Source organism: Tyto alba, unplaced genomic scaffold (genome assembly GCF_018691265.1).
Source record: "Tyto alba isolate M040663 unplaced genomic scaffold, T.alba_DEE_v4.0 Super-Scaffold_21, whole genome shotgun sequence".
NCBI classification, from domain to species: Eukaryota; Metazoa; Chordata; class Aves; order Strigiformes; family Tytonidae; genus Tyto; species Tyto alba.
In genome coordinates this window covers 14,733,242-14,877,420 of record NW_024881295.1, presented here as the reverse complement: position 1 = coordinate 14,877,420, position 144,179 = coordinate 14,733,242, and the positions used below count along the sequence as shown (strand labels likewise).

At 40.5% G+C, this 144,179-nt stretch overlaps 1 protein-coding gene across 4 annotated transcripts; it reads right to left on the bottom strand.

Moving 5' to 3' along the window:
• Positions 1-34,741: 34,741 nt before the first annotated feature.
• RERG (RAS like estrogen regulated growth inhibitor) lies at positions 34,742-142,083 on the bottom strand. 4 transcript variants are annotated; one of them, XM_042795448.1, is made up of 6 exons: positions 141,991-142,083; positions 141,221-141,297; positions 140,328-140,502; positions 51,670-51,726; positions 37,719-37,792; positions 34,742-37,015 (listed from the first exon to the last, which is right to left on the bottom strand). In XM_042795448.1, the coding sequence occupies exons 3-6, from the start codon at positions 140,386-140,388 to the stop codon at positions 36,608-36,610; spliced, it is 600 nt and encodes a 199-aa protein (XP_042651382.1). In that variant the 5' UTR covers positions 140,389-140,502; positions 141,221-141,297; positions 141,991-142,083; the 3' UTR covers positions 34,742-36,607. The 4 variants fall into 4 exon arrangements, with proteins under 4 accessions (XP_042651382.1, XP_032842148.1, XP_042651383.1 ...); XM_032986257.2 differs by lacking the exon at positions 141,991-142,083 and adding an exon at positions 141,730-141,921; XM_042795449.1 differs by lacking the exon at positions 141,221-141,297.
• Positions 142,084-144,179: the final 2,096 nt, after the last annotated feature.

Here is a 144,179-nt window from a genome sequence, read left to right as displayed (position 1 = left end):
CTTTTTTTCCTCACTTGTGGTTTAGGATATTTTTAGTTTTGGGCACTCTGGTGGATTTGGATAGCTTTCTTTGACAGAATGAAGATAAATTGGTTCTACATGAAAGCTAGAGAAGTGAATTTCTTTTTTTGTATCTTGAATTAGAGCTTCAGAAAATGTATGGAAATCCTGCCTTGCATGAGTATTTTTGGGTTAATTATTTAGTGAAACTACAGCACAACCCTCCTATGTACCAAGTAAGTTATGCAAATACTGGGTAAAAGTCATGTTTACTCTCTCCTTAGGTCAGAAAATAACAACTAAATTATGCTAAGGAGAAGAGTTTAAACAGAAGGTAAATAATTCTCCCTACATGCATGGGGCAAGAGAGACAACATTAACTTCTGACTCTTCCTCAGAACTATCTGGAGCAGAGCTCACTGTTTTGTGTGCTCTGCAAAGACCGGCAGGATCCTGCAATGTGAGTGGAAAAAAAACGATTTTATAAATACTGATGTGTCTTGGACATGTGATAGATAAAGAGCAGGCAGCTGAAGTGCTTTTGGAAGAGCACAGAAGCTCTGAGGTTGGAGAACTCGATCTCTATAGGATTAGGCAACAGCTGAGGAAAGATTCTGTAGAGCTGTATATTGGAGTAGTTACATTTCTGGTGGACAGACACAGTCAAAAGGTGGCTTTCCCAAGGTTCATTTTTCAAGCCAGAATAATTCTGCATGCCCTTCTGTAACTACTGAAACCTTTTGAAGATGATACAGCACTGAGAAATGGAGCCTTTCTTTGCACGGCTTTAAGGCCTACCTCATCAAAATATGCAAACGAGTGTTTAATCTGATATGTTCGCAGTGAATATCTCTCTATCGCTTTTCACAATTTTTATCATGATGGATTTGAGCCCTCAAGGCCAGATACCCGCTGAGCACTTCTTTGTGTCACAAGATGGCAGTGCAGAGTAGTTTTGTAAATACAGCCCCTTGTCATGGTTGAAGGGCAAGATTTTCCTACAGAAGTTTGTGATTTCAGGGTGACTCTTCACATGCTAGGTTTTCCTCCGAATCAGTCTTGAGTACTCAAAAACTTGATAACTTCCCACAATTACAGCATGAAATTAAATTTTCTTGAAAGTATTCTTATGCAAGGCTATTTTTAAAAACATTGCAATAGGCAGTATTTTACAGGTATGTTGAAGACAGAAAAAACAAGCAGAAATTCAGCAGTAATGGCAGTGGAAAGTCTGGCCAATATCACCACAGAGTGAGTAATAAGTCCCTATATCAATTTACTTGGTTAGAGTTGTCAACGGAATGCATCTTTATTTATTTCTGTGGGGCTGATATATCATATTGAATGGGCATTAAAATGTTGGGATTTAACATCAGTGGATTCAGGCAGTGTAAGACAAAGAGGTACAAAGAGAAGTTGGAGAAACTGTTGTAGATGAATTGCTCTAAGGGAGTGGACACCAAATTGTCTCTAGAAGATGAGGAACCAGAATTGCTGCAACAAAGTGTGTAACAGAAATAGCAGGTTTTACTTGAAGAATCGTTGGTGGGTTCCAGTGTACAAGGTTACCAAACCCTGTTAGGAAAGCCTCTACTCTTCCTCAGGGGAGGGAGGGACTGACAGAGAAGGCTTTTCTCTTTGCCACAGACCTTGCTGTCAAAACCGCTCAAAACAACAGGACCAAAGAATTAGTTCAAACCCACTAAAATTGGTGGCTATAGGTAGGGACCACTTTGTGAGACTTAATGCTAGGCAATCTCACTGGCTGGTTGCACTGAGCTCAAGGTGATATCCTCTAACTATACTCATGTTCAAATTTTTGGATGCTGCAGGAACAGGCTCCCCTAGCTGCTGCCTCTCTGCTGGTAGGTCATACCACCTGCTTTCTCTCCCCACTCTACCTCCTCTCCTCTCTCTCCCCCCCTCCACCTCGCCCCATCCCGTTGTGTCATGGGACATTCATGGCAGAATTTGCTTGTAATCTGGAGAAACATAGTTGTAGATGATCTACCTATTTGCTAATTTATGACATTTACAATGTTCAAGAGCTGCACTCTTGGGCACATGTTGACATTTAATTGGTATAATTACTGTGTGTTGGCTAGATCTAAATACCAATTTATCAAGGAAATATATGGGTAATTTAACGTGTAATGTATATTCCATACTAGATTTAAAAATTTAAAAAATTAAAAATAATAATAATTAAAAAAACACTCAAAAAATGGGTGAACTACCATATGGCTAGCTACTGTAGTGTAACAGAATAACAAGGGTAGTTAATTTATGTCAAGCGAGAATGTGTTAGAGAATTCATTTAAATAATCATATCTCACACTGTAATCACCAGTATCTGTTTACAGTTACCTTGTATGGATTTCCCCTTTACACATTCCTCTACTTAGAGCTGATTTGACACAGGATTCAAAGTCAAAAGGCTTTAGAATGGCTCAGCTTTAACAAAATAAACCTATTTAAGAGTGTTAAATAAAACTTGGCAAATGACTGTGGCTATTTGCTATAAACCCAGTTGAGCTCATCAGTTCAACATGTGTCCAAGCTTTTTTCACTAAATAAGGGCAAAATTCTACACTGTGTTTAGTGTGTATCCCGACATCAGTGGAAGCCCTCTGTACGATACAGCCATAGGCTGTGCAACTGATACTGAGCTGCTTGAGCTGGAGACTTCTACAAAGGGGGAAGTGTCTCGTTTCCCAAAGACAGCCAGTACATTGGCCTATCTTGTACATTCTAGCCAGGCAACAAGCTGCTCAAGTGGGCAGCAGTAAAAGGGACAGGAAAGTGTGAAGCTGTAGCAAAGCACAAGCTGGGTGACATAGGCTAGATGACTGTTGAACATCTTTTCGGTGATTGTAAATGAAAGAGCAATTTCTCTCAATGGTGGGTCTATTTAAGCAAAACAAACTTACTTGAGTTCAACTCTGTAGGGGTCAGATAATTTAGAAAATGAGTGATGCTGTTGAGAGTTGAGGACATCAGTGTGCTGAGTATTAGCACCTCATAAAACTGAGTGGCAAATACAAATTTTAGGTAGCAACAGATTCCATTAATACACACCAACAACCTTATCCCATACATGCTTTAATTAGTGTTGCAGAACAACCAAATAATTCCATTCAAGTAAACACCCAGAAGTCTCGTTGATTATCTGAACTACAGCTGCATCTGCATAACTGGGCTAGAAATCTCCAGGGAACATGCTTTTCATTGGATTTCTAGTATTTCCCTTTTCTAGTCAGGCTGGAAAGATGAGAGCATCCTGCCCTTGCTACTGGTCCCAGACAGAGCCAAGAAATAAGAGAAGCATGTGAAAATGAAAGAGGTGTGTGGAAGAATAATGAAGTTCCTCTTACCAAACATTAAAAACATTTAATCTTGGATTTCATTAAAGGGATGAGAAAAGGGATTGATGAGCTCTGAATTTCTCTGCTTAGGTTCAGCCATTCCTAGGACTTTGCTAAAATCAACAGGCTCAGCACCAGAGATGAGCTCATTTCTCACTCATGACTTTGCTAAATGTTAAACTTTTTCTACTCTTTTTGGAAGCATATGGCTTCTCTTTCTAGTTGCAATGTTGTCAACTGCATTGGTAAACATAATACAGATTATAAACAGGTATTTGGGATTAGGATAGTCTGAGTATATTAAAAGTATTTGGAAGGAGTCCAGCGAAGTAAACAAATTATCAATGTATTTCATAGAGGCCATACAGCCAACAAAGAAATCTGTAACCAACAAGATGATCTGCATGCAGAGACTTAATCTAATGTATGTACTTTACTTAAAATTAACTAGTAAATTTCAGGTGAAAGAGGGCTTACTGATTTCATCTTCTGACATACAACTAACCCTATATGTCAGAGCTGAGCAAACCGGCACTGCCTGATGTAAATTGCCAGCTTGATCTGCTACTGCTAATATGTAGACACCTTGATGGACATGATATCTAAGTTATAATTTTTCCTTTCTTTGTGTCTGACTGGCTACTACAATGAATGATGTTAACATTTCCCCTTTCTTATTTCACTTTCTCATTTTACAAAGCTCACCTGCTGTCCACTTAATTTTCCCCTTGGTTTGGATACTCTACTTGGGCAAGACTGTCTTTTTCTCTGAGAGAAAGGAAAGTCCTTTGGTCTCTGTCAGTATAACTCAAAGCAAAAAGTCTTCATTCCCTTCCCTGGGGTTGTGGGTTGATCACCTTTGGTTTCATCAGACATAGCATCCACTAGCACCTTTGCATGTAAAAGGTATGTGTATACTTCCTCAGTCCCTAATAAATTTTGTGTGATTTAAGAAATCCAGTTAACTAGAATGGTCTGGTGTAGAAACCTGAGGGAAGAACAGCAAGAAGAGCTTTTCCTTTATAAACATTTCTAAGGTAAATCTATTCTCCTGACTAAAAAAACCATGGCAGTTTCTGCAAAGCTTATTTTTTCTCAGTGTCAGGGACAAAAGTGAACTAAGAATCATGTGTTCGTCAGTCAAATGATTGTGCTGGATCTGAAGCTGCTACAAGAAGTAACATTTCCGCTCCTACCCTTCCCCTGCACCTCCTTCAGTCGGCACCCAGTTTAAAGAAGGAAATTCACCCTGTGGTATAAATTTTAGTAATAAATTTGCTATTGCAAGATGGTTTTGATCATAAGATTTAGTGAAAACAAAATCAGATGCAAGATACAGAAGACATACTGCTATGCACATTTACTTTTGGCAAGAAGTATTTTATTATGCACATGGCAAAACAAATGATAATAAATGGCCAACTATGTCTTTACCCTATACTCTTATTAATCTTATGCCTCTGCAGCTACTGTATGCATGCTAGAGATTTATAATGAGAGTCTACAGCAACTGAAATAACGAAGATTAACTGGGATATTGGTGTGAAATCAAACTGATGTTGATTAGTAACTGCAACATCTGGAGTAAGTGCAGAGCTGGACATGGAGAGAGCAGGAGGTTGGTTTGCTATTCTCCCAGCATTACTATTTCTGGGGGGCATTTTTTCAGTCCTGTCAAGAAACAAATGCCTTGATGAGATTTTGTCTTTAGGAAGCTTTGAGCCAGAAAGTGGAATTTAATTGATTTCTGCCTGATCAAAATTTGGTTGTTTGAATTAAGAAATCCAGTTGCACTAAACAAGGGCTAAATTTTTACTTGCTCTTTAAAGCCTCGCTTGCTGCTTTTAATAACATTTTATAATATTTGGTTCTCTCTCCAGAGTTTCTCAAAATGCTTCTGTCTGGGACGCAATGTGCACATAGCATGCATCAAGGCACTATATTCTATTTTAATCCCTAGATAGCACAGCTGCCACATGAATGATACTGTTGATGCTAAATAATGCCAATCAGAATGACTTTCTGAATCTGTGAACAGACTTAATGAAACCTAAACTATGAAAATATGGTGAGGAAACCAGGTGAGGCTGTCTGCCTTTTAGATTTTATCTCAGGTAAGTTGTCAGAGAAAATAGGTGCCCATCTTCCAAGAAGTGTCCCCCTCTAAAGTTTTAGACTCTGTATTCTTGGGCTACTCCCAAAATACCCAGCTGAGTTGTGCTTGGAGTCAGAGCTGAAAGCAACCCAAACTGGCTCATGTCCTCCTGTGAAAAGGAAGGTTCAGGTACAGCAGGTAAACGAGTCTGCAGGCATCAAGTCCTGCACACTCTGAGCACCATGTGCTGCACAGAGATTCATGTAACAGCAAGAATAACATTTGTGGGTCCTGATTTGTAAGCCAAGAGCTCTGCTTCCCAGAAATACTATGCAATCACTAGGGGGATGAAACAAATAAGATTACTTCACTGGCAAGGGTTGGTGTACCCACAGCATATACTGTCAAGTTTCTTTCTGTAGAAGAAAGTTAGTCCCAAGCTATTTGTGGTCTTTGAGAGGGGAAAAGGGGAATTAGATGTTATATGTTGTGTTGTTTTGTATTGGTTTTGTTTTAAGGCCAAAAGTGGCCATTATAATAATTTAATCAGATCTTCTGCATAACTCAAGCCGAAGAATCCAGCCACTAATAGCTGCAGCAAACTTGTTGCTTCTGGTTGGGTTATATTTTAGCAAGACATCCAGAAAGAATAATATGTTTTTGGAAATGGCTTACCATCTGGAAGTTGGAATGACAGCACAGACAGCATGTGTTAGAGGGGAATAGATTAAAGAATAGATTAAACTACTTTTTTTTCTTTTTTGACTTCTGATCTTTGTGTCCCGTTTTTGGCTGAGATAGAGTTAATTTTTCTTCTTAATAGCTAGAATAGTGCTGTGTTTTGGATTCAGTATGGGATTTGGTATGAAAATAATGTTGATAATACACTGATGTGTGCAGGTGTTGCTGAGGAATGAAGTATTTTCCAACTCCCCATGTCCTTCCTGTGCGCAGGTGTACGAGAAGCTGGGAGGGAGCGCAGCCAGAGCATAGGACCCATATTGGCCAATGAAATATTCCATATCATGTAACGTCATGCTCAGTATTATATAAAGGAGGGTCAGCCAGGAAGGTGGGGATTCTCTCTTGCTTCTGGGATTGTGGTTTCAGGATCTCAGTTTTTCAGGACCACCAGCCAGGAATGGGATGAGTATCAGTTGGTGGGTGGTGAGCAATCGCATTGTGCATCACCTGTTTGTACTTCCTATTATTGTTACTGTTCTATTTTATTTCAATTATTAAACTGGTTTTATCTCAACCTACAAGTCTCCCTTTACCCCTCCAATTCTCTCCCCCAAACCCTGGGCAGGGGAGAGTGAGTGAGTGGCTGCGTGGCGTTTGGCTGCCAGCTGGGTTTAAATCATGACACTTTGAAATATACTTAGAGCAATCAAAAGAATCAATAAGATAGGCAATTGATTGTTTTATAAGTAAGATGAGTGCTGACTTCATAAATCAAACAAGATTTCTGAGAGCCCGGATCTAGGGAGGTCAGTTTTACAGAGGTACCTTCCAGGAGACATGTGCCTATGTGATACTCTGCTGTCTGATGGGGAATGAACATAAGTTATAAGCCACTGCAGAAGTGCTATTTCCCTACCCAGCTTCTTTATTTATCTATCTATCTATCTATCTATCTATCTATCTATCTATCTATCTATCTATCTATCTATCTATCTATCTATCTATCTATCTATCTATCTATCTATCTATCTATCTATCTATCTATCTATCTATCTATCTATCTATCTATCTGTCTATCTGTCTGTCTGTCTGTCTGTCTGTCTGTCTGTCTATCCGTCTATCCATCCATCCATCCATCCATCCATCCATCCATCCATCCATCCATCCATCCATCCATCCATCCATCCATCCATCCATCCATCCATCCATCCGTTTCTATCAGTATTTAAATATATGAAATGTAGGTACCTCTTACACGCTTGGCTCTCTCCCAAAAATTACTATATACCCTAAACTTTTGGGGGACAAGAAGTACTAAAGGTCTAAGTATTTGCATGCAACTGCTCCTGCATGCTCTCTCACACACACAGTGTGATAAACAGCAGCTAGTGAGTAATAAATGCTAGAAATTTGGTAGAATTAGCTAGAAGTGGTCAGGGATCACCAGAAACTAGGTTAAAACTCAGGATTACACTTTTTTTTTTTTTTTCATTAATTTAAGAGAATACACTTTTCTAGTTAGTTTTTGAGTTTAGATAGGCGACATATTTTCCCCTTTGTTCCAGAAGAGCAAATGCTAAATTAGTCTAACTTTGTTAAAAATGAAGAAAAATTAAAAGCTGAGATTCTTCTAGCTCAGCTGTAGAAGTTTTTTAATGGAAACATGAAAATAATCCCTAAAATGACAACAGTCCAGTTTAGGACAGAAAGTGAGAAAGCATTTAGCATCCAATATGTTACAGATAATTGTCTCAAAAGCATCTGTTTTCACCTTCAGAAAGAGAGTAGAGCTTTCATGTGTTTGGAGGAGAGAGACATCAAAGAGCATTAGTGTTAGAGTTCAGATAAATTAGCATATTTGTTGATCTCTTGTTCAGAGATTCTGCTTGTAAACAGCTCAGAGGATCAGTTTTCTACACCTTTCCAGAGGGTGAAAGCCTTTCTTTGTAAATGGATTCTAGTAAAAGGATTCTTGGTAAATCGATTGAACAGTCCTGCATTTCTGAGGGTGCTTTAATTTGTGATGATCTCCAAGGAACTCCACAGAACAGGAACGTAGTATTAATGTCACCTGTAATAGGTATCTTTTTAATGGTTCAGTCATTCCCCAGATATTCAGTGGCATTCTTGTCGTTGACTGTGTTTGAAGCTTGAATGAACCCTAATGTTTTTGACTGCTGAGTTAAAGAAATTACTGGGGGGAATTGTAAGCATCTCCCATATCTGCAGGTGAACAGAACAATACCATTATCGCTCTAATGGTGCAAAGTTAGCAGCTCTGCAGTGACAGCTTTTCAGAAGTCCTTTCTTCCTCTCATATAAGAGTACAGTGAATGCATGGACCATAAAATAGAAATATGCACAGGGTTAGTAGTTTGTCATGGTTTGGTTATTAGACAGGAAAAAATTGAATGAACTTGTCTTTTTGTTGTTGTTTTTTGTTGGTTTGGTTGGTTTGGTTGTTGTTGTTGTTGTGTTTTGGTTTTAAGTCTCCAGTTAGAAGTTTTAAGAATTTATTGTAAAATGACTCAAAGATTTTTTTGTAACTCTTAACTCCTAGTATGAAAGATTCTTAATCTAATGGTATGGCTGCTGTAGCTGTGGTCTCCTTTCTTGCTATGGAAAAGGCGTGCCAAGTATCTTATTTGCAACAGTGGTTAAATTGCAGCTTGTCACTTGAAGGCATTTAGCAAAATTGGTTATTCTGTTAATATCATCAGCTCAAATGATGTAAATGCTCTGGACAGTTTAATATATTGATTCATCATTCTGCTGAGTGGCAGCTACTTTCTCCCAGAAATTTTTGTTAGTGCAACCCGGGCATATAGTGAAATAAACTTTTATTGCCGTTATTTATGTTATTACTAGCACAGGTATGGTCAGTGAAATACAGGCAAGGACCTTATTTTCAGTGGTCTCTGCCTAAGCATCAACACGAGTGTCCTAGGATATGGGTATACTGTTAAATAAAAGAGAGAGAGAGAGAGTTTATTTACAGCCAGTGTCCCAAGAATTGACTTTGGGTTCTCCAGAATTGATTCTTTGTAAGTATTAAGATGGAGTTAAATTCCCTGCTGATTGTTACAGCTTCCCTAAACAAACTAGCATAGAAAACAATAAAAATACAGTTCTGTCTCCATTAAAGTAAGACTGCATAACTGTCTGTAAACATGTTAGTTGATGACACCTCCTGTAAAATTAACTAATTGATCTTGTGGCATCCATATTAAGAATGTGTCCTGATTTATTAAGAAGCTCATCTTACTCAATTACTTCTTTTTCTGACTAAGGACTTCAGTTTATAAGTGGCCAGAGTTGTAGAACAGTGCTAAATTTAAAATCTAATCCTATTTCTCATGGTGTTTTTAAAATAGCTTTTCAGTGAAGGAAACTATAATGAATCTGTAAAACTTTGTATTTTGTGAGTTTAGTGTATTGCCTATAATCCTAAAGTCACATTAACCCATAATCTTTCAATATTTAAATGCTATATTCTTTAGATAGGTTTATAGGAAAGTAAGTACCTGGCAGTCACAAAGAAATTTGCTTTGAAGTAATTTTTTTTCAGATTGGATTCCCAGCAAGGTACATCCTTACTTATTACTCAACTTTATTGTTGTCACCATGTTAATTTATGCAAAGCAAATATAGTGTGTATGCAGCAGCTAAATTTCATTAGAATGTCAAGCAATCTAATATGCTTATATTTTTGGCATAAAACATTTTTTCAGGTTGAAAAACAAGTTTAGGCAGGTTCAGAGGCTAGTCAAATTGTGGATCATGAGCCTTGGTTGCTAGCCAAACTGTGGTGGACTGCAAGATAAGGCCAAGGGCCAACCTATGGTAGATGGACACTGTATAGGGAGGTTGAGGCACCGAGATTTGGTAAGCGGGCACTGATATTTTGATCTAGCAAACAGGATCTTCTCACTCACTGCCTAATGCAGTCCCTCGTGGAGCAAGGAATTTTGGAAGCTCCTTCCTTGGGATATGAGGGATTCCACAAGCTCCTTGTGCTGGTGTACTAGATGTTGGTATGCTTCACTCTAGTAACCTCCATACACAAGTAGCTGCAGCCTGGCTTGTGCAACCTAACCAGAAAATTGAAACACAGCCCTGCAAATCTTCTCCCTGCAGGGTTTCTGTGGAAGTTGGAAGGCTTTGCTCATTAAGTTTGCTGACTTGGAAGCGAAAGAACAAAAAGCAGTTTATGAATACCATGCAAATTATGTCACACAAAAGTGACTAGTAACCAAATGATTCACTGCAAATGCATTGGTAGTTTTGGAGTTTGTCTATTTTTTTTTTTTCCGGCTGAGCAGAAAGAGGCTTTATTGTAGGTGTCAGAATTGCTAACATCTGAGAGACTTTGGTTCTTGTCTGCTCTTCCGAAATACGTGGCTTAGCACTGGAGCAGGAGATCAAGCATTCTGCTTCCCAAGAGCTGTTCATGTTTCTGTTATTGTCCTCTTGTAGTTATGGCACACACATTTGAGGTGTCATCTTTCCCTATGACTACAGTGAGAATGATCATTACTGGCTACACATTCACTGGGGAATAGGAGGGAAGGATAAAACGGGGGTTAACTTTTCTGTTTGATATTCCTCTACCATACTAATAGCAACATACACAATTCCAGCTAGAGATCTGCTTTCTGCTGCTACTCACCCCAGAGAAGAGGGGGTTATGCATAAGATTTTGGATTCTCACCCCACTGGCAAACTCCCTCTGTAACTCCACCTCTCTTCTACTCATATGCTGTCCTGAAAATCTCCACTGCCAGAGGAGGGGGTGGCAAACTCATATCATAGCTGTAGTTTCCTGCCCTCACCTTCCACCGGTCAGTGCCACTTCGGGGGGTGGCACGTCAATTGATCAATTGATATGAGATGAAAGCTCTTGGAAACCCAAGATTCATGGGGAAGGGAAGAGGGCCTTTTGGGGACGCTAATGAGGTCAAGATCTCTCTAGTGCTGTGGGTGCTGATGGTGGTATGTCCAGCAGCCCTGTGATATGACCTTTGTGTCCAGTATGAACCACTGAATTTTTTCTACATTACAGTGAATGCTGAACATCACTGTCATGGGTGACAGAGAGTTAATGGCAGTCCATAGTGAAATTTTACTGGTGTTTACTTAAGAACTGTCAAGGTTCTTAAATAAACTTTTACCTTTTAAAAACTTAAAACAAAACAAAACAAAACAAAACAAAGCAAAAACCAAACCACAAAACCAATGCAAACTTTTGAAGAATCTTTTATGTTCCTTGATTATCTCTCTCACTCACATGCTTCCCCATCAGTGGTACATTCACTGGGTCTTAACTCACCTTTCCCATGGGGAGGTTGCTGTTGATCCGGTGAAGTTGAACAGAAAGCTGTGGTGCTTCACACTGTGCCACTGCTTTCTGTTGCTGGTCGTAGGTACTGCTGGTCAACCCCCCTGGACCTCCCCTAGCATTTGTCTCCACGCTGCTCATTGATCTCCCTGATCTTCCGCCTCTTCTAGGCTCTTCCTCCAGCTGGGATTTTCACGTTCCTCTTTCCAGGTCCTCCTCTTCTCTCCAAGACTACTATTTCTCTAAGGGAACTCTTCTTTTTGAAACCATAAATCCCTGATTGTCCCAATCTGAACAGTGTTTGTGAAGAAGCACAATGTGTGGTCAGTCTCCTATTTGGTGGTTCTGTCTCATGTCTCTTTCGTAACTGAAGGATTTAGGACGTGCCACTTCTGTTTAGTCCAGGTGTTTTCAAAAGCTACAACAGCCTGCACCTGTTGCAGCTAGCAGGTATCAGGCTTCTGCTGGACAGTTTAAAAGTTCAGTTTGGGACATGCACCTGCCTGCCCACCAACACAAACTTAACTATCTGCTACCTGTTAGCATTCACAATTTAAGCTATTTTTTTTAACCTATGACAACTATCCATTTAGCCTTGTATCCAACCTTACCGCCTTGCAACTAAAGTAATTGTAGGTGCAAAGTAAGTGAAGATTAGCAGGGAGACAGATGTGCAGAATACAGATTCTTCATTAACGTCATCCAGTTTGGCACATGTGCACCACAACAAACCATGCAGTGCCAGGCAATAACCACAGAGACATGCCCTTCCTCCAGATCATGACTGATGTGTCCTAGCTGGCATCTGTAGCAATTGAGAAATGCTAGTGAATGCAAAGAATCCAAATAGGTAACTGTTTTCATTTAGTATCTACTATCCACAGACAGTTTTCGTTTTTCACTTTCCACCCTATGTATTTCTTCTGTTGTCTCCTTGATGACAGAAGCCTCTAATATTAAAAACTTGTTTCCTCTGTCACTTCAGTCTGGCAGCTGCAGCCTGCTTGGTAATAATGTGTTGTCAGACTGCTCAGGTCTTTTATTTCTGCCATGGAGAATTGTGTGGCATGAGTCAGAATTTGAATTGGAAAATTAATTTTTTATTCTGTATTCTTGGTGGGGTGGTAGTTGTTTGTTTGGGTATTTTTATTCTGTTGGTGGAAAATGAGCTGGTTCTGGAAACAATATTGTTGGTTTCAGGGCTTAGGCTGGGTCCTGGCAGCAGCTGCAGTGGAGGAAGCAAAGTTTCTGAAGGAAAAGGAGAAAGCCACAGAATGAACCATATATAAAATCTTAGTTACTACTGTTGTAAGCCACTGACATATTTAGTTGTTGAAGCTGAAATTAAATGTGAGTGGCATGTAACATGAAGAACAAGGTAGTACACCATTATCTCTTAACCATAATGGAAATTTACAGATGAACTATAGGCTTTTACGTGGTGATGTGGTAAAACACAACTTCATTTTTGGATTAGCTTGGGGACAGATGATGCTGACTTAAATGTCACTGAGGTGGCTCAACAATGATCACTTTTTCTAAATGCCAATTGAATTTGTTAGGCGAGAGATTGTTCATTTTGCAGAGGTATATTCTACAGTTTTATTACCTCTGATTTTGTAATTGATCAGTATGACAAAGACTATCAATGATTTGTCCATCTCTTGTAAACACAACTCCTCCCTTTTCCAAAACCCTATTGCCTTGGCTGTTTGCTATGACCTTTTATATTGCTTCAGTTAGACAAGCTATAAAAATATATGCCTTATTTCCAGCACTTCTGCATGAAATGCATTAAAAATACTTTCTGTCACTTCAATGTCAGTGTAGTAGTAAAGATCCTGCAGAGAAATTAATGGAAATGTTCCACTGTACTCTGGGCAGATGGTATGGGTGTATGTTGGAAAAACAATTTCCTGTCCCTGGTTATCACCTGCTGTACCCAAAGGATAATCGTTTCTTTGTAAGTAATTTGAAGGAATGGCTTTCTCTCTTTGAGTTTTTGAACTGCATGTTTCTCATCATAAACTCCCTTCAGAATGCATGCAGAGTAAATAATTAGAATTGCAGGTTTGTAGCATGTTTCTTGAAGATGTTCTTAGAATTAAGATGATACATGGTGATTAGTGTGTAGGTGAGGCCATAGATATTCCACTGACCTTCAAAATATAGTTCAAAGCAAACTTCGACATTTTTTCAGTTCTAACAAAGTCAGAACCAGCCATTGGAACTGCAGGATGCACTATTGTTAATACAGGGTGACAGCAATAGCCCGATTCTTAACAGCAATGTGGTTTTGAGAGTTCATATTTCTAAGGCATCTTGAATACATGTGCTCCATAGGTGCTTAAGAAATTAAGAGTAGCTGAAATTCAGAGCATGAGATTCCTCCACATTGAACAGGACCAGATTGTGAATGTCCATGTTTCTCAGATTCTGCATTGATTTCACTGAACTTTGGATCAGTCTTTTCCAGATCATTTTGATTCAGATGTTGATTCTGTTCAGTAGCTTCACACATCCAAGTCTACCTAGAGGTGTCTCCTTCTGTGACAAACTGTCTGTATAGGTGACTTAGAAAATAGATATTCCTTGATGCTAGCTCAGTATGCTGGTGTGCTCTCAATCTGATGCTACAGAGGTGGTCAAACCTCAAATTTCTTAACTATTTTTGAAGACAGAGAACTTTTGAGTTGGGAGCTTTATTCCAGAGGTACACTTACTGCCAGGTGTTTTGATCCTCATCCCTTATCTGGAGGAGCTGGGGTGGGTGACCCTGAAAGCTGCAGTGACAATACCATAGATGTGATCTCTCTTATATTTCTGACTGTGCAGCCCGTTTTGGACAGACTGAAACAGTAGTCTTGGCTATATCATACATTTGGCTTAATTAAAGGACATAAGCCAACCATCTGGTTTGAAATTCTAAGGAAGAATGATACCTCTTAACCTTATTTTAAAAACAGTAGCAATATTTCTCATCCAAAGAGCAATTGTCTAGTAGTTACATTGATAGTATTGAAAATTGTGGGAAGTCTCAGAATAAAACTCTTAGAAGCTCCTGACCATGAATGCACCTGGTTTTCTGCACAAGATCCAGTATTTTAGCTCTTCAACCTGGCATCACTAATAACTACATTTCAGTGTGAGAAGGCTCGCATTATATATTATGCAGAAAATGCTGGAGAAAGTTAAACGATGTGGCAAGTTTGTCTATAGTAGGTCCAGCAATGGAAATCAAATTAAATGCTAATAAATGGGATAGCACAAGATTTTTGTTTTAGTATATTCTACATTTAAGGAAAAGTTTGGGTATATGATCAGCATAATACCTTCAGTAAAATATTGAGCCTCCACTGCAAGAGTAGCCGTTGTATTTGAATGGATTCCCAGGATCCACACCAGGCAGCCTCTTTTTTTATTCAGTTTACATGAGATATCTATGGATAGAAACAAATTTTATGGGATTCAAACCACATTTCCAAGCACATCTTAGGCTGAATCAATGCTTGTTGTGTGGGGAAACTAGTGCTTCATCAATGATGTTGTAAATCTGCTCTGGACGTTTCTTACTCTCAGTTCAGAGCTCGTGCTGCTAAGTGGCAACAAGCAACAGCAGAGAGAGCTTGAAAGTGGTTTAACTCTCTTAATATGTTATTGATTCTGCAGTGGCAGAAGCCACCAGCCACCACGCCCTGTTGTGGCTTTTCAGTTCATCCTTGATTTTTGCACAAATGATCATATTAGAGAGGACGCTCCTTCTGCTCTGTTGCTTTTACTGACAAGAAGCTGTGGACACAACATCTAAGGACACTTGGGTCTGGAGTTTTAATTCAAACTTGAAATGAAATAAATTCTGAACTCCTGCACATGATCTTTTTCTGAAATTGCTGCTACTGTGAGCCATGAGTAAAGATAGTTTACTATTTAGGATGCTATCAGGCCTGTCAGTTTACAGGTTTATCAGCTTCTGTTAACTGTATGCCTGAATGCTACTGCATAAGAAAAAGTTTACTCAAACATGTCCTATATAATTTTGCTTGGAAGATTTCTGCTGTTGATGGTATTACAGAACTGCTTCAGTTGAGGTGGGTAACACAGGATTCCTGTTGAAAGTTTTATGGAAATCAGACTGTGGAGGTATTTCCCCTGGTGAGATAAACATATCAGATATGCTGCTTTTGCAAAAACAAGCTTTGGTCTAACAGACCACTTTCTGTCCAGTGGAGAAAGAGAGTCTTGGTGCTGTAGCTCCAGAGGAAGTGATAAACTGAGAAAGCAAGTTGGGGAGCAAAATAAACTGCTGTCATGAGCGGTGCTTTGATACCTGAGGAGGAAGTCAGGGTGGGGAGGGCAGGTGGCAGGGAGAGGGTGGGAGGGAGAAAATCCAGAGGGTAAGTGGTGTAAAGGGGAAAGCAACGTCTTGAAGAAGTATAGTCTGAGGCATGATCTTGCTGAAACTGGTAGCTCTGTGTGCAAAGGTCCCTGTGTGCAGCTAGATCTGCTGAGTGGAGAGGTCTATCTTCACTTGGGTGATTTCTGAGCAATGAAAGACTGGCAACAGTAATAAGGTATGAAGTACTTGCTCTACCTGTGCTTGATGACCAGGTTAGCATATGGTCATTTCTTTGTGAAACTGCTGCTTAACCAGATAGCAATGAAATATGACCAATAATATACATGTATTAGTCTTACCGTCTTTACCAGGACTGGGTTTTTGCTCCTGCTGCCAGATCTGCAGACATCTTCCCAACAGCTGAATGTCCTCAGTAACTTTGTTCAGATCCCCAGCCATTTTGTAGAAGGAACATGGTTTATTTTGTTTGCAGTGCTGTCATATTAAATGAGGATGTAACTTAAAAACATACTCAATGATTTTCCAGTCATGCCAGCTGTAAACACCAGACTGGTAGTGGGTTGATTTAGTGTTCTTGGTACCAGTGCCCAGCTCCAGTTTTTGAAGTTGAGAGTTATATTAAGAACCAAAAAAATATTTTAGAAGACGTGGGAAGATGTAACATTTCAGGACTGATTAAATTGAAAATATACTACAAAAGCTGAAGGAGTGGGAGATGGGAAAATTTCTAAACAAAAAAGAATAGGAGAAATATAGAAGTTCCCATAGTTCAAGCAATCCATGTGTATTGTTCCTCACTTACTAATTTGCTTTTAACAATCTCTTGTTATGGGTTTTGACTTCATCTTTCGATTTCCTCTTGAGACCCTACTCCCAGTTTGAGCTGCTTCAGATCTGTACTCAAATCAAAGAAAAGAACAAAATGTACTTTGCTTTGTATATAGGCATTCTCCTCTTTGGTTAATAAATTCACTGTGAGGGGTGAAGGGGACGGCTGGTTTGTTTTATTCTTATGACTGCAGTATCCATGAAAACACAAGACTTAACTATTTAGGACTCTGGTTCCAGTGAAGTGGTAGAAGCCCTTGGACTTTAGTTATGGCTCACCAAAGGTAAAAGAATTAACATTCCATTTCATAGAGAGATCTTGTTCTTTCTGTGCCTTGGTTTCTCATTTCCAAAAGAGAGATGTTGGTAGTTCCTATCTCACAGGGAAGCACCAAATGCACAGTAGTTTAGGCTACCCAGGTATCTGAAGCATGGGAGTGGGAAAAATACTGTGAACTCTAGGCTAGACTTAAGGCTGAGAGTAGTCAGAGGCTTCTATTTCAGTGCTTTTTGGCTCTGATCCTACTCTGTGTATATTCTATGGTGCTGCTCCCAACCTGATCCTTTTCTGGGACAAAAAATAACTGTGAAGATGCTACAGGCCATGTCTGAACTGTATGTAATTACATGCTGACTTGGAAAGAAAAGATTGCATTTCTCCTTCCAGGGAGTCCTCTGCTGTAGGAGCAGAGAAGTAAATCTGTTTATATTCAGGCTGAAATTATAGAGGACTTTTGTTAGAAAAGGAAACCTGTCTTCTCCATGGTAGTTGGGAAAGGGAGTGCAGGCTCTCTATGATCAGGGCTGTTGTTCTCAACCATCTGGCAGAGGTGGTGACTAAGACAAAAATATCAGAGAAAAACAGTAAAAAAGAGATTGGGGTGTCCTAGGAGGTGGGCCTTCACATGATGGGATGAAGCAGAGGGAAAGGAAAATTGAGACTATCTGCCAAGAAACAGGATCCAAACAGAAAGTGTGGAAATGCTTCTTGATTGGGTGATTTAATGAGAGAGCATGCTGCTGACTGTTTTGTAGAGGCAAGAAATTGGTGTCTGTCTATGGAGGTGAGTCAGGAATGGTTGATTTTCTCAACAGTATTTCATTAGGGGGTGCTTAAAAAGAAATAATTGCAGGTTTTATATAGCTTCTATCTCTTCCTTCTAAAGATGTTACTTCAGAAAAGCCCAGAATCTAGGGTGCATGGGGAATAAAGATGACTTTAAATACTTACTCAGCATTTAAATTTGTATAGGTGTTCTGAAGATCATGGAAGCCATATGGTGCCAAAGGCAGGATCTCTAATTGGGCATTTGTCCATCTCTCCACCACCATACCCCTTAACCTGCCTTACATGAACAGTGGAGCAGGGGTGGAGTGGAGGATTCTGTTCTTTCTGGCCTCAGATGACTACTGCCTGTGTCCAGAGTCTTTCTCCTTCTGCACAGTGGTTACTGGTTCTCTCTCATCCCTGCTCGGATGGATCCTTTAACATCATGCTGGGGATGGTGTGAGGTGTACTTACCACACAAGCATAAAACCACAGAGGATTCTCCTTCTTTAGCTTGACTGGAGCTGTTGAGGCATGAGAGAATTGCTGGAGAACATTTGGCTCTGTGCTTTCCTCATAGTGTTTCTTTAACAACTTGAGAATGACCCAGTGTCAGGATGCAGAGGGACAGAAGTTATTCTATATCCTCTGGGCTGCAAGGTTAGTACTGAATTAACGAAGTTTGGCTTTGTGCATAGCTGCATATAGCAATTATGTGCTTCTAGCTCTGCATGGTTCCTCCATCTGTTGTAACAGCCACAGGTTATAAATAAATAAAGGACTTAAATTGCTGTGAAACTCTTCTTTGATACAGTTATAGATGCAGCATTGGAGAGCTTGTGTAAAATGTGGCTGTTTTTTTTTTTTTTTTTCAAACCAGAACACAGCTGACTCCTCAGCAATTCCTTTTTCCAAAACTATACAAAGATACTGCAGATACAATGGTACTTTAATCTTCATGAAAATAACCTATGTGAAAAATCTGCTTGACTTAGACTAGCCTTTTGTTGGGGAGGAGTGGAAAATTTTCCCAATAGTCTCTCTCTAACCATTTAAGTGTGTGTGTCTAAGTTCATAATTGTATATATTTATATATTCATATATATGAACATATAAAAATTATATGTATGTAAAACTACTATGTAAAGCACTTGAATGTCACTATTACTCAGCAATGTTCTCTTTCTCTGTATTTCAGTTATTTAGTTCTGCAATGTTTTATCCCCACAGTCTGCCTTGTGAATGGGAGTGCATCGGGATCCACTTAGTTGACTTACCTGTAGTTATCTCTTTAGACACTTGTAGTTTAGTCCCCAAACACTGGATGAGTGCAATTAAATTGTAGAACTGAAGATCATTACTGGCCAGAAGCCAGATTACATTTCAGAGGAGTTCATCACAGCTTAAAAATTAAAGGTGGGCTGGTCCAATCCACAGCTGGATGGTAAAACCAACGAGGAACACCCAGGTGCTGAGAAAAGTGATGTTGATGGTTTAAAGTGTGTCTTTCCACACTCACTTGCTGCAACTCAATGTGCTGGAGATGCTGTTTCTTTGTAAATGTTAAACTGAGGTTTTTTCTGACTTTGACAGCTGACTATGTGCTTCTAGCTGAAACAGTTTTCAGTTAGCTAAATGCAAGCCACAGCCAAAGCAAAACAAATAGAAATATGTATGTTGTAAGAGGCTGTATCCATACTGTCTGCAAAATGGTAAGGCGTTCAGGTTCTTCCTCAATATTAAAGAGACAGAATGGGAAAACAAAGCTGCAGCAGTTATACAGTTACATCCACAATACTGATCTCTCAGGGTAGTTATTTGCAGCCTGTACTTCAGCCAAATTTCGATCAGATAGTTCCATTTGGTCTCTGAATTATATATATGCTTTGCACCATCTGAATTTACCACCTAGTCCCTGCTGTTATCCTCATCTACTCTCTAGCATTTATCATGCTTCGTTGAAACAGCTTCACAAAACCAAGTGAAGAGATTTGTATGTATGAGAGAGTGTTTTGATAGGAAAAGATTGATAAGCCTGACTTCTTGTTTTGTAGATGTGTGGCAACCCTTCATTTCCTTGGGCTTGTCACTGTTTCTCAGCTCTCCAGAGAACTTTGCTGACTGTCTCATTAGATCATCTTCTTAGCAGAACTACTTTCTGGGCTCTTCACACTGTATAAACCGTGGAGTAAAATGTACCTGTTGACGGAGTGAGATATGGTAGATTGCAGAGGTGCAGCATGAATTGTGTGTGTGAAAGCCTGTCAAGGCAGCTACCCTTTTTGAAGCTGCCAAGAGAAAAAGACAGGTTGCAGTCTGACCAGTCATCTACATCCCTCATCTCAATTACTAGCCCTCTGCTTTGGGGATCAGACCACGAAACAGCCCCTACAACTCCCTCTCAATGAGGTAAGTTCTGCCTCAAGTAGTGACAGAAGCTTCATCCATTTTCTTCGCTCGCTTTTCTTATTCACACACTGACTAGATGTGACCTCAGTTGCCATTTGGAAACTGGTGAGATGACAACTCACACTGGTTTTTGCTGTCATTAAATCCTTCCCATTCCTCTCACAAAGTCAATCTGATGCAAAGCAAATTTGATGTGGACACTTTTCCCATTTCTCCATTTCTTCTGTGGACAGAGTGAATGTTTCTCTAAATATACAAAATCCAATGCAGTTTTCAAGTTTTCAATGCAAAGTTAAACCAGCTCAGTTGTTCAGAGATGTGTTTTGTACCTTGATTTGATTTGCTTTATCTTCTGTTTCCATATTCTTCTTTTAAAAATTAAGAGGTCTTGACAACCTTAGGTTATGGCCTACTGCTCAGCTGGAATGATCTCATTTTTTCTGCTGCTCTTACTTAATCTGATTTGTGGAGTTGGTTGCAGCTTGAGATAACTGGATCTTATTCCCAGCTGTGGAGAAAATTATCTTTGTGACCCCCATATCCTCTTGGTTGGTCTTTAAAATATGCATAGGGGCTCTTATTTATCTCACCACACTGTGACTGGCTCTGTGACATTTGCTGTATTCCTAAAAAAATGCGTGCCTTGCTCTTATTTTTAATATGTATTATAATGCAGATTGTCAACCTTCTATGAGATGATGAAATCCAACCAAATAACTGTGTTGAACTTGTCTATAGTGCCCCTGAAAACAACAAATATGGCATGCCACCATGCTCAGACTGACTATATGTCATCTCACTGAAGATCTTTGTCTTGCAGGTCTCCACTGCCAGATGTGTGGGGAGCTGTTACAAACAAGAAAACCTATCCAGGGTAAAAGGTTTACAATCATAAAATTGGGTCTTAGGAAAGGTGGTAGGAATGGCAACAAAAAGCAAATGGAATTAAATACTAAACATTTATTTGCTCATGTAAGTACTCATGGCAGTAGATTATCCAAGTCCTTTCCCATCTGTTGGGGAAGATGTCCCACTGGTAACAGTTCCTTGCAGTGTGTTGGCTCACTCATGCACTTAGTCTTAGTTGTGGTGTGGATCAGTAGGGTGCCATTTATCTCTGATTTGTTTGCAGTTTGGGCTCATTCCCTGTGGCCTGGGTCTGTGAATTTCCCCATTTAAGTCCCTCCTGCTGAAGTGTATACCTATTTAGCAAGGAGTGCAAGTTTTGTGGAGAGAGTAAAAGAGCACTCTGAAACTGTATTTCTCTTGCTAGGGTGCTAATATCTGTTAAAGAACTCTTGGTGGTAGTTACATCTTCTTGTGCTGTGAAGAGGATGTGGATCTCAGACATGCACTTGTATTCAGTATTGCATCTGGGATACCACACATGGACTTCCTCTCTTGTCTAGAGGGTTTTGGATCAAAAAAAAGCCTTATTTCTGGCTCATATTTTGTCCTCAAGCTTCCACCTCACACCTTTAACATAATAGCATTTAGGAGTTTAACTTTTAGGCATTCTTGCAGGGTCTTACTCAGGTTTTTTTTTTTTTAATTTAATCAATTATTTCTTTCACATCTTGTCTATTTTTTTTTCCTTTCACAATGCAATTTCCTCATCCCGTTTCATCCCTTGTTTAATTTTCACACAATCTTTGTTCTTTGGTACTGAGTGCTTTGAGTGTAGGGTCTGCAGTTCCCTTGTAAGACAAAAAGTTTTCTAGGCTGTTACAGGACCATCTGCCATATAGATGCTATTTATTACCATTTTGGATACTAACAAAAATATCATCTTCACTTCCATCGTGGAAGATTGAAAGATAATCACCTACTTTATTCTTAGCAGGAGATGGGTGAACCTGCTGTAATGTGTAGCACTCTGGAATTTGTCCATGTCCAGACTGACAAATGGATGTCATTGGGCTTTGGACCAGTGGGAACTGTCTGCTGGGCACCCCAGAGTTTGCTGACATGGGTAAGAGGAGTGTTTGGTCTGTAGGGTTTGGATGGTTGGCCACCTCCATGACAGGAGGCCATGTCACCAGGTGGTAATGCTGCTCAGACCTACCGGCTGGTGGGTCAGCTCTTTGCAGGGTGTTCCCAGAAGAAAAGTGGCAATTTTAAACTCATGAACTTTTTTCAGCTGTAAACTGATCTGACAAAGTCAAGTAATATAATCTTGCCTTTTCGTTTGTTCAACTGTGGAAATAAGTCCATGTGAAAACCACTTAAAGATGTGCTTGGGGGTCCATAAACTTTGCACCACAGTTTTGAATTTGTATCTTGTACCTTTTTCAAACTGAGTGTACTCTTTTTAATATACCAGCAGCATACTGTGCCTCAGAAAGATGTGGATATATTTTTTTGCTTTACTTTTTGAAAACCCTATGAATTGGAAGTGATATTCTGCATCTTCAAAATGCATAACTGCATTTATGCAGTCAAATGTATGGGGATATATCTGTAAGTTTGTTTTCTCAAGTAACATAATTTAAGAAACAAATTATACAGAATATTACTGTGTCCCTCTATTTTATTTTATGACTTGTTCTGAGTTATTAATATATCCAGGAGCTACACTGGCAAATATTCAAATATTTGTTCAGGGAATCTAAATGAACTATCTGAAGTGAAGAGTGATCTTTCCTCTCTTTCCATTTTCTCCAATTGGCTATTTCACATATTTTGGATTACATAAAATGGAAAAAATCTCTTCTTTCAGTTTGCTTTATTGACTTCTTCGGATGCATACCAGAGATAGACTGTTCCAACGTATTCTTTGCTGAGAACCATCTCTGAAAGCAGTCAGCAAGTGGGCATGTAGGACCGTGCGTGGTTTTTTCTGCATTTTTAAAAAATGAATCTTGCAGAGGCAAAAGACCACTCTACTTTGTTTAACATTTTTTGGCAAAAAACAAAGGCATCTTCAGGCTTGAGACTGTTTATCAAGAAGTGTCAGTTTTCTTTTCCGTTTTCTAGGCACTGCCAAGAACACTTGACTGTTCCCTTCTCCATCTCCTTTGCTTTCAGTCTCCCTATGCAGTGCTTCATTATCTCTTTTTACTAATAATATACACAGTGAAACTTGTTTTCTTAATCTACTCTGATATTCTATTCTCTGAATGTATCAAGATTTTAATTTATATAGTCTGCTGAGCTCCACTGCATTGTTTTCCTCTGCAAATGTTGCAAGCAAGCTGTTTAGCCACCACCTTCCTCCCTCTGGTTCATCCTCCCCTCTGATTCCAGCAACCGTTTCCCAGAAGGCAGCTCCATGACCCAAAGACAGTGAGGAAGTCCTCTGGGGCAGCCAGCAATGCCACTGCATCGGGGATCTCAAAGGGAAAACCATTCTACGTTGTTCCCACAATCCAGCAAATATCTTTTTTCTTGATCGGTTATTTTCTTCAGGCCTTGCCTTTTCTGCTTTCCTTCTATAGCCTTTTTCTTAAAACTGGGAACTGACCCATTGACCCTAGTCCCTCTATCATGATCGTTTTATCTCTCCGAGCTATTCTGTGTTACTTCAGTGGTGCAAAATAATCTTCAGAGTTGCTCAAACAGCTAAGGGAGAAAGTGGTTGGTTAAATTAGAAGTACTGAAATTTTCTGACTCGGACTTTGAACTCTGCTTAGTTTAGATGTTTGCTGGCATGTGAACCCAGATATCAGTATTGCTCGACCTGGATCTTGCCACAGAATTTAGATCTGAAAAGGATCCAGATTTGAGGGATGTTCAGACATAGTGTTTTGGATCAGCTCACAGGAGATACACATTCCAGCTGTAGAATTTAAACTTTGTTTATATTCCAATTGCTTTCCATAGTTTTGGACCCTTCTCTGACAATAATAGAATTCCGGCAAAGGGACACTGAAACAGAAACATCATCAACCATTTCTTTAGGCACCTTGCTACTAGATAGAAATGAGCACATTTGGTACATAAACCTTGCATTGGTAGAAAGCTGAAACTTGCACCAAACTACCAAAACGTGCATTGACCAATAACAGGTTTCTGGCCAAATTCTTTGTGTTCAGCACTCCGGGCCTCACTGGAGTTACACCAAGGAGAATACTAGCCCCAGAGAGTCAGTCCATTGTTGTTTTGAAATTAAAGAAAGGGAGAAAGTTGATTGTGTCAGCATCTTCTTCAATCTATAATTCTTTCTGCTGCTTTCTTTATAAAATATTCAAGTTGACAGGAATTCTTGTAAATTCTATTTCATCATACATCAAAGTACTGGTGTTGCTATTCTACTTTTTTAAAAGATGTAACCATAATAAAACTCTCTGTGAGAAAAATTCTGGAAAAAAACTTCCAAGTTCATAAAGTTCCTTTTGGGTGAGTACCTTAAGTGAAGAATTTTCTACTTTTCTTTTTTGTTATTGTGGTTCTAATGATATTATAAAACTAAAATTGTCTGGAAATGTATCTGGCAAACAAGACTTCTCATAGATAGGAGCGAAGTTTGAAATTCTAAATATTTGTCACTCTTCCAGTTATAATCCAACATTTCTTTTTGACCTAATTCTTGTCTTTGCTGAGTGTCTCTGATCAACACCTCTAATATGTCATCAAACACATTTCATATATGTATCTCAAATAGGGGCATGCATCTTTTGCCTCATTTATGAATAAAAACCAGGCTCAGAGAGCTGACGTGATTTTACCAAAGTAATACAGAAGAAAAAGATTCTAGAGCTCCTGCCTGGAGAGTGCCCAGAATCTGTACACCACTATGTACTGGGTTTTATCTTATTTTTTTCCCAAAGGTTAGCTACCCTTTATTGACAATATAAACATTTCACTATATTTTCATATCTATAATAGATTAAATGCATGGGGATGGTGCTAACAATGTCCATGATACAGTTTCATGTGGGACTCAAGGGGTTATGAAAGAAATAGTTGACCTTGAAGAGTAAGAGGAAGGGACTGTTTATCTTCCTTTTATTGTCTAGGAAAATTTTCCAGGCCTTATGCACCAAAAAGAGCTGCCAGGGTAACTACAACACAGACACATTTACCACTTACCTTCACCTCTGATGACCTGGATCTGTGGTCGAGCAGCAAGGCAGCAAGCCATAGTGTCTCCTGTTATGGTCTCCTCATCCCAATAATCTGGACCTATGTGAGCGGTCTCTTTTCAGTGTGTTATAACCATGCAGCCTCAGCCTTCTAGGGTGAAGTTCCCGGGATTTTATCATAATGTAGAGAGTACATTTCCAATAAATAGTAGAAGATGTCAGAGGATGTGACTTAGGTGTACTTGGACCAACCAGGTCAACTCTACTAATAAATTAAGGCTCAGGAATCTTGATGGGGTCAATAAACATTACTGTCTTTTCTCTTCAAATGAGCAATCAGAGTCTGATGTCAATGTAGACAGAAATTTTGTAGCAGAGCTCAAAGCAGGCTCCTGATCTTTCAATTCCTGGAAACATTTCTTAATATTCCTTAGTGAGTTTAGATGAATGTGAAAAGAGATCAATTCCCTGAGAAACCGCCTCTGTAAACCATCACCGAGTAGTTCATGTACTAGATCATTTTAAGTATCTAAACTGAAAAAAGAAACATCAGTCATTCCTTAGGGTGGGGGAAAGACATCACTCCTCTTGCTATTATGATTTCTCAGACTTAGGAACCTGTGGATCTAATTCAGTATGACTTCCAGCACTGCTAACTAAGGCAGAGAAATGACAACAGCTCTTGGGTGCATTTTCTGTTCTCTGTGAGCAGCGTTGTGTCTGGGAGATGATTTTTCTTAGGGCAAACATCCACCAAAGACAGGAAAAGAACGTTGGAGCAACTGTGATCTCAGCAAGAAAGCTACAAAGATTAGTTTCAGTGTGCTATATTTAAAAATTCACTTGGCTTGCCCTCCTCTCATCACCAGTTAAGTATTTTTTTCCAAAATATGAAATAATTTTGTTTGAATATGAAATCATGTTAAGCATTATACAAGGTGATCTTTTCAGGATGGTTAAATGACTTCCTATAGACAAAGAACAATTGTTAGAGGAGAAGCAGCAAAGCTAGGGACTGGAGACAATAGGGTTCATGGGCTTTTGGCTTTCCTATTTACCAGAAACAGCTGACATTAGAAGAATATAATTTGTTTTTTCTGTCTAGTCAATCCTTTTCCTTCCAATATGTAGTGCTAAGAAGATGATAATTATGGAGCTATCTTTTTCTGCAGCCCTTTCTAAAATAAATTCTCATTGTGAGTGAGAATAAGGAAATACCCTTCCCTAATACAGTGATGCAAATTTGTGCACACTGCCATCATAGGAAAATTCTCCAGATGAAAAGGGAAATAACAAGCAACAGGAAGATTTTCTTTTAGACTTTTTCACCGGATAGAAGCCAAAATTTGAGGTGTGCCAAGTATCGCTGCTATGATCCTGTTTAGTGATAGCTATTTGCTTAACACTGGATGGAATATGTGGAGGAGAAATGAAATCTCTCAGTGCCAAAGAACTCGATTTAAGTAACATGCTTTAAACTATTCTGGTAAGTATCTTGGAAAGAATAGTTGTTGACTTGGCAAGAAGGGAGAAGATACCTACGCAGAAGGGTAGAGAAAGAAAATACACAGCCCTTAAATGGTGTTATTCATTTAGTTAAAAGAGTGCAAGACAGGTTAATGGTCCCAAGATGGCGGCAGACTTTAGGGAAAAGCAGCTCAGTGTCAGTTGCCAAAGCCTTTGAAGTCAGTACTGGCAACTTTTGTTGTTATCCCTATTGGAAAGCTTATAAATGAATTTTTAAAAGGGATGTGATTGGTCTGAAGGAATGACCAAGCATGTAACTTTTTACTTCATGCTTTACTGAGTATGGAAGTGGTCAGAAAGAGTACACAACTATAGGGTTCAGAGTGAAAAATTGAGATATCTACAGTGTGGATCTTTCTTCAGATGTTTGAACACAGAGGAACAACTGGGAGAAGATTTGTAACAAAAAGCTTTTGATGACTTAACACATCCCAAACCAGTCAAAAACCCCCCCAATATCTAACTGCAGTACTGCCAATGTTCACGACATTTTTTAATCAACAAAATAAGAGAAACATAGTAGTTGCTTTTGAATAAGCATCTTGATGTAGGTTAATCGTTCTGGTAGGAATAATGCTCTCATCTCTTCCAATTTATTTAGTCTAGAGGAAGGGGACATTGTTTTTTGATAGGAGCTTTTTCTTAATTTTTATTTTCTTTTTTAATCCCAGGTACCATCTGAGGGTCTTCAGATGTCTACCACCCTTGGCAAGTAATGGTGACATACAGAAGTCAAGATTTATTTTCAAGGTGTGAAACAAGATCTCTTCCTGAAATGAATCTCCAGATTTTTGTGTGTCCTGTAAATGTTAGTCATTGTCATATCCGCACAGTACTCTAACATAAGCTTTAAAAAAGTCTTGAGGTAGTCTCAATAATCACCTTAGCAAATTTATTGTGTGATTTCAGACATATTTATGCCATCTTTTTCTCTCTCTCTCCTTGCTGTCACAAGAGTTAAAACCTATGACAACGAAAATTTCATCATTAATTATTTTTTTGATCCAGGACACGAGACCTCAAGAAAATGCCTCTGTCATGGGACTGACAAGAAACTGGTCTCACAAGAACTGTAGTGACAACTTTTACAAATCACTGCCTATCCACTAATAGAATGCAGTCAGCAATTATTTTAAGACAGTTAGACAATTAAATAGGCTTGGTCATGTCTGGTCTAATATGGATTCACTATGGCTTTTAGATGAGATGATTGATGTTCATTTTTAATCTTACTGCCTACTGTCTCCAAGATGTAGAGTATGTCAAGACTTGTATAGATATTTAACATAATATGCCATTGAAATATGAAAAGGGATTAGGGGTCAATAAATTGTTATCACTTGCATCCAGTAAATGGAATGGAAGTTAGAAGTGTAAGGGTAAAGATCCAGATCCCAAAGTTCCTGAAAACATACCAGGAATGATTTTTATTAACTTCAGTAAACTGTGAAACAGGTCTTAACTCGTTGTCTCAGGACAAAAAGGGGGAAATCTGAGGCAGTCTGAAAACTGAACTTAGTCTTGCTGCAGGTCTTTAGGCAGTGAATTGCTATGTATTCTAGTCCTGTCCTGCTGTATATTTTTGTATTTGAAAAGAAAAATCAATTCAGAAAAGTGCTTCTCAACAGTCGTACTGGTACATTCAGCAGACTTTGGGAGTTTCTGAAAACTTTCCCTGACTACTACTGAAGTCTGCCATTGGTACACTTTCACTTCATGTAATTAGAAGCAGCTTATTTCCTCCCTGGAACTTGATAGCCACAATAATTGCATGTTGAAAACACCACACTTTTTGTGTTCAAAGTTCAGACTGGGTCATGGAAGAAACTGGATCAAATCCACGAAGAACCATGTGTGGAAAGTGCATAGCCTTTCTGCCTCTAAGTCAAAACGCATGCTGTGGCTGTAAATCGAGCACAGATGATAGATTAAGAGACATCATGTGCAGCTGGAGTTGTTGGTCAGCTGAGTGGTGTGGCCAAGAATGTGTCTTGTCAAGCCACATTGAAAGTGCCGTGGTAATGCAGCTCTGAGCCTTGCAAACCCCACTGAGGTGGTGTGTTGCTTCTCAGAAAGTATTTACATTAGAGACTTTTCTTTGAGATACAGTGAGTAGTTGTCTGAAATCTCTTTTTGGAGGATCAGGGAGCCTCAGGATGCTGTTCCACCTCTTCCTCGGTGACTACAGTGACATGGGGTGCCCAGCCTCTCAGCCATGTTAACACAACAAGGTGACATCAAGTAATCTGAAGAGGATAATGGAGAGGTCAGCAGCTAACTTTCCCTAGTGGATCCCCAAGCAAGCACAGAGCAGGACGGAGCCTTAAGGATCTCTGTGTCATCTAAATGGGAAACAGATATTCAAATGTATGAATGGATGGAATGAGCACTGGACAATATATGGCTAGACAGGCAGAAGGAACAACGCATGGAACCCAAAGCATGTGGCATGTTACCATCTGAAATACAGTGACTGCTTTGGGAATGTGGTACTGAACTACGCATTGCTTTTTCCTCCTGGTCACTGAGAGAATACTATGAGCTGTCAGCGCATTATGTTGGCTCTGACCTCTCCATGTAATTTAGTGCTTCTACAAGTTAAGTTGAATCTCATTCAACAAATCACCACAGGCTCCTTTACCTTAAAGGAGTCATTTCAGTATACTAAGAAAAAAAAAAAACACAAACTCAACAACAAATACCTTAATCCTCAGAATCTTGAAACAGAAAATAAATATTTTTTTAATGATTTTTTTTTTTTCCTTGACATGATAATCATTGATCCTTTTATTCATCCTTGAATATGGAAAATTGACTAGACCAGTGGTTAGTAGCCTCAGACTACTCACATGATCTGTGAGATCATGACATGTTCTGTGCAACTATCTTAACAAAGCAACTTGTTTTAATAAAGGTTTATGGGAGTCCATGAGAATGTCTGAGAACAAGAGACCTACTGATCAGAAGATAACACTAGAGAACTACAGAGTATACCAAATTGTGTATGAGGTCCCAAAAAATTTTGGAATGGCTGTCCCAGAGATATTTTCTTTTTAACATATTTGTGAGAAATAGCTGTCCTAAGCAGTCATCTAGATATTTTCACTGAGCTCATTGCAGGACTATTTAAAGTGTGGTGTGGGGATTATTTTTTGCAAATGTTGTCTAAATGTTTTAGTTTAAAACCAAAACCAAAGCCACCCCAAAATCACTAACTTTTTGCATCAACAATATTCAGATTTTTCCTTGCATATGACAAAGGCATTAAACAGCCCAGAATTTGGTGGTGAATACTTTGGGCCAACACCTGGGCGAAGCATGGCAGAACATAATGCCTATTGTGTTATGGATGTATTCAGTACCTTCTGGATTTCTGTTTGCAGCCACCTCTAAAATCCTAAGAAATGCTCAAGGGCCGCAAAGATAAATTAGACATGGTGATCTTTCAGTGTCCAACTATTTTTTCTACTGACATCAGTTTGAGAAAATAGGAGTGTTGGTGGGTTTTATTGGGAAAATATCCGAAAACAGGCTGGTAACTATCTCTTTGCTTCAGAATGATGACAAACCTAGCCTAGAACTGAAGATCTCATGGCTTGCTACCAAAACATACCATCTCACCCACCTCTTCTTTCCTCCCTGCAGTAATAATTATTTCTAAGGAATCTGAGATTAAACTTCAGATAACAGCTCATCACTATGTCAGAGTCCTTTGGAGAGCTTTAATTAGCTTATTTTCTAGGAAGTCTGAAGATCTCTCTCATCCCTATCTTTCTCCCTCTCTAAAAGAATTTTCTGCCATTTCTGATTCATTCCTGATATGTTTCGTATTGGATTATAAACTTTGAATGCTTTAATTCCACACCAGAAAAATAATCTCCTTCAGAGAATGTCCCTAAAGGAAGTTTTAGTCTTTTTGCATTTATTGTGGTTATTTTAATTACTGAAAAATAGAGAAAAAAAGCAAAAGGCAACTCATGGACCTATTAAAAGAAATTTAATATTTATATAACTTATCCAACATTCTTTTGCTCTTTTCAGTTCATGCAGACTTATCATTCTTTTGTTTATGGATTTCCATTAAATATATTTTGGCATAATAAAAGTATGTGTATTTGATATTCTTAATAACACTCACTGCTTTGGCATTGAATTCTATTCTAAAGCGGGGAAATATGCCCTGCTTTCTGAGTGCAAAAGTGAAATAATTTGGATTGAAATAGATACAAACTTCTATCCCAGATTTGTACTGAATTGAGTTGAATATATACATGAACGTGGTTGAGATTGTATCTGTCTGTAGGAGATACAAGATTTTCGGATACCAAGTGTCAACCTTTAGTGTTCTATCAAAGACTTTTGTGAGGAACTGCAGAACTACAGAAAGCTCTGCACAAAGAAAGCATAAGAACAAAAGGAAACTTGTTTGGATTTTTTTTTTTTTTTTAAACTAGGTTTTTCTCCTTTGTGCTTCTCTCCCTCTCCTCTGCCCTCTCCTTCTCCTCTCCCTCGCCTTTTCTCTCCTCAGACAAATTATTTACTTCTTCTATGCCCAGTTTCCCCCTTTACTGAAAAGAAAAAAGAGGTCGGGGCGGTGCTTTTGTTGTTTTCACTGGTTGTTATGAGACCTTGCTCATTGCTCTACTGCTACTCTTTGGAGTTGAGGAATGGCTACTGTGAGAGATTTCTACGTAGACAACTGATTTTCTTGGACTTCAGATTTGGTTCAAAATTATGCAGTTCTCACTTGCAAAAGTTATGAGCAACTCAACCCCAAAAGAATTAAATTAAATCTGCCTGCAAAAGCTGATATAGCATGCCAGATCTCTGTATGTGAGAGAGATCATGTCTCCCTACAGCAATGATCCCTCTCCATGACATGAACTTCTTACTGCTATTAGAAAAATTTACTTATTTAGTTCAAGTTCTAAAGGTACATGGTTGCTTAAGACAAACGCTGCTTTGGGGAATCAAGTGGAGGTGAAATAGACCGGTCCAAAACAGCAGAAGATCAAACTCCCATCAAATTCGCCAATTTATCAGATGACAGTCACTAGTGTAAACTTACCTCCCAGTTTCCTACCAGTCTACTTCAAACTAAAAATGGAGGAGAGATCCTTTGAGTGGATGAGAGAGGTTGCTATTGGAGTGTTTTCTCCACGTGTCGACTACCAAGGCTGTGAACTGGGGCCTTGGCCCACGCCGTGCATAACTCCACGGCAGTCAGTGGGGTTCTGCCCCAGGCCCTTAGCCTGTCTTTCTGCTGCGAGCTGCAGTAATGGCTTTCCTCGTGTGGAACTGTGTTTACGGAAAGCAGACTGAACTGGCCACACACAAGCCATCATTATCACCTCCTAGTAACCCTGCAAAGCACAGGACGACAAGCCGCTGCTCTGTATTTTCATAACCCTGCAGTAATTACTGCCTGGCATCTGTAATGGAAATAAATTGCATAACATCAGAGTTTCTAAGATGACACTGTTTTCATTATATGTTTAATTTTTCAAAGAACATAAAGGCAGATACATCAAAATGCCAAGGAGCTTTTTTTAATTAAAGCCGCTATCTTTTTTCTTTCCTTCTCAAGATATGCAAATGGATTAAGCCATTAAAGAGAAAGATAAAAGGAACCCAAAACACTGTTTATATCTAGCCTTTATGACTGCAGCTACTTATTTTGCAGAAGACATTATTTTGACTGGACCAAGTTATAGTGGAACTTGACATAACTCAAGGCTGCTTTGCAGTGCTACAGGGGCAGACAGTGACTGGAAGGATGTTTTACCTCATTTTGGGAGGTTTCACCTCACAGCATAGATCCTGCACCCAGATTTCATGCAGTGCTTTGCCAGAGGTGGCATTCTTATACCCCCACTGTTGTTCTGCTGTTTATGATCATGCTTTGGGTTACTTGGTTGGCCCATGTTTGGAGGAAAACGAGAAAGTGGATTACAGCTAGTTCCCCTCTTCTGTGATGAAGCTTCTTCTGCTATAGCTTAATATGCTACATATGATTACCATTGATATAATGTACCTTACATAAGGTACATATAATGTACCTTCTCTTCAGAACATCGCATGATCCTTGAAAAATGGGCATAGCTGGCAGCAGGTGAAAAGTTGTCTCTGTCCAAATCATTGGCATAAATCTTCCAGACTGCTTAGCCCAGGATTTTACCTGAGAGTCTTGGGATCAAGATCCATGTTATTTAGTTGGCAGGACAGAGTTTAGGTGGTGGGTTTCACTGAGGTAATTTAATAGCACTGGCACTGTAGCTTTTTTGATTAGCCTTGAAATAATTAGCAAGGACATTTGGTTCTGTGCTTCACTGTAGATGCTGCCCGACCTCTCTATTCCAGGCCTAGGAGCCAAATAAGCTCAAACAAACTGATCCAAATGCTGAAGTGCTTATTCAAGCAAAATTCACTGTTTGTTTTCCTTAAATAAAGATTAAATAAAAACTGAATTAGGACTTCTGGAACTGGCTCCTTACAAGCTAGAAGACAACGCTTCAGAGACAAATAACAGAAGATCAATGCATAAAAGTCCAGTACAGATAGCACTATTTTTTTTATTTTTATTTTTTTCTTATATATTATCTACAAGCACAAGCTTTCATATTTTTAATGTAAAAATGCTTACAGATCATTATATATATAAAAACGAACTAGCCTTGTAGCAAACTGCCAGATGCAACTATCCCCAGGTTTGGGGACAACTTGTCTGGATCCAGGTGCAAACCCGGTGGGTGGCTGATCCTTACTTCCATCCGTGGTTGCACTGAACCCCCAGATATGAAGATTTTCAAAGTTCTAGGGAAGTCTTGGTTCCTGATCCAGGTCTTGCAGCATGGGCATGACTAACTCTTCATCAATTGAAGATAAATATTTAAAAACTTCATAAATGTCAATCAACTTGTTGTAGGTAACAAGTATCCATTTTAACTTTCCCCTCCCTCTTTGTTTATTGATCTTCCTATCCTCTCTCCCCAGAAATGATAATGGACAGAGGAGAGGAATTTAATGTTAGTGTCATATATGTACATTTAAATAGCAGCAGTAGAAACTGAATTTAAATTGTTGATGTCTGCTGTGGAAAGGCTACCGAATGTGGGTTCATGTTGCACTTGGCCTGTTCAATGCTTGGGCACTTTTTGGCTCAATTTGCACACTGTAGAAATAGGACATGTTTATAGCATAGCCAATAATATGTTGCAACATTGTGAGCAACAGTAAATCAGATTGCATTTAATACTATGTATATGTATCAACAGATTATAATATACTATATTATAACTGGCGTGACAATCAACCCATTACACAGAGGAAAAAAAATTAATGAGCAATTAAGTAAAGAAATTTGTGTTTGTGTGGGAGGAAAGGTCACAAAACAGCAGCCTCCTTTTTGACAGTGTTTATCATGTTTGGCAGTTTCCAAATTCAGTCTTTGCAAAGGAATGTTACTATTTTTATTAGAGGTTCTTTATGTAATAAATCATGTTTGCACAGTGGAACATTTTTTTCACCAGGATTTTATAAATTCTACATACAGGCACTACAAAAGAAGATAAAATTTGCTGGGATTCTTTTGGATTATTTTAGCCTCTCCTTCCCTTCAGCTCCCCCATATGAATATGGTTAATTTTTTTTCTCTTGTCATTCAAATATTATCTTTTTGTATTTTAAATACAGCTCAACTCTGAACCCCAAGAAAGGTTTTCCGAGAAAAGAACTGCGGAAGTTGTTTTAGAGAGGGATAAATCAATTGTTTAGCATACCGACATAAAGACTTTCCTCTCAGATATGTTGCTATGGGATTGCAGGTAAGGATTTTGTTTACTTCAAATTCATGCAACAGCACTGATTTGAAAGATAACATAATGACTTAGTGTCTCAACTTGCAAATGCTCGCTCTGGCTCCTAATGTTGTAACATCCACGTTTGCAAGTTCAGACCTTCAGCTAATGACTACTGGTACGTGAACAGACACTAGCTCTTTCTTTTATACTCGTATTGATTGTGCATTACTGATAGGACAAAAAATGGCAAAACCCCTCTTTTTTTTAAAAAAAAAAAAAAAAAACAAAAGACAGGTGTGTCATGGAGACAGTGATGTCACCTGTTGCAAGAACCCCCTGCCCAGAAGCACATGGTGAAGTTTCCATTGTAGTGTATATCTGATGTACTGCAACATACCTGAATATGGGGACCAAAATATACATTGATTCCAGAAGAGTGAATTTAGTAAAGTACCTTTAAGCCATTTTGTTTGAAAAAAGTCCTGATTTGGACCATTTCTCTGTCAACAGGGATATACAGGCTTGATTCTCCAGCCTGCTCCACCACTTATATGGCTACCTCTAACTGTATAAAGTGCTATCCAACAGATATCCTCACTCTCCTACATCTGTGGCAATCTGTGTTTGATAGCCTTTTGCTGTTACTTCCTCACAGAGGCGAAAAAACATATGAAGTACAAAGCAGTGGAGAATAAAGTTGTAAGTAGTTGCTACAAGGGGACTGTTCCTTAAAGGAGAATACAGCTAATATTCCTATTTGTGATCCCAATCTTTGGCTGTGGTTCTACATGAGGCCAGTCCAAGCTGCACACCACGCTGCCCAAAGGGATGCAACACACTTGGTGGGAGACCAGCAGAGTCTGAACGAAAATCTTGCAGTATTGGTTCTTGCATCTCTTAGCATACAGTTAACAAACCAAGTAAACAGGAGGCAAAACTTCACAGCTGGCTTAAATGAGCTACATGAGGGAAGAGGAGGGAGGAGAAATAACTGGACATCTTTTATCCCAGGCACCAAAATCTGATAAAATGCACATTCACTTCAGCATGCCAGATGAGTCACAAAAAACCTGTGCTGGTTTAAACCACAGAGTGCTTCGAGCAACATCTAGAAGTTTAAACAGCTAGAAATTATGGCTTTTTGGTGTGGTAGAGGCCATTCACATCTGATTTACATTTGGGTTTAGACTTTAAATACTTGCCTTCTTAATGGTTCAGTTCTTCTTCAGTATAAGAGGAGCTACTTGAATTGAAATAAGACCAAAACAAAAATGTAAACAAAAGCTAAAAACTACCCATAACTAAATCAATAGTAATATGATTATTTTTTCAGTTTGATTTCCCAACACATACACTCCCATTTCCCCAAGTACAGTACTGCACTTTGAGGGAGAAATTCTGAAATGCCACTGGACTAGCTGATTATTTCTTGATGAATTCTGCAGTTTCAGAAGATCTGGAAAAGCAGCTGAACTTCAGCTCTGTTGAAATGTGTGTCTTGCTGGCTAAACACTCCATGAAATAGACTTTCTTATTTTTTTGCATACCTTGCTAAGAACATCATCACTCATAGATTTGATAAAAATAACAAGGAAGGACAGTTTGGAGTAAAAGCACACAATGTACCAATTTAAAGCTGGTGAGAGGTGTCAGATGAACTTTCTGGTACAACACGGGAGCCTCTGTGTGTATTCAGTCCTTGAGAACACCAGTTGTGATGGTTGTTGATGGACTGAGGGCTGAATCTTACTCTCCAATGGCTACTGAGGAGCTGGCTGACTGGAAATGATGTTTAGGCACTACTGACTTGCAGGGGATTGGAGCCAGCATTGTAGAAGCAAAAGATGCTCTGTCAGTGCCAATCCCCACAATCATCTAGTCCTTTGGAGTTCGCTTTTTTTTTTTTTTTTTTTTCCCCCCCCCACGTTAGCCAGAAGCAGCGTGGCTAAATACATTTCAAAACAGGAAAAAAGTCTGACCTTGTGTTACTCAAAAAAGTGGTGTGGTTTGTCTTTTCTATTTTTTTTTAATTGCAAAGCTTTGACCATTTTTAATTGAATGTGCTCTGCCTCCCTTGTCCCTACTCCAAGCCAATATGCTCTAAAATGCTTCTCTGGCTTAGTATACCTCTTTTTAGCTGCTTATTTTGGTAAGCATCTTATTAATTGCCTGCTTGACATGGGTGGTGGAGCTTCGTCTCCGAGTCTTGCCCTGGACCATCTTTCGACGCCGTACCTCACGACAGAGCTCATAGAAGGCCTCCATAATATTGCCCTCTCCTGTGCAAGCAGAGCACTCATAAAAAGCACATGCTAGTTCTGTGGCCAGCTTTTCACCTTCCTCTGTGCTGACCTGCCTGGAGTGATCCAAGTCTGCTTTGTTCCCCACCAGGATCAGGGTGACATTTTTGGGTTTTTTAACTTCATCCAACAAGTTCTTAAGTGGCAGCACTTCCTCAAAGCTGCCTCTGTCCGTGATATCGTAAACCAGCACAAAGCCTTCACCCCATCGCACATGTCCTTCTTTCTGAATAGCATCCTCCTGTTTTGAAAAGACAGAGACCAGCCTTAGGAATTTGATTTACCAAGAAGGCACCAGGCCTTCAGACAGACATTGGTCTTCCAAAGCCTGCAAAACCATGTACATGTACTTTACTTTTTACTTTACACACATCACCTTTTTTATCTTATACCATAGGAGATCTACTCTACCAAGGTGCCATGAGCTGCCCGTGGACAGGCTGGTAACAGGCAACTGGAAGAGAGTCTCTATTATATGGTACCCAGCACATGAACTGTGCAGTGTGGGCACCTGCCATTTTTGAAAGGAAGGGAGACCTGATTGTGACAAAACTGCTCTTCATTTTGGTGGGAATCATTGATTGAGGCTGTCAAGTCACATCACTTGACTGTAGAAACAGACTTTGACTTTGTGCACAATAACAACATGTTGTTGGGTTGCATCTGAATCAAGGAATGAGAACAAAATAATTTTAATCCCAGAGTAAACCCTGACTTGTTTGCTCTTCCCATGTTTGAAAACTCTAAGCAGTGTCCCTTGCAGAAGGGTCTGGATCCAGCATGCTGATGGTGGTGGAGGAGGGGGGGCTCTGCTCAGAAGCAAATCTCTGTCCCCACAAGCAGCGCACACCTGCCGCCCACCGCACTGCTGCCACCACCGCACTCCCCTTCCCCGCTCTGTATCCGAGACAAGGTATTGGATGATAGTGCATGTACCCACGCACCTGACCAGCTGTATCTAGTATCTCCATGGAAACCACTTCATCATCAATGGTAGCTTGGTGACGATATGTAGACTCTAAAATAAGAATACATTGTGTGAAACGTATTAAAAGAAGGTAATTTTTTTTTTTATTATTATTATTCTTCCTTAGAGCTACCCCAGCACAAGACCTGAGATGTGACATACAGCTTCACTACATTTTATTTGCTGGAGCATTCCAGCCACTCTGGAGCATACTCAAGCCCTCCTTTCTATGACAGTGACTCTTTTACCTCTCCCCATACAGCACAATTCTTTCTTTCCCATGTCTTATACCTGCAAAGGGCTATGACCATGGATGATGCACTCTGCACCCAACAAAAGGACAGTTCCCTTCTGCAGCCCATTTGTCATCTTGCTCATAGGGAAGGCTGCCACCTATGAAACACAAATACCGCGGCTCTCAAAGTATCCAGTTAAACAGCCTGTCACTGTGTAGCGTGAAGTCTCACAAGATCAAAACCAGTATGGTTGCAGATCAGGGAACCTAACCACTAAGCTCAGGCCTTATACTGTGATAAAATTACAGAATGGTTTGCTATTTTAGGAATGTCTCTTTGAAACGTGCTGAAATCATCACATTCTCCTAGCAAGAGCTCAAGCAGTGATGTCCCTGTGTATGATTTATAAGGATAACCAGTAGGAATTAAGCATTCACACTAAGCTACAGGAACAAAAAAGGAACATATTAATTGTGTCCCAGGTTCTGGAACTAGGAAACTAATCAGAAAACTAATGACAAAAGGGCTTGTTTTATCTTAATGAGCTGATAAGTTAAATTTGATAGCATTGGACCTAAAACTTGGAAAATTATCTGTGCTAACATTCAGATTTATTACTGTTGCTAGCTCACAGATGTCCTATATCAAAAGGCAAATGTGTATGCTGTAAAACTGTGGCCAGGGACTATGAATGCTTTGCATTGTCAGAGACACAATTCTTTTATTTGGTGCAAATCTCCTAAATAGGAATGAAGGATATCTTTAAGGAAACACATTTCTTTAATTTGAACCTCTGAAAGGGCTCATGTTTAGTGAATGTCTTTTTTCGCTACATACTTAATGTCACCCCTTCATAATCATGAATGTTTCAATGCCGTCAGTGCTGCAAACACTCTTTTGCCGAATCAAAAATGTCACTTCCCTCCTGTGCCACCTTAATTGCTTTAAGTAGCACAGCTGCCTCTAATAGGGACAAATGGTCAATTTAATTAGGCAGATGGCAAGCAATGTTGCCCTAGGGTCTCAGGCAATGAAGACAAGTTTTTTTAAAGGCTGTAAATACCCCTTCTGTTCAGTATTGCAAGGCTGTTGAAAGAGTTGGAGTCCTACCTTTGTGGTTCTGAGGCTATATCTACACAGCAGAGTAAGACAGGGCTGTGTCTCATCTGTCCCTTCTGGATCCCTCCTAGCTACAGCAATTACTCCAGGGAAAAGCAGAAAAGGCAGGAGCTCTAGTTTGGCATGGAAGCTGCAATGATGTACCTTCAACAAGTTATGTCAGTGGCTAAAATGTTCAGTGCTAGGTTGGGACCCCCTGTGCAGCACTTCGCTTCCAAGATCCTTTAGGAGCTTATACTCTGTTTCTTTGGGGGAGGGTGCTGTGAAGTAGAGATGGCTCTCTGAGTGAGTAATGTGATACTAGCTCCTTACTTGCTTAGATCTTGTAATGCTTAAATGCCTTCAACCATCTGGCCCCGCTTGACAAGTAGCTGTTGAGAATGGGTCCAAACAATTTAAGAAGGTGCTTATCCAACTATGTTTGCAGCAGATCTGTGAAATGTCCTTCTTAGGAGGCAGAGTCCAGTAGGCTATATGGCCCTTCCCCGTGAAATGGAAGAATAAATCTCAAGGAATAGACTTGTCCTTGCTGCAGAAAAGCAGCATGATTCTTAAATGATACTCAAATTCTCCAACAGGACTCTGGCAGCACTTTATGTTGCAAGTTTACACTCACTTTGGCTGCTCATGTTGGGATGGAATTTGATCCTGGACAAGTAGCAGTGATTTGGGTTGGATTAGTGTAAATACGTCTTAGAAAATGTGTGTCTGTTACTGTGCTTTGGAATGTGTGGTAGCTGGGTGAATTTTAATGAGGAGTGTAAAACAGCTGGATGTTTAAAGCATTTTTTGGTGTAATCACAGACATGGCTTCTCCTTCAAGGGAACGGAAACATCTGAAGAATCTGGTCATCTTGGAAGTTACAAGCACTGAAGTTTTGTGATTTCCAGTCTGTTCACATCGATCCCATGGTACTTCACAAATGCATTGACTTGCTTTGGCATTTATTAATATCATTGTTCCCCGTGGCACTTTTTTTTTTGAGAAACGCAGCTAGAGAGAAATTAGATGACTTGAGATACCTGCTGGATCCTGAACTGAAACAATCAACAACACAGGTGTCTGTGTCTCAGTTAAGAACCCCTGACTCCTATTAGAGTTGATGAAGTAACATATGTGCTAGATATAGCTTGTCTTATCTCTCTCCTGGGATAAATCACATCTCAGAAGCACTTAGAAGTCTAAAATTGTTCAGATGAATCCAGACTGTAAATGTCTTATGTTTGCATCATCATCACCGTCAAATAGAAAGAGCAAAGTGTAACACTGTACCAGTGGCTCCCAAGATGAGACTATAGGCAAATTTCTGAGCTTCAGATTGTCATTGGCACCAGGTGATGCTTATATATTATATCTATAGCTATGTGGCTACAACTCCATAGATAGAAAAGAAACCTCAAAGCTCCCTTTCACTCTTCCCAGACTCAGTGTGAAAACTGCTAGCCTCAAAGCAGAGTTAGGGAGCTGCTGCTGCTGACTGAGCTGTGGTGTGTCCGATGCTGCTAGTGCTGCAGAAACAATCGTATTTGGTGGTTTGCTCTGCTTCAATGTAAGTATGTAAATCTGACTGGTTCTTGTTGGTTTGGGGGTGTGCTACCCTTCTATTCATATTCTCAGTAACAAGATCAAAGGTGCTGATGAGTGAGGCTTTGAAAGCTGATGCCAGATTTCAGGGTCCCACTTGGCTATAAAGTTGCAGTCCCCCAGCACTCTTGCTGTGCAAAGCACTCTTGGTTCTCACAGTCCTCTCACTTGAAAAATTTAAATTTATTCCAGAAAAATTCAGAGCTGTCAAAAGGCCTGAGAAACATGTTGGAAAGTGGTAGAAGTTGGTTTGTTTTTAAGTCTATAACATATTGCCACAATAATTCATTAATAGGAACTGAATAAAATTTTCAAATTACCGCAGCTGCTGAATAATTATGGAAATGATAACTTCAGGGTGGAGGGGGAGAGTAATATTAAAAAACTCCCCTGGGGCTCTCTGTTGATAAGCATGTTACAAATCTCCCTGTTCTTCTGAGCAATATGATTTTTTTTAAAAAATAGGGAAAAAAAACTTACTAAACTTATATAGAGAAAACACTGAAGCCCTTGATCCATAGACTGTTCATGGATATGATATTCAGTCACAGCTTAACCACATCACATCCTTGTGCTATGCTTACTGTGACACATTGAATAGAGTTTTTGTCTAAAAGACTTAGCTGGTCATTTATCAAACCTGTTTGTCTGAGACTGTCCTGATCTATTGATTGGGAACTAGATGATTTTTAAGGTCCCTTCCAACCCAAACTGTTCTATGATATCTGTTCCAGAAGATTATATTTTCTAGAGCAAAACTATTATCTGAGAAGTAATTGCTAGTTGTTGGTTTATATTTGCAGGGATGTAAAAAGCCGTTTTCGGTACTTGTTTGCTTTGAACAGGCAACATATATCAGGGGTATGTCACAGCTTTGGAAGGAAATATTTGCATTGGAAGGGTTTATTGGTTTTAGGAAAACACTTGTAGCAGGAATAGGTAAATCAGCTGAGATGGAGCAATGACATACATCATTTTACATGTAAATTTAAGCAAAATCATGGTCTCTTGTTTGCTTTTAAGTACAGAGGGACACTCTGTTTCCATTCAGCATTTTAGTTCATTGTTGTCAAGAAAGGTTAATAAAACGAGGACATATAAAAATGCTCTAAGAAACTTTGGTCTCATGGTGGCTTTCAGCCAGTTGGATCTGAGAACTGCAAGAGATCTAGAGAAAGAGCTTTTGTGTAATAATTATAACTGAGTTTCCAGACCAAAAAGCTTCAGCTAGTAGGCATGAACTTCTAACTTACAGTTAAAGTCTTGTTGGATGGCAATGCAGCAGTATGTTTAAAAGACTACAATTTCACATAATTATTTCTGATTGAATAATAAAAGTTTCTGTTGTTTCTCTTTTTTTAAAAAAAAACCTCCCTGCTCATATAGACTCCTGTAGTCTTTGACATCCATCAGGATGGCACCTGTCTATCACATTTGAGAACAGTCACTTTGATAGTCCATTGAGAAAAAAATTTACCTCCATTACTAACCCTGGTGCTGTTTGATATGTTCTCCAGAGCCTTCACTGAGTCTGCCTTTGTGAAATCTGTCCCCCTCTGCATTTCCTTGCCGCTTCAGGAACTTTTCACCTTTTAGAAATCCCCTGTAAATTCAGTGTACCTTCCTGACTCAGAAAGTCTTGCCTGCTTTCTTCCTTCCCCACCCCAGCTCTTCCCAAAACTCAGCTGAATGTATTTTTCTTGCTTGCATCTGGCTGTTACTTAGTCCATCCATTATTTACCTTACAGGAGGGTTTTTATTTTGCAAAAATCAGTGGGTTTACAGTAAGCACAGTACTGTCTTTATATATTTAGAACACATTTCTAAGGCTAATGCAGTGTATCCCCACGTCTCCTTATTAACTGATACTACAGACCCAAAAATAAGCAGAGTTGGGTTATTTATCAATAATACCATCAAATGATATGTCATGCATTGTTACTGCAATCATTATCACATGTAAAATAAGAAAAAGTATTAAGAAGAAAGTTACTGAAAGGAAACTCTGTGACTCTGACAGCTCTGATAATTGGACTAGGACTCTTCAAAGTTGTAAGTGTTTCTGCATGTGTAACCCCAAGGGTCAGGAAATACTGAAAGAAAAGTTCCAGGAGGTTGTAAGGTACCTGTGATGTGCTTTTTATGTACAGCTGTCATACTACATGAACATTCATGTCAAACTACAAATTTAACCCAAAACGTGTATGAAAGACGTTATTTGTTTGCAGTGATATTTAATTCAACTCTAGGGAATCTAGCATGCTTCATGTTCAGTATGCTGTTGTGAATGCTGCTTTTGGAATTGATATGGTGATGTGCAAAGGAGTTTCTTTTCTAACTTAATTTTTGGCTCTTTGGCTGCCTTCTACAAGGCTACATTTTCTGTAATCAGAGTTGTGACTGCAGTACAGTAGGTATTCTCAAACTAGTCAGATTAAGCTGAGCACAAAAAGTCATGTGGGAGGCACTGCAGGCAGTGAGTGTATCTTAGCTTCCTGAGCTGCTTTTAGTTGCCATTTTAAGCCCAAGGCAAAGCTCTCAAATATTCCTACCCTGTATAAACCCAGGCTGGATGGAGGGTAGAGGCTCTATTAATGCCCCTAAGGAGGCACAGGGCAGAAGAGCTCGTGTGTGCTCTGTGCAGTCAGAAGGCACGTGCCTCTGCACAAGCCTGGATGTGGGTACATGCAGACAGGCAAAGACTATTAGTAGGTGACCTCAGAAGAAGCTTCAGGTGCTGTGGGGACTCATGGGGGACAAAGAATGATCTATGGAGCACAGGGGCACATGCAAAGAAATTGGGTACTGCAATATGAAATATGGAGAACAAATCTGAAAGAAATGAGGCTTCATTAAATTTGCTGCTTAGTGAACAGTTTGGTTTTTATCATGTATTTTTAATAAAGTGGGAAGGTAATAGATGACTAGTGCATACATAGTCCCACTAGACTATTAAGTTCTCATTTTGGTATGAAAGGATCTGCTGCATCCCCAGAATTTGCTTCTTGGGGAGAACAGAAGGGGAGGTATAAAACTACTCTACAGAAAAGCATTTTTTCTTGATGAGTTGATATTTTCAATAAATAACATTTTGGCTTCTAAATAGAAATCCTAGAATACAGTTTTCTTGAATACACCTCTAAAAGTAATGGGCAATATGTCTGTTTGTTGGCTTCTGCTACACATGATTTTTCTCTTGTGTGCAAAGACTGGGTTTCTTTTGAGGAGAAAGGGAATGGTGTTACATTTTCTTTCCTAGAGGTTCTGTCCTCATCCAGCTTTTACTGAGATAGAGAAAACGTGTACAGATACCTGGGAACTGGATTCATTAAGGCATGCTAAAACAAAACCAACAAAGCTGGAGCAGTGCTAACTAGTAGGGAGTAAGCTTCAAGGTTTTAACTGTTTTTTTAATTTTCTGACTTAACTTGCCCACCAACACTAAGTTCAGAGGCATTAGTTCCTCATAGGAATTATGCCCATGACAAGTTTAAGTCTAAATAAACCATATTTTGCTACACTTTTTTGTTTAATGGTGGAAAGAAGTCTTTGTTAGCGTAGCTGTGAGTTTCAGCTTATTTCTGCCAATATAAATGAAAACTAACCAGTGAGACTTTTCTCACACCTAAAACAAGCAAAACAAAAGCCTGCTCTCCTGAAGGTGCAAAACCAAGCACTGGAAACTTCTGCTCATCTGGTGAACATTTCAGAATATGATGAGCAAGAAAAGTAGGGGCAAAATAATTTGCAGCTGTAGCTACAACAAGAACAGCCACTGCCATTCCCGATTTTTGCTGTCTGTCGAGCTACTGCAAAAAGGCAATATTTTTATTAGTGGCATCAGGAATATTGTCATCTTGAGACTCATATGAAAGAAAACAAAACATATTTTCAGATAACTGCTTCCCACGTTATTTTAAACATCTTCCTCTGCTGCTCTCAATCACAATTTCATCATTTCAAGTCTTTGTTGAGCAATTTAGAAGCCAGTCTCGAGGGTTTAAGGTGCTCTAGGCCATACCAGTCCATTTCCTTACAAACACCTCAGAGAAATCAGGAATACTTTCACAGCTCATTGCCATAATACATTCAGTATGAATTCCTACTGCTGAGGAGTATAGTAAAAATTATATAATGTATTAAATGTATATCCAGTTAAGTAATGTTTCTACTGTTTTGAAGTGGGAAAAATAGAAGCCCAGAAAGATAACTAGGAAGGCAAAATCTGGACTATTGAGAACCGAGTCCCTTAAGCACTGAGGCAGAAGGAATGAGTAATTTTGTTAATAAAAATTGAGAATACTAATAGCTAGAGTTTGGCTTGAAAATAAGGCTGTTTTCCAGCAATTTATTAAGCGTCTACACATTTGTCATGGTACTCCCTGAAACAGGTTGGCAGCCATTCCTCCTAGCCCCAAATGGTTGGTTACCATTACATCTCACTTTGGCTGAACGCCCATGCTGGACCACATACCTTATTCCTAGCTTGTGCTTGGATAAGCTGTAGCTGTCAACATTGGTGTTCAGATGAAATATGCAGAAGGCAAAGTTCTGCAAGGTGATGGCAGAACTCTCTCCTCTTTTGCTCACTATGGAAAATGGTTATTTTTAAACCATGAGCGTGTCGATGATCTGGTCTATAGCACTATGTAGACTGCAGTATCCTGTTGTGCAGCAGGAGCAAGAGGGGGCTGGGCAGGGAGACTTTACCAGGCTGCCTTCCTCCTGAGGCTGCTGGTCTGACAACCTTTACACCTTAGGGCTGTAGGGACCATCAGTTAATGATTTATTAACACTTATTTTAGTATGGCCCCCTTTGTTAAAAGTTCTGTTTGCTGTCTGGGCAGTTTCTCTCTTAGCTGTGCTGCTGGGAGTTAGTATTTTTATGGTAGAGGCAGGCAGTAAACCTTCAGGAGTGTTAAGACAAACTTGCTGAGTGAGCCACAAGTCAAGAAAACTAGAAATCTACAATATATACAAAGACATGTGTTTCTTCAGCTTGTGATCTGCAGCAAGGAAAGCCATCCTGAGGATGAAGAATTTGTATTCAGGTGGTATTCCAGCTATCCAGACAATGTGTTAGCTGAATAAACGAGAGAGCAAAGACAGTCCTTGAGAACTGTATTTGGACCTGAGGACCTAAGCTCTTCTTCGTAGTTTCGCTGGCACAAAATTAGCTCAGAAGGGTAGTTCTTGCATCTTCTCTTGCTAGAGTAAAATATTCTTAATAAGGTCTTGGCTCCCACTGCTAAGCTGTTTCTGGTTATCAACCATTTTGATGGAAGCTAGTTGGGATATATTCCCGCTGTGGTTTGCTGTTTATGTTGTTCGTATAGATCTTTTTATCACATGCAGAAAAGAAACTCAGGCTAGCAATATTTGCTAATGTTGTAATGTTAATTACGTTATGTATGGTATCTGCAGACTTCACTTATGATCCCTGAATGATACCATTTTGCTACCAGAATCCCCAGCTACAGATGTGGTTCTATAGGCAAAACTACTTTTCTAATGTAAAAATAATCTTCCTTGCAACAAGCTTCCTATGGGAAAAAACTTCTTGACAACATAAACCACATCTTCACAAAGTGATTTCTGCTGTTCTTGCCACAGCGGTGAAATGTGTAAGTCTTGAGCTGGTCTACAGGAGATGAGTTTCTCTGCTGTGAGATAATTCAGGGCACTAACAGAGGTGTCTGGCTCACTCCCTCAAGCACTTCTTCACCTACTGCACCTTTCTGCAGTCCTTTGGCTGCTTCATGTTATGCTGAAGAACAACAGTGCTACCATGGGCCTAGTGGGACAGCAATTTGTACCACCTTATCGCCTATCTTTGCTGCTTTACCGATACCTATGCATTTCACCAATATTTGATGGTGTCTTATGGGATGTCTATATGTTGCATTAGATAGGACTTTATAGAAACAACAACTCAGGTTTTTTCCCCTCCCAGTAGAAAAATAGTGAAAAAAACCTGAGTGACTTAAAGAAATTGTGACATGGTTGGTAGAAATACTCTTTAAAAATGTCATTATTAATCTAGTCGTCTTAGCTAAATTATAATTTTTCTTAACTCATGTTTCTTTACAGTTACCTCTGCTCCTTCAAGCTCCTTTAAAGTAACAAAGTCTTTTCTCTATCCCATTCAAATTAAACAAACTCCTATGCTCTCTGTCTCTTTGCCTCCATAGGCAGGCCAGTCTGTCATGCACTGTTCTGCTGATTATCTGCTCAGAGACAGTTTTCCTTTCAGACAATTAGCAAAGTTATATGAAATATGTGAACAGCTAGAATAAGATATCTAGTCATAGTGCAAAAAGGCCAAGCAACTTTTAGAAAGGATAGCAAAAACATTATCTCCTTGGTTGCAGTTGTTTCATAAGTAGATTTCTGTTTAAAATTGGGTCTTTGAAGAAATGTTTGGTGTTTCTATGTGCCTTTGATATGTGAGTCTTAACTTTATGAATACCAGCTACTTAAAGGTTTTACAACCCTTCTATGATATGAAGGGTTTTATGGGTGAGTTGCAGAGGCAGAGAGACTGTGGGAAACAAATCAGTGACAAGGAAACAAGTGAGGAACCTGTCTCCTGCACTTCCTTGGGGTTTTATTTGTTTGTTTGTTTGCTTTTTTCCCCTATATGACAAAAATGGATGTTTTAAGTTCCTCAAAGCACCTGATTCTCCGAACTGTACATAAAAATTCTAATTCAGAACAAATGACACAACCCAGTTCATAGTCCCCTCATTTTTTTTTTTTTTTTTTTCAACCTTGAATATCCCAGGCCTGTTTCCAGTTAAACAAATTGTCCCTATTATGGTAGAAGGACTAACGTGTTCTCAGAGAAATACTGATAAATTTATTTTAAAAAGCACACACTTAGCCATATGTATGATGAATTTTCTTCTTTCATCATATAATCCAGGAGAGTCTCCCTTCATGTCATGGCTTATAGAGGCAGGTGATTTGCTGTTGCCCATGAAATACTCTGTAGGCCATCAGTGCTGTCTGTCTAGTGCTGTGATGACTTTTTGGCCTTCCTCCTCTTTTTTTGCCCCCCAGGAAAAAATAAATTTATCAGTCGCCTTGATGACTTACTCTGTTTCAGCCTCTCCAATTTTTAAAATCAATTAAATATCACTTGTTTTATGGCCAACCACAGCATCTCTGCATCTTTGAGGTCAGCTGAAGGCACCCTGAATTCTGGGCACTGCTGCTAGCTCATGGAGGGAAATTGCTGAGATCCACACCGTTATTCCTATTTACTGGCATTGAGGAAAGCAGCTATTCACAGCAGCCTTGAAAATCATGGTGTGAAGCCCTGGGTCACTGAGGTCTGTGGGAGTCCTGCATTCAGCCTAAGAGTTCACCCACAGAGTGTAGGTGGTCAAATAAAGGTCTTTGCCCCTTCACCTTGAGACTCGTCCCCACGGAGTATGTGCATCCCTGAGACAATGCTGGTGGGCAAGCATTACGCATTTATACACCTCTGGTTCGGTGGCAGCAGCGAGGTGGTCGAGCCCCAAGAGGACAGCCTGCAGTGGTGGTGCAGGCAGCAAGCTCCCCCCAAGCCAAGCTGCCTCGGTGGCAGGCAAACTGTCAGCCTGCTGCCACCCCGTTCCTGGCAAGCGCTGCTGAATTGGTGCAGAGGAATGCTTGTTTTCATGCTGCTTCTCTGAATCTCTTAATAGAGCCAAATGGAAATAGAGCACAGATTTCCAGTTCTGTGTTAAATCCACCATGGATGCATTGCTGATGTCTGTGAAGTGCTTTTAGGCTGGTGGCCGAACCAGGCCTTCTAACTTCACATTGAATTTGCTTATTAATTTGTAAATTGGGTTCTGTTTAAAAACATATAAATGTTAATGAATTTTGGTGAAATCCATGTGGTAATCCAAACACCTTTCTCTGTACATATTTAACAAGCTAAAGAAGACTAAATTTAATGCTGAATTCATATCTTACTATTTTAGAAAACAACTATATATATATTTTTAAATGTGCAGTTCCAGCCTATTTCTACATAGAGCTCTTTTATTGGACCTTCTAATTCTGTTGCACATGTAAACTAGTTGTGTGATTTGTAATAAATACAGATTGAAAGTGGAAACTCATTTGTCAGGCAACCATTTAGCCTGAGAGATTATGCACCTTTTTAAAAAACAGACAAAAAAACCATGCCAAGATGGTGACAATGACTTGTCAGTTAAACATAAATAATGGAAAAGTCAAGGCTGACAGTTAACACTCCCCAGAAAGCAACCTTTGCTGCAGTTGTTACCCCTTGGTTGAGAAGAGTAAAATAAAAAGTACAGTGATATGTACTTTTGTGAAGATGCAGCTGTCTTCCTGATGCCTGCACGGATCCAGCATCATGCACAAAAGTGGCAGAGCTGCAAAGCCCTGACTTCAGCAGCAGCAATGTGTGCCAAAGCTTGCAAGATTCAGTGATGCTTCTCCTGCCAGAAAATGTTATTTTGTGGTTTGTAATTTGGCTCCTGGAGATACAGCAGTATATCCAGATGCTGCTAAAAATATGGTCCTTCATTTTCTTCTGGCAGGTTAGAGTAGTAAAGAGTATTTATAAGGTATATTTTCTCCTTTCCAGTTAAAATGTGCCACCCTTGAATTAAAAGAGGACAAGGTTTTTTTACCCTGATCCTTAGCTTAAGATAATGATGAATTTCCATCAAGCCTTGTACAGCTTGGTGAAAGCTTTCCTAAAAATAGGAATTATCTGGGGATTCCTGGCATCAGAGGGCTAAGAGGTAGTTGAAAACTTGACATCAGAAATAAATTATAAATATGTCGGTTTTGTCACAGCCTCAGTGATTTTTTGGCAATATCTCCTAGCTAGATAATTTGTACCTGGTTTGCTCCTGCCCTTTCAAAATTACTTGACCAAGCTACTTAATCTCCCCTTAGGGCAAATGGCTCTCACTGACACAACTTAAACTTTTTATATTGGTAGAATATGTAGATATCCTTCTTCCCACCCAACTGTTAGTCCATGACTGCTAAGAAGAAATTAATCTATACAGCTAAAACTTCTCAGTAAATTCAGCTCAATTATTACAGGTAACTGGCTACTAAATCACCACAGGATGATCATGATAAAGACAGAAATAGGCTCTTTAAAGCACTGTTTCTCAAAGCTTTTGAAGGTACAGTGTCTTTCTGATTGATCTCTGAAGGCCTGAATAGTGATTAGAATTTCAGGAGTTTTCTTTCTAGCACTTCAGAGCACCATTTGAATCCTGTTGTGATGCATAGTTTGAAAAAAAAGGACTTTAAAAACCAATCTCTAGTGGACAGCTTCCACCAGAGATTATTGTGATTAAGAAATAACTTCTTGATAATAGTTTATTAGTTTTTGCATTTCTCAAACCCTTTCCTCTGAGCAACTTAAGGCACTTAGCTTCGTAATAACTGTAACGCATTATTTAAGCTGTTATCCTCTAAACTGAATGAGAACATAGAATTCAGTAAGTCAGAAGAGATTTAATTTTTTGCTTTATTGAGATACCACTGTTGTCTGTGTGAAAGCTTTCCATGTTGCAAATGGAAGATGATTAGATTCCTGGGGGGCATGGTTAATTCGCAGTGGTATTCACTTGATAAACAGAAACAAATGTGAAATCTTGTGCACCAAAAATTACATAGGGCCATCATAATGTGGCAAAAAATAATAAAACTTGCAGCTTGCTAACTTAGTGGGTGTGCTTAAACAAGGCAACAAGGATACTTTTGCATGCAGTGTCCCTGTAAGACATTAATGAACTTGGACTATACTTATAAAAGCACTTTATATATTTCTTCTATTGTCAAGTTCTTAAAATGATATATTAGTGATAGAGATGTGAAGTACTAATAAAACATTATACTGAGCATCCCATGGTGCAGTACAAGGCAGGTGACATATAATTCACTAACGAATATATTGATATTAGCACAGAGGAATATATTTGAGTTCAGGTTGTTCTGAGAATTATTTTCTCAAGATGAGAGTTCTGGTATCTGTCATATCTTCATCTTACCAGACAAAAATACTTAGTACAATGCTGGATACTTTGCTCTTTTGAAAGGCCTGCATGGGTTTTGCAATAAAGTATATTAAACTTTCATCTTTGTTTCTGCTATGCAAGTTTACGGCATTCTCTATTTCTATAGTGACCTCTATTTCTCTTGCTTCATGTGCAAATCACTTAGTTCTGAGGTACTGAAGATGTCTTCTAAGATGTGAATGCCTCATCTCAGACCTCTTGGCCTGGGCTTTCCCTGGTGCAGAGCATTCAAATATATGCTAACTTAGGAAATCCTAAGAAATTGGACCTTGGCCCAAATTTTCAAGCAAGGCCTCTAATTCAGAGAAATTGTTTGACAGGGTTTTTTGAGATATTTATGCCAGTTTCTCAAATGTGCCAGTCCCAACATAGCTAAGTGGGAGTGGTGGAGGAGACGTGGATGATCTTTTGATGATTGGTGTCCCTATCTGCTTACTTAAAAAGTAAGACACAATATATGTTTGAAAGTGAGGACAAAAAACTTACTTAAGGGTATGTAGACCGACTGTAAGGACCTACAATTTTTATTTTCCCTTGAATTTTTGAGATCTGTATCCCAGCCATCTTATTCTCTAGCAGCTGATGTTTGGGTTATCCAAAAGCAGAAAACTGATCACACGCTAAATAATTTTCAGAGTGAAATACTAATGCAATTGCTTTCAATGGCAAAATTCCCACTGACTTCTGTGTGGGCAGAAATGTGCCTCATATATTAATTCTACTTTTGTTTGAGTGTGTTACTGCTTCTCTATTCTGCCATCTTAGGTAATAATTTGTTCCAGCTTTAAATGACCATAGAGAAGGTTTTTTACAGCAAATTTAAAGGTTGAGTGAGGCTTGGAATTTTAACTCTATGACTTTCCATTACTTCAGCTGTGCTATTATATACAGTATACCATGTGTATAGTATAAAATGCAACCTACCTAGTGTTGGGTCATACTCCCAGATGAACCGTTTGGTCAGGAAGCGTACAACAAGAGCTAGAGGAACAAAAAGATTCTAGGTGAGATTCACATGCCATCAATTCATCCGGTTTTTAAAGCTTTCCCAGAAAACTATTCTGTGTGAATGTGCATGTAACAGCCTCCTCTGAACTGTAAGCAGAATTCAGCTTTTCTTATTGGGGCCGTCAAGACCTTTTCACTGTTTGTGGCCCACTTTACACTTTTGGAGGAGGGAAACAAAACAAAAACAAAAACTCTGTACAGCATTAATCATTTACCTATGCAACAATGCAGGACAAAGAACACCAAGAGATTTTTCAACAGTTGTGTCTAACTATTTTTCCACTTATTTTTTTGCTACAATAGCTTCTACCATTAAAAAGTCAAAACAACACCATTTACAGCACTATGAGATGACCTATGAAAATAACACTGTTTTGGATGCTTTATGTTTCCCATAACCAGTGCAAAATTGTTGGCAGTTTTTGAACCAGGATGCTTTGAAGCTTGAAAACTAGGATTGATCAAAATAGTTTAATTCTTGAAAGCTTCCCCTTCAGTTTTTCAACCTTGTAAGGTAAACATATAATTGACTAAATATCTTCCCTCTGTATTTTGGCATGCCTTCCTTCCAACAATTTATCTTCCATGTCACTTAAACCAATGGTCAAGAAATGCTATTAATGAATTTGCAGAAGTAGGAATAAAGCTTTAGATTTTGCAGCACTGGATAACTAGTTCTCAGTTTCAGTTTATAGGCTATGATCTTGCTACTTATGTTCTTATATTTAATTTTTTTATCCCTCCACCCTGTGTAAAAACAATCTGTAATGGCTCTCTCAGGATATTGATAATGCTCTAATTTAAAACTAAGCAGTGCCTTGAATTTCTAGTGGTGTAAACAAAGTGTTCACCAGTGCCAACTATTCAAAAAACCTTTCTGCATTTTCAAACTGGAGCTAGAGCTGCAGACGGTAAAAGCTGTCTTCTTTCAGTTGCAGATGGACAGTAAAAGGTGACAGCTAAACCCAGTTCTGATTCTTTACAAAATTAAAGCCGTGAGAATGCCCCACATCCCAGATTTTTGTGCCCAAGACTAGGACAGGGCAACACTCTGCAGAATAAATATAGTTAATTGAGCTTTGCTTAAGCAGAACCTATTTAAAAAAAATCAGAACATTAGTTTTCAGGAATATTTAACTATGTCTCACACTTGGAGGGGTAATAAGAACCTGATCCTAAGGAAATGAGATCACTGCACAAGAAGCAATTTTAAATCTGTGTTATTTTAAGTTTCTATTTTCCATAGGAAATCCTACGTCTTGATTTATGTTGTTTTTTGGTTTGTTTTTTTTTTTTTTTTAGCCTTTGCAGAAATGCTGTCCTTGTCCATCAGAGTGAATGTGGCACTTCCTAGCCAAAGTAACTTTTCAAGTCGTAGTCCTAATGTGGATGTCATCATACTACATGAAGATCTCTCTACAGCTTATTTTCAACCATGATGATGTCTGCACCAGGACTTTTTTCAGAGAATCATAGAATATTTTGGGTTGGAAAGAACCTTTAGAGGTCATCTAGTCCCACCCCCCCTGCAATGAGCTGGGACATCTTCAACTAGTGCAGGTTGCTCAGAGCCCCATCCAGCCTGACCTTGAATGTTTCCAGGGGTGAGGCACCTACCACCTCCCTGGGCAACCTGTTCCAGTGTTTCACCATCCTCATCGTAAAAACTTTCTTCCTTATATCTAGCCTTGATCTACCCTCCTGTAGTTTAAAACCTTTACCCCTTGTCGTATTGCAACAGGCTCTACTAAAAAGTTTGTCCCCATCTTTCTTATAAGCCCTCTATAAGTACTGGAAGGCCGCTATAAGGTCTCCCCAGAGCTTTCTCTTCTCCAGGCTGAACAACCTCAACTGACTCAGCCTGTCCTCATAGAGGAGGTGCTCCAGCCCCCTGATCATCTTTGTGGCCTCCTCTGGACCCACTCCAACAAGTCCATCTCTTTCCTGTGCTGAGGGCTCCAGAGCTGAACACAGGACTCCAGGTGGGGTCTCATGAGAGCAGAGTAGAGGGGCAGAATCCCCCTCCCTCGACCTGCTGGCCACACTGCTCTTGCTGCAGCCCAGGATACAGTTGGCTTTCTGGGCTGCGGGCACACATTGCTGATTCATGTCCAGCTTTTCATTCACCAATTTACCACTTTTATTCCAGTCAGATAGGATTGATTTAACCTAATTTTAACCATATGAAGAAGTTTACCTAAGTATCTAGTCTCCCTCTACAATTAGTGGAAAGACAGAGGGGCATATATAGGATACAAGTCATAAATCTTGATATGATTTGATGACCTTTAATGGTCCTTTCTAAGTCAAACCATTCTATGATGCTGTTTTGTCCACTTGTGTTACCTATCTCTAGAAAACCCATTATATGGTTTATATACATGACAAACCTATACTGCTTCTCTAAGATGTATAAAGCCAAAGTAGATTCCCTACACTTTAGCTCAGCTGAAATAGTTTAAACATCTTGATGTTTCAAAAGTTTGGTCATGATTCTTCTCTAATTGCTAGTAATAGGTTCTCTAATTGCTAATAAAATATACAGCATGTTCTTTTTTTTTTTTTTCCTTTTTCCATTTTGACTGGGGAAGTGATACATACTTTCAGAATACTCCTTATCATGTTCTTTTTCAAGAACAGATTTTAAAAATTCTTTATTTCATAGCCATACTCTGAAGGAGAAGCAGTGATGTGCTGCCTGTTTTACAGTGCCTTACCCTAAGCCTGTGTCTGGAACTGGAGTAAATGAAGACAGAAAAGGCAGAAGAAAGTGGGGGAACCTGTCCAGCTATTCTCATATTTAAACATGGTCCACTTAGTTATGATAACCTTGTACTTGCAGATGGAAATTGCTAGAGAGGAGGGTCAAAGTAATGAAGGGAACTGGAAGAACATCTGCCAGGCACTAATGTCCAAGACAGGTGATAGAGAGCAGCAGCTCTTAAGGAGGAGGGAGAAGAGCTGGTTTTGGAGGTAGCCCAAATAAAGGAGGTGAGATGACGACAAGTGATAAGAAGGAAAGGTAGAACTGGACCACAACAGCTGCTATAAGCCTGGGAGAAGAGAGGTACAGCTATGTACATGGGATGAAATGGTACAGGCATTGAGTGCTACAGAAGTGAAAAACCGGAGATAGCAGGTGTGAGCTCTGGTGGGCAGGGAAAATTAGGTCGTATTCATCTCCAGTGGGGAGGACTGTATTCAGAAATAACAAATAAACATATATGCAGGAGGGAGCTGAAGAAAAGAGGAAGGATGGGAGGCAGCTGCCACGCATAGGGCCAGATGGCAGTTAGTCTCTCTGGCTGGCAGGTCTCATCAGGGAGCACAGCAAGTTGCTTGCTCAGCACTGCCGATAATGAAATACTCACATAAGGCTTGCTTGGGCCCTGTGAAGGGAAGAAAATGCCACCTCAGCACAACCCCAGGTGAGTGGGGAAGTTTCAGCTTCAGAGTCATGTGCTCTGTGCCAGTTTTGGGGGCATGCATGCTCGGGGCCGTGAAGAGCTGCTGTTCCTCTGGGGCTGGCTCTGCTCAGCCTCCCTGCTTCCAGCCTGGAGGATTCCCTCAAAATACTCCTGCTCTCCTTCACGGCCTATCCTATGAAGCTTTTCACTTCCACACATTTTTAGAAGGCTGAAGATTAGCATTTTCATTTCACAGATGGGGAACATGAGATGATCTTGATCCAGCGTCTGGATAATTCATAACTATTGCAAATTATGTTGGATGGGAAATGTCTTCACATTTGCCTCATTAGGGGTCCTTGGCAAATGGGGCCCTGACATCCAATTGAGAATTAAAACAATGTATGTGACTGCTGTCTGATTTGATAGAAAATAGTCAATGAGAGGAGAGCTGGCAATGGCATCCAAGTATTTGGGCTGTCAGGCAGAGACCAGCTTGCTGGCTTGTGCCGCCTGCCCTCGCAATGATCCCCCTAGATCAGGGGCATTACTGGGGAGCCATTTTGCTTATGTTGAGCTCACTTACTGAGGGATTACATCACTTTTTAGTAAAATAACTTCTTCCAGAAGAAGAATCAGAAGCAAGGGCATTAGGAATTCACTACACTTAGAGCTGTAGCGCTCAGATTTCTGATGCAGGCATAAATGATGCTTCGTGCAAAGAAATGAAACTTCCCTGTGTCCTTAGCAATGCTGCATAGAAAGAGATGAAATGGGCATTACTTTCTTTTCACCTTAGCAAAGGTATGTGCACCCTGTTTGACCCATCAACATTATTTAGACATTTAATACTGAGCCAAAAATAACCCAGCACACTAAAAAAAATAATCCAAATGCTGAATTTTAATTCAAAATAACACTGAGGTTGAGAATGTCTGAAACACATTATTTTATGTTTAAATTAGGTAATTAATTTCAATGTTCACATGAAAATTACCATTTCCAGTGCTTATCCTAAAAGAAGATGAAATGCGTTTTGAAGCAGGCAGGATTTGGGTCGATGCAGTACCTAATAAGAGTGAAATTCATGGTCCTCCAATGAGACTAGTCCAGGCTCTTTCCTGAACACTCACTGCTTGTGAAATACAAGAACTTGCAGGCTTAGAAGGAAAGAATCTCCAACAAACTGTAATTTGGATTCCCGCTGTGTTTTTTGGAGACATGACCATTACCTAAGGGAATTGATGTAATGTCCCAGCAAAGGAAGAACAGACTCATGTCTCTTTCTGCCTTTCCTTACACCCTCACTTCCAAATCAGCTGTCTTGTACAGGATTTAAATTAGGGTAGGACTTGGCCCAGGACTTTCATTCACTCATGTTTAAACCTTCTGCCTTAGAAGTTATTCTTGGAGAAGAAACAGGACTATCTGTCAAATACATTTGCAGTGTAACTCCACTGAAGACAATGAAGTTATATTAGGAATTAACTTGGCATATAAACTGAGATTATCAACCACATAATTAATCAATTCCTTTGGGACTTGTGTGGCTGAGTCCCTTACTCAGCTTTAAAAATCTTAGTCCATATCTATTGGAGCATTTTTTTTTTGTGGTGTTTTGCGTCTTGCTTTAGATCTTTGTTTGGATTTAGTAACATATAAATGCTTTGGCTAAATTTACAATCTGCTTGAATACATATCTTCATGAATTTTCTATCATTCCAGCTTATACAAGCTGAGCTTTTGGGGGAAGAATGGAAGCAGGGTTTTATTTGAAAAACATCTCCTTTCCCCAAAAGCTACAGAGTTCAAAGTTATTCTAAGAAAAATAACAGTTCTCTGAAGTGAAATAACTGTATGATGACTCTTTTATGCCATGAGAATTTTCAGCTATAAAAATGGCCTGAAAGTAGTCCCATTATTTAACTTATCAACAAGTCCATTCCTGGTGCCATGATGATATGTCATCAGTAAACCATACTTGGCAGGAGACACTAGAGTGGTTAAAACCAGAGGTTATAATGATCAAAAGGCAATTCCACAAATTAAGTATTTCAATTTTTTTAAAAGGTATATTTTTGTTAGAGTTCATCCCCCATTCACCCTCTCGGAGACCCTTCATGTATTGGAATGTCAGGCCCCTTGTAACACGTGGTGAGCTCCAGCCTGCAGGATAGCAGTGCCACAGGATTCTGGCATGCAGTGTGCTGCCTCCTTAAACAGCTCCGTGTCCAGCTTTGGGAAGTAATGGCTTGTTTTAAAGGCACTACCACGAGAATTTAATTTGCTCCTGAAAGTGCAGGTCGTTTGGGGGTGTCTGTGTGTGTGAAAGTATAAACTTATAATGCAGAGACCTTTTCTGATCTTGGTACGTCAGGGATGTAGTCATTGCTTCTGGCTCAATGCCTGTGGGCCTAGGTTTGTCTTGGTTTTGACAGTATCTCTGGCAACTCAGTGATGTGAGGATATGAGTGGTGAGTGAGACATCAACAGCAGGATTTCTCTGCCTTCCCTCCTCTCTTGGTTTGCTCATTGTGGTCACTTCTGATGCTGAGACCTGACGTGCTTGTAGGAAACTAGGAGGTAATTGTAATGGAGCAAAATGAGATCAGTGGGGGAAAAAGGAAAGGAAGAACTGCACCAAGGATGAAAATGGTCTGTTTTACACTGCCTTGCTGTTTCAAACTCTGTATATTTTATGCATATTTTAATCACTGTCTTAATCAATGAACTGTTCAGAAAAATTACTGTGTATGCTTGTATGTTTTTTCTGTAACAGTACAGTGAGGTCCTTCACTGACTGATGATATAAAAAGTATATATACTTTTCTATATAAATATCAATTAAATGTAAATATCAAAAGTATATATACTTTTTAATATACTTATATAGACTGTATAATAGTATATATATAACAGTAATATATGCATAACAGTGTGTGTATATATATACGGTATAATAGTAAATACAGACTAGGATTGAACAGCTATGTGATGAAATGTGTTGCTCTTGCCTTTCAGAAGGTAATGTTGTTCAGTGTAATGTAAGTCTTTTTTTCTTCAGTGGTAATGATGCGAGCTTCAGTACTGTGGAGCCAGATCTGAACATCAAACATGGTTCAAACGTCTTTATATTCTGGAGGGATATAAAGAGACTGGAATACCTGTCACAAATCTCTATCTACAGCAGGATCATGGACTAAACCAACATCCCATGTTCACGTACTCTGAAAACACCAACATACTTCCAAACGTAAAAATTAAGCACTGTATATTGGATTTATCTTTACAGTAAATAACATTTTACATGCTGAATATGCATGTAGCAAGACTCCAAAGACTGCTTCGGATGCTAGTTCAGTAGGTTGTTCAATTATATGTCAATAACTGACCTACTGTTGTCAAGTTGTTTGGAAGGATTGTGCTACTGTGGGAGAGACAGAGACCATAGTCTTACTCATCTGTGGTTTTTAGCAGTCTTCATCAGAATATTCATCCTTTGGACTGACCAAATGACAGTGTAATAAATGTAATTTTAAAAATTTCTGTCACTTTTCAGTTTCTACTACAAAGTTTTGGGGAGTATTTCTTTTCTTAGTGGCAATTTTAGTTTATCTCAGACGTAACTGCATTTCACTGCAGTGGGAAGTACCTGATTTTAGGAACTTTTGAGTAGAAAGAGTCTGGAGAAAAGTAACTTCTTTCAAGGAGGTCATCTGAAATTCTGGCAGGCTGTACCATGGTGTGTTTACTAATTTCATCTCTATTGTCTTAATAGCAGACTGGAAGGAAGCACTACATCAGATTATTTTGCAAGCACTTTTTAATTGCAAGGAATGAAGTAAACAATAACTTGTGCTTTTATCAGAGCATGCATATTAGTTTACTTCTGCCACCACTGAAAATGAACATAGAAATCATTGACTTTAGTGCAATGAAACTAATGCCTGCAGGTGCTCACAAAATGGAAAGGTGAGTTGTCCATTTCCCAACTTGTTCAGGGGTAATTGTGTATGGCCACAAAGACATTTCCAGGGTGACTGTCCACCCAGTGCTCTGCTCCCTGCGTGTTTCTGCTTTCTCACCAACCAGACCCTGTGTGGGCTGCCCAGGTTTAGGGGTGTTACATGCCTGTGTGTGCCCAGGCAACGGGATCTTGGGGATGTTCCAGCTCTTCTGCAACACCTAGCTGTGCCCAGTCCTGCTTTTATAGGCTTGCAGCTTTTGCACAAATTGGGTCTGATGTTAGCAAATTGTCAGTATCTCTCTTCACTGACATTGTCTGGCCCCCAGGGCAGAGGCAAAATTTTCTACTACTCAGGGACTGGGGAAAAGGCAGAAATGACACAGGCATGTTAGCAGAATAAAGGACACTCCTTATTCAGTACTGAACAGGGAAAAATACAGAAGTCATTTGTGAAAAGCTTTGGTTATAACCACATCCAAATGTTAATAGCAGGAAGTGATTCTCATCTTGCTTCTGGTGTGGTAACTGCACGATAAAAAGAACCTCTCCGTATATTGATCTGCAATAGTCTACTATGAATTTCACAAAATACACAATGTAATAGTCATTCATCCCATCTCCACTGAATGGGAGGATTTCTGTAGTAATGTTCTGCCCACTGCCTTCAGTGCTGGAGGCAATTTTTACAATGGTTGCTGCATATGGAACACAAGCAGATGGCTTAATTTATATTACGTTATCCCATTCCATAATATATTGTTCCAGTATAAGGTTGTTTATTTCATAGGTCTCCTCTCATATAAAAGATAAATGATCAGACTGGCGTGCCTAATGGTTTTGATCATTTTAGAAAGGCAGCATAATACCCATACTTCTACCATTTCTTCTCTCTTGACTTCATTGTATAACTTGTTATGTTGCCCCTTTGTGAAGACTAAACTTTCTGGTGTGCTATTACTAACACATATGGTTTTCCAAAACATAGTTAATGACAACACCTCCAGATGTTTGTGTGTCTGAGACAGAGTATATTTGTGAGCGGGCTGTAGAGCAAGTCTTATGGATCAAATCACATGAATAACTGTTTTTTTTTTTTTTTCTAGATGACTGATGCAGGTAAGGTTTGAATTTGCATGCTGTTTTGAAAGACACTGGGCAAAGTAAAGTAGAATAGAACTCTCAGTATAAAACTTTGACATAAACCCCACTCCCCTATCTCAAGGTGAAAAATAAAAGAAGTTTGATTTATCTGAGAAAAAATTGAAAAAATAAATAAAGTATTTTCAGAAGAAAGAAGGGGTGAGAAGCTTTTTTCTTTAAAAATTCAGTATTAAGAAAATGTAGGTTTTTGTATTTTTTTTTCCTTACATTTCTCCCAGTGTTGACTTTAGAAAACATCCTACATTCTTCTTTTGGACAAATTAGTTTGTCATCTTTAAAAAGGAAAAAGAAAGGAAGGAAATACAGGCAAGAATTCTATAATATTTTAGGTAGCAGAATGGTCTTCTGGTTATTGTCAAAGCATTTTTGAATGAATGCATTTTTGTTGGAAAATGCATTTTGAACAGAAAGGTAATTTTTTGGAAGGAAGCTAGCTTTTTAGACTTCTCTTTCAAATGAAATGCCTGAACATCTTACCATTTGTTTTCAAAGAACTTGTAATTTAGGAAATGCAGATTTAAAACAAACCCAACCTCACTAGCCTTCATTTTGTTCTTTTATGCACTGCAGTGCTATTTTGTATTGCACGGGAGAAATGTGTGAGACCAAATTATGTTTTTTTAACCAGATGTCACTGTTACAGGGAGATGGCAAAGATGCACTTTCTTGGCTGTACTCAGCTACTCAGCTTCAGCTGATCTGGATGTACTGAAGGGGTTCAAAGTTGATTTTGCTCTGCCAGTGTTGAGCCTGGCTCAAGGCACAGGCAACGGTACTTACTCAAGTGGCACTCCTGAAAGGAAGGGTTGGCTGGCCATTTTGGAGATGTCTTGAGCTGTTCCTAGGACAGTATGGAGCTGCTGCCTCATTCCTTGCCAGTGCAAAGGGATGCATATGCATGAGCACAGAAGGAAGCCACGGCCAATGCAGGAGTGGGGATTTTTGTTGCTGTTCTATTTTGCATTTTTTGTTTGGTTGTGTTTTTTGTTTTTTTTTTTTTTTTTTGGGGGGGGGGTTTGTTGATTGTTTTTTTTTTGTTTTTTTTTTTTTCTTTTTTTTCCCCACATTTTGTGTGTGTGTGTGTGTGTGTGAGAGAGGTTTTTTGTTTTGTTTTGCTTGTTGGTTTTATGTTTGGTTATTTTTAAGCTTTCCTTCAGCTCTTGCTCTGATCCTTGCTCTGTCTCCTTTCCCATACTCAGAAGGCAAGAGGTGAATAAGAGGAACTGGAAGAAATGGGAGAGAAGTGAAGTTGCCTTATTTAAGAAGGTCTGCATGTTCTGGGAGACCCATGCACCCCTTTCCCAGAGAGCAGGGGACGAAGTACAGTCACATATCTGAAGGAGATTAAGAAATTTTTCCAACGAAGTTAAAAGTCAGTTCTGTGTGAATCTTTGGTCAGGGTAGGGACTGGTCTATAAGGCCCAGCCATTCTGCGCAAGCATCCTGGCTGCCAGCAGCAACCTGGCCATAAATCCTTATCCCTGCTAAGGGGCTGGCTGCTGGTAAGCAGCTCAGTGAGCCAATTTGCCTCATGCTGGGGTTAGTGCTTGATAGTTTTGGGGGCCGTCTGATGTTTCACCGCCCTACTGACTGTTGTTCTTGCCAGGAACAAAATATATTTTTCACGTGCTCATCTCACAAACCCATTCTGGAAAGGCACAACATACTCTTTTGCTGCTAGGCTGAAGACTTTGTGTAACTCTAAATGCTTAAACATAGGGTTTTATCAGGCCCTGGTGAGTCAGCCTGAATGAGAGGGCAGTTAGCATATTGTGAGCAAGGCCACTGGCATTAATGCTGGATTACTGCCTGTATTTGTAACCTTCACGATGGCAAAAAGTACCTTTGTGAAAAGTGCCTTGCTGTGCTACTGTTTCACTATGTCTGTATAGAGCAGCACAAATGGTAACTAGAAATGGTATAAAGTGTACCTTCTCTCATTTTTCTCAGCAATCCAGTGATGTAAAAGGATGCAGAGCTCCCTAGTTCATTTTTTTTTAGACAGAACTGGCTGTTTCTACGTGGTCAGTGTCTGAACAGACTATCTATCACTTTCTTCTCCTCAGCCTGACTAATAACTTTCTTGTCTTATTTTAAGTCCATGTATACTTTATCAGCTGAGACTACAGCTCACATCAAAGGAAAAACAAGCTGTTCCCTGGCTTTTTCTGTGATACACTTCATTTCTTTCACATACAAACCGTGGCTTTCTGGGTTTAGCTCCATAGAAATGTCAGATAACCTGGAAAAATTTATATTGCAATTACAATTCAGTAGGAGTAGTATATATGGGAAAATCTTGAAAGATCCTAAGTCCTGTGCAATGTCCAGCTTTCTTTGACAAAGGAGCTTAGGTGAATGGTAGGAGTTTGTATCAGCCCTATTGAGTGATGAGATGAAAATCAGTCAATAGATGCATGCCTGTAAGGTGCCTGTGTTGCACAGAAATTAAGAATTAGGGTAACAAAATACATTGAAAATGGAATAATGGATTTTTCATGATCCTCTTTTTTATAAGCCTGATGACATAAGCATTGATAAATGTTACATCTTCTTAATACAGTGCACAATACAATATTTATGGGAACCCCTTCTTTTCAAATTGTGCTATTGGTTGATTTTGCACTGCAGCTCCTTGGCTATCTGCAATTTCAAAGGCAGAAGATAAGGAATTATTTTCATTCCAATGGGCTCATTGCCATGTACCTGAACCGGACACCTGGAGAAATTCCCAGAAGAATGAATGGAGAAAGGTATGTGAGAACAGATAGATCAGAGAGCGACATAAACCATGATGGTTTTCAGGCTTGTGTGACTAGTTAATACCAACACAGTATATAATCTTCCAATTGCCCCTAGCATCTCATGGAAAGCGGTGACAAATCTCCTGATGGCTGTTTTCATGTTTTATCTATGCTTTTTTTTTTTTTTTCCCTCTCCTTTCCTCTGTGTTGTTAAGACATCTGCTCCTGTTACTTGCTTGCCACCTGGGATCTTGAACTTTTGTTTGTACCAGCAATTTTTTTTACAGCAAAGAGCTTTGCCGTTACACACAGAGAATTAAGAGACACAGTAGCAGGGGCAGAGAAGCTCTTTAAGAGACAAAGGTGTAATTTCCACAGTAGGGTAGGGTTTGTGATACTGAAGAACAAGAAAAGTGAATGATAGAAAGGCTGTGATCAACAACTGAGGTAAAACATAAGTTAAATGCTATGGAGCACATGCTTCTTTCTCACAGTACAAAGAAGTATGTTGCAAATTGGAGAAATTATTAGCTGAAGAAGAAAGCTCAGTCTGAAAAAAGGTTTTCTACCATGCTGTAGAGATGCTTATTTCTAGAGGCAAAAAAGTGACTGTAAGGGAAATGGGACTGGTAGCCACCTTATGATATCTACCAGCGTCACCTGTAGCATCACCTCTTTTCTTTTTGGAGGGGGCTGCAAGCACAGGTGTGGGTGGAGAGCAACTTTTCATAAATCACTAGTGACCAAAGCCTGTTTAATTCTGAGGCCTAACTGGTGATCTGCCTGATCTCACATCACTGCTCACCCCATACAACCGCTGTCAGTAGGAAGATTAATTCACCCCAGACCTGGAAGTATTGATTTTCTAACAGAGCTATGGAGTGTTACGATGGGAAAAGACACTGCTAAGTGGTCCAGCCAGTATACCACTGTGTGGTGTGCTTGGTTCCCAGTACTAGTGACAGCATTAAATTAATTTAAACTAATTCATTGTTTTGATAAACAACTGTCATCTCCTATCTCTGGCTGCAACTACAGTTTTATGAGCACTTATTTGGTGCCTATAATAATGTAGGGGTTATTATTAGCCTGCTGCTTGGAATCTGGACACACAATCCTGGGAACTGTTCAGAGTAAACTTTAAAATTACGTGTGTGTGTGTGTGTGTGGCAGGGGGAAAGCATGATCTAAATTTAAATGGTAAATTTCTGCTTTCATTTTCAATGCTTAAGGGCATTCGGCTAATAAACATCATATGTCTTCAAACAAAATAAAAGACACAGTAGTAGATAATGGACATTGTAAAACCTCTGACTTATCTCAAGTCTGAAACTTGGAGGATTAACATAACTTAGTTTATGATGTTCATCACAGCTGCCAGGAGATCTGGCCCTGCCTCCCCAGAGTGCAGTAGCTACAGGGAGTGTTGTCTGGTCTCAGCTAGCTAATTAGCTATACTTAGTTAAAAGTCCAAATTAAGAGGAAGCTCTGCTACATTTATTCATGCTGAATAATGAGTTATACCCCAAAAATCTGAGGCGCTAACTGTGCAAGATTCTCTTGTCCATAGAAATTACACAGATAGCAAAGATAACATGTCATATATTTAGGACTCTTTCAGTCATTATCTCATTCAGTGGTTTAGCCAGTTTGAAGTGACCTTAGTGATGGCATTTTCTTCATTCCTTTCACATGAGGCTGCAAACACCAAGTTCCTGTTTGTTTTAGGGGGACGTTAAAGATCCCACAGCAGCTTTACAAGTCAGTGTATTGTGTTGTCTTTCCCTGCTAGGATAGTCTCCTCTGTCCTGAGGGTTGGTAGGTACATGCTACCACAGTGGATAACAGTGTCAAGAGCTCAGAGATCCTTCAGGACTAAGGAAGTTTGCAATTACAATGATTTTAGCTTCTATTATTTTCTCAGGCCAGCGTGATAAACCTCTCATTGCTGAGTTTTTCTTTTAATGCTTTTTTTTTAAGAACACTTCCTTAATTTTACCCCGTGATCTTTTTAGAGTGAGCAGAGAGAATATAAACAATTCCACTTTCTCTGCCAGCATTTAAGAATAAAACAATATACATTTATTTTTCCTGTTACTGCCCTGCAGAGTGCTGTATACTCGCTGCATCAATCTGCATTTGTTTAGCCATTCCCGATGACATCACATGAGCCATGAGGAAACACAGCTCTGGGAATCTACAATTTGACAAGTAAGAAAACCTCCAATTGCTCATAATGAAGGCTGATGCAGTGGCTAGGGAGCCAGTCTGAGATGTGGTTTACATTCCTTGCTTCACCATGATTTTTGTTTGGCTTTGCCCAGAATAATGGGTGATTAGAATTTCTAAACTCTTAGTGTGCCCTGCAGGGCAGAGAGGTAGCTAGTGTGATGCCCAACAGCATTTAAACTGTGTTGGTCTCTAAGGATGCCCTTCCCCAGTGTTCCCCCATCCATCTCTCCCCACCAAGTCTCTTGTCACTCCCCAGTCTGTAGTTCTCCAAGTCCACCCACTCAGCCATGCTGATTCACGTGTTTGTGGGCATGAGCTCTATGTGGAATTAATGAAATTATCCTGATTTGAAAGAGGCTTTTCCCCCAAGACTGTTTTGTTGTTTTTGTTTTTTTTTTTTTTTTTTTTTTTTGGGGGGGGGGTGGTGGTTGTTTTTTTTTCTTTTGTTTTGGTTAGCCCTGATCATTCCACTGATCCTGAGGAAGGCACGGTGCTTCCAACAGCCAAAGTGGCCAAACTGAGAGCAGAAGGTGATCTTGTGGGACAGGTGGGGAATGTTTAAATTTGCTTTGCTGCTGGAGAAAACACACCCTACACCTGGTGATTTCACTTACATTAGGGCAGTTCTAGAAATTTCTTTTACAACCTATCTTCCTCCTTCAGCCCCCGAGCAGTTTTTGAAGGATTTGGTCTTTAGATTCTCTGCACATTCCTCAGTTTCATCTGGAACCTCGGTGTAATGGTACTGCTGCCAGGATAAATGGATTATCACTGCAGATAGGCTGATGCTGACAAAGCAGAAGTGTTTCAGAAATATAAATAGTAATTTTTATTTGGATGCTGAAACAATGCTTTCACAGATGTACCTTTAAGGAAAGCATTCATTTTATTTTATTGCTTGTTAGAAGCTGCATTTTCAATGAGCTGTTTACAGACAGCAAGAATAGTCTATAACTGTTGGTTCCTTACTGCTTTTGAAAAAGGAGGCAAATTTAGCTGGCATTTTTAATTTTCCAGATGCACATAGCCTGCCTGGGAGATAAAGATGAGTCCTGTGGTCTCACAGATGACTCTGCTGCAGGGTGGGATGAACTCTTCAGCTCCAGGTGAGTCCAGCCAAAGCCGAGAGCTTTGCTCACCTTTCTTACAGGAGCAAGGGTTATTTCTAAAGTATTCTGATCCCCTCTATTGTTTTGGTTTCATCTAAAAGAAAAGATACAGCCTTTAAGCTCCGTTTACAGGTACTGTCCTGCCCTGTGGCCTTGCTGTTTAGACAGTGGAGCACCTGGGAGGGCTGTGGCACCTCCTGCTCACCCTCCTGGGGCAGATGTGATGTTGCCCCAGTGACATGGAGCCTGAGGGGGGCAATAAAAGCCACAGTGATCCTGTTCCTGGCCCCCAGCAGCACTGCTCTGTCACGCTCCTGCTCCAGGTAGGCTTAGCTACTCTATCTGTTCTACTTGTTGTCCTGGAGGATGAGCAGTCGAGGCAGCGATTCCTGCTCTCCCCACTGTTATCGAGGTCAGAGCTGGAGGAGAAATTTTGTTATTCCTGCCCATTCTCTGAATCCCCTCCCTTTCCATTCTTCAGGGTTTACCTCCCCCAAAAAAGCACGAGAAGTGGCAAGAAGAGAGGAATAATTCACTACTTTAAAGTAATGTGCATGGTCTGGTTAGAAAAGGGGCATTTGTTATACTCTCATTTTAATTAGATAAAGCACAACATTTAAAGGTGCGTCACTCATTGATACAGGAGATAAGAAGTCCAGAACTGTGTGCTTGGGAAAGTAGAGAAGCAGCAGGCTCATTTCAAACTATTGTCAGATAAGCCACTGTGACAGAAAGCATTGGCTGGAAACAAGAAAAACATTACTGGAAATAAAGCTGACAATGAAAGGGCAGAAAACTCACATGCCACTGAAATTATTCCTAGAGGAACATGTATCAGGAGGCTGTTTTTGATTGGGCTGTTAAATCGTTCAACATCTGGGAAGTGCCCTGCCATTGCTCAATGTAGTTGTGTTTTTCTGCGATGACTTTTGTACTGAATTCTTCCTTCCTCCAGTGGAGCCTGAGGCACAACCCACTGAAGTCATCAACAGCTTTGCCTTTCATTCTGTAGGTTGAAGCTCATGCCCCTGGGGAGTTGTTTAGGTGCAATGAGATAAGTAATGTTCTCAAATTGATACCAGCAGCAGCCTCACCCCTACAAGAAAGAAGTTAAGACTGAAATCCCTGTGCCTGCAATAGCTGGAAACAAGGAGTCCTAGGCTAAATTCCTGCATCGTAGAGTGGTCTCCTAAAGACAGAGCTTCTCATCTCTTCAAGGTCTTCTGTGTGAGGGTCCATGCAAACATTTCACTAGTTTTTCAAGTGTTTCCTTTGCTATTCATGGCTCTGAAAATCTTGCCTGCGCCTGGAAAATCATCTTGCATGTAAATTAAAGTACGACTGCTATGTCTCAACAGCTCTGACATGGATAGACTTAACCCTGATCTTTCTCTTGCAAAACTTGGTTAAACTAAATTAAGTTCAAAAATAACCGTGAAAAGGATTGTTAGGCCAAATTATGACTGTTTGGGCAGGGAATTCCTTGAAAACAGACTGTCTACTTTTTTCTCCCTATTCTTTAATTTCTCTCTTGCTTGACTGGGTCTTCTACAACTGTCTAGATGGTGCTGGCAGGGAGCACTGCAGCCGCTCACCAGTTACTGCTGGGGGGGATTTAGGCACTTGCTGTGAAGTGTGCTGGCAGGGTTAGTCTCTTGGAAGCGTGTACAAGTGTCCAGCTTTGGTTGAAGGTATCACTCCAAGTGCTCACCTATCTCTTCATTCCATTCTCACTAAGCCAAAGGCCTCATCTATTTATTCCAGCAGATCTTTCTTCAAGCTACACTAATTACTAAAGAAAGCATGTAGCCTCACAGAGGAGGAAAACAACATCCCACAAATGTCCATAAACACACAGTTAATGAAACACGGACAATAACTGCTAGCTAGGATTAGACTCAGCTGTTGCTTTATTATAGTCTTGCTCCACCAGACCTGAGCAAGCTCCCCGCTAGCTGCAACCAGAGTGCCTAAGGAATGGCAGATGGACATGCTGTAAACCACAACAGGCAACTAATGAATCTAAAGAGGTATCGGCAGGGTTGTGTGCCAAAGGGGTCATAGTAGAAATGCTGGTTTGGTACAATCACAGGCCACAGGTAGCAGGGGACAGCGTAGTTAAATTTATATAAGGGACATAGAGGAAGTATGTAGAGAAAAATGAGTATCATTATGACTATCATTGCCTGTGTCAGTAGAGATTTGACTGGAACCTTTTTGATGAAAATATTGCCATTTTAGGCTATTGCTCCTCCAATGACCCCCTCTCATTTTTCTGAAAAAAAAACCCAACAACCTGAAGTACTTCAAATGTAGGTAAAATTTCATGGCAGGTTCCCTATGCTTCTGCTCGATCACTCTATCTCTTCCTGCCCTTTTTGGAAAGATTTTTCTTTCTTTTTTTTTTTTTTTTTTTTTTTTTTTTTTCCCACTAGAAGGATCTTAAGACAAAAAAAATGTGATAACTTTTTTGATAACTATGGTTTGAACTAGTTTTTAGTGATAATGCTCCCATACCCTGTCTTTCCCCTTACTCAACCAAACAGCATCGGCCACATTTCCCACAAGTCTTTAGATTTCAGTATCTGTGTGAGTTTTGATTCCCAACTATAGGCAAGTAAGTTGTGATCCACACATGCAGAGGACAAGTCTATGATTTAAACCAAATTAAATTCTCTTTAATTTTATTTGAAAATATTACCTAGTACATAAACTTTCTTATGCTTTTCTCCAATAGGACTTGAATTGCAGCAAGTATGCATTTTTTTCCTCCTTTGATCATGAAAATAGCAAGTATCATAAAAAAGAGGCTTACTGAGTAACTAGTCACTCCATAAGCTTGGTGCATGGCTGCACAGCTGATGACCCATGGGTCTTTTCCACCTAGTCCTGGCAAAATGATTTTTCCACTGCTCTATAAGATCATAAAGTATATTTGTCTCCAAAAGCCCAATCTGAGCAAATTCCTATAATATCATTTGGTCTATGGTTGTCAACATTTTGGATGACCCCAACTTAAAAGATTGGGAAATCTTTAAAAGGCATTTGAAAGATTTCCCAATCACTTCAGTGAGGTTATATTTTTTTTTTTTTCCAAAGGCCCAGATCCAACATCAGCCTCTGTTGAAAGTTCTCATTTACCATAAGCATAAGTATATGTAAGCTCTTAAGATGCAAATAGGGACCTAATCAGATTTTCCAGAAGCACCAAGTTTCCTGGCACTCATTTGCAGCTCTAGGGACATATTTATGTTAAAAATTTTGGCCCTCAGTCCCTGTTTATAACTTGCAATTTCTGTCATTTTCATTATTTCCAAGAAGAGGTACAATCTCTACTAGCTCTGCAAGTACTAATGCACCTATGCCAGTTTAGACTTTTGTTATAGATTATATCAGCAATATATTCAATTATTCCTATAGCTTCTATTTTAAAATAATTGGAAGTTTTGTGCATTAATATGGAACTGGATGAACACTACTATGGTATTCAGGATAGCAAAGTAGAGGTGAAAAACCACAGACATAAATCAGGAGCAAGTACAAAACTATTAGAATTTTTTGTTTCCTCAGAGGTAATCATACTAACAGTGTTTTTCTGTATTTCAAAGAAGTATGTATTTCAGCTTCAAAGTCTACCAGCAGTAGTCAAATAGAGAAAGACAAGTAAAAGGGGCAATTTGGAGACTTTGCTGAGAAATCATCACAAAGCTGCAAATGATTTTGGATTAGCTTAAACCTAAACAAATCAGTGCCCAAGATCTTGCACCCATTTTAACAGACGTGAAATGTATAGTTGCTCACTTGGACAATCAGCTAAACACAATACAACTTGGAGGCTTAGGCTAAGATCGAAGATGTATGAGGGATCTATTTGCAACAGCTGGCTTTGGCCTCACAAGACTAATTTCTCCAAGATTTTTTCCTAGTTGCTAGATTAGGCTCCCGTATTGGATTACAATCTGGAAGAGCCTTTCTGTCCCTTGGGTAGAGCTGCAGGGAGCTAGTGCCTACATTTAAGAATATCCTCCCTGCTTTTCCCCATCACATACATTCAGCTTTCAATAATGTTAAGGATATTTGGGTTCCTTGAGTATGCAGGGTCATTTTGACATATGGTAGGAAGGTTAGGGACAGCCCAAGGCTCTCTGTAAGCAAATGGAGAGGCTGTGCTGCTCCGACGGTGACTTTTTAAGAAAGCTTGTCTGATTCTCTGAGATGAGAGAAAGAAGGGGCCAAAATAATCAGCACCAACCAACCAGGTTTGACTTGTGCTTGTACTGCAGAGTGGATAAGTTACCAGCCTAAATTTTATTTAGACAAATTCAGGCTTAACCCATTTGATCCAAGTAAAAAGTAAGTTATCTTAAGTCTGAGGTTTTCTGTGTGTTTGCAGAAAAAGGCTTCGTGGAACCAGAGGCAATTCACTGTGAACAGGATGAAGTGAGAGAAAGAAGCAAGAAATGTCAGTGGATACCCAGTGGGAAGGACAGAAAACTCTGACACAGACAAATGCAGTCTTTATTTCAAGCCAACTGCCATAAAAAAAAAAAAAAAAAGAAAAAGGACAAATCACAACAGAGCCACAAGATTCACCTTTATTTAGAATTCCTATTTTGCCATTCAAGTCCATATCTGAAGTAGATGGGAGAGGGAGAGAAAGAAGTGACCATTTAGCACTGGCCAGAGGCTCTAGTTCCTGGATCTTCACCTACACCAAAGAAACACTGAGTCAGACTTGAGCAAATGACTCCTGTGATCTTCAGGGGCACTCTTAGATGCATGGCTATTTCTGACGTATAAATGAAAGCAGAGCAGAGAGTCACTTGCAGAGATAATGAAAGCAATCTCCTGGCCATACTGCCTCGCCTTCTATTCTAGCCATTCTTTTAAGCACTAGCTTTGATAAAGTGAGTATCGAGGCCTCTGGACCACAACATTGGCAATGGAGGATCCTCATTTCTCTGGATACCTCCCCTTTCTTTTGCCAGCTGGATGACAGGCTACTGCCAGCAAATCAACACAAAAATGGCTATGCCACGTAATTAGATGAAGCCCAGGGATTCTAGGATGCTTTTCATGGTATCTCTGCTCTGCACTCAATCATAACAGCGTGCTGAGCAGACCTGCTGCAGTTTAATTAGAGTGTCTGGGTCCACCTCCTGTTCCTCTGTAATAACATTAGTCAGAAGTGAACTGTCTGGTTCCTGCCTCTCCTAGGCTAGCGTGAGCTGCTGATGTGAAGCTGGCCAGATTGGTTAATTGCACCCCTGACTTTTAAAGGTCAGGTCTTACAGAATCTAATAACATTCAGAAGGTTTCCAAAACAAGGTAGATTGGAAAGAAGAGCCTAGATTCCTCCCATGAGATGCTGCCTATTGAGCTGTGGGACAAACAAACCACCGCTGCAGCATCCCCCAGCAGAGCAGCTGGCTGGCCCAGCCAGCAAGGCCACATCCAGATGGTGAAGGGCACCTTGGAGGGCAGCTTCCCCTTGGGTTTTGATCAGCTGGTGCGGTGCAGGATTGTACTAGCTTCTGGGGTGTGCACTTCTGGAGAGAGGACAGATTAAGGGAAAAGTGTATCTGAAAGGAAGCTGTAAAAACAAGTCACTACTCGGCTGACTTGTCCTTATATAAAGGACTGCATCGTATCCTAGAAATTCTTCATCCCTGGCTTATCCTAATAGAAAAGCCGAATGGTTGCTCAAGCAATATCAGTTGAGGTAGAAAAACTCAGAAACCTGAAAACTGGCTTGAGAAGAATAAGATGTTTCAGTAAAGGATGCATGTCCTCATGCATGATTTAACTGTCCCAGTGAGGAAGGGAGTGGATCTGCTGAGGAGGGACACCTAATGACGATCTACAGTTTGTATGGTTTATTCAGCAAAGCTAATAACCTCTGTATTTGAAAAGGAAATTCTCTTCTGTTTTAACCTCCTTCACAGGAGAGAGACCAGCTATCTGCATAGTAAGCACCTCTCTCTTGGCAGAGCAGTGGAGGCAGCTGAGGGCAATCGCTGCCCTTTTCCCCTCCCTGAGTTCCCTGGCAGGCTGGAGGCATTCCTGGGAGGAAGGAAGGGAGATCCTCAGCTGGGGCACACCTTCTTTCCCCCAATAGATCCTTTCCCTTCTTGTGCAAACACCTGAATGAAAAACCTGAAAGTCCTAAAAATCTCCAGTCCTCCCACTGTTGCTAATTCAGACTGCCCTGAGCCAGGTGGCCTTTCACTGCAACAGCCACAGAAAGGGGGAAGTTTTGAGAGACATCAAAGAGGAGTTCTTGCTCTGCTGCTTCCAGAGGAAGAGGAGTCAATCTATTTAATTACAGCTGGGACTTCCCCTTCTCCTCTTCTTGGCAGACAGCCTTGTGTAAAATCTTCCATTTGCCAATCCACAACCAAGTTTATACAAGATGAGTAGATATTTTTTTTGGTCTTTCTGTGGTTGACAGTTTTCAAACATTTATCAAGTAAAAAGTTTGAAAAATTACTTTTATTTTTTCCTTGCTTTTCTTCATCCTTTTTCACCCCTTCTTAGTGTGCTTTTAAGGGCTTTTTCCTCTGAATTTTAGCCTGATTTTTCTATGTGCTTATTTTCAACTGACTTGCATGTAGATGATGTTCAGTTGGTTGTGCAGTTTGGGTAAGGAGATGTTTACAAACTGATATTAAAACACTCTGCTTGTTTGTTTGTACAAAACAGTAATTGAATAAACACTAGTTATTAGTTTACTTGCATATTTGCTTTGTGTTCTTTTACTTGGTTTTCACAAAAACATAGGGGTGTTTGTTCTATAATTAACAGCATTTAGAATATTCTAAAAAAAAAAACCCTAAACCAAAAAAACCCTAAAAAATTCTTGGTGTAGTTTCTTTATAGAAATATATTTTTGTAAGAATAAGACTTAGGGAGTAGCTTTAGGTTTCCACAGTATTGGTGCCTTCTTGATTATTCATATCTTTTAATTTTTTTGTTTACATATTCACCCATTGAGCCCCTGTCCTTTTTTGTTGCTTATTCACTAGTTTACTTCACTATAGCCATTTTAGCGTGCCATAAAGTTAATGAAAGAAAGCCTAGCATAGATGTATTTATGTTTCAGGTACTGAAAGAGCTTTTATACTTAAGATTTTTGCTATTATCTTTCTACATTGAGATGCACTTTCATTCACAAAACCCAAGCACACCCTACTGTTCTTTATAATCATATAATGCTACAACTTTTGATTTGTTCAAAATTCAGTGCAGCTATCAGATCACTTCTGGCGTTAGTCTTTTCCAGATTTCTCACCTATTGCCTATATCACTTTCCTTCAGCTATTACCTTGGCTTCATATAAGCTAACTTTTGGGTTCCTAAATCCTGTATATGTATGTAACAGCCTTCAAAACAGTTTGCCAGACCTGCCAATTTATTGCTGCTAAGCATTTGATGTTTCCTGTTTTATAGTTAATGCTTCAAAATTGCACACTTGCATGTAGTCTCTATCCATGTGACGTTTTCAGCTATATAATGAAGTTAATACAAATATTTGGTATTAGCTCTTGCATAATTCTGTTTTCACCCACAGTTTTCCAAGATGACTTATTCACCAGAAGAACATATTTTTACTTTATGATAAACACAAGGTATGCCGATGTGACAAAACATGCTGAGAGCCATCCTGCAGTGTTGACACATAAACAAATCTCCAGTTCTGGGATCCATCAGGTAACGCTACTATGTGATATTTTCCTGGGTAGGCTAAAATTTTTCTGGAAAGTTAGGACTTTATTGCCTATTTTTTTTTTTCCATAAAATATAAAATATATTACATTCACTACATATAATTCTATGAGGAAAAACAGCTCTCAGATTTACTTGGAATACCACCTTGATTTGATCCAAATTAATCTGTTTGTTTCTGTTACTTGAAGCTTCCCTGTAAACTGAAATTGCTCGGCGTTTCTTTTGGAGTTTGAAATAGTTCAGTTAACTTACTTTTTCCATTGGTTTTTCATGTCCTTCTGTTCTTGCTGGTTTTGAATGAGACTAGGAGAAAAATACTAAACTTTCTTCACAGGAGAATCTCTTAAGATTCTGATCCTATTTGTACAACCAGAGATAGGTTGCAACAAAGCATCAAGACATTTCTGCATGAGTGATCACAGTCCTGAGCTCTGCTGGCACATACATGCAGCACTAATTAATGTACAATGTGCAGGCTCATCAATAGCAGCTGCACTGTGTAAACACAGAAATTTGACAAGCTTTTGTAGCATTGCAGAAGTTCAAAGCAACCCTTGATTAGATTAAATGTTCCTTCAATTTGCCATCAAATTACTCTCTCTTAGCATAAGCATTCACTTAAGGCAGCAAACAATGCAAGGTGTTTGACAGCAAGGGTATGCCAAAAATTCAGAGGGCAGGTGGAGGAAAAATAGGTTCATAATTCTATGCCTGCAGTAATCTATCTAGAAGTTGTAAGTATCTTTTTTCTACATTTTCCCCTTGCCTTAAAATTTAATTACATATATCTTTTTGATACACATTTAGCTATATATTTTTAGCAAAACTGGAGTCACATGCACTGTTCATATTTGTGCATACAGATAACACAGAATAGGGAGCACATACACTTAAATGGGTCACTAAGTCCCAAACTTACTCTTGGGTCCTTAAACTACAAGTTGCAAAGGACACTGCTCTAAGATGCCAGAGAAAACATGCACTTAATTTCATTGTGGTCCAGGTGGCTGGGCTACACAGGAAAGCTGAAGATCTTGCTGCAGCTTTATGCAAGGAGCTGAAAGAGCTCAGACAAGAGGGTTCCCATGTTAAGAAGCTGGGTTCCCTGGTTCACTCCTCATTGCTGACAATCCTAATCTCATGAATGTCTTAATAATGTATAGGATCTAAAAAAACTCAGGTGTAGAATCATACCAGATATTCAAATGTAATTGGAGTAGTTTTCTTCCTAACTCTCTCTCAGTTATGAGTCCCAGAAGTGCAGTGACACAATTCTAGAGCGCTCTGGGCACCACTCCATGCTCCAGTTGTATACAAAGGGGTGACAAGGAGGGAGTGATCATTCTGGCTGTTTCTTTCCTGGGTGGTGAAAGCCCTAAGAAGAGCAGATCAGAGGTCTCGCTGGTTCTAAGCAGCAGGAAGATGGTCAGTGAACCGTGACCTGCATGAACTCCAGTGAGCAGTAAGGCAAACCATCTGTGCAAATCAGAACAGTGTCACTGAAGCCGAGACAAGCTTGAGCTTCATTTGAGGTTCAGTGAAACCAACAGAATCATGCCAATTTACAGCAGCTGAAGATTTGGTCCAGTAGCACTGGCTTGACTTGAACATAAAAAGAAAGTATTGCCAAAAACTAAGTTCTCTTATTGTTTGTTAATATTTTTTGAATTGAACAAGAATTTGAAGGGGGGTGTGTGTGCGTGTGGGGGAGGGGGTGGGGGGGTGGAATTATAAGAACCGGTGAGGTTCAAGATGGCTCTCATCTCAACTTGGAGAAAGACAGTTACTATTCTAAGCAAGTGTGCTGCCAGAAGATGCCCACTTTTCTTTCTAGATGAAGTATGTTCAAAGACCTTTCCAGATTAGGATGCATAGACTATCCAATCTTTTTAGGAGTCCAGTTAAGAGTAAATCTTGTCTTGATCTTGTAAATTCTGGCATGCTTGATGACTGCCTTCTAGTGTTTAACATTCCTGACTACCCACCAATGTACGCTTCAGGGTTATTTTTTATGATGTGGACTCAGATACTTCTGGTTAGTCATGGATTAGACATTCCTGGTAGTGTGAGCCCAGCATTTATATCTGTGATAAAGCAGACCTCGGGCCTGGCAGTGCTCCTTTAAAGGTCTAAATCATGACTCTATCATAAAGCCTCCCAATATCTTACCACCTATAATTAGAGATATTTACTGAAGCCCATGAACTGTTCTAACATTTTGACAATGAAAATGATGTGATAGTCTTCTCTGGATGTGCAATGCACAGGTTAAACAGCTGCTCTTTGGAGTATTATTTCTTCTTATTTTGTTCTAAATTTTGTGTACCAGCTATTAATCTTTCCAGAGAGTGATGTTCTTGCACTGTAACATTCGAGAAATGGGAAGAAGTGACTAGATTTCTCCTTTCCCTTCATAATTGCATGTTCTCTCTTCTCATCTGCACTTAATTTTTATCCCACATTTTGTATATTCTTGTGTGAACTAATTTTCTGTAGTGCCTTCCTCTGAATCTTTTTAAAGCTCAATTTTTGGTTAAAGTACAGCTGAAGCAGTCTAGAGTTCAGTAGTTAGGAATTATGATGGGAATGAGTTATTGTGCAGTATATTTTATTGTGGTAGTTTTTATGTTAGACCCTAGACCTGTCTAATGTATCCACTGAAAAGCATTTACTCTGGAACAAAAGTACCAAGGCACAAATGGCTATTTCTCTTCAAATGCAGGAAAGTTCGAAGAGGATGAACTCTGCCTATCTTGCTTGTTGCTCCTCCTGCTATGGGCTTCAGCTCTCATTAAAGTTAGGAACTGTAGCTTGAATATTTGCTGCAGGAAATTACTCACAGGGAGAAGCTGCATTGTTGCTACCAGTGGGAGTGGAGGACTAGCAGCTCCTACAGTAGAGAAATGTATTTTCTTGAGCAGCAGAGACTGAGGGTTTGCTGGAAAGTTACTCCCATTTCTATTGCACCCTCTGGATGTCACCAGGGATCACATGAAACTCATGAAGTCTTTCAACCTGAGAGTTTTTGCTTCTGAAGATTGGTTCTGGGATCTGAATAGGGCAAGGAAAGAGCAGAGCCTGTAGGGAGACATCCCAGTCAAGGCTGTAGCCAAGTGTGAGGCTGCTCTGGAAAATCAATGCAACTGATGAAGCTTGACATTTTAATTGTCTTGTTTGCAGAACTAAATTAGGTTATGAAAAACAATGATCAGTGGCTTTGATTAAAAGTTTCAAATGTGCCGTGTATCCTGAGACTTGTATTAGTATGAGTGCATTCTGCAAGTGCTAGGTTTGAAGTGGCTGTTAGCAAAAAAGGGGCCAAGAAAACAAGTGAGATTGTCAAAGCCAAATGAAAACGCTTTTATTTGTCTGGATTGTCCCCTGAAGAGCTATTGTGTTAGAATTCAGTTTCTACAGTTACCATTAACTCATGAACTAGCAGGATTTTAATGTTGCTTTAAGTGAAGTTGTCAACACACCTGTAATGCTGGAGTCCCCAGTGGTACTTCTGTAATGGTATCTCTACACTGTATTTGACTTGCATCACAGCAATAGATAGTTTAAGTGGAAATTACAGGAATGTAAAGGAGTGTGTGTGTCTTTGACCTCTTTCTAGCTCTCCTAGGGCTAAGACCACTGAATTTGTTTTGCCAAATAATGTCAAGGATGATGCAGCCCCCTACCTGAAAGATGCTTGGTACTTTCCTTCTTGTAATTCATTCTCCTTCACCAGGAAAGAATATGTAACACCCAAGTAACCTTGAGCCCAGATAAACAGCCAAGTGTTATTATAGTGCAAAACCTCCCTGTGGTTTTATTGCCCTCTTGAAACACAATTGCTATAGAAGTGTCTGTGGGAAACTGTACTAAAACTGTCCCTTTGAATGTATTAATTAGAATCTGTCAAGCATATTTTGACTGGAAACAGTTCATGACACAATGAACATATTTTTGGCCTTAAAAGGATACTAAGACAGGAACAACAACAAAACTTAGTTATTAAAGTTAGATAGCATAATTCTCAGCAGGGACTACTTTTGATCTACTGACTACAAGGTCTACCTTGTAATATGAAATTCTACAAAACAGCAAAGCTTTTCATTCTTGGTTGCAGACTTGGGTTGTTTTGGGCCTGAGTGTTTAGTACCTAGAGACTTGCATTCATCCACCACACATGAACATGGCCTTCCGTCGAGCGATTAAACGTCTGATATTTATGGTCTCACACTGCCGTAGGATGAATGAGGCACATATTTACTTGGGAGATTAGACACCTGGGACCTGCTGCACAGCAAACAACCACGCCTGCAGGTTCTGAAGCACTTGTGGGCTATAAAGCACTAGAATAACGATGCTGTTCTTCCCGACTAATGTCAAAAATGTCTTTGCTACTTAAATACAGCCTCTGATGATATCTAAAAGAATATCTGAGAAAGACAAAGGGAACAAAGGACAGGAATCGAGAGGCAAATAAACTGGCTAGTTGTCACAGTTCAACAACCTAGGAAATCAAATTGTTTTTTAGACCTTAAGTTGGACTCATTCTCCCCACAGAGAACTTCAAATGTTACTCATCTGTGTCAGAGAAGATCTAAAGGTCTGAGAATACAGGAAAAGAGAAGGGCACAGAGATGCACTGTTTCCACTTGGGACAATTGCAGGGGGGAAATTAATTTTTGTCAGAGGCATTTCTGCCTTTGGATGATGTATTGATTATGAGAAGCAGTGCTGTTTGCTCAGTTTTTTGGTGACCAGTACCTTTTACTTTCTGGGCTGTGCTTGCTGCTTGGTTGTTCATACAAGGAGCAGTAGAGACACTTCTAGCTCAATTCAGTTGGCTGAATGCAGGTACGAAGTGGCGTTAGAAATTCCCTGTAGTACCTTATGTGGCTCTAGCCATTTAGAAAAGCGTGGTTCTTTAACAGCTCCTCTCTCACACCAGCCAGCCTCCTGTGGCACTCTCAGGTGGCACTAGGTGACTTTGTTTAAGCAACATCATAGAGCCCTGGCTGGTCATGAAGAGTGTAGATCCTTCATTCCCACAGAAACATGAACATGGAGGCATGTTGAACTTTGGTTTCTGAAATCGAACTCTACTCCTTAGTGTCTCTCAACATCTTCTCCAAAGGAGACTTTCTATGGGACTTGACACCTAAATTCACATCCACCAGCTGTCTAACAGCTTGGGAGTAACTACAGCCCAATAATAATGCTCAACTGATCCTATGAGGGAGATAATGTAATGCAAGACCACTGGGACTTTTACTTTTTTCCTGCTTTGTGCAGACGAACGTGAGTTACTTCCTACTAATAGATTTGATATACATCTCTAAGGATTTTCCTCCTTACAAGAATGCAAACGACAAGTAAGTCAGAGCCCACTTAGGATAATACCCACCTGTAACAATGGTAGTGTTACAGATTTGTAATCCTACTGCATGACCCAAAATGAAACCATTTCTGTGGATACTGCTATGGGAAAGCTCATATACCACCAGATGTATCAACTGAACAAGGTTATAACATCATCTTGGGAGTATCTCTGAGACACTAATACCCACAGTTTATCTCAGCTTAAAGTGCTCCCACAGACAAGACATTAAAATTGTTTTGTTGGTTTTGGGTTTGGGTTTTGTTTTTTTTTTTTTAAGCTGCCAGTGGGATAGCAACTTTGTTGTGAAAAATAAAGATGTACTATTTTGTCGAGGACATTTGTTATCTTTGACTAGGAGAGAAAGGACATTTACAGTCAGAACAAGGTTACCATGTCACAGAATTAGTGGGGAAGTTAGGAGTGAGAAGGTAAAAGTTAAGTTTATTGAAAAAAGATTTTACAAAAAGTGCATGGGAAAATTAGATGCCATTGCCCTCTGCTTTGGGGAGATACTTTTTTTTTTTTTTTTTTAAAAAAAAGAAAGACCAAACTTAACAAGCCAACCTCAAAGTAGCCTCTGTCTTACAGGAAATATAGGAATTGCTAGATCTTTTTCTGCACATACAGCTTCCCCCTCCTCACTGCTCAGTTACAATCCTGCTTTGTGCAAAACTAATGAATCAAGTGACAGGAAAGGCCCTGATGAAAATAACATACACGCTCTTACACTGGTGAGATCAAACAGAAACCTTTGCTGCAAGAGATCAATATTAACGTTTGTGACACTACATAAACCACGGTACAGAAAGACAATTCCTACCCCTTAAAGTAGACACTGACATAATACAGAGCAGGTCAGACAGGGAACAGAAACAACTGTACAAATACTTCGGGGTTATCCCTACCATTAGTTGATTCTAGTACTATCCATTCATACTTGCTTACTACCATCTGTTTGGTGGAAGAGGGGAAAAAGCTGCAATACTATAAAAGTTTTGGTGTTTTGTAATTGATTTCAGATTGAATTCCACTTTGGATTATGTGTTGCGTGAGAATTGGAGATATTTACCTCTACCACTGCACAAATCAGGGGATCAGACTGTTTTTGTGATCCCTAAGTAGGAATGTGTTCTTGCTTGTGCTACAGCTCTTGGTCTTGGAAAACCAGACTTAAAAATTTCCAATCTAATTCAGTACACATTCCTTATTTGTGTTTGGCACAACAACAAAGACGACTATTCTGGATTCTGAGAAATTCCTGCACACCATGGGCAAATAAAGCGCTGTGATCAATTTCTGTAATTCTTAGAAATTTTCCTTCTCATCCTGGAGCATAAGCTTCTTTTCATTGCCTAAGGTAGGAGTGATTGAGGAAGTCAGGTATTTAGTCATTTCACGCTTGATGCTATGAGATTATGCCTCTCTTGCCTTAATTTTATTTGGAGTTTCTTTCCAAGGATGCTGCTATGTTCTGGATTAGGTCATACTTCATGCTTTTAGTCTCTACATGCTCACACAGTAAGTGTGCACAGCTTCAAAACGCCATCTGTAATCACCTAACCAGTGCTTGCTTCTTCATACAATGCCATTGTTGCTGCCTGCACTTACACCAGCATATTAGACAGCCTGCTGTTTTCAGTCAGTGTCTTTGGTTAGAGCAATCTTTCAAATCTCAGGTTCCCTCTTATCTTGCAACAGTAGTGCTCGCCTTTCCAGTGTGTGCCCAGGCTTAGGGACTGAAAGCGGGGGGGCTCTTTTTAAGCCAGGGTTCCTGAAAGCGGGGGGGCTCTTTTTAAGCCAGGGTTCCAAAACACAGACCTTAAATTGCAGGAAGACAGAACTTCAAAAGATTAGGAAAATGTGGTTGATAAATACAATTAAAGGGATTGCAAAATAAAGCTCCAAACAGGTGAAATATTTCATTTATATCCCTTTCAATCACTCATGACCTTTTTATTAAAGAATGACGTTTTTGCAACCATCCTATCAGTGACACTTGCCTTCCTTTCAGAAATATGTTGAGATCTTTATCATGTTGCTGCTGTTTGTGACTGCAAAATGGCCTGAAGCAAATGTCCAGTTCATGTAATTTGACATAACTCCATAGAAATCACTGAAGCTATGAATGCTTCTCCAGGGAGAGGATCAAACCCAGAGTATATGTATATCTGTTTTTCTAGGAACGTATTTTCATTTTTGAACATTTAAAAAAGCACAGTTGTGACTCAAAAATTATTTTGACTTCCCCCATCTCCCCAGGTGCTCTAAAGGCACTTGCCATTTGGTTGAAAAAAACCTCCTGAGCAAATCCAGTCTCAGAGATTATTTTATTTATAAGCCACGAAGAACCAAAAATAGCTGTATGGATAGAGGAGAATGGCCCTTTCATCCAGGCTCTGCGTTTGATAGTTGTGATTTCATGAGCCGCAGCCAAAACCAGGAAACGGGCAGATCAAATTTCTCATGCTGTTAGTGCAGTTGATATTACCTCAGGGAAGTAATTATTGCCTCAGAGTTTGTTATAATACAATGAACACAATCAATTTAAAACCACCGTGTACTGCATCTTCTGACTCTCACAAACCAGCAAGGGACTTTTCCCTGCTTGAAGGTGCTGGTATCTCTGTTCTCCCACGGACCCAACACGCCAGGGACAGCAGTGCCACACACAACCCAACTTGCAGCACGCTGCTGCTACACTGCAGAGCCACGACCACAGTCTTCTCTTCACAACAGGCTTAAGCACAACCAGAGTGGTGGCCCGATCGCCACCCACATATGCTTTTCAAGAACTCAAGTGAGGCTTCAAGCTGGAAGAAAATGGCTCACCGCTGGGCTGAAACTTTATCCTGCAGATCATGGACCTAGGGATGGAGCCAGGACATAGAGACAGCTCTGCTGAGCAGGGTCTCACTGCTAGTCCCACGGCTCTGTTTGGCTGCTGTCAGTTGAGGTACATCCTGATTAAACATCCTGATTACATCAAGCAAACCGGAGGAAAAGGACATTATCACTCTCTGTGCTCAAATCAACAGCACAAATTCCAGTTAGATCAAGTTAGGAGGTGATATAGGCAGCAACCCATCTCTACAAACCATAATGAGTCTCCAGTATCCTGGCTTATCTCCAGATGCATTTGGATGGGAAAAAACTTTTGACCAACAGCCATGTGGAATATATCTGAACCAAGGATGAAAAGGAACATAATCTTGTTGCTGCTTTCCTACATACCAGTTGTTAGCTCCTAGCACAAACTTTTCAGTTCACTTCTGGCTGAAAGTCTGACAAGGTAGCAAATAGCACTAGTCATGCCCACTGCCACTAGAATTGCTTGCCCCCAGGAATCAGAAATGTGTTTAGTAGCTCATCTTTACAAACATTTTGTTGATTTTCCAGCAAGCAGCAAAATGCTCCAAAGATTAATTTCATTCTGTTCTATGCAGATGATATACATAAGCAACTCCCAAGGTCATAATGAAATACACAGTAGAGATGCATTTCTATGAAAAAGTATTTTCTGTATTTTCAGATTTCATGGAGCTGTTTTATCATTAGGTTCCTCCAATTTTACACTAGTGTATCCCCACTCTGATAATGTGTTTCACCTCATCCTGGTTTCCTGTTAAAGTACATTTCCCCCCCCCAGTGGACTGACTTTCTTACAATCCTGCAAGCATGAAGATAGATTTCACTTTTATTTTGACCCATTACCAAACATTTATTATACAGAATGAGGACAGAATCTGGCCTACAGTGTCCACAAAACATCCACCATAATTTTTAACTAATTTCAGACAAGTCAATTCATTTTTTAGCTCTATTTTGTGTCAGATTATGATATAATTTGTATCTAAGGAATGTTTTCTGTAGAGAGGAATTAATCTCTGGGTAGAAGGCAGCACTCAAAGAGCAAGTACAAGTTAAAACATACCCTGTCCTCACAGTGATACACGAGTCTTAGATGGTTTCTCTGCATTAGGGTGATCATAACTCTTGAAGATGCTTCCACAGTGCAAAACTATGTGTAGTACCAAATTTTTCTGTTAACTTGCTTGGGCTCCATATCCAATAGGAGAGGTCATCCATCAAATTGAAGACAGAGCATTTCCCTAGTCTCCCTGTTTTGCCGTCACTACTTTGTAGCAAAATGCAACAGAAAAACATATTTATCTTAATGTTACTACTGCCTTCACTATCACCCATATTCAGAATATTAAATTAATAAACATTTATGAATAGCAGTAGCACAGTATAAAGATGGAAGACTCACCTCTGACCTAAGGCACGTTCTATTTTTGGCTCTGCTGCACTGTGGGAGGGGACCACAGTGTCTCTATCTGTGTCTCCATTTCCCCATTTGCAAAGCACAAGATGCTGTGAGATCTTTATTACTTGGTGGTAAAGCACTTGCAAAACTTTAGGCCTTCTGAGATGCATGCAGGGCTCCATATGGTCTTTAAGCAGCTGCTGGAAACGTGTCAAGGATCAGAATTTGGCTTAATGAGGTTTCCCAGATAACTGAGTGGGAGTGGGTTCTTCTAGGCCAGTTGAAACTTCTTAAATGCTCAGTGAAAAGGTGATTCTCTGTCTCCTACAATATTTATTATTATATAATAACTCTTCCTTTCAGCCAGTGGCTCATCTATCTTTCCTGGCTTCATTTTTTAAGGAAAATAATCCAAATTCAGGGAAGATGGACTCTGTGCTTTTTTTAAGCCATGGCAGGCTCTGACCTACAGAAATGGGTTTTCCTCTATTTTTTAACGCCATATATTTTTACAAGCCTTTCATCTAAGAATTATAATGGACTTAAAAGCTGTGTAGAACCTTTACAAGAGTGAGTTTAATCAGAAAGAAATGAGATGTGCTGCTTTTACTATCAACATAGTGGAATAAGGATGAGTTTCTCAGCTAGTCCAACACTCTATTTAAGCTAACAACTGATTTATGCTTGCTCTGAATTTGGCCCTGCTTTATATGGTGTCCTGTATGGGCTATAAATCAGATACACCACACAACTATGCATGATATTTAGAATAAATTTTCAGTTTAAAAAATATATTTTTAAATAAAACTTCATTTTCCACAGAATTGTTTTGCTTTATCTGTAAAATGTTGGGGAACATTTTTGTTTTGTTTCTGCACCAGCACAGATGAAAAATGCAGGCCTGTTGGTTTTCAGCTGCTTTTCTTTCACTCACAATTTTAATTACTTTGCAGAATATTCAAAACTTTTACCCAATCAGCGCATATTCATTTTCCATTATGAAGAAAAATATTTTCATTTTCCAATACTAACTACCATAAAATAAAAACAAACCAGCAAAAGAATTAAAAATATGAAAAGTCATGTATTTTCTGAGACTTCTCCCAAGCCCCAATTATTATTTTCTTAAACACGCTTTGTTAAGAATACCCTCTAAGATGTCTTGGAATCTTCCTAATTTCAACAGGATAAACTACTGCTTTTGGCAATGTTATTCTCAATTCTCTTCATATTAGTACTCACATAAAGTATATCAGTCTGTCCTAAAAATCCCATTGATTTATTCTCTTACATTCAGCCAAATTAGGATAAAATTGCAGTTAGGAGTATTTTCTTCCTCTGATGTGAGATCATTGCACATTTTACTGTTCTTAATAAACACTGTCATTACAGATTGTCTTATCTTTGAGACCCCAGTGTGGTCTTTGTTCTGTGCACAGCCACAAGGTGCAGCTTGTCTCTCCAACGTCTGTACCAGTGATGGAGGCTTCTGAAATGACACCTAGTGAGCTGTAACCTCTGAATCAACGTTTTATCTCTGGATGTGAATATATTCATACCTGGTCTCCTCAAAAGTTCATTTTATTATATTTGACACAGTGTTGTGAAGAGTGGCCAAATTGAATGGGCAGGAAAATATAGTTAAGCCTGTTTAAAGAAAAACTGCAAAAATTCACACTACAGCCATTTTAATTACTGATCAGCATACATTTGTGTATGATCAGAAATAGCTTATTAAAATAGCTAAATATAATTATCTAATCTGTAATCTAAACAGGTCTGACTGTCCATTTCCAAAAGCCAGTCTGTCACCTCTTCTTTGGTATCTGTAATTATAACTTTTTCCAATCTGCACAACAAGCTTTTTAGTATGTAGAAACTAAGTTGACATACTTCTTGCAGTTTATCAGTAGAAATAATTGATTCAATAAAATTCTGCTGTAACCTCCTTGTCTGAGCACTCTGACCAATACTTGCTGGACTTCTCGGTCCATGGTATCAATTAGTCTGATATAAAGAGCTGCTTGTTTTTAACAGTAGTTTTACATAACCCAGTTTGGGTGCTTCTCTCTGAGAGAGAGGGTATCATGTACCCTGCTAATGTTATCTGCGCAGGAAACTGCCCAGACCAGTGTTTTTAAGCGGGTCACACTCCCACCACACAGATTTAACCCCACTTAGAATCAACCAGCTGCCTTTGCACCACCCAGCCTTTGGCCCTGATCCCCTGTAGACCCCATGGCTCTAAGAGACAGTTGTTTTCTTTCTTGGAGTTTTTCACTTAGAGGTGCATGAGGTCTTGTGTAGGCTATATGACACCTTGAAAAAGGAGCGGTGTTTCTATAGCCCAAGAGCGCGGGGGGTTATTGCAGGGTATTTCCATGGGAGAGTAACAGGAGAGTGCTTTTAGGGGTCTTTGAGAGTGCAGGGCTGATGGGGAGGTGATTTGTTCTTCATCCCTACTGCTGTAGGAACAGTCCACAGAGCAAACTATGCCCAGAATTACACTTGGAGGCGTGTGGAAGAATACACTTGTTTTACTCCAACCCATGCAGATGACCAAGGGACCAGATCTGGGAGCAAAGCATGCAGTTAATTTATCTGACAGAGTGGATGTAGTCTGAACAGATTTCTTTGCAGCTTGAGTCTGACCTTATGTATACAAATAGGAGTGTGTATTCTCATCTGGTTGGGTCCCTTTCTTCTTCCATTTATATTAGGTAAATACTTCATTTTATTTGTCCACAATTCAACAGCTTTGTAGCTTCAGATCTAAACACATGAAGTTTAAGAGAGCTTTTTATTGTCTTTTTCCATTACTTAGCCCAACACTGGCTATTTATTTTACAGCTCCTAAGGTGCCCCTAATATCCAAATTTTCAGTGATGTCTTCACCATCTCTACCCCTTTGGCTGAAAGGTGACTCAGATATCACAGTGCAAGTTGTTATACATTCCTTTCAGGGATATTTAGAGAGATGTTTCAGCTATAAAGATTGTAACCAGATCTCAGTCTGTCCGAAAGGTTGCTTATGTTTGGATCCAATTGTTCTGGTTTATATCCATCTCTAGCAATGTTTAGTTATCCTTTAACTGTAAATGATGTTATTCATATGAATATTTGTTGTAATTTCTTCTGTTATAAGTGACATTTAAAGTTTTGCTCTCAAGGAATTTGGGTAGAAATCCCTGAAGCACTTGAATCACTTGAGCATGCTGGAACATTTCAGCTATTACAAGCTGCAAATGTTAGCCTCTGACATCAAGCTAAGAAAGTTATTTAGAAAAGTCTGTTGGCAAATATCTAAACTCATCACAATTAAAAAAATAGATAATAAAGCAAAAAAAACCACCACCACTCTTCATACCCCCAAAACTGTTGCAGGCTACGAACTTTGATCACAGGGGCAGGAAATTAAGTCCACTAATTGTAATTTCCTTGAAAAAGGCTATTCTTAATACTTTAGCTTCCTTTGGGGAATATTTCTGATCCTAATTCTGTTGTTCTCACTACATGGTGGCAAGCTCACTGCAGAGGACTCAATTCTGAAGAGGAACCCTGGGCACACTGCGGGAATCCTGAAGCAGGCACCCTGGCTGCCCTCAGTGATTGCTGCCTATACTTTTTTCTTCCCTTTTTTTTCCCTCTTCCCCTCCGGCCACTGGTCTGAGCTGGGGTTGGCGAGGTGCAACAACTGTGGCTGCTTCCTGTAGTCCACCCCATTACACTACCAGAATTCTGGTGGTGTTCTCCTGCTCCTTACACAATTGAATGCCTTCAAATGGCTTCGGACAGGTTCAGTCGAACTGTAAATGTGGAGATCCTGGCATATAAATGTGCTGAGCACTTTCTGTTCTAACTTATTGTAAGCATTTTGTCATGATGCTACTTCCACTCAAAGGGAGCCAAGAACAGTTCCATCAAGGGGACTGCTGCTCAAGAGAGGCTTCATCATGACTTAGAAAGGATCTTTTAAACAGGACAGAGCAATTAAAAAAACACTTAACTATAACTACTCTCTAAACTTACATTTATACCTTATCAACTTGAAATGGAATTATTACTTAGGTTTGTTGATACAGGATACACAAAAAAAATCTTTTGACAACAGCTTCAGCTGCACTGTACATAACACTTAATTAAAACCACAATAAGAAAATGTCAGCAGTAGCCTCCAAAGCTTTGATGTAAAAAAAATATGCAATTTTAAAAAAATTCTCAACAACTGCCTCTTCAGTGAAGGATGGTGAATTAATCTACTAATTCTGCCAGGCTTAATGCAATAGTTTTATTATGGGCACATTCAACCACTCTACATATTTGGGAAGAGATCAAAAGTAGATGAAAGCTCCTACTTCAACCTTTATCAGTGTGTAATGAGACAATTTACAGAGTTGCTGTATCTTCCCTTATCAGCAGCCTTCTAAATCTCCTGGATTGCTAATGGCTTCTGTGAAGCAATTCAGATCATCATCTGGTGTCTTGTAAAAACCAGTGCAGCAACATGTGCTGATGCCTGAACAAAATCAGATTCTGAGATCTGAATGACACAGAAATTTTCCATTGAAGCAGCTGCAAATATTTTGTTTCGCTCTTTTTCTTTCCTCCCCTCATCAGTTTAGTTAGAACCCACAGATTCAGAAAACTGAGTTTTCTAATATGTTGCTATCTCATTTTGCCTTACACAAGGGCCTGGGGCGAGGAATGCCCTGGGACGGAGCTGCTGCCGTTTGCAGCAGGGCTGTTTATCGCCCCTTCCATCCGCCTTTTCTCTTTCCAAGAGGTAAGCAGCCAGGATGAGACCATGACGGATGTGCCCCCAGCACAGCCAGAAGTGTCTGGAGATCCACCCAAACATTCCTCTCAAATCATCAGCTAGGCTCAGAGGAACATGAGAAGTCAGCGTGCGTCTTCATGCTCTGTGCAGGCCTACAGTTGAAAACCATTGCATTACAGTATTTTTCCTGCTGGTTGGGACACAGTAATCAACTGCGCGTGTGTCTCCAGAGCATTGCAAATGTGAAGACAAGCTGGTTAGCTGCTGCCTTTGGTCCTGGGAGTATCATGTGCTGAGGGGCTGTAGTGCTGTGGTGTATCTGACTGCCAGTCATCTGGGGATCCCAGAAGGTATTGAGAAAAACCTCCCTTAATCAAAGGGAAAATAAATATTCTTACTTAGGATTTACATGCATACAGGTTGAAGGGGGAAGGATAAGAATCCTCTTCTCACCTCTGGTAAGAACTCAGCTAGTTTTTCTTTTCCAGCAGAATATGGGGAGTAAGTGGAGTTGAGCAGCTTCCCATAGCTGGATGGGGATGGAGGGGATCGAAATGCTATGCTGTTATATCAGTCCAGGGACAGGAGAAGAGGTAGAAAAGGAAGGAGAGGTTTGTAAACAAAGTAATAATAAAAGGAAAAGGCAGCTTTAGGTACCCCCAAACCATTTGTCAAATCAGCAAGCAGGCTGGTCCAAAAGAAAGGAGTAAATTGCTTCAGAAAAAAAACAAAGTAATTTTGCTTTGGAAACAGCTTTTCCATTGCTGATTTGATGCCATTCTGTAAAAGGTATAAACATACGGCTTTACTAACCTGAAGAAATGTGATGTTTCATTTTGAATTGAACAAAATGTCCCAGCGGCTTTTGGCATTGGCCACCCTACCCCTGTTCCTGGTGGCAGGAGGGTACTGTGATCCACCTCTGAGCTCTCAAACCCCTAAATGCATTCAGACTCTCCCTGCTACGTCCTTTTCTCACCACATTGGCATGCCCTACTGTCACTCCTAACTGAAGGGATCTGCAAAGTGCCATGGCCATCTCCCGAAGCACTTATGTTACAAATAAAGTACATAGCAATGAAACACCAGTCAACAGCAGTCACTGGGGTGAAGCACTACATTTTCATAACCATGTTACTGAACCGCATACATATGTTTATATCGTTACCTGCATGAAATGAAACAGATATATCCCATTATGTAGTATTAGCTTGGTAAAGGAGTGGGAACATTGTTGTTGAATTACCTAAAACACTTTGATTCTGTGCAGTTTGTCATTAACTGCCAGCAATACCTCATTTTTACATATTCTTTCATTTTAAACCTATGCTTTCTACTAGGATATAGCATACTCAACTGGAAACTGGAATCTAGAAGTTTAATATATCAAGGTTAGGGATAGCAATTTTATCTAGGGGGAAAAAAGGTGAAATTGCAAATGCTCCCAAAACTATTGCATTTTGGATGGAGAACGTTTTGCAGCTGTAACTAAATTGGCCTACCTGAATCTGGGCTCTGCATGCTGTGCGTGAATATGTATGTGCAGAGCTGATAGTACGCGTGAACCAGATACTTAGGTGCATCAAGGACTACATACATAATGTGATGTCTGAATAATTATCATGGTGGACAATTAACCTCCAAAAGCATGCATTAGAGCTATTTACCATGCAGCTGCAAAAGCTACATGCCTGAGTGGCAGTCTATGAACAGAACTGTCTGCTTCCTCTGAGAGCACTAATTGCAGTTCACATCATCCAGCACCACCATGAAATAGCAGGTTCATGATTTTGCCTCATAGGTCATCAGAAGAGCAGTTTAGACAATCTAAAAATCAGGTGCATGAGTATCATTCTCCTGGTTTTCAGTTGTCATTTCTGAAAGCAGAGCCATTTTCGTGAATTATAGATAGAAGAGCTAATCAATTAGAGCAAACTGAGGTTAGAGTGGGCATTTTAGTCATTCAGTTACAGATGAATGTCACAGCACATTTAGATGATCTGCTTGTCAAACTTGTGAAGATAAATGTGTATGTTAACTTCACTTTGTGAATACATGTACGATGGCAATATCCTCACATGCTTTCTGCAATTCTTTTCCAAGCAAAGCACCCCTTAAAATCTACAAGCACACTGCTGTGTATTCAATAGGACTGAGTCAGAGAGGGAGTATTTATATGCAAAGGCAGTTTGAATCAGTGTTCATCAGACAACACACAGGTATTCAAGGTATAACAGTACTCCTAAAAAAACTTAGGCTTGATTTAATTAACCCTATTATACCTTAAAAGCACTATGACAAACACATGGGAAGAGTTGAGGCAATCATCTTCCATTTTTTTTAACTTAAACCTGGGAATAATCATTGACTGAAGGAGCATCCTTGGCACTTCCTGGTGTTTTTCATGTTCCTAATCTCTTTTATCTTCACTCTATCAAAGCAATCTGCTATTGATTTCTACAGTGTAATGTCTTCTTCAGATACCATACTTATTTGTTAATCTACAAAACTGAAAACATATTATGAGTGAGGAAATTTTTGTTAATACACTGTTCAAATAGAAAGCAAATACCCAACAGGGGGGCTCATGACATGAAGGATTAGACTCAGTGACCAAGCAAGCTCTCTTCCAATTCTATGTGCCTATATCTCCATTCCACCGTTGACATATAACAACTTTATTTACATGAAATATAATCTAATTTTTTAAGTTTGTTACATGCATAAAATTAATGGGACATCAATTTTTTAATACTAGCTGTCAGAGACACCTAAATATTTATTTATTTATTGTTAATATGCTTGCTAAATTTGTAAAAAATCAGGCTTCAAGTATTTAGAATTCAGGTTGTCCCCAATATCTTAATTTAATTACTTTTTGTCTATTATACAACCTCTAGGTACATGATCACATATTATTTTTTCAAGACCTCTGGTACATTAGATGTACTGGATGGAAGGTGGAAGGCAGAGCCTTGATAATGAACGAAATTTCTGTATATTGGAGATCTTCATTGGCTGGAGAAGGTGGACACTGTGCAATTAAGTTTTGGATTTGATCCTGTAAAGCTCCACCTGCACATTTGATGCTACAGTAGTGAGTATGTTTAGTAAAAGAAAGGTCTTTACTTCCCACCTAAGAATTCCTTATGATTATGGACAACAGCTGGTCATAAATTTGTCAAGAAAAACATTTTTCACCTATAAATTGACTTTTGATTAACCATTTTTTATGAAATATTCCTCTATATAACCAAGTTCATATAATGAAATAAAATTATATAGTAAAACTTCAGTTTTTCAGCATGCTGTGTTTCACCTCAGAGAATTAGCTCTCAAATCCCACTGCAGTCAAGACCAGGACATGAACAAGTATGAACATATGGTTTTTTAATTTTGACTCTATTCCACTTAATTTAATGACCTTCCAAATGAAACACTTCAATATACAGATCCCATGTTTCTTTAAGAAAAACAAAATTAAATACAGCCCCCAAGAAGAGAGTATAATGCAAGTATCCTGTTATTTGTATCTTCATTGTTTAGTATCACTATTATTACAAAGGCCTTTGGTGACTGTTAATAACATAGCAGCTTTGTTGAGCTGATTAACATTGTGATCTGCGCCTTCAAGCTGTACTGGCTAAATTGTGCTAATAGATGCTTTACTCTGTGGGCTTTTTAGACTCATGAGCAGAGAATTATAATTCCCAGCATTACTGGAATAGCAAAATGTCTTTCAGTTTATCCCTTCAAAGTGCAAAACATGACAATTTCAGAAGTCCTACCAAGTCAGATAAAGCCCCTAACTAAGATTTTACTGAGTACTCTTTTTGTCTCAAACAAATAATTTTTTCTCATAATGTCGTGATTTATCTTTAAAAGACATTTAAGGCTAAATTTAGTTTCCTGAAAAAGGATGAACCCAAATATATTAGTAGTTTCCTCCTAGGCTTTTTAGTGATGGGAATATGTTTTCTTTCATATTTTTATACAGCAAAGAACCAGTTCTGAGTCTTTTATAACATAAACAAAATAATGGTAATAATGCATAATGACTAGAAAGGGAGATATAACAGAAAGAATCATCCTAGATTTTACAGAATAAGGCCCAAAGCAAACAGGAAAAGGAATTTGCATTAAAAACCTAAAAATTTTTTACCTGATGAACAAAAGAAAACATATAGGAAAGACAATATAAACAGTAGAAGAGATGCTCTACTCCTCACTGACCAAGCAATTCCTTTCCATGCCTGCTTCCTCATTGTGCTGAGATGCTTCATTTAACGCTTATTGGATCAAATTCTACTATCAGTTACATAGATAACTGCAGATAAATTTTACTGATTTCTTTGAAATTACTTTGACCGTGCCTCAAATAGAAGGTGGTCCATTGTCATTATTATAAATATATGGAAAAGTGAAGAAGTGATAAGAACATATGATTTTCTTTTAACTGGGTTGGTCTGTGGCATATTTCAATTTTGGTATCTGTGTAGCAGGGACAGAATATATTCATCAACTAAACACTAAAATGACTCCTTTATAAAAAAAAATAGCAAATTATTGATAATAAAACAGGTTAGGTTTGGGGTTTTTTTTATTGTTTGCTTGTTTCTCTTGACACAGGCCGCGTTCTGTTTGTGTATGATCCTTTGAAAAGCAGAAGAATAGTTGTCCTCCTTTGAGTTGTACAACCACTTTGAGCTTGATTTCCTTCTGGTGGCATATTCCAGGACAAGGGAAATGTACCATTTTGTTCTGCAATATGCTGTGCAATTAATGCCTAGAATGTAAACAAAAACCCTCCCAGCAGATGAATGACTGTTATGACAAGGCTTCCCCAACTCAAAAGAGGAGGTCTAAGGTCTTTGTTATGCTTAGACCCACACCCCTATGTTCATTTTTCAAAGGAGGATTTAAAAAACCCTTTATATATAAAAAGGATCTAGATTCTTGGACAAAGGAATTCAGAACAGGCAATCGTATTTTATTTTGAGCAACTAGTCACTGCCCTGTCAATGCCAGCAGAGTTCAGTGGGATTTTCATGTATACAAAAATGATCTTCGTCTTATTTAAGCACTAAGAATTGCTAATGGTAGTGTCAACTACAGCTCTGTTGTAATACTTTCATTTCAAACTTGCCCAGCTTTTCTAAAGCCCAACTTAATCTCTGCCCTACTACATCAGATTTACAGTGAGATAATCTTGTAAAATCTTAGTGGCACAAAACCGCTGTGGCAGAGCAGGGAATCTGGTCAGGGACCACCTCTTTTCATCTCTTCATCATTTGCTGCTTCACGGTAATATGAAAAGCCTGCCTCCGTGCTCTGAAAGTAATGAAATTATATGCAGGAAGGTATGCAGGATGGTTGTCCATTTTCAAGGTCTCCCAGGCATATATTTAACCAGGGCACATCAGGAATTCAGTGCTAATTTAAACTCAGCTATTCCCAAAGTTGTCCCCCACCATTCCAGGCTTTGAAAGTTTGTGCTGCAGTTGAGATATAAATCTCTCTATGCATTCCCTACCATTCAATGTCCATGGAAATGATTGAGACTGGAAAATAGGAGGGATAAGATTTTCTCACAAAGATTTCACATGCTCCTTGGTTCCTGTCAACTCCAAACTGCCATGGGAGCAGTCTCTCCTGTGGAATTCTGCTGCCTCTGTTTCTGGTTGACATCAAGAAGTGTTGAGGTATGTGTAAAAAGTTAACTTCTCCCCGCCTCCCTGAATCTCAAATAGCACGCAAGTCACAATTATATGTTGGTTTTAAGTTCTCCATGTCCTCGCTACAGATATTTCATTTCTAAAAGCAGCCTGTTAATGTCAAACATTTCCATTCTAGCATTCAGAGATTATGAGTTTACTGCAGCAGCTGTAATCTTCATGTATTTCAAGGGAAATATATTAGGAGACATTTTAAATGCATTTTTCTCTATTAACATAAATCTTGGCATCTTGTGTAATAAAGTCAAATAACAGGGCATAAATTGCACCAAAAGTCCTGACACAATAAAGAAGTCCTAAAGGAAAACTAAAATTAAATTAAGATTTCAGGTTTAAAATTTTGCATGGGAATGCAATTCCTCAACACCAGGTAGTCCTTCTGTCATCAGTATGAGGCATCAGTAATGGTACACAAAGCTTTTCACCAGAAGGTTATATTCCTGTAGCTCCACAGTCTGTGGAAAACATGAATCCCCACTGTCTGGCTGCTTCTTGGTGGCTTCTGCAGAGCAAGTTCCAGGGAGACATTAGAAACAGTCTGGAATCTCTTTGCATCTGCAGTTCAAGTTTTCTCCCCTTTTAGGCTAGCTATAGTCCAGGCTGCTCAGGCCCAAGTTCAACCCAAACAGCTCCAGAACGTTCCCCAGCAAATGGCCTATGATGCAGAAGGAGAAGGGCATGGGCAACACACCTCCAAGTACCGTGGGTTGGTAGCTGCCAAACTGCCCACAGGGGCCCGTGGCAACTTGTACACTACGCCAGCACGAGCTGGCCGCAAAACCAACAGCAATCAACGCGCAAGCTGAAATCCCACTCCAACCCTCCCCCTCGAGATGAGTTTAGCTGCCATCCCCCATAGCAACCTCTCGCCGGCCCAGGCTCTGACTCAGCCAGCCACCCTTGCCGCCTCCCCAGCACACTTCTTCCACACAGGCCACTGACAACCACCCCCCCTCCATGGCGAGAATAAAACTCCAGGCATGGGAAGCAGGCCAGGTTTTCCAGAGCAGGGAATAAGGGGTGCAGAGGCACCTCCCCTCCCTGACACGTGTTCGCTGGGGCTGCACGTGGCAGCTGGCTGCAAAAGCTCTCGCGCTGGATGTAGGCTCAGGGTAGCACATCGCACGCTCAGCAGCTGTCACCAGTGCTAAATGCATCTTGGAGAGGAAAAAGCTGGTGCCGTCTTCTCTTCTGACGCACAAATGAAAGCTCATCCTATTGACGGCAACTGAACGTGTTGGATGCCTACTCGGGATTGTGGCCGTGAGTCAGCAACATCTTTGAGCACGTATACAACACTAAGGTTGAAGCGGTGGATCTGCTGAGAGGTTTGAAGGTAAACGTGTGTTCAAATACCCTTAATGGCATATTGTTTAAACTCTGCACAGATGATAGTGCAGCTGTCAGGAGAAAACAGAGATGGTAATTAATGATGATTCAGATAAATATTTGGGGTAATCCCTTCAATTAAAGTCCCCAAATTTGCACTTAGTTAATACTTAGTTAGACTGTTGTCATGCCTTAATAAAATAATACAGGCTTGTTAGGGATTTATGTATGGCAACTTAATTTATTGTTGCGAGATTACAAATGATCTGTCGCATACTCAATTATTTCAGATGTTCTGGTTTACATGGCCTTCATTTTTCTAGTTGCTTAGCTAAACAGAGTGGAGGCTATGTGGGGGGAGCTGCAATGGAAGGGATATACACTGGGCATGCGACTGTTGTATACGGTGACAAACTTGAGTACCCACAGTCTAGCTGGTTGGGAGTCTAGGTTGTGGTACCCTGATACTAGCTTTCGGTAGATGAAAACTGGCTCACTGTCTTCACAGGTGAGTTCCACGTCCCCATCCAACAGAGCCGCCCTTCACTGAGCATCTGGTCCCAGACTTGCCACTCAGCTCTTCAGAAAGCAGCCTTATTGCTTACATTAAGGTGACTTCAGAGATGCTACTCACGTATGTCCAGTTTGATATGTACTGAAGCATGTCCCTGGCCTGGACTAGCAAGCTCAGCCCACAGCTGTACGGAGACTCCAGTGCCAGGAAGAACCAGCGTTTCTCCATGGCACAGCTCTGTGGAGGGCTCCTTCCAAATAGCATCCTAAATATAGGTATATAGAGACACTCCCTCTGTGCCATGTGTGAATGGTCGGTGTTTCTTTTGTCTTCTGCTTGCTAGAGCTATGTCTCTGCTAGCTGAATAAACAGATTTTATCCCAGGAAACTAATCCTATAGGACAGTAATGAAAACACAATAGGCAGTACAGACAGCCAATCTATCTGTCTGTCCTGGGTGTCTTTAGCTTGGTGATGAGAAAATGCCATGAACATTATTTCAAATAGAGGAAGTTTCTATGCACCCTTAACCCCAATCTTCCCTTTTTTGCTACCACTTTATTGACCCATTCCTCTTTGATTTGATGCCTATTTCTGTTTAGGAGCCTATCTAATGTTTTATTTATTGACTACATAGTATCAAAATGGAAGTAAGAGATGGGGAAATTTCAAAAGAAAGACATTACTTTGGGAAACACTGTGTATGTGTGGAGGTCAATGTAGTAAAGCTTTTGATGTAGTTGCAAACCCAGTAATATTTTTTCTGCCAATGAACAAATCTTTGTGTGCATGTCAAAGCACTCACTCTCCCACTCTCCCAGAACTTTCTTGCACTCTTAGACAGAAAGCTGAAAACTAAAATGAAAATAGTTTCAGGGGCTGTACACCCTCGTGCCTGAAAGTGATCTATTTTTGACTCTCATTATCTCTTTCTCTTGGCTTGCTGAAGTGTACTTTTAAAATATTTTCCTCCATGCATAATATTTTATAACGAGCTAAGTTAGAATGACGTCTGCAGTATGTAAGGACTGAAGCTCTAGGTAGTCATTTTAGCTTCTACAACAGGCTCCAGGAGGAAGTGAGGCAGGTAGGACATTAGATTCCTCTCACAGATGTCAAATAAGAATCCTGCTAGAAGTCCATACATGGACAAGGTACTTTCCTGTAGCAGCCCTTTATGCCATTCAGTGATAAGTAAAGGGGAGGTGATGCATGAAGGGGCTTTCACAAATTCGCTGGGCCACACAGCTGCATCCTCATGTGTGCTGTAAAGCCCAAAGGAGTTGAGCTCCGAATGCTTTTGCTTATGTGCCCTTATACGGCCCAAGCTGCACCATCATCCATGCTGGAAGCAAGAGACAGTGACGCTGCCATGACCTTTTCGCCGAGCACACTGCGACGGCAGGTGGCTCTGAAGCTGCAACACATCGTACAGCTGGGGCCAACAGCCTCATCTTGCTTCTCCACTCACCCTTGTACTGCTTCTGCTGCAAGTTGCCTCACGCACCCAGCAGTGGCTGTTGCCAGCACCAAAATCAGTAAGTATCAAAAGGGAGGCACCGTCTCTGGTTGCTCATTTTTGCCCGGTGTTAAAGAAATAGTGGTGGTATGGTATTGAGCTCTTCCTCTTTTATGTAGGCTTTATTAACAAATCATTGAAAATAAGGACCCTGAGGTCACCAAATCCACCCTGTGAAAGTTCAGCTATATTCTTGATGGATGTTTATCTTGTGGGTAAAAGCCTTGTGCAATTCTTTAACCTTCCCACAGCAATCTGTTCCAGGGGTCCATCATCCTTGCTGTTAGATGTTTGTCCTTAAAGTCTAATTGAACCCTCCTTACTGCAATTTTAGGGCCATTGCTTTTGTTGTACCCACAACTACATTTTAAATATTGGAGAATGCTACTCATTGCTCTCCTGGTCTTAAGCAACTCCAAATACTGTGGAGTGATTATTACAGATGATACTCTGGTTTAAATATACTGATATAATATTTTCCCTATTTGCCTTAGGCTGATTGACTCATGGTCATAGCTTCTGATTCATTACAACCACCAAATCCTTCCTGGATAAAGTGATACCCACCAGACATACCCTGCCTGTGTTCACATCATTAATTTCTTCAATCTCTGTGCCACACTTTCTACTTCTCTATGTTGTACCATGACCTTTTTCTAAATAGAAGTGGTCTTTTTCTTAAAAGAATGGTCATCTTATACCACTTCTCCAATTCACCAGGATAAGTTTGAATTCATATCTGTTCTCTGACACACTTCTTGTGCATATGTTCCATTCCATCATCAAAATTATCAATTAATAAACTGCAGTGTGCCTGTCAGAGGTCAGGGGCTAACAAAGAATATTTGCAAATTGACCCATTGTCTCTCTGCCCCTGCCTCTTTTGTCTGTTCAGTTCTTTTCCTGAATCATTTTCCAGGCAGGTACTCTCTGAGACTTCCCTGTGCATGCAGTTTTGCAGTTTTCTTATAACTAGTTTCTGATTGAACTGGGAAGGGCTGCTCTTTATGACTTACTCAAGACTGTCTCAATCGTTGATAAACAGTCCTTGATCTCACTGCAAAGAACCAAAGTACTAAAGCTCTCTTGTTTTAGATAAATAGCAAGCTGTTTAGAAAAGTCTTTGCTACTTCAGATTAAAATCCAACTGTGATTTGAGCTTTTTCATTCTTCTTAGCACCTTGGTGAGTGATGCACCCAGTCGTGTCCAGCACCCAGCTTAGATATGTCATTTCTGTCTGCTTCTTCTGACTGCAAACATAAGCCTGGCCAACACAAAGGAAGCCATCACCACTAGAAAAGACTGGATCAAGAATGATTATAGTAAGCAAATCTAATAAAGTTAATGCAAATAAGACTTGGAGACACTATTAAATTTGAGTACCTTAGTGAGTGATTCAAGCTGCGATGCCAATTTCTCAGAATTTGCACTGGTATGAACCAGAATGGGTTGTCCTTGGAAACCTCTTGTGCCTGAAAAGTTAATTTCTAAATTCTGCCATTTTGCCATTTCCAGTGGAAGTCAGCATTTTTCTTGGAGCTTTGGCTCTTGGAGTCACACTATGGTCTCCATTTTTATTACTAAGCAAGAAATTTATTACTCTGGGCTATAAAGATGAGATAAAAATGTAGCCAAACACATTACAAAGACTCAAAAATATAAATATGAAATACAAGCGACCCTTTTTTTTCCTTTTTTTTTTTTTTTTTTTTTTTTAATTTTCAAACCCAGTTCCACCAGCTATTGAAGAAATCCCATTATTTGGGGTGAAATCTAGGTCATGACTTTGAGTCCTTGGGCTTGGCAGCACAATTTTTGGCCTGTAGCTCAAAATGGAGCCTGCCATCTGCACTTTGGGGATTCATTACTGTTGTCAGAATCACACAATGTAATATAGCAATTGCCCAAAGCAAAACAAAACCAACCCCCAAAACTTCAAGATACTATAGCCATTATATCCATCTGTCTAGCTATTTATAAACTAGTTAGTCAAGGTACTCCACACATTCTGGAGGCAATAACTTGCCATTCCTGTTTATTTTTGCAGGTGCCCTTGAACCAATTAAAAAAAAAGCAAAATGGCACAGGGTTGAGAAAGGAAGAATTTGTTTGCTGCACACAGTGAAACAGTAGGTTCTTTTCTCAAAGCCTGAAAAATGATACATGAACTGCAGTGAAGAATTTCTGGACTTGGTTCAATTTGTTTTGACGCTTTGGGGAATACTAATTGAGCGTTCAATAGCTTCAACACTGTGGGAGTGGGGTAAGCCAATCCAGGAAAACCATCAGCCGTGGGGAAACCAATTTCCTCCCTCAACTTATTGTTTCTGTATGTCAAAGGCGATCCCAAGAGATTCCACTTGTTGCTGACACATTCCAGAAATCATTTCATTTTCCCAGTACTTTTTTTTTTTTTTTTAATCAGCAGAAGCAGGCACGAGCGTTAAGTATCACAAGGGCAAAAGAGAAAGCTTAAGCTTAGAAAAGGAATGGTGAGATAAGAGGAGAGATTGCTAAGAAAAGGCAAAAATACCAAACCTGCTGGTTTCCACTGCCCTTGCAGTGCTGTGCTGTCCATGTGTACAAATAACTAGTGTAACTGCAAAAACATTATTTACTTGACCGGTCTCTCTGCTGATATGAAATTGAGTAGCTCTGCTGAACTCATTAGAATTACATATTTGTAAGATTGTGGCTGCTTAGCTTGCTACAAAACAAAGATAGAGATGGTCCTTGGAACATGAAGGTATGAGAGAAATATTGCTAGCCCTCAGCTACAGCACTCAGCTTCTGCTGAAGTTGTGACTACCCCACACAGTGAGGATGTGCCACATCTAGCTTCATCTGTGTTTGAGAAACTATCAGGAAAAGGAAGAACTACATTAGAAGTAGAAAAACCTCCCCCAAAGCACACTTATATGCCTGTCTTTGAGAGGATGAGTGAAGACCCTTGACAGGCACAGGCACTTTTCACCAAGCAGGTGCTACACCAGTGAACATGCAGAGCAAGAAACAGGCATCTCCTAACTGCATTTCTCTTCCTTTTATATAGACTGTTAAAATGAAAACCACATTATTATCATATTTGCATAATTCTTTTACAAAACTAGTCTCTCAGCACTTTCAAAGACATTGCTTCACCTCCCTCCCATTTCCTGCATGAATATTAGTGTCATCTGGAAAATCTAAATCCACCTGACAACAAATATTCTGGTGAAACTAATAGCAACAGAGCAACAGCTTTCCAATACTCTTTGCGCTTCTCGGTTAAGCAGTCAGGATTAAATATGTACTATGTGTTTCTCCACTTCACTAAAGCCTATGCTTTAATATTTTCAAACTTCCAAAGTTGTGTGCCAACAGTATCACATCTGTCACTGGCAACAGTACCCGTTCTACCAGTGGCAGAATTCAGCTATGGGAGAACCTACTGTGGTTCTCCTTGTGTTGTGGCAGACTCACAGTAGGTCATAATTTCTTGCCTACTAGGTATTTTCCCTCAAATTTCAACACATGAAGCTATTCCTCACTTCTTTACAAAGTTTACTAGTTCTGTCATCACTGTTACCCCAGGATCTCATATTAATTAATTTACCCTCACAGCACTCTTTCGTTAGATGCCAGATTTTCCAGAGAGCTCAGACTCAAATTTTTGAGTGTTCAACACCTAAATTGGAGCCAGATTTTCAGAAAAGCTGGGTTCTCATTTAGGTCCTTAAAGAAGGAGCACATTTTCCAAGGTTCTCAACAGCAGTGCCTGCTGTCCAGATTGTGTAAGAAGCTCGGGATCCAGTGTGCTAATCTTCTACATATGAATATTACATTTTGGTGCCTAAATCAGAGGTGATTTCCTTGTCAAGTCTGGCTGTCAGAGTGGGAGGCTGAGCTCTCCTGAAAATCTGGATTGCTATTGTAAGGTTATCACTACTTTGCAGAAGACAAGCTGACAGATAGAGTGAGACCCTGGTGTAACAGACCATTTGCACAACAGGTGGAAACAGAATCAGGATTCAGGCTTTCAGGCCATCCATTTCTGTCCTTGTATGTTCTTCCAAATTGGCTTGCAGTATGGTTGGCTTATAATAGCATATGTGTTCAGCTCCAGTGAGAACTGCATGTCAGTGGTGTGTGTGGTGGGCACTGGCTAAAACGCAAGCTGACAAGCATCCTGCATGATGACAGAGCTGCTGTATGTGACATAGGTAATGAGACAGAATTAAGCAAGTTCCTGGAAAGCTGCAATATCACACTTTTTCTGCCCTCCTCCTACTCAGAGGAGCTGAGAAAACAAAAATGTACTGACTATCTGTGCTTGCATCTCAGAATCAAAGCAATCCTAGGAATTTTTTTTTTCCCCCTGCACTAACTACAACCTTTTCTGACTCTGGTTTACAGCTTGAATACCATGCACCATGATGTAGATTCATCCACTACAACTCCATGAGCCTGTAAGGTGCATGCCAGCTGCCAAGGGCTCCTGCTCAGGACAGCCCCAGAGTGGAAGAAGTCCACAGGACTGAGTGAACTGGTAAGTCTACACAGCACAGGTACATAATGCTGAATGACACAGGAGCAGAAAGGAAGATTAGGCAATAGCCCCAGTCATTCACACTGTTCACTCAGGTTGCCCTGGCTTTGCTTTGGACTACGCTAACTAGCTCCCTCTGAGACAAGTATGTTTCCAACGGAATTAGCCCTGTGCTCTTTGGTGCCACCAGGTCTCAGGGCTAAGAACTGGTCTTTAAATCGATTTTATGTAGCAGTACAGGCATAGCCACAAAGCCCAAATACTATCAGCCTCACTAACAGATAAGGTTAATTACTCTGAGCATGCATAAATCCCACTGTCGTTTCACTTCTCTTTCCTGGGTGATCACACTCAGTGCTCACTTGGTGAGATTAGAACCTGCTGTTTCACATGGACTAGTCATGCCTAGGGCTGAAATGCCACCATAGCATGTCCAAAGCAATGGTAAAACTCAGTGATTTTGGTGGGGCAGGAGTTTGGCTCAAAGGAAAGACTAAAATTAGTTACCTGTTACAAGTCTTGGTAAGACATAGGAGACAAAACTTATTGTTAAGATATCATAGAATTCTTCCCCTCTTTGAAAATGTAGGCAGAGATAACTTCCAAGTATTCCTATTTAAGCTCTGGCAATTGTAAGGTGCCCTATTTTTCACTTCTAGTAAAGGTGGCTCAATTTATAAGGGACCAGAGCAAGATGGCAAGGGCAAAACTCACAGCTGTGCTAAGCACCAGCAGTGTAGGCAGAAAGCAGTTGTCGCTCATCGTCTGTACAGGTTGTTGAAGCATGTTTCAAGGTGGGCCCAGACTGTCAAGCTCAAAGTGGCAGTACTTCACAGTCTCCCATTAACTCTGCATCTCCCAGTCATGTGCACAGGTCCTTAGTTATTCCCTCTCTCCATACGGTATCTTAAATTTTAAAAATACTTCCAATCTGGCTGTGTTAATGTGACAGATGGGAATGCTCTGGCAGCTCCCTTCTGGTGAAACATTTATAAGGTGTTGTATGGCTTCAGAAAGCAACATATTAAGAGATGGAGGGTGGGGGGTAGAGGGAGGAGCTTTCTTATTTTAATTTCAAGCAGCAGGAGCCCAAGTAGAGTGAGTCATAGGTCTTCAAATGTGAATCCCAAAGCAAATAACAAAATGGAAAGGGGAGAAATATACATTAGGAGGCTAGAGCAAACTTAATGCTTTTAATCACTGCAGACCTAGAGGGTAATTTGTTTGCAAAAAATGCCCAGGGAATGGGATGGGACGCCACACATGGGTGTTTCAGCCACTGAGAAAGGTAAATCACTGCTTAACTTCATTAGAGGGGCCTAATTCAGCAAGTGACTTGGGGCACGCTGATACTGAGCGTGTGAGGAGCTGTGCTGCCAGGCTCCAGAACAGCCGAGGGGTGTTCACGGTTGGTGTTCCCAGTCCTGCAGGGAGGGAGGGTGTGCGGCTGCCGCAGGAAAGCTGCCCTCTGCACAGCCCGCTGGGATGTTTACAAAGTTTAGAAAGTGGGAACAGTAATTACCATTGCACTGAATAAGAAGGGTGGGTGGGGAAGATATTTCTGGTTTTCCTCACACCCCCTCCTAGCAGTATCACTAACATGAGTACTCCCATAATGCGCAATATAATGGTATCCCAGCAACCATGATGAAATAATACTAATTTGTACTTTATGTATAGAGCGGTACCTGCGCAAAACTCAAAGCTCTTTACAAAGACGACAACCATAATTATCCTAAGGGCTAATTTTATAAATTAGGGAGGCACTGGAATACCAGTGATGCTTTTGCCAATCAAACAGAGGGAACAGATGCATATTTTTCCTGGTCATTATTTATTTATTTCGGTCAAGAGCAGGTCCCAGTATGCTCTTCTGGACAGCTTCATCACAAAATCAGCCTTAATTACCTGCATGGCAAAATAGGGTTAAGCTCATAATGAGACACTATATTTCTGTGTTTTGTTACATGATGTTATTTAGAGATCCAGAACTTTCTTGGTTGCTGTGGTCTAACATACCTTTAATCTAGTCTTTATTTTGCCACTGCCAGATAGACACCGGGGTATGCTTTCCTGTTTGCTTAGCTGGAGCCATTGCACTTTAATGTTTACTAGCACTGCTGAGAAAAATTCCAGCAGGGTTGGGTTTTTCTTTCCTCTTTTTCCACTAGCGCTTGCATATCTGTTCAAAATTGAAACATTTTGAAGAGATGGTTTGCTTTTGACGGTTTTCCTTCATAACCCAGGAAGCTTTGGGATCAGGCAGCACAAAGGCTGGGTTTCTTAGGGCTCTTGGCATTGCACTGCCTGTGGGGAAGAGAGCCAAGATGTCTGCTCCAGAGTCCTAGTCTCGTGGGTTTTTCTTTTTATAGAGAATTTTAAAATATGTCTCTTGTCAGAATAATACCAAATCTAAAACCATCTAAATTATCTATTAAGCAGAATCACCATTCAATGCAGAACTGAAATACCTATGCACTTAACAACATTGCCAGAGGTACCAAAGTACAAAGGATTCCTATTTGGAGTATTATCCAAGACTTCCTTGATTTACAGAAGATAATGCAGTGTCTTTCTAGAGCACACGTGAAATAGAAGGTCTCCTCTCATTGATTCATTGACACCCAGATGACAAAGTCTGACTGGAAATGTATGCGCCTTGTTAGACCTTGGATATATCCCAGATGCTTCTCACTGGCTTTTCCAATCCAAATACTCTCCAAATTTTAACAGCCATGGTATTTTTAGACCTCTCTAGCATCTTCCATCTCAGAGCTTCATAGCAGGCCTTGGAGGTAGAGGAAACATTGCAAGCCCCCATTTTGCAAATGAGAAGGCTGAAAGCGGGAGGTTGCCAAAGATCACAGCGTGGTTCCAAGGCAGCGTGGGGAGAGCAGGACAGATGGCCACCCTTGCAGGAGAGAGGAGCCATGTTATTTCTGGCACGCGCCGGCACCTCCGCTCTGCCAGCCTCCACTCTGGAAGCTGGGATGGCTATAGGAGCCCTTCATTTTCTGTCCAGAAAAGTCATAGCTACTTTGTGCTATGAAAAAGAATTTGCACTTTACCCCTAAGAAGGCTGTGTTTCAAGAGTAAGTTAAACGACTTGCTCTGAGTGGCAAACGTGCCAAAAGGGAAACATTTTCCTGGCAAAATACTAACATCCCTAACTCTGCTAACAGCAAGCAAACCATCTCCCATCCCTGTCCCCTCGGCCTCAATGTCCTTAATGGTGTGGGCATGCTAAGGAATGGTGGCTAGTCTGGCTAGTGTGAGCCAGAAAGAGTAGTTTCTGCCTGGTCGGTTGGCCCTTGGGGATGTGAGCAGCACTGATGCTGGGAGCCAACACAGAACCACACTCAGAACAGAGCTCCACATCCCTTTGTGCTCCAGCTGTGCCCCACAGGGATTTAGAGACTAAATATTTAATTTATCCTGCAGAAAGGACTACAGTGGTTTTTCAGGAGCTTGAAATTGCGCAATGGCATTCATCTTGCAGGGTACAGAGAACTTCAGCATCCTAGGCTGTTACCATTTATAGCGTTTTGGGAATTAGTGATACATTCTGTCTGTACATCATCTGTTCCATAGCCTTGAAGCATTCATTTCCAGATAGAAGAACAGCTGTAGTAAAGTAGAAGTTGTAGTAAATACATGGCATATAGCTGCACACTACATTAGAACTGCTATGAAAAGCAAATCAACCACATCCATTTCTTCCAAAACCTCCTGCCATCTGCATGCTAAAAAACGATCTAATTCTGCTGGTGGCCTGGCAGAACTTCTTTCTCTAAAATTAGTGGGGCTGCACCTGCTTACTCAGTGATGGTGAATTTGACGTACAAGCATAAAATGACTTCTGCATCTCCAGGTCTGTTTTTGTTGCAGTTTGTGAGCTATGAATAATTAACTACAGTCATCTGCAACAGAGGCATCTACTTTGGCACATGAATTCAGTTTTTGAGATGCAGCTGAATTCAGCATTTGAAAATAATTTCAAATGAAGTCTTCTAATTCTCCCTTTGGTTCATTTTGAGAATATAAGAAGTGATGAAGAACTGCATTTAAGACACTTCCTTTATGTCAGGACTCTAAGTGCGCTTCTTTGTCACTTCTTATCTTACCAAAATGAATCAGTGTGGGAATATCAAGCAATACCTCCTTTTGCCCTACTAATTCTTGTGGATGATAAGTTTCTTTAGCTCAGAAACATAGTTACAAATAAGAATTTCCTTCTGACTTCCCATTTATAGCTTCCTAGTTCTCTTTGATGCAGTCTTTAATGCCCACTGAATGGTATGACAGTTAAGGAGAAACTGGCTGGGTTTGAGCTGTTTGGTTGTATACTAGGGAAAAGCGGAATCCTCTGCCTGTCCATCCGCAGCTATGTTGTGCAAAGCCAGTAGAACAGCCACACTATGTGCATCCACAGTAACATGACATCAAAATCTTAGAGTATATGTGATCATCATGAATGCCAAATGAAAATGCAGAGTGAGTGCAGAGCCAGATTGGAGCACCAGGAAGGCATATGCCAAAACAGTAGGAGATCTGACAGGGATGGAATAGAACTGGTCCGTGAGGCCATAGGGTAAAGATCTTCAGTGTGTCATTTCTCCTACAGTAAACAGACTGAGCTGTGTGGAAGAAGCAACAAGAAAACTTGGATTAGAAGAAGATTAACCACACAGAGACCCAATTAATTGCACGGGCCCCAGATACAAAGGGCTCATGGGTGCCCAGTCCAGGATGCTGTCAGAGCTAACTTTTTTCCAGGCTGGTGTTTTGCTTTGCATGTTTGTATGTCTACAAATACATATTTTAATCTAGAACTGTTTTCTAGGCATTCTCCTGGTCTGTAAATCCTCTCATGATAATCTTTGTTCTTGTGCTCATCTTGGTCTGTGCTCACATAGCACCTAACACAGGCCAGTCTGGTGTGCTGAGAACTGAATTGCTACAACTATGGAAGCAATTAAATCTGGGAGGAGGGACACTAATGGAGTCCAGAGTTTTTTCAGATATGGATCCCAAGATTAAGCTCAGATGTCTAAAGAGGAGAGCTTTAACTAGGGCTTTACATGCATTACTGGAACATAATATGCTTCAGATAACTATCTGTTTGTCAAATTTGGATGGATTTTGGTCAGCAAATAATTAAAATAAGAGACAGATGGTGAGATAGAGCAAGACAGCATGACGGAAAAAAAAAAAAAAGAAGTTTCCTTAGGAAACCACGATCACAGAGACAACAGTAAAATGGGACATACGGATTCATATGCTATTTTCTTATTCCACATGTTTTATTCTGATGGTTTACACTTTTCCAGAAATACCTCCACTTATTCTTTTTCTCCGTACCAATTAGACTTGTGTTTCTTATGCAATTAAAGCCACACCTCCCAAAATCATTGAGATTAGAAGAGTAAACACAAAGCATATTTAAGATACTGTCTCAGTAATAATCATTATATGGCAATGCCCTTGCACATCCAGAAAAAATCCTCTACCGTATGAGTCTACTAGTTATCTTCTATGATTTTTTAATTGTGTACTATCCTCTTTCACTTTTTTTTTGAGCAACAGCAATTCCAAATTCCACAGAAATCCATGAACTGCCATTCTAAGCAGCCCAAGTTCAGTCATATAGCACCATCTCCAGTATTAATGCAACCCCTCTTAGGAAAGATTCGTTCAACAACCTGTGGAATTCAAATCACTATCTGAAATTATGCATTTTTCTGGTCCCTTCCTACTCACAAAATGCAGTAAATTGGCTAGAATCAGAGACTTCTACCATATTTTTGTTCCCAAGGGAATATGATTTTTGCCCAGGATTACTCCATGCACAGATTCACTGAGACTTACTAGTTACTTCCAAATATTCTTCAGCACCATCTCCTGATGCTAGTAAAGGAGTTTGAGCATGTAACTGGGGTTTAATTCCTTCATTAAACTTAGAATGTTTAATGTCCAGAATCCTCTCATCTCTTTAGCACACATTTTCTGAGCCAAATCCATCAGCTGTCTAAAATCCACTTTTTCCTTTTAAGGCTGGGAAATGATAAATGTTCTTGGTCGCTTTTTTAACAAGATCACGTAATATCACTTGTTTTCATGAGAAAAGAGTTGTTAGCCATGTTGCTCTGATCAAATTCAGTTTTACTATTCTTTCTATTCTTCCTGCAGCTTCAGCTGGATTTGGTTTTACTCAACTACAGGTGTGGAACTGGTGAAATGGGTTTTGCATGTTCAGCCATTTCTCTGAATCAAGCTTCTATACCAGTATCAGACATTATTTACTTTCCAACTTCAGATGACAATTAGCAAGAGAGATTTGAACTCTTCTCAAACACAATATATTTTGCTTTGACGTTTCCAGAATTTTAAATAAGATTTACACATATAAACTAGCTTCATGGTTCCAATCCCCAGCCCTGCTGAAACAAGCTTTAAAGGACAATAGTGTTTGTTTAAACGGGTATTCAACAGATAATAGGGAAGCAATGACCTGTTTATACAAAGGTATGACATTTATGTTAAAATTTAAGTTATTCTAAGTGGCTAAAGATGATGAGTTTCTAGGCTGTTTTCCTAGCTCACTTCTGAATACCAGTAGCAGGTAATGTATTGTGGTACACTGTGATTTATTCTTAAAGGAATATACATCTGACTGCACCATCTGCTTTGCTAAACATTGTTTATTTCTTCCTCAATAATGAAGGAATCATGCAAAGCCATGTCAAAGTGCTAATGTTTACAAAATACCCTGCAATAAAATACAGTAACAAAATACACAGAGAAATGTACGCATGATACAGCTAACTGGTATTCTGTGCAATGGACATACAGCAGGGACATCTGTTGCTCATAAAATGTGTAAATTAACATTATGATACAGATGAAACAAAACTATATTCCCATCTCAAGCCAAACCTGTATCAGGCTCAGCAAACCTTGCTTAAACTTTGTTGTGGGTTATTTTTTCCCCCTTTATGCTCCAGTTTAAGCAGAAGCAGAGCCCCACAGATCTCATTAGAAAGTATATTCTTTCAAGACTGCCAAACTAATTTTAGTATGTTCTGAATCTTTTGATAAATACAACTGAAATAGATTTTGTTGTGTTCCTTTCTGACCAAGATATATGAAACATTGAGATACTTTTTTTAACAGCAAAATCTCTTGCACAAGAGAATAGTTTTATAATAAGATTAGTTACAAAACTGTTGCCTTTTATTTCTTTAGTTTTGAAGAAACAGTCTCTCTCTGAGGTTTACAAGCCATCTCCTTCCTCGGCATTTCAAAAGGTGAAATTTGCTTATATGCTGTAGGGCATTTTAAGGCCTCAGTTCACCACAATTCCTTGTGTAATGGTACAGGATATAAACATTGTAGAGGCTATCTGTTTGCCCTTTGTACAAGGCTGTATGCCCAAATATCAAATCTAATAAAAAAAAGGCAAAGTAGTGATGGGAAGACTACTTCATCTCCATCTTAAAAGTGTTCCACCATTTAACTTTTTCTTTCTCTTTTTTTTTAAAAAAAAAAAAAAAAACATGGCCCATATGGTATATGACATCTCTGCACAGACTCTCTCAAGCAGTTATGTTTTCATGTGTTCTGCTGTAGTATGTAACCTATATGTCGCAAGCCAGTGAAGTCTATCTTCAAAAATGAAAAATAGTACAGAAGAAACCTGGACTATTAAAAAATCTATTAAAAACTGAGGCAGAATACTGGCAAGTTTTCAATATATAGCCTACATCTCAAATCTGCAGCCCATTGGAGATACTACGTAATGGGCTGATAGTGCTTACATCCTGAGATATCTTGCACAGAGTTTCTACACAAGCAGAAAGGATTCCTCTTTACACTGCTGAAGGGCACCATTTGATAAACTCCCCCTGATAAACTCTCCTTCAGCTATTAGCAGCTGAAAGATTGTGGTTCTGCTGGATAACTCACAGGTTATACAGACAAAAACACCACATCATTATCAAGGCCAGGATCAAATGTAGCTGTAAATCATCAAAAGTCAGCTTTTAGTCATAGATCATTGCTTGTAATTTTGAAAATATATGTTTAGATAAATAGTTTTCCTCATCAAGAGTGAAAAATTAAATCCCAGCTTTAAAACTGTATTTCAGCACCATAGTAACTACTTGGCATGCTGTTCTTCACAGGATATAGGAATGTACTCTGGGCTCTGGCTGACCACTCAGGTATATTATTCTCAATTTCAGTAGCTGGAACCAGACAGTCCACTGTTGGACATGACAAAACTATTCATACTGCTAACAGTGTCTCCCAAATTATTCCACACTCAGTTTTTCTGGTATTTACTTCCTATCTGTTTCAGTGGGCTTGGATCATGAAGCGTGATGCATGCTCATAGCATGGTGTCTTCTCTCTCCATCAGCTTCACTTCAGATTAACCTGTCAAGTAAAGAGAGTTGCCAAGGAGATTGCAAAGTCTGCGCTGAAAGCTCTACCACTGTATCTGCCCTGTCACTTGCACTAGGCGACCCCGGGGCAGCTGTTTCTCTATCTCCCTCTCCAATAGGGATGGCTGGGAGCAGCCCAGGACAGAGCCCTGATGGGAAATGCAGTCTGGGACTGAGGGGAGAGAGGGGACCAGGTGATGGGCATCAGCTGATTGCAGCACTCCCTTTCACCTGCAAGCCCTGGGCTGCTTAAGCTAGTCAAAGCTTGGAGGGTATGTTCTTTGGCAAGTGGAAAAGCTGCTCAGAAATTAGTGTGATGCATCTTCTAGGAAGAAACTTAAAGTAATTCAACACTTGGAAATGAAGTGGAAAGCATGATGAAAGAATCTAGAAGACTACAAGGTTGTTGAGAAGCTGCGGCCCCTGTCTAGCACTTCTCTTTATTTCCACTGGGAGAGCTAAATAAATCTTACTGCCACCTTGCACCCTCAGCGAGGGACAAAACTTCTGGTTTCTAAGGACTGGGAATGAAGTATCTGGTTGTGTGTCTGAAATGGAAGCAGCTGCCTGCCTGAGGCAGGGTAGGACTCTGAAGCTCTGCTACAGTGGTGGGAGCCTTGCTTTGTAGCACTTTGTCTAGTTGGATTCATCCCTAAAAGGGTAGACTTCTGCTTTGGCTGAAAATGGATGTACGTTGCAAATACCATCGTGGGGATACAGAGTCGGAAAGCTGGGAAGGAGTCATGCTACAAAGGTAAGAGCCCCGCTTAGAAATCGGTAACTGTCTGGGGGGTGTGGTACTATGAAAAAAGCCAAATCCAAAAGTCTGAGTTTTCATACTAGAAGGATGTAGCTAGTAAATACAACAGTGTTTTGTGGGAACTCAAACTCCTTGCCATGTATCATACTCTAAAATACTGTGCTTGCTATAACCACCTGATTTGTCATTTCATTTTTAAATGTATTAGTATGACTTATATACATTCATCTATGTACATGCATAAAAAAAATAGCCTTGTTATGTGCAGTGCCTGTTGTATCAACAAAAACTATTTTACAGTGTCTCTCCTGAAGTAAATAATGATTTTGTGCCTGCATATGCAATAGGCATTCTCATGTCTTCTCCTCATTTACATCAACTCCATTAATGTAATGCATATATACAGATATAATAGTGTAAAGCAACCAAAGAAGCAGTGTTAACTATTTTCCATTATATAATCCTGTAAGAGTGAATTCAGGGAAAGCTCTATCTTCTGGCCAGAGTTAAAGGAGCAAAGCAGAAGACTTTGGGGATTTCAAATTGGACTGGCTGGGGCAATTTTCCTGCTTTGCATTTCTTGTGTAGAGAGCTGCTTGAAAAATTTCCAGCTTTTTTTTTCTTTTTTTTCTCCTGGAAAATGCCAATTCATGGAAATCAACAAGTTTCATGGGAATATGCTTATTTTTTAAAAAAATATTTTAATTGTACAAAAAAGTAAAAAGCAAATGGTGATGACAAGGTCAAAGAATATTCTGATATTTCATTTCAAGCTTGTCAGTTTTAACATTTCACCTTGCATAAGATTTTAAACAGAGGCAAAATGAACCATGACTTATTTAAATATGAAAATAATTTTGTGGCCAACTTTTGTAATTACATGGAGTTGGAAACAGGGTGCGCTGAAAATACCAGATCTCTTGTGGAGCTTTGAAATTGGCTGCTGCTGCTTTCTGCTAGAGAGTTTTTTTTCGGGGTGCAGGAGCTTGAAATGGGAGTGGGCAGGGCTATGAATGCCTTCTGGTTGTCTACTTGAGGAACCAAGGTACTGCTGTTATTTATGGGTTTAAGAGGACTTTGGATCCCTAGTGTATTTCTAAGCCTGGAACTGTAGTTTCTTGCTAATGCTTTTCATAAAGCTGTGGTATACAAGCCTTGGGCTAAGATGTTTTATGTATGGAAAATCTAGTCTAAAGCTTTAATTCACTCCTATCCCTTTCAAATATCAAGACTGGATTACCTGTATCCCCCATCTTATCTTGTAGGAGTGTGACTTCAATATATCCTAAATTGTGGCCGGTGAGGCTCCAAGCCCATTTCTGTGAACAGTTGTGTATGCATCTATCCTTCTGATGTGATAAGATATAAAAGTACCATGTCATTAGTTTTTTTTTTTTTTTAATTAGTGGTCTCAAGAACATGACTAAGCAAGTTCAGGTGCTTTGGCTGCTGAGGTTTTCCTTTTATTAGTACAATAATTTATTGAAGGAGGGCTCTTTTGGTGTGGAGCTGGAGTGGGTGGTGTTGCAATGGCTCAATGTTTCGCTTTTAAAATTTGCAATAAATGTTAAAAGATTTGCTTATCCTTGAGAAAAAAAAAAAAAAAAGTGAACATGAAACACTTCCAGAGAACAAAGTACTCTCTGATCAACTCCTGGGCTAAAAGTGTTTTCTTCTTCTGGAGTCAGTCTAACTGAAGCAAAGGAATCCATTTCAACTCAATGTAATGAAAACTTGCTCTTGAAGAATGGCTTTTACAAAGAAAGTGTCATTTTTGTAACAAGCCTATACATGGACTATCTCCCCACATGCAAACCGTACCTATATTCAGGCCAGAAATGTTAGATTCAGCGGATGCCTCTTCTCTGGTGATGGAAGAGCAGCAACGCAGTGGTACAAGTGCCCTGAGGCCATGTATTGAGGCTGGAAGCCAGAGCCCCTCATCTGATCCCTGATGAGAAGCACTTGTACCTATTCTTCCATATGAAGGTAGACAAGCCCAATGTGTATGCCCATTTGAACAACTTGGGGTCAGACTTTTAGAGACTTCTTGCAATCCCACTTGAAAGGCTTCACATGTAAGCCAGATATTGTATTTATCTAGCTTTGCTCCTAACTTATTTTATCAATATCCAAGGTTCGAAATATCCTCGTCAGTTGTTTCCCAATGCCTTTCCTACATGTTTTGGAGCACAAGTTGAGAATCCAGTCTATGTCATGGTGCATCCTCACCACTTAATGCGAAAACTCAGTGATCTAACTTACGACCTATGTTCAGCTCTAGACATACAATTTAAGTTAATGCAAATAAGAGCTGATCTCTGCACAGTGTAGTCAAATAACCCTTGAGATGATCTAGGAGATTTTCCTAAATGATCCTAATTCATTGTGGTGTGGGTTTAAGAGCACATCCGCCTTCAGCAGCTTCTCTTTTTTTGTATTGCCTTATTTTTTTTTTAAGCTTAGTATGGCACAACTGATGGGAAATAGGCCTAACTGCACCTACAGGTGGATCCTATAAGGTCCACCAAGGGCTGAGTGCAGGACCACCCCCTTCTTGCAAGGAGAGCACAGCATGCTACCATGATGGGATGTACAGTGGTAGGAACATCAGGGAGGGGTTGCCTTTTGTCCTGCATCATCCTCCTTCCCCTTCTCAGTCCTGGACTTGGCAGCATGTGACCCATGACAATTACAGGAACAAAAATGAACACTGAATGCCATCAAGCCTGTTGAACAGACACCTCCAGAGAGTAAAATTTGAACAATTCTTTGCTTGACACCCCAGCCTCAAAATGTTCTCGAAACTTTCATCTAGTCCCCAGCCCTGAAAAGACTGGAGTTTACCTAAGCTCCTTCTCCATGAGTCGGGATTGTTGCCCATGATTTCAGGTGCTCTGCTGTTCCATTCCATGCTGTGTCTGCACTACTGACGAAGCACTGGTCAGGCAGGCTTGCTGCCTGCCCAAACTGTTTAGATGCCAGTCTGCTCTTCAGTGCAAACTCTGGACATCTCCAGAGCACAGTGGATAGATTATCTGAGTCCACTTTATTTCTTAGACTGGAGATCAAGTGTACCTCCATGTGCTAGGGATCTGCTGCAGACTCAGAGTGCTTTGTGACAGTGCTTCCCCTACAGGGTTCCTTGCTTTGAGAAAGGACTTATCCAGAAATCATCATGTGGCCAAATCTGTGTGCCAAAACACACTTAAATAAGCAGCTTCATCCTAGGAGCCACAATGCAAAGAACTAGGTTTTTGGCTTACACTTCACCAGGCATCAGAGAAGCAGCACAAACATACCAGGGCAATGCTTTTCTGTCCCCCTCTCTGAGGCCAACTAGGCTGTGACATCTGTTCCTCTGTGTGCTAGACACAGTGCAGGGAAGCGCCAAGCAGAGCAATGCCGTCTTTGAAAGCAAGAGGTTAAGGGTGGAAGAAGAGGGGTTTCCAACCAGGGTAGAGAAAAGGGAGACCAGAAAATGGTGAACAGAAGGTGAAACAGAACAGGACTGGGTAAACAGTCATGTCCTACCTGTCTTTGCATTGCTTGTGCCTAGCTTGATGTGACTTTCATTATGGTGTCAGTGGTAACTCCAATAAGAGGGCAGCTGGGGAAATGCTTGAAGATAGGAACTGAAGAGGAGGGTGAGGAGAGCAATGACAGTGAGGGAAAGTATGCAAGGAGACTCCCAGGTGAAGAGATGCAGCCCTTCCTTACTACAGCCTGGCCTTCTTGGTTGTCTGGCTCAAGCAACACGCAGATCCTATGAAAAACTGCTTTTTAAAGGGATGTGAATGATTTGATGCCATGAAAACAGAGGTGGTACCTGGCTGCAGTCAGTGGAAAGCACTGAGAAACCTTCCTAGGTAGAAAATGTTCTGTACAGAAGGTTTAATATTTGGGCCTGAACTAGTCAGTGGGTTTTTTGTTGTTTTTCTAGACTTTTGGCTTGACTCATTTGTAAGTGGCCCTTCTCCAAGAGAAATGTTATGCTGTTTCTATGGGATACACAACAAATCAGAAAGTTTTTTTCAGGATCTGATAATCCTACTTCCCTTGCATGCCAGTGTATCCTACTATGTGATCTAGTAACTATGTTAGCTGCTAATACTATATTTTGATCTAGCAGCCACCAAAAACCCATGCATGTAAACATCACATGCTGTCTAGAAAATATGGACAACTTTTTGAGTTCAGTAGCACATCAATTTCCCAAAGACACAAAGCCTGTCTTAATAAGACACTTGGTATGCTGTATATAGGTTCAATCAGACATATGCTAGAGAAAGGAAGACCTGAAGAATAGTACAAGATGCAAGATGGTGTTGGAAGGTCCGAAAAATTAATATCACCTTGCCTTGCTTCTGATATAGTACTGTCTCCCACTAGGTGCAGCTAAGAAACTGGCTCTTTTACTGAGTTCAGTCTCTACATATTTCAGTGACGATCTTGACAGTCTTGGTGATATTACTTGAAGCGATAATGAAGTGTAATTCCACAGTCCTGAGCTCTATCTAAAGAAAACTGTCTCATTATCTTGAACCACCCCTGCAAATCCTGATGCAGAACCTGTAAGAATAGTTGTGGAAGGCATTGAAGCCCCTCCCAACAGGGACTATGATCATGGTGGTTTATAAAACAGGATACAAAACTTCACTTTGACAGTTCCACATGTAGACAAGTCATTTGACACCACACCGGCAATATTGTAAGCTTCTGTTTTATTTTTGAAGCCCTGATGTGAGAAATGGAAGAGATACAGCTTGAGCTCCCAGAGCTGTAGTTTGAACAAGGACAAACACCTGGAAAGGAATTCAATTGAATCATAAAAGACTAGGTTTAAAATCAGGACAGCTGTACAGAGAACTATTCTAGATTAGTCCTTATGGTCCAAGTTAACACTGCCCCTTCTTATTCCAGAGCAATTTCCTTGTCTTCTAGGAAAGCCACCACAGTTCTTTGCAGGATGTGTTCATCTCAGTGCTGCCTGTCATTTCAATGTGCTGAAGATGAATTAGGTTTAATGTACTTCTAAGGTTGTGCTTGCTTATCTTTGACCGTTAGGAGAAAAAATTCTGCACATCTTCCCTGACATACCTATGGCTGCAAAGTCACTATGTATGCAGGCAGTAATACTGGGGGAAGGTCCTTTGGCCTGCACAGCAGATTTAAATGTCATGTGCCTTAAGCTGTCCTGACTAAATGACCATGTGGAGTGGGGTGTGTATAAAGTACTCGTAACTAGTACATCTTCAGACTTATAGTAAAAGTAGGGATGCTTTTTGCCTAACTCATTGCTCTGTACTGTCTGACTAGATTTCTGTCTATAACCTTGGTTCTTGAAAGGAAGCATTCTTAATTCTCACTGCACCCTGATGCTCACAGGCAGGCTTAATGTCTCAACCCACTTGGTTGCCATAGTAAAAGGGCATCAGGTATACATCTGAGGGCTAATAAGTACCACTGGGATGCTGCATGAAGATGTTCTCTAAACCACATCATTCTCTAGAACAGAAGCTTCTACAGGGGAGAGCTATTTCAGATGAGTGCTTCGGTGCCAATGGGAAAAAGTAAGAAGAGAGTTTAAAATGGACTGAGAGGAAAAACATTTTCTTTAATCCAACTTGCTGAGTCTCCTACATTCCATTATGAAACATTTTCTAACCTCCAGTCTTTTTAAAGCAAGCGTGTGAGCCTGCCCCTCTCCACATAAAGAGCAGAATGTTCTTCTATTAGAAGCCAACATGCTTTGCGCTTTTCAGAAGGGTCCTGGCATATTCTTGGGTCAGGTACCAAACATGTCAACCCTCTCCTCCAAGGCAGTACCAACTGGTGTTACTGCCATTACCAGCATTTTTGTCTTGCTAAGCCCCAGTGCAAATTACTGGTTTAGCACTAACAAAAAGCTGCACTGCAGTAGGCTGTATAGTATCTAAACAGTTTGCACAGGGATCCATGGATGCTGATCTGCTCTTTAATGCAAACATGTTTAAATTGGGAACACAGATATGCCATATCCAGCTGAGGCTACAAAAATGCTCTGTGTGGGAATTATCCATCGGGGCCCCAGTGACAGCACTTTTGAAGACAGCTGTTTCTAGAAGAGAAAGCAACAAGGTCCCATCCTCTGAACTGCACAGACTTCCTAGCAGCATAAGTCCCAGTAATTTTTTCTGGTTGTGCTTGCGCTGTTTGACTAGACTGTTCTTTGAACGTGCTGTAGTAAAACTATTTCAGGCCAACATGTCTTAGCCACATATGGGCTTGTGTGTCTAGTGAGTTTTTCTGGGCAGGGGGTGGGGGGGAAATAAAGCCTCAACAGTGAGGTGGCAGGAAATGCAGAAACATTGGGGTATGTTTTGTAGGACATAGTGAAGGCACCTGAGTAGTGAACTCTGGTCATCCCAGGCAGGAGCACCCAGAGTTGAAGATTCCTTGAATCCTAGTGTCTTCAGTATTAATTGTGGAGAACAGGGTCTGTTGGATGCCCATGGGGAGTCTGGTGAATGGACAGGAAACTCAATTTTGAGGATACTGCCAGAGATGTTTGGAGAAGATGGTGAAGGTACAGGTGAAGAAACAAACTCCTTAATTAAAAATGCGCTGACTGTTGGCTTTGTCTCCCCTGCGAAAGAGGAGTTCTTCCCACATTCTCCCCTCCAAACACTTCTCTGATATTGCAGTAGCCTCTAGAATGATGTTTCTCGGCCTGTGGCTTCTGAATTGCTGGTGGTTTGTATAATACCTGGAAGTGGTCAACAAAACAACTGGGAAAAAATATTAAAGGAAAAAGATGCCCTGTGTGCATGGCAAATAGAATGAGGTGTGGGGAGAAGCATTTAAAGCTAAGCCTAACTCTTTAGGGAGCAGTGCAGAAAGATTATTTTTATTAATACGAGAAAATTATTTTGACAGTAAAATATATTGAGGAAAAACTAATCTGGAGGCTAAGGAGATAGATAGCAGTGAAAGAAATCTTGTCTTTTTCTCCCAGAAATTAATTTCCTCAGCAACCCCAAATACACTCTGTACTGTATGGTATATGCTAATATATCTTCTATTTCCTCCAAACCATTTTTACACAATTGTAACCCAAGCTGGTATGCTCATATGTGGAGCCTCCCACTGCTGTGATATTCAACTACTTAAAGGTCTGAAAGCATTTATCCTCCTCAGGCTTTGTCGAAATAAAGATATATTCTAATAAACACATTACAGGTGAAGTGACTGACCTAAGGTTGTACAAGAAACCTGTGACAGATGGGAAACTTGAATTCAATTCATCAGCTTTCAGAGTAAGACATATATTCCTTAATGACAACTACATCATAAAATGTAGGGAAACCAAACAAAGTAGGGCCAGGCAAATTTGGATAGGCACTACATCATCCCATGTGCCTTGCACTAGCTGCTGTGTGCACAGTCTTTCCCAAATAAAGAAGGAAGTTCACCTCCCATTAAGGCTACCTTGCATCTTCCATGGGAAACATATGGCTGTTGCCACACAGCAGCTAATAAACTATGGTGTGAAGTTAATGCCTGCCCCATGATTACTTATTTGTGTAACCCTCACTGAGCATTTTGTTGCACATGCAAAGCAAAGTTCCTTGCAGGTTCAAAGTGGGAGAAAGCTCAGCTGAAATCTAAGCCTTCACTTGGTCTTGAAGCCAACTGAGATGGCAAACATCTCTCCAAAATCAGTGGCCTGTAACATTAGTACAAGCAAATGGCTTTCTGCTGACATACAAAATATAATCTGTAGAAGCACACAAACTATACAAATGGTTTGTAAGAAAAGAGACAAAACTCCTCACAGAAAATGCATTCAGGGAAAGCTCTTCAATTTTAAGCATTCCCCTGAGTCGTAACTACATTTAATTTCCATATGTTAGAGAAGGAGGAGAAAGAGGAGGAGGTTGCGGCGTAAATGAAATGGGAGGTTCTCCTCTAGTAAAATCTTCAGATGAGCAGTTGCTCCTTCAGGCATCTGCTTGTAGGAATATGCCAGACGAAAACTTTGCTTCCATATGGTGCACTGCAAACAAGGCGCTCATCAGTATACAAACATCAGCTGATTTTTCCACATCTTTTTTGTTTGCCTTATAGCAAACAGTAGAGAGTCCTTCAATTTCTGCTGGGGCTTTCTGGTTCTTATCAAAATGAAAGAGGAAGCAGGAAATAAAAAGATACTATAATCTTCAGGGGCTGGGAGAAGTTGAGGTAGCAAATGATTAAATGACTCACCAAAACCACACAAGTAGTGAACTATTAGGAGCCTGAGGGCTATCGATATTTCCTAGTCTGCAGCTCTCATTAGTAGATACGGGATTTCTTGCATTAAAACTTGGAAACTGCCTCAGTGCACCCACTGGATATCTAGATAACCTCCTGACTGCTTGTGCTCCTTATGGCACCTGGGGACATAGGCCAAAGAAGCTGTCTTACAGCTCAACTCCTCAAAAGAAGCCACCCTGTGCTTGTGCACAAGCAGGCTGCACACCTTCTTGCTTTAGTGACTTAACGTGTAGCTCTCTTAACTGAGGGACTTGTGATATCAAGGCTGTGTGTTCAGGTTGTTAGAGCTATTCTGAAGAACACTCTGGTCCTACAGGGGTTTTGATGAGGATGTTTTAAAGTGCAGTGGTATAGCTAAAGTATTTATTTACAGTGAGACAGGTCTAACTTTTCTTCTGCTTGGCTACGGTCAGATTAGGCTTTTTATGTTTCAGAAATTACTCCTAGGAATCTGGGTGATTGTTTAAAAAACAAACAAATGAAACCAAACACACGCACAAAAAAAAAAAAAAAAAAAAGCCAATGAACTAAAAACATCCAACACTTTGAATACCTCTAGGCTGAAATTTTGTTTGACTTCTGAATAAGCGTGTGTGTGTTATTGTCTCATAAGGGATATACGTCCCTCCTCTGAAGGTTGCCAAATGAAAAGAATGCCCTGTGGATGGCTAACTACTATATGGGCCAGCATGCACAAAACTGTGCCTTCCAGGTGAAGTACTCTTGCAAAATAACAAAGCCAGACAGAAGCAGAATAAAACATAAGCCAACAATTTAAGAATAACATTAAACTGAACTGCAACTGGCCAGACTTTGCGCTCTGTTTCACCGACATCAGTTTTTGTGTGGTCAACCCCTGTTGCAGAAGTTTCTAGATGATAGTCTTTAAAACATAGTTCATCTATTCAGCCTGAAGAAAAACCACCCCATACAGCTGTGACTGTAGTGAAAGGGGTCCTCTGCCAGGAAAACAGACTTTTAGTGCCATTATTCATGTTTTTAATACTTGTGCTGAGACTTCAAGTGCCACTTGTAATGGTTGTTTTTCTTTGATGCAGACCTTTGAAACAGATTAATTCCAGAAGTCTTTTTGATTTGTGGAAGCCAAATGCATATAAAATCACCTAGATTGCTGACAGCCAGCTGCAGTCTTCTTTAGTCACAGAAATATTGCCATCTCTCATGACTTTACCACATTTTTTTTGACATTTGCTACCTTTACTGCAGCCCTGACTGATGGCAGCAGACACCCTGAGAATCTCAGCTTTGTTTGGAAGCCCATAGAGATGTGTGTTCAGCCACTCTGATTATGCAGAAAAGTTTAAAAATGTTAAGCAGGTATGTTCTGAAACCCCACACCAGAAAGCAAATAAAAGGAATCTTAAGATCAGCTAACTGAAAAATGTGAATTTAAAAAAAATGAAACCTCCTTTTTTTGGGGTGGGCAGTAGTAGCATATTTCAGGAATTGGTTAGTCCTGATCCAATGATATTTGTACATCTGGACCTAATAAGGAAAGGGTATCTTATAGGAAAAACATCATCACGTAAAGTTACTGCACTGTCCCTGTAGCACAGGAAAACATGAAGTACCCTTCTGGGTCAGACCAGCAGTCCAACTTAGCTAAGTGCTTAGTCTCCAACAGTGGCAACAGGAGATACTGTCTTGGGAGCGTATGCAAGTCCAGCTCCCCTCCTTGACAATTGTTGTATTAGGGATGTTACAGGACACATCCATGCCCTCTGCTTTCAAAATCCACTTGATTATCCACAAACTTGTGCAAATCCTTTTTGAACTTGCTAATGATGCCTGTGTTTTAAAACTCTAGCATATAGTTTCAGGATTTCGCTACCTATTCTGTACGAAATCACTTGATTGTATCTGTTTTAAGCTCGTCTTCCACTAGTTTCATTTAGCCCACTATTTTAATGTATAAATCTTGATCGTATCTTCCCTCTACCCTTTGCCTTCTAATTGGGGAGCCCTGTTTCTTCCAGTGTCTCATTGTAAAGCTGCTGTTACTTCCCTGTAAATTTCTCATTCTCCTAACCACCTTGACTGCAAAGCTGAAAAGCAAATTCAGTCACAAATGAGCATCTCTGACTCTAAACAGACTTCTGAGAGCTACCTATAACACAGAAGCACTTGCAGAACTATGCATCACAGGAGTGCAGGAAACTCCCCTCCACCTTCCCCTTCTCTTACTCTCTTCCCAGGAAATCTTCTATCATCCAAAATTTCCACTTGTATAGCTGCTTCTATTCACGGACTTTGAGCATTTTTCTGAGATTAATAAATCCTTCTCCTTGTGTCTCAGCATAGGATGGTGAGCAAGAAACTCCAAAATGACAGAAGTTTTCTCAAGGCTATCTAATAAGTAGAAGCAGAATTAAGAACAGACGCTAGAAAACTAAGATCAAAGTCTCTTGCTGTCAAACACAGATCACTGTAGTTAAATTCAAGACACAATTTCTGGATAACATTTTAATGTGACATTACTTCAGAACTTTACACCAACCTGACTTCAAGGTTAAATATTAAAATGGATATATTTTTTTCTGGCTGCTCATTAACTATTGGTGTAGACACACTTGGACTTTAGAACTGTCATTCATTTGCTATGTGCACGTAAACACAATCCTTGTACTTGTATTCATATTTATAGTTCTCTTTAACTGCTAAAAATTCACTAAGAGTACCTTTGAACATTAAGGCAAACTTGTATCAATGACACTGCAAGCCAGACTCTGATTCTCTGGGAGGTGCAAAAAGGCAAGGAGATGCTCACTTCCTATATCATGGGAAGAAAATTACTAAATACTCTGTATCAAACTAGTAAAGCAATTCACTTTTTAAATTTCTAAATAGATCTACTACTGCTCAAAAAGGCTCAAGTTCTCAAAATCACCTGTATCTTTTCTTATACAAAAATGCAGAAATATGTTGAGGAAAACTTCCATAAAGAAATAGAGAAATAATGTGACATTCTGGATCTGCAGACAGCTCCTGTATCTTTGCTAAAGATCAAACTTGTATCACTCGTTATAAATGCAAGATTAATATGCCTCAGGTTAATATAAATACTGGTTTCATGCCCCTGCAAGCCTCAGAGGAAACACTGAATCAATACAGCTTTCAGAAAGCTTTGAGCAAAGCAAAGCTTTGGGCAGGAAGAGGCTGAGACAAAGGCATCCAGTGTAGAAGGACGTGTCCCCGAGAAAGGCAGCAGAGCTGTAAGAGAGCCCCTTTCCACTGTCCTTCAGCAAGGGATATCTTGGAGGGAACAGAAAGAAAAGTGGTGGTAAGGGGGAAGCAGTAGAAATCCATCAAAACCCTCCTTTGTAACACTGTGTAGAAAGCCCAAGCAAGAGATGGGGAATTTCAGACCCTTAAACTCCTACATACAGGGACAAATGCTGGAGAGGCGTTTTGCTTCACCTAGCAGATACGCTAGGCAACAGTCAGAATGATTAACTTAACACTTGCATAGACCAGTGACACTACCCTATAAAGAGATCTTAACTAAGTTATCAGTTCCACATACTTAAGGGCTTAAGCAAACAAAGGTACAGTTTAATTAAGTTATCATGGCATATGGGATCAAGAACTACATACCAACCCGTGCTTCTTCTGGTTTTCCCTGAGTAATGCACAAACAAAATTCCAAGTCTGGATAAACTCACAGAATTTTATTTTTTTTGTCCAAAAATTATTTGATTTTTCAAGGGTCTGCAAAATTGACCTTATTCTCACTGGGACAACAGATTTTCCTCATGGCAATTTCAGACAAGGTGAACAATACTGGTCAAACAGCTTCCTTTGGTATTGTAGCACCAAAGCAGAAAGTGGGGGGAGCTGGGGGGAGGGGAGAGGAAGTTGCTTTAAAAACCAAATTGGGTTAAACTCAATTTCTGAGTGAACATGAAATTGAAGTTGCCCTTAAGTGGATTATTTTTCTCACAGCTTGTTTCAACAGCAGATGAACCCCAGAACACTCATTTCATTCACTTACTGCACCTGGTTGAAAACAGAGAGCAGAAAAGACAACCTATCTAGTTGGGTAGTAAGGCCCTGACTTAAGCTACTTAATACTTGTGTCAAGTGTTGAGTTGTTCACTGCATACACTTAGTGGTCCTTCATGATGTGTCCCCACACAGTACATGTATTTTTTTAATATAAATTTCCTAGTCAAAACTGCACTAATGGTGTTAAATGGTGCCTATGTTGGTGGTAAATGTGTTGAGCTTTAAGGATGGGATACTTTTCACTCCTAGTCTAAGGTACCAGCAAATCCATCAGATGAGATTTATTTAAAAGAATCATCACATTGCTGCTCTTGCTGCAGTAAAGCAGGCTATAAAATTCTATCAAAGCTAAGTGTGCTGCTGAGACGAGGAAAATGCCAATGCACAAAATGCCCTGCACTCATCACTTGAGGCAGCCTAAACTGGAATCTCAGGCTAAACCAAAGCTACCTTGCTGCTGCAAGAGTGCTACATCTTAGAGAAGGCATGTGGATTACCGTAATTTTTTAGAGTCTTGCAGGCATTCAGCGAAGGTAAACACCTAGAATTAGGATGAACACCTAGAATTAATTTAATGAACTGACAATGGGATGTGGGCCTGCTGCTACTCAGGGTAATAAAACTGTCTCTCAAGCTGCTTGCTGACCTCACCTGAACATGGCATTCCAGCCCTGCACTAAAAGGCCTTTTTAAAAAGGAAAAAAAAAACCAAACAAACAAACAAAAAACCCCAAACAAACAAAAAAAAGAACTGATTTCTCAATTGAAATGGATGAAAATATAAGTGTTCTAGAATGGCTTCTATCTAGGACATTAGACAAAATAGAAAAATAAATGATATCCTGATGTCCCCTTAGTGGCCTAATGCTTGACAAACAGTCTTATGAAGGCAGGCTTTTCTCTTCTAGCAGCGCTTCAGTTTTCTAAATTCATAAATAGCCTATATAACCCTTGTGTTGTGTGAAAGCTGGAACTTGTTTTTCAGGATTGCAGGCTCTGCCTAGACTATTCAAAAGACAGTGAATATGAGGCCACAAACTTCAGTTGTGAAAAGATTCTTGAAGAGATACTTGTGTGCGTACATGTATATCCATCTCCATATGTGTTTATATTTACTGTATTTAATTTAAATTTTTCTCCTGAACCAGTAAGATAAACCTCAGCCCTGTGCTTTGGTTTATTTTTTGTGCTGGTGAGAGCTTCTGGCTGGCCTGACGGCCGTTGAGACAAGAGACCTCCACTCACCCACAGCGTAACTACCACACAGGCAGTAGAGGGAGGGAGACCTCCCTTTGCAGATATCTTGCAACCCTGCCCAGTAGGGAAGCATCTTTAAGTGGGTGAGGCTGATTCATTCTTTATTTCTAGTTGCACTGGATGTAAAAAAGATAAAAGAGTGTAAAAAGCTCCATTAAAACCCAGGCATGGGAGAGAGAAAGGCTCAGACTGATGTGCAGAGACTTGGATGCCAGATGAGATGAAGTGAATGAAATTCTGCCACTGATCTCTGAGACTGTGAACTACGTTTTTAGCTTCCAGAACTGCTTCCTGGGACAAATTTGTTTCAGATAAAGTAATGGAAAGGAAAGCTTAATCCTAAACTGCTATTCGCTTTTCATTTCTTGGGACTCCTGACTCCCATGCACCTCACTACTTCTTCAGAGTCCCTCTGTGCCAGCAAAAAGGAAAAGGCACTAACTTCTGTGTTCCCACTTTTTTCCTTACATGGCTCCTTAAAAAGAAAGATACCCCTGTATCCAGAGCTGGAATGTTTTCCATAAAGACAAACTCATGAGGAAAACTTAACTCCCAGCTCCAACACCTGAGACACAACTCAGAACTTTCAGAGACACTGGCTCACTACCAAACACAAGTATACTTTCAAAAGCATAGGAAGAGCGTACCCTTGCTGACATGCTAACCCACCTCTCATATTGTGAGTTCCTGCTTTGGGGAACGATGATACTAGAATTCCTACATAAAGTGGCTGCAAGAATATTTTTTAACACAGACACAACCTATTTTTTTCTGAACCTTGTTCTTACAAATGACTGTATTACTTCTGCAGACATCTTCCAGAAAAAAAAATAAAAGGCAGCCTGAAGCAGATACCCAGCATGGAAATATCCAGCCTGAATAGTTAAATCTAAGCAAAGAAGAGTCCTGGTGCTACCCTACTACTATTCAAGGCTACATTAAAATAGCGTTGCTTCCAGCTTCACCTGTCAGACTGAAAACTGAGGCTTAATCTGACAGATGACACTCCTCCTTGTCAGAGAAAAAAATGCAGGAGCAGCACTGATTTTACTCACAGAACTTGGAATTTTGAGGCAACGCAGTTATAGTTCCTCTTATTGAATGTGTGACCCTGATGCTTTGTGCGCTAATTATTAGCATTGTCTCCTCGTTATTTGAATTGCCAAAACTCTCAACAAGCCACCTTCTTTGTCACTGCTCTGAGCAGTCTGAGCCAGGCTCGTCTAGAAGCATCATATCGCTGTTGAACAGTAAAACACTGCAACTGTGGGCATGTCCTTGTTGTCTTGTGATAAGAAGCAGTCTGCTAGGTGCTTGTATCTAAGAGATGAAGCCAGTAGGTTGTGTTAAGTCTGTATTTGTGCAACTGAAAAACTTAACATGCTGATAGTGGCAGTTTAAGCCATGCAAACAGCAGGAAGAGAGTCCTTGGTCCAAGTCAGGGTCTAAATTGAACTGGAGAGGTTTGGGTTGGACTCCTGGCACAGCTAAAATCTTGGTATCAGTTACTTCATGGCTTTGCCCAGTGTCTGTCGTCAGTAGTTGAAATATATGCTACTGTGAGGCTGTGTTAGTGCTGCACTATTTGTAGTCTATTAATGTCGAGGTAGGGGTGGAAAAGAAGTCTGAACTTTTTCAGATGATGAGCTTTTAGAGAATTTGTAGGAAGTGCTCCGAATTCTGAAAGCAAAACAACACAGCACCTATGACTGAGGAAATAGCACATCACACTTCCCCTGAAGTCTATGGTTTTTCCATTACAACGCTTGCTTTTAAATGGTATTTTGTCTTCCAGTTCATTATACTACTTTCTGAAAGAGACAGCTAGCACTGAGTGTGGGGACACCCCAGACTCCTGCTTTCCTCCCTGGAAATGCCGTGGAGGGACAGTGTGCATGGCCCATGGCACAACTGACCCCGCTCTCCAAAGCAACTAAGCACCAGGGGAAAATTCTCAATTTAATATACCAATGGTCAACAAAATCATGTTTTTCAAGTCAGGAAGGGTCACTGCAGTCATCTACTCTGACCACCTTGCAATGAAGGACATAAAATGCTTGTCACTGGGGAAATTATTTACTGAGGAATAAAACCCTAGGGAGTTCATGAGTTACCTACAGTTGGACAAGATCTGCACTGCTGAGGCTACTGCTGGAGAACCCTGCACTGACTCTCTAAGAACAGAGATAGTCCATACAAATACCTCACATTACCACCATTCAGTTTTTCCGGGATCATTTAATATTGAAATATGGTAGCAAGTGCACTACCTGCATGATGATATTTAGGCAATCATGTTCTCTTTCAAATGCATGAGCTGATGGAGCTACTGTGTCTTGGCTTCTGGAGATATAGATGGCATAAGTTCTCCTACAGTAAGGCAGTAAATAACACCTGCTTTGCTTCATCTGTGCACCAGAAAGCTTCAGGATGGTATAATTTTTTTTTTTTTTTTGTTATAAGTAATGGCTATGATGTGCTGAGGTAACAAAATTCTTTGATCGTGTCTCAGTACTTCACCAAAATCCTTGAGTGATATAAGGATTTCATACACTAGCATCACTGCCTTCACTGCACACTCCTGTCCTGTGCTAAAGGGTGTCCTAACCCCTAAGACTTTTTCAGTACTGGCTATCCTTCATGTGAGGCATACAGGGATAAATTGAAGGTAGAACAGTTAGGCATTATACAAGAGACAGTCCTCATTCCCATCATGATGTAGCGGCTCCATGCATTCATGCACTTTTCTAGTCTGTTTTTGTGGGGCATTTTTGAGCATGGGGTTTGGGTTTTCTCTTTTTTTTAGAATAGCTGAAAGCCAGCAGGCCAGGCACTTTGCTTATGACAACCAAGGATCTCTTGGGTCATGTACCACCATTTTTACTGGGACACTGGCCTTGCTCCTCAGAAAACCTGCAATCCAACAAGGAACTAGAGAATATCACTCTGCTCTAAGCTTCAGGCAGTTAAGTTTTTCTAGAGGTCAACATTTAGGCTAAAAGAAAAATAAAAAACACATTCATTTTGTTCTCCACATACAAGAGCAATATCATTAAGACCATCCCTAAGACTCTTCAGAAACTGCAGAGGTGCAAATGAATTATGCCCTACAAAAGAGACCTGTGTGCAAAAGTACACTCACTGGTTTAGTACTCTAGGAGGCACATTGAGCATCCTGTGTTCGTGACTGCGCTGGCAACTTTGTTCTGAGCAGAACAGTTTGGATCTGAAAGCAGTTTTGCAATCAGCAGGTTCAAAGTGTTCTGAAATTTCATATGAAATATGCCTTCAGAATGTCACAGGAGTGTAGAGCCTCGACTTCTTAAGAGTCGCCTATTAAAGTGAATAGAGAAATCTTGGAATTGCACAATGATTTAGTACTTTTAACACATGATGTCAGTCTGCCCACGCTTGAAACTAAAGACTTTTTTTCCATCCACTATGTCTTGTTATCCACAAAACACAAAAGCATTCTAACCTTCACCAAGAACAACAGTATTAATGGGAATGAACAGAAAATGACAGTGCACTATCAAGCTTCAAGCTGTTTAATCATGAACATGTTTCCCTACGCCCTGTTCCAACTCCTGCTGTTGGTCATTGTATTTTACCTGCTTTTTTGAACAACATGAATGTCAGCTACCTCCTGTGCAGAAATTAGAAGCAGGATTTAAGGTGGCAATGTACTGTTTTAACTTTTCTGCAAAGGTCATTCTCTTCTGATGAATCCTCTGCTTCTATTTGCAGCCAGTCCCTGTCTGTGCTGCAGGACTGGGAACAAAAAGCAATACTTGCAGCACTCTGATGTGCAACAAAGCTCCTCAAACTTGATGGCATTAAAATTTTCATAGCTTACTAGAAAGTATCATTCAGTGAATGTTTGGCAATTGAATGCAATAAAATGAGCCAGGCAAAATTATTTTAGATTATTAAAAAGTCTTTTAGATACAGACCTAATATGAGATGAGATGCATGATAATGAACGTTAAATTAGTCCTAACGATACTGAAACTTTGTTCAGCTGGGTCTAGAGACATCCTGCAGGCAAATTATGATAATTTGCATACCTGTAAGGTGCTAAAACTTAAGAAATTGCTCTAGGATCATGCTGTATTTTCCATGGTCTGTCTCTTGCCTCATCTTCAAAAGGATACCAAGCCAGCCTGCTCCAGAGCTGATGCTTGTTGTACCATGCAGACCAGTAACTGCCCATGATTTTAAGGATCAATTTAAGAATCAATATACATCATAAATGCTATAACTGTTTGGGAAATAGGCAACTTTATTGAGGTTTTGGCATGAAAATAAAATAGGAGAATGAAATTCCTATATAATTTGGTGGTTCCTTCTATAGAGGGGTACTATGAAAACAACAAGCAAAGCTCCTTTTCTTAGCTCAGAATCCAATGTGTCTGACTTTCAAGAAGGAAAGAGTGGAAATAGCAGATGATCTTTTCCTTGGAGCCATAGAAGTCTGCAGAGCTATACATAAGACCTGTCCAAACTATACAAGTATTTCTTATAGCATGTGTTCCCAAATATACACTGAGCACTATGTGAATTTCTACTGATTTCCATCACAGTGGTGTTGAGTCAAAGCTCAGGTGCCTCTTTCGTGCTAAATCCCAAATAGTAAATTAATGAAGAAAATCATCATACTGAGTATGTTTAAAAAAGAGGTAGTTTGTTTTCATGAGAGAAGCTTGGTCGTTGCAGATGCCAGGTCAGAAACTGCAAACAAAAGTCCCCAATAAATTAACAAAGTGATATTGAGGATGCATGGTGGGGGATGGTGAGAAATAGACTGAGTTTAATTACACCGAGCACTAACTTAAGAGTATTCTTGCATAAGATGTAATTATTTGAGATTACCATGGGACATGGAAGATTAATTAAAGGCAAGATCTTGATTTCTTGCCTCAGCCATTGCTTGCTTTTATTTCAGTGAAGCAGTATCAGTTATATGAGGAGGGTGGTCAGCTGGTGCTTCCAGGACAGGTCTGCCTCTCCCTGTGGATGGGTCTGAACCACCCAGTCTGGTCAGTCACTTCATTTCAAGCAAAAACTCAGCCTGGATTGCTTCTTGTGCGTTTATTTTTCCATCGTGTACTTTTCATGTCTTACCAGTATAGCACATTAATGAATCCTTCCTCCACTGACACTTAATGGAGAGAATTTTGATTTATATTTTTCACTTATCAAATCTCAAATGTATGGGTTTCTTTCTGCTCAGTTTGGATTGTTTTCTATCTATGGCCAATCTATGTTCACTAGCCTCTAGTTGGATTATTCACAGCCCTATGCCCAAGCCTATTTTTTTAGTGATAAGGTCATAAATAGGACACAGTATGTGAATATTTGATAATTAAAATACAGTAAGTTGTGTCCTGGATAGAGTTGTCTCGCCTTCAATCTTTCTGCCTGTAGCTTTCTGGAGGCAGGTATTGTTCTTACAGGATTGTGCATCCTTATGGGAAAATTGCTGTACCTCCTGTTCCTGTCATTTGATCAGCAAGGTAAACATAAACAGAAGTGGATATAAGGGCCATATCTGCAGTTGGACTTGCTAGGATATGAATTACAAGAGCTCTCGATCCTCCTGCTTTAGTGAATTTGTTGACTGTGCTCAGGAAACAACGCAAATTTCTCAGCTTCCTCTTACAGCAATGAGAAAGGTAATTGTGTGAGCACAGCACAGCAGTGGGAGGTGGGCAGCCCACTTCACGCTCCCAGCTTTGTAAAGAAGCTTGTTTGGCCAAATCCTCAGCTGGGGTAAGCAGGCACCCACTGCCAGAACAGGTATACAAAACCACACATCACTGAAGGACACCTTTATAAATAAATAGATAAATAAGGGCACTGACATTCCTCTCTATTCTTCTTTGATAACCTGGTGGCCTACTGTGCTCCCTATAGATAAAGGTCAAGTTTTCTTAATTGCTGATACATTTCCTGAAACTGCCTAGCAGTAGATCTCACTGACATGGACTTGTGGAACAAACTCATGCTGTGGATCACTATTAAATTATTTCATGTTGGAATTCAGCCTGGAGCAGAACCAGCTCCAGTGTATGTAACCACAAGCATCCAGTTGGGTTAAGCAGTAGTGCTTGGCATCACAGATTCTGCCACTGAGGTTGGTTAACACAACGTGTTTATTTTGGCACTCATACTCCCATGCCCCACATCTCGCAGAGTGTGGGGGTTTTTTTGTTTGTGTTTTTTTTTTCTGCTCCCCATGGGTCTAATACTGCATTCTTCTGTGGTGACTCTCCAATATATTTCTATTTATTCTGCAGCCCTATTTCAGTGGAGAAATAAATAGACCACTCTGATTTTTTGGCTTCTAAATTCTTTCTTGCACTTTCCTGCTACAGATATCAGACTTGAAGTTCTCACTTGTAAAGCTCCTCAAGAGCACAGGTCAATTGCTGAGCAGGTCAGGAAAAGATCACAGTCGTCAGCCCTGTATAACTGGCTTCCGTCGTTGTAGGGAGTGGGATTTTTGTTTCCCATGGCAGGCACAGAGATAAGCCACCGACAAGAGCAGCCATCTAGAGTAGGGTTGTGAAAATCTATGATAGATTATAGTTATACTGAGAGTTGGATGGTAAATATAGCTGCATGAAGGGGAGAAAGAAGGGAGAAACAAGCTCCTTTTATGCTTGTGGTCCTGTAGGTCAAAATGAAATTAAGTCCTACTGGGTAAGCAGTGAAATACAGGATTGTCAAATATGTTTTTAATGAAAATAAATGATATTTCAATGCTTTGTTTTGCTGTCAGTAATTAATGGCAGTGCATGAGCCATAAAGGGCCACCAGGATCCCACAGGGCCTTCAGGGGTTGGGGCTCAGATGCTGGGTAACCACTGCCTGCCTGGGAGCTGTCTGCAGGCCAGATCTTGGCAGCACTGGCTCTGAGGAGAAATCATGGAAAGAAGCTTTGGCAATGCCTGGGTTACGATTCCCTTGGTGACTTGAGACTATCAGGCTCCTCCTTCCTTCACCTCAGTTTCCATATTGGCCACTTGAGGATAGTCATAGTGGCGCGCCTTGCAGGAGGGTCATGGTGGCAGCCCTTGTTCCCACAGCCCTTTGGAAAGCTAGAGTGCTGTTCAAGTGCTAAAGAAATTCCCTCCCTGGGAGAGTATATCCTGTGCACTCTCCAGTTGCATCCTTCCAGCTTGAAAACTTTTCAAGCCACTTATCTAAACAGTTCCCACACGGTAATGCACCACTGCCCCAGGCCTCTGCTCTTGCTTGTCTGCAGCTTCCTCTCTGCTGACTCCTGAGTGGCAGCAGCAAAACAACCTGTGAACGTCAGGAGCTTCATGTGCTTTCAAAACCAGACTTGATGTTTTCAACATATTCTCTCATTTTCCTGTGCGCAGACTACTGTCTAACATTTCTGGAAAGGCAGCTGGAGACTCTAGCCAATTTCTATGGCATTTTAAAGCTGCACATATGTTTAACATATCTACTACTTCCTTCCCCAGGGCTTCATGCTTCTCTTGCCATTCATCTTTTCATACTGTATGCACAGAATATGAGTTATCTACAGCATCACTACCATAATATATGGCGTTTCCCAACACCGACATGGTAAATTCATTAGTAATTGTAACAGCTGCGGACTAACTCCAGCAGTGTGAATGCTCTACCTGGTGGGAAATAATCAAAAAAAGTACTTTCCCCATTCAGAATTATGAAAAGGTGATAGAAACAGATGCACCTCCCTTCTCAGTTATTTTTCTGCCTCCAGGAAGAGGTAGGAGTCAGTGAAATCGGGGGAGCTGGTTTAATCTGAGGTGAACGGAAAGAGATGATAGTTCAAACAGCATGCCGTGTTGGGAGCTGGTGAGGTGGGAGTCCTGTAACCAGCAGAGTGGCGATGGGGAGCACTCACGGCAGTGCCCCGCAAACGGCATGTGGAAAGGGAAGGAAGGCCAAGGGGTGCCTTCTCCAAAAGCTGCAACTGTGCCTCTGCAGCAGTGGGTGTAATAAAAGACTCAGTAATGCTGAGCAAACACAGACTTGGAATAAAAGCAGCAAATGGATGAGGATGCTGTAGTTTCCTTGCTCACTGATAACTTAGAGCAATTCTTCCACTCTGCTGCTCACCACAGCGTTGGGAGTGCCTGTCAGGCGTGTGGTGAGAGGGTACAGACACCTTCAGTCAACAGCAGCTAATGACAGCTCTGTAACCACAGCTCAGCTGAAACCTAAAGCATTTTGTTGATCCTCATACTTTAAGGCGGGGTTAGTTTTTCATATTCTTACATATTTATTTTTGGATGCTGTAAATGTAAAAGGCGTAAGGGTGGCACAAAGATAAATGCAAAAAAAGAAAGTTTGCTTGGGAAATACAGACATAATTTGTTTCTCCAGCTCTGCTACAAAGCCAGAAGAGGTGAATTTAGCCACTTCCACGACCAAGGCTAGCTATGTAAAGATATACACTACTTCCCTCTTTAACCTGTGTGAAGCTGGCTTCCCACAATGACTGTCTGGAGCAGTCAAACCTTGGAGCATCCTCAAAGTCGAAGCCAGGGAATAGTTTCTAGGACAGTGGGAACCACTTCAGAGTGGCTGTTCTTTGCCACATCACATCACTGCTGCCAGGTCAGCTCATGTGATCCTGTGCACTGAGCCTTTAATGATGCACTGACAATGTGGGCAAAGAGTAACAAAGAAGATGGAGACGAGAAACAGAGATGGGAGGAAGCACTAAGTGAGGAGGATGAGAAGGCAACTGTAAATACAAAGTTTTCATGTAAAGTACGAAGCAGAAGTGATTCCACCATATGCAGACTTTAGGGAATATGTACTAAACTGTCAATCGGAAAGGGAAGGGTGATAGCTGACAAGAAATGAAGCAAAAAAGTGTATGTAAGGCAAGGGGTAGGCAGGGACTCCAGATACCAGGGAAAGAAAGAAAAAGTTTATGTAAGAATAAAAATCTTACCATTTCTGAAAGGACCCATTAGGGTCAGCAGCCTGGGAGATACCAGAGCATTCCGTGACCTGGTAGGGAACAACAGACTGACCAAAACACTGCAAGGCTTCATGGTAAGCTGGTGAAGGATTCCTGGGACTCCCCCAGAAAGCTTTTTGGTTGTCTTCCGCAATGATTACAGGAAAGAGAAGCGGGCTGGATGGCTACCTTATCAAGGCAAGAGCTGCAGGGGGTGGCTGGGCACATGACTAGAGAAGAATCTGTGCTGCACACATAAATCTTGAATCCTGGCATTCCCTCCCCAGTAATCAAACAGCAGGCTATATTTAGCCCAACCTAAACAGAAACAAAGAACAGCAGGACTAGTCTTAGCTCTAACAGCTGCCACAAGCTGCTCAGAGGGGACACAGGTAGAGCCGATGTCAGATGTGGTTAAATGAGATGGAACAGGGAAGGCAGCTATGCTTGAATGAAGAGTGTTGGCATTTGGTTAGAGAAATTCTGCATTTTATTATTTCATGGTTAGCCAGAAGGAAGATCAAACGTTGAGCAGAGCATGAATGCTTTCTACACCAAGGGCAAGGCTATAGTGAACCATGGACAAGCAAATAAGCAGAGGAAAAGGAGGAGGTAACAGATGCAAGTAGACCATCTTGCCACTCAGAGCAAATGTTTCTGTATTTAGACCAAGTTCTTGGTGTTCCCTCTCTTCAGTTTTAGCATAACAAGAATCAAAAATTGCAGTTTTGAGAAAGTCCAAGAAAGACTGGTTGTCACATAGCTGCTGACTAAAAGCTTCTATCTGTATGGTAAGTCTGGTGGGGCTCTTCCAGTCAACCCCACAGGTACTGCTTATCCCAGTAGGGCCCCTGCACTTGGTTAATGTACACTCTGCCTGGCCCCAAAACTGCACGTTGGGGCCACTACAACAGCAGCCCCTCTCCTTGCTGGCATGGCAAGGACTCTCAGGGCCACACATTCATCAGTGACAATGACTTACTTCACTGATCCATGAACCCAGGGCTCACCCTCCATATAGGCATCAGTGTCATCCGCTGGACAGGTGCGTGGAAAAGTCCTGTTAATGCAACTGGGTGCTTGCAAAATTACCTGCTCCAGAGGGATATATTTTCATGCTTGCTGGGGGAGAAATCATCACGAAACCTCACCCAGAGTGACCTAATTACTGTTACATTTCTACTAGTATGTATACACATACATGCACAGTACCTTCAATGAACCTGTACCTGGCTGAAAAGTGTAAAACCAGAGGATACAAAAAGTGGGACTGTTTAATGAGTACTTTACCAGCAAAATATTAGGGGACAATTAATACAGTGGGTGTTAAACTTGATCACTGAATAATCGCTTAGGCATCTGGTTGCCACTGCCATTCTTAAGAACAAAGGAAGAAAAAAGTAACTGACCTATTCAGTGTAAAAACAAAGAAACGAGACACCACCAACAACAAAAATAAAATCCAAAACAAACAACAGAAAATCCATTCTCCTTCCACCCACATTTCTGAATTTCAGGGGCACCTTATTACAGTAAGCCTCCCTAGATACATCAGTTGGTATAGCATGAACTTTGAAGCTTTTGTAGTAGCTTTCCCTGTCTTACTAGCAGAGCTGTGAGCTTGATGACTAATCACTTCTTAATAACTCATGTTTCCTCCCCAGAAGTCCCTGAAATGAAACTAGTGGGGGAAAACATATGAGCAGGGATTTGTGAAGTAGAAGATCACTTTGAAATGGGCTTCTTTCCCAATAACCTATATATTGTTTTTGAAGGGAAGGGGTGGGTGGGGTGGCACTGAATTCAGTTCTATTCTCCACATGCCCCAACCTTGCAACTGGGAAGTGATCCCTGGTAGTGTTTTTCAGTTTTATCCCCAAATAATGAAAACAAAACACAGACTTGTTGTAGGCCTCTCTGGCTTGGCTGTTGCTTGAAATTGTTCTGTAGGAACTTTCAAGTCCAGATATCTTTCTTCCAAGTATGTTCCCCTATCCTGGGTTAGACGCAGAAAACGGTGTAAGCCAAGAGATACAAATCTACATCTACTTAGGACTTTCACAAACGTGAAACTAAAGTGACGGAAGTTGGCATGATCTTCATTTCAGAGATGGGACAGGCTCTTTGCAGGATGATATTTACTGATGCCGCTTTATCGATCACACTCTTGGCTAAATGCTGAGCTATTGCTGGATCAAAAAGTGACAACAGCTACATGTCTCACGTAACTGATTGCCTAAGAAAATTATTTGCATAGCTGCCTAGAAGCAGGCACATATCTACTGGGGGGAGCCTGTGGGAGCCTCAGTATCTTCCCTGTTGCTTAAGCACCAGCAGAAACCACCCACACTTTCATGTTGCATACCACGGCTGCAGCTGCATGGCCCATCCAGGCAGACAAGAACTGCATCTGCTGGTGGCTGGGTGCACCATACACGCTAACGCAGAAACCTGGAGTATTCAGCCTGGCACATGCACAGCAAAAAGGCAAGTTGGATAGCACATGCTGCAGCTGGACATTCTCTCTTTTGGGGACAAAATATAGAGGCTCCTAAGCAGAGGTATTTTGAGCATTCATAGTCAACTGAATTACGAGTTGGAAAAGCATCAGCCATGCAGTGCTATCCAGTACATGCCCTTCTCTTCTCCTCGTGGTTCATATGTTTTCACTCCTCTTTAGCTTTCTGGGCACGTACTGTACCTTGTGATGACATGGAAGAACAAGGTCTTGAAGTCTTTATTAATTGTTACTACTGTATTTTTAAAAGGAGCTATTTAGGAAATTCTAACTTTTGTTACCATAGGAATGAAGCTGTAGGATTCAGCAGAAGAACAATTTAAACATCAGTGTTTAAGTAATTCACTTCAACTTTGATTCTCCACTCCCTCCAAGCTCCTCTTGGACATAAAGAAAAGGACTTTAAAAGCTCTCTCTCCCCGTCAGTGCTACTTGACTCTAGCCCAAATTAGGAGGTGCAGCCCTGACATCTATAGCAGGGCTTAGCAATGTCCCTTCCCACCCACAGAGAGTCTCCTCTTCTTCCCAAGCGAAGCAGCAGCAAAGTGCTCCTTGGCTCAGGCAGAGCTCTTCATCTGTTTTATTTCAGCTAGTTTAAAGCAATGTTTATGCAACTTTTATACAGTAAGAACTGGGTGAATGGAGGAGCATCCAGTCTGCTGTACAAGAGCAGGTTGGGATACTCGTAACTGATGAGCTGACCAGTGATTTACTACTCAGTGTAATTCTTAACTAAGTGCCCTAGTAGAGCATTCTTGCATGTCCCTTTCTGAGTTGTCTTGCTCCTCCTTTTCTATTTGAAAAGTTTAGGTCTACATTAGGTAAAAACCAGGACAGGTGAGTTGAGCAATTCTGCTGCCCTTCTCCAGCAGACGGGAGGAGACAAGGCAAGGAAGGAGAACAGTAAAAGGCTGACAGTCAGACTTGCTATTCCCCCCCATTTGTTTTCTAAACCCTTAAACAATGGAAGATTGATTAGCAGCAAGAAAGTGGAGAAAAGTTTTGTTTTCCCTGGCTTTAACTCTTTTATAAGATGCTATCACTATTCTGATTTGTGAACAATGTTCTGGTTTCCCACCTCATGTCTGGGAGAGTCTTGTATTAGTCCGAAGGGACTACTTAGTAGAACAACAAAGAATCTTGAACCCCATTAAACAGATGTCTAGCATTAACGAGGAGATTAGGATGTTCCTCAGATCTCAGTAATGGCAACACTTCTATTGACTTCCATGGTGCGTGAGGGACAGCTTTAATTCTCCACGTGTCCTGAAGCACAACACTTCTTTCCTCATAGATGCTTTGACTCACTGATCCAAAGTCCCGGTCAGGAACTGGAAGAGGAGCCTCTCCCAGATTTTACAGTATGTGTCTGTAACTTCACAGATGCTGTCAGGTGGTGAAGCCACTTACAGGCTAAGAACCTAATGCCTGGCTCTTCCTCAGCAACTGAAGATGAGCCAAGAAAGCAAGCCAGTGACCATATTTTGGCATGACTTCCTGGCAATTACAGTGGCCTTATTTATCACCCAACGTCTCCTTTTCATTGCACGTATCCAACGTGCTCCAGCATTCTGCCTTGCATTCTTGCTTCTAGAGTCTGGCTTATCTTTCAGCTGTCTGGCCAAGCCTGCTCTAGTAACCTATGGCCACAGGATCCTGCCTTAACAACGTTATTACAAACTGGTCACAGGGATAGGGAATTACATGGCTACACTAAAAAAAAAAAAAAAAAAATGCTATCAACACTAATCTAGCAGGGTACTTATCCACAAAATCCAGCTATCTGGAGACTACTTTGTGTTCAGCTCAGCTTTTAGCAAAGGTGTAACAGCAGTTCCACAGCTCCCACTATTGCTACTGTTGGCTACAGGCAAATAGGTATTTTCAGACACCTCCCCCCCACCACACACACCCCCTTATTTCTCTGGAGTTGGCCAAGCTGTTGAAACTGGATCCTTTTATGGGAACATACAAGAGGGGTTTTCATAAGCAAGCTGGAGATTCTGAGAGGCACAGTTGCTGCTCTGTCAACGTAGCTAATAGCACTGTAGTCTCTGTAGTCTTTCCACCCCCTTAAATTCACCTTACTGCGCTGCCCACTTATTTGCGGCTTCATTTCCACACAGATTCATATGCGTGGTCAGTCAAAAAGAGGGGACCTTAGTCATATTTTATGTAACATTTCCTTGCTTCTCAAAGGCAAAAAAAGAAAAGTGAGAGGAGAAGGACTCTGCAGGACTAGGATGTTTTTATTGGCTTTTCATTAAAAATGACCTCCCAACCAGTTCCAGGACTACAGGAAAACATTTTTACCATAAAATCCAAGGATGCAACAGGTAAAAAAGGCTCTTGTTGATCCTATGCTGGTGAGGCATTTTGACAGAGCATTTAAGTGGTAGTTTTGTATTTTTTAAATATAAGCTCACAAATGATTAGGAATATCAGAGCAAGGGGAGTCTTTTAGCGTTTCATTTTTCCTACAAATACTTCAACATCCTCTTGCATTATTTTGAATCCAGCCAAAAGACGGGACAATGACAGAAACTGTCAACCAAATGTAAGACAAACCAGAAGCTGAAAACCACTGAAGTGACTTGCAAAACTTGGACAGTGAAATACAAATACAAAAGAGGAGTGGGGTGAGCGCAGCAGGGGAGAAGGAACAGTTTAAACTTATCCCAGCATATTATCAGCATTCCCTCAGGTATTTTATTTTAAAAGGTAGAATTTAATCTGCATGGTCTTTGTATAAGCATTATAATCCCTAACAACCTCTGCCTCACATACGCCTTTTTTCCTGAAGGCTGACAGAGCTACTTCACTGATAGTGTTCTAGTAGAATAGCTCTGGGTAAATGTGCTTTTATAAACAACCATTTCTGAAGTTAACGAAACTATAACATGTTTACAGGCCAGAACCTTGGCACTTCTAATACAAAAGTTACTTCAGGGAACTGGGGCTGGTTAAGAGCAGCTGAGTCTAGCCTAAAGCCCTTACCAGTATGTCCTACCTCCTGGCTCCTCTTGTGCAGATTTCTCTAAAATAAATAGTATCTTACAATTCCCAAAGTGGCACAGGAGATGATTACTCAGTTTCCTTATTTCGTCATCCCTGTGGTGCAAGGACAGGTTAGAGTGGTTCTGGAGCTGTCAAGTTAAGGCACCACCACCCAACTACCTGAGAGAGCTTGCAACCTTCGTGTTACACTGTCTCACCAAAGGCAAGGCTGTCTGCAGGAATGGACAAAAATTTTTAACATTTAATGCCTCCCCCTTGTGTTTCTACCATATGAACTCACCAGACTGTGTTTATTTCTCAAAAGATCTCTCCAAATGCAAACTTTACACATCATAATTTTTTGGTTTCCTGGTAAATACGTAAATCCAAGAGAGCACTGAGAATAAAAATTCTTTGAGTTGCTGAGTCTAAAATTTCCCACTGAAATCAAACAGAATTACAGCTATTAGAGAAGTCATCCAATATTTAACAGAGGATCTGATCTTAGGGAATAAGAAGCATACTATAAATACCTTCATCTAGCACAAGCTACAAAGAGAGAAATTAAATATTACTAATTCTGTTCCAATGGAAAAGAGGAATCTTGCCACTCACTTCATGGGAATTGGGATTGAGTTGGGGTGGGAAGTTTGTTTTATTGGTTTTAGTTTGTTTGTTTGGTTGGTTGTTTTTTTTTTAAAAAAAAGGTGATAAAAGTACTTTTATTCTGGAGAACCTGGAAAAAATAGTGTGCAAAGCAAGGAAGAGAGGACTCCTAGCCTGATCCTGACCTTCCTCACAAGAATAATGTCACAGCTGTCCTTTTGTACAAAGAGTTTGTCTGCACAGAGGGAGCAAAAAGTTACCTGATGACAAGCAGAAGAAAAAAAATCAGACAACAAACATACCTGACTTGCCCACACCAGCTCGACCAAAGATCGCCAGCTTCACTTCTGCGCTCTTAGCCATGCTGGAAGGAACGGAGTGGCGACAGATTCACTCGATTGTCAAAAGTGAAGCAGAAGAACTGTTCCCAGCTCCTGTCTTTGGCTTCACCGTGTCATTCTGACGTCAATGCAGAGCCTGGGGAAGAACACCACTAGGATGGAGCTGCAAGGAGCCAGGCTCTCCCTCAAAGCCCCCCCCCATCACCTTTTCTTCTTTTTTAAAAAGTCATTATAATTGATGCTACGTTCCCACTTTAAACGTTACAGTAACACCACTGGCACGTTTGGCACTGTTTGTGCAAAGCCCACCTTCAGCTTTCTAGCTCTCGCCGTTTGTTTCATGCTATTGCAAAAGGTACTTAACAACCCAAAGTACCTGCTTCACAAGGTTCCTTATTCTTTCTCTTTCAGCTGCAATTGCTTCTATTTACTGTATTTGTCTCGACGCCAATGAATTAGTTTTTGTAGAATGTATTTAGAAGCCATGAGCACTCACTAATAGAGCCTGCAGACAGCTGATCTTTCCTCAAGCCCTCCGGTTCCAGAAAGGTTTCAGTTACTCAGCAGCAGTTGCCTAAAAACGCCCCCCCTGCCTGTACCCTGCACGTTCTGCTAAACAAATCCATGCCCAAAAGTTCTGTAGTGCTCCTTGTTTAAGCTGCCTCAGCTCATACAGAAACATTTGGCAAAGCATGAGGTTAGAAAAAGGATGCCAGAATTTGTGGTACTGCACTTTTAACAGGCCACATGGGAATTATCTATATACATGCAGCAAAACTGTGACCTTGAGCAAGTCACTTGGCACTTCATCTCCTTGATTTCTCTAACCTGGACAGTAAAAATAATAACAGTACCTGTCATTGTAGAATGCTTTAAGATCCCGGGTGAAAAAAATGGCAACTGTGACGATGACAATGATCCTCAGCCCTGACTAAAACATCAAAAATTCAGTCTCCATTTAAAACAGGGTAGAACTTTAGCCCACTTTAGCCATAAATTCTAACAGTGACATAGGAAGTTCTCAATATTACCCGCTTTATAGCAAAACGCATTTCAAACGTGTTTCTTGAAATAAAAGCCCGAGGCTTCTCCCTAGTAAAAAAAAAAAAAAAAAAAAAAGAAAAAAGAAAAAAAAAAAAAAAAAAAAGCTTGTAAAAGGAAATCGTAAAGACACCTTAGAGAAGGGTCCCGCTTCATGTTCTTGATTCATTCTGCTCAAGAGTAAACACCAGACCACGCTCCCTTTGCCCGAACAGGCGGAAAGGCGAAGCGCGCCCGCCGTTCTCCGCCGTGGCGGGTGGCTGGGAGGGGGACACCGCGCTTTCCCCCCCACGAAAGCTCCCGGTCGCCAGCCGGTACCTACCCCGGCGCCGCGGGGCTCCGCGCCCGCGCTGCCAGGTATCCGCCGCGTTCCTACGCGGACAGCGATTCATCCCCGCCGCTTCGGGCGGGCTCCGCTCCCCAGCCGCGTCCCGGCAGGTGCCGCGGACACCGCCGCTCCGCGGCCCCCCGCGCAGCGGGCACCGCGCTCCGCACCTCCCCGCTCACGCTCCTCCCCGCTACCTTCCCGCTCCTCCCTTCTCCCCGCACCCGCGGAGCAGCTCCGCGGCCGCCCGGCGCTCACCTCCCTTGCGCGGCGACCAGCAGCGCGGAGGGCTCCGCGCTCGGCGGGTGCCCGGGGAGCTCCGCGGGGAGCGGAGGGCGGGCGGGAGGGAGGGGCGGCCCCGCGGGCGCTCCCGCCGGCGGCAGCGGCGCGGCCGCACAATGCGGAGAGGCCGCCCGGCCCCCGCCCGCCCGGCGGCCGCTCCCGCAGCGCCCCCCGCCGCCGTTGCGGCGCCGCGGCGCCCCCTGCCGGCCGCCGGGCGCAGCGCGGAGGGCGCGGGGCGCTGCGCGGGGGGGGCGGCCCGGGGTTGGCGGGGGGGGCCGGGGCGGGGGGGGCGCCGGCCCCTCGCCCTCGGTTCATGCGAGGGGAACGCGGTGCCCGGCGCGGACCTGTAATTCGGAGCGTTTGACGGGAGCGCAGCCTGCAGTTATGTGGGACGGCGGCTGCTGTTCCCGTGTGTAAATTTTGGATAAGGGCGTGCGAGCGGGCCCGGCCACGCCTGCTCCGCAGTTTAATTTAACATCTCAAGTGCTTTTTTCCCTTCCCTCTTACCCGCCTAGCGCTGCTCACCGGTACCACCCTGTGCAGTAACTCTGCACAGAGCCAGATCGTCTCTCCCCGTGCTGACAAGCGAAGCGACAGCACGGTTGCTGCATCCTCAGGCCACTTTCCAGTAGCACCAACTCCTTACGCAGCGCTCTTCCTCCCTACATCCCAACACGGCTTATGGCAAAGGAAAGCATTGTTATTTCAATTTGCAAATGGGGAAAATGAACCGTGTAATTGCGTCAGTCCCTCCAAGAGGCTAGTGTCAGAGCTGGGGATCAAGTTCTGAAATGATAGGACCAAATTCACTGGACAAATCTTTACTTCCTTGTTTATTAAACTACCCAGTAATGTAAAGATACATTAGTAACAGATGTGAACCAGAGCTGGAAAGCACTTAGAGTTCAGTGGATGTCCCTCCTCTGTTTCTGTTCCAGCCCAGATCTGAATGAGATACAAGGCAAGGAAAAGAAAAAGCTCTCCCCTCACTGGCTTTCTTGATGCAAAATTAAATAAAAGTTGTATTGGAAAAGATCTACCATGTTCCAAGTCTCTCTGCAAGAGCACGATAAGCGTTTAGGGGTCCTGGGTGACAGTCCTGAGGAGAAATGAGCACCTACAGTTCCCTCCAAGCTGTGCCAGCTACAAGCACTCGGTTGCAGATCTTAAAATAGTACTGCATATCATTCAAAGACAAAAAAAAAAATATATATTAAAAGGCAGATGTGAAAGCGGTAGTGTGGTTTATGCTTTACTTGTTAAAAGTGAATGCTGAGGCTTCAAGCCTTCACTCTCTGTTTGGTTTACATAATTTAGAGGGATTAGCTTTTTCCATCCTCCTAAGAGAGCAACTGGTGAGTGTCTATTTTGCATCTGGAGAAATGTGTGTTAGTCTCGAGGCCTGACATTTGTTTTGTGTCTATGGAATTCACCCTGCATGGGGCTGTCAAATTAAATACGATAACTGGCTTTTCCAAAGCAGCAGATAATTTATTGATCATTAAAAATCCTAGTGGCTGTGCAGTCTGCTTGCGCTGAAGTCTCTTATTGGTGCCAGGGCATAAGAATTTAGTAAACACTAGTGTCAGACACAGGCAAAGGTTTCAGATGGTTGAGACCCACAGGGCTGGTCCAGGACCACTTCAGTTGCTGTTCATTTTCTTTGTACTCACTGTACTTCTCATACATAATGTTGATGGGTTTGGTTTTCTGTTTTTCTACCAAAAATGAGTTTTGAAAGCCTTAGGTTTTAGTTCTATAAGCCGAGGACCACCTTGATTGTCAGAAGCAAGTTAGAAACAGCCAGAAGCTGGCAGCTGTGGCTGACATGCTGTATTTTCTCACTGGCTTTGCCACTTTTGCTGATCCTAAAAGATGCTCATAGGTATGGGTAATGAGATCAAGGTTTTCCCCTGTGAAGACTGTCATCTGGCTGACTGCCTGAACGATGGAGCAGGTTCCTTTTCTGCACTTCCATCTTTTACAAAAATTTGGGAGAAGGAAAGCAAAGCTGAAGGTACTGAGGATCTGACCTCACATGGTCCCGTGTGCTGTCAGTCCCGGTTCAGCCTGAACCAGCAGAAGTCAGGAGCACTCCCTTTCCCAACTGGACAGAGCCATGTGTCTTAGATTTCTCCCTCTTGACCCTTGCATCTTTGATGAGT

Excerpts from the sequence above, each read along its gene's own strand:
- RERG (XM_042795448.1), bottom strand. The coding sequence starts at position 140,388 with ATGGCTAAGAGCGCAGAAGTGAAGCTGGCGATCTTTGGTCGAGCTGGT. Across the intron at positions 37,793-51,669 it reads GGAGTATGACCCAACACTAG|AGTCTACATATCGTCACCAA; the intron begins GTAGGTTGCATT and ends TTCTTATTTTAG. Across the intron at positions 37,016-37,718 it reads TACTAGATACAGCTGGTCAG|GAGGATGCTATTCAGAAAGA; the intron begins GTGCGTGGGTAC and ends TTTTCAAAACAG.